A 128439-nucleotide genomic window follows, 5' to 3' on the forward strand; every position below is an offset into this window, starting at 1 on the left:
TGAGAAACATATTCCAGAAAACCATACTTACAAAGCACAGGCTTGCATGTTGAGTAGCTGGATGGTCTCAATGAGGTCAAAGTGAGGAGAAGGCAAGAGCTCTAGGACAATGAGGAAGGCTGTGATCCACTTGGGAAGAGCCTTGGGGTCAGGCTCAGAAATTTGGGGTGTTATCTAAGAAATCATGTGCATATTATTTCTCTATTCAGATCATAAACTCCTTGATTTAGAGAAAAGAAAAAATCTCTCCACCCAACCCCTACTCCATGCTGCCAACTGCATACATATATAGCAGCAAGCACAGTATGTTGTGCCTTCAAAACAGGAGACCCAGGTTTGACCCCTGGGTTGGGAAGATTGCCTGGAGGTGGGCATCCTACATACAACCCTCTCCAGTATTCTGGCCTGGAGAATCCCACGGACTAGCAGGCTACAGTTCACGGGGTCGCAAGAGTCAGACATTACTCAGCGACTAAACCACCACCGTAGTACATTGTACAACACAGGCAATCAACAGTGAGTAGAGAAGCATATAAGGGATAATAAGTTGATATGAATTCATAAAAAAAAAACAGCTGAAGAACAGGCCACCCTTGGAAACTTAGAATGAGGTTCTTCTCCAAACTCTTCTATTTCACCTTTTAAGTCCCTAGATACACCACTTCCCCCTTTTCTCCTCTTCCTTAGAAGGGTATTGGAGGAAATAGCACTTGAACATGGGCTTAGTTAGACACAATTTCCAACCCATGCTAAGCTACTTACCAGGTTTGTGACCATGGGCAAGTCCTTAAACTCTCTGAAGTTCAGTTTCCTTGTTCACAAATAGGGCCTTATGGTGATGACAGTTGACCTAACAGGGAAGTTCCCTTCTGTCCCCTCTTTCTCTTACTGAGGCACCAAATCTAGTCATGCCCTCTGAGTAGTACTTCAATGCTCTTGGGATTCGTTTCTCTCCTTCCTGGCCCCAGTCCAACCTTCACACATCTTAAAGGAGGTAACTTGTGATGCAAATAAATGAAACTTTATTGGTGCAATGACAGGAAGTCAGAGAGTTATTTTTGTCAGGGCATCCTCCATGGTCATCTACATAATATGAATTGGTAATCACTTTTGCCGTAACACATGTGCTAGGCAGTAAGACCTTCCAGCTGTAACGTATAAAGTCAGTAAACCATTAGGCAGCCGAAAAGTGCAGAGAGGAAGAGCATCATCTCCCGAGTTTATCTACCTCCATGTAAATCCTAGCTTTAGCACTTACCTGTTGTGTAACCATGGGCAAGTTACTGAAACCCTTTGTTCCCCAGTTTCCTCATGAGAAGAAAAGGGAGAAGAGTGCATATTATGATATATAAGGTTCTTAGACCAGAGTCAGAACATATAGTTGAATAGAATGATTGAAAGATCACTAAATATGAATAAAATGATACATGTTCTTTTACTATTAACCTTCTTTTATTCAAAACAGCTAACCGTATGGTGTGAGCAGATATGCGAGCTCTAACTCAGAGATAAACACCTTACGCTTAACTAAATGAAGGTTAGGCAAACAAAGTTTTATGAAGGTGACACGTGACAGCCACTCATTCATACACTGAGAAGAAAAAAACAGGTGAACCAAGCCCAGACACAGAAAACTTTACCTTCTATTTCTCTCTGAAACACACACACACCACATATCCTCTTTTCTGTGTATGCCCTTACATAAGTGCCATATAATATTGTATGAGAGACTGTTAATTTTTAAATGAGTTGAGTTTAAAGCCATTATAAAAACTAATTAGGAACTAAAAATTATAGTATAGTGCAACTCTGACTCATATTTAACCTCTTTATCCATTTCCCCTGTTTGTCAGATAAGCAGATTAAGTTATAGAGATGTTACAATACTTGCACAAAATGACTGGGGAGAGGAGATATATTTATTGGTCTGTAATAGGCTGTTGTTGTTTTTTTAATAGGTTAGAGTCTTAAATTCTCCACTCACCTAATCTCTACAACAACCCTCCAAAAAAAGATATAGACCCATTTCACAATTGAGGAAACTGAAATCCAACAAGAATTGGAAACTTGTGCAAGATTATAAAACTGGCAAGTAACAGAGCTATACTTTAGACTTCAGTTTGCCTACCCAAATGCCTCGAGTTTTTCCCTTGGTTTCTCAATTTTTCTCACTTTCCAGTAGCTAGGTGAAGCCCTATAAAATTAATATAGAGTTTATAGATCAAATTTGGGATTTGCACATAATTCAATGTATATTTAGAGATGTGCCATGCATAAATCATCACAACTATTTACTCTCATTCTTGCTTCCTTACCTTTCCTTTCTCAAGTTCACAGCTTAACATCCCAGAGGTAATGGACACTGATTTGAGTGGAATACCATTGGAAAGGATTTTGGAGAAATATAAGATATGGTCTTTGCTCTCAGATGACTATGGTCTAGTTAAGGAGAAAAAATCCTCATGAAAGAAAGGATCAGAGAGGAAAACAATGAAGGAGAGATTCATTTGGATATCAGTTCATTTGAATATTCATATGTTGAGCCCTATGCTTGCCTCTGGTGGATGCAGTCATGAGTAAGCGACATAGTTTGAGTCCTTATGGAACAAGAGGTGAGATCAGCGAACAAATAATGAAATAATCACAGATATAAAATTTGTTCAGAGTGCCTCTCTGCCCTGGGGTCCATCTCCAGGAACTTCTCTGACCTCAGTAGAGCAGATATTGATCAGTTAACTTTTGAAGCAGCCTGTTTTTATTTTACAGACTCCCATTTCTTTGTCTTTGAAGATGACTTTTCTGGCAATTTTGGGATAGAGTCCTCCCCTTAATGTTCAGCAAGTATGTAATCAAGCAGGGTGGGAGTGACTGCTTGCAACTACAAATAAGTATCTAGCTTGGGGGAACTAAATAAAGAATGTGATTAAGAACTTTCTTCTTAAAACATGAAATTACAAACCACAGCAGGCTCAGTTACAAGCTTGCTCACGATTTGGGGACAGTCAAATATATTCTTGACGCTTCTTATGCTTCTGGTTATAACCACGTAGCCACTGGGTGGAGTACTAGAAAGAGGATTTAATTAGGTACATAAAATGCCAGATGTAACCACTGAGGGAGCGACACACTTTAATTGCATTTTCTTTGTATTTATGGTTGAAATTGTAACCAAATTAGGTACTTTGAAAATAGACAAAATTTGCACAAACACATTTTATAAAAGGCTTGACAAATGTCAGTGTACAAAATTGTATGCTTTCACTAACTGGAAGCTCCTGTATTTCAGTCAAGTTTGGTTTTCTATTTAACCCAAGTTTTAAGGACTCCTTTAAAATTTCAATCAAGGTTGTCATTTATTTTAGGGAATATGAATTGGATGAGAGCATATTTAAATCCAAGCATTAAGTCATCTTTTAATGGGAAATTACTATTTCTTGGAAGCTTTTATTTTATTGCCACAGCACTGAAGATCATCTGAATACTACAAAATGGAGCATTTTAATCAATAATGTGAGTCTGGTGGGTCTTCAGAATTCCTTCCATTACTTCAAGCAATATTTGTATTGACATCTTTATGCATGACACACATGATTTTAAAATTCAGAAATCTTTTGTTTGCTTCATATATTTTAAAAATATTAGACTAATAAAAATAAGTTCCTTCATAGAAATTAAAGGCATGAATATATATATATATATTTTTTTTTTACTTTTTTAAATTTTTTGATGGTGCTGTGTGGCATGTGGGATCTTAGTTCACCAACTACATCAAGACAGTGCCCCAGCAGTGGAAGCACTGAGTCTTAACCACTGAACTGCCAGGGAAATCCCGGAATGAATATATATTTAACAATAAAAGGCTCCAGCTTCTCAAAACTTTACCACTTAAAATCAACTCAACAACACCAATAATAATAAATGCAATAAAGTGAAGATGGCATTCCACAGTTTAATATTTGAACAAGTGAAAACATATGCATAATTATATTTATTGAACCTAAACAATCTTGTGAATTAGGAATTATTTTATCCATTTTATAAATAAAGAAACTGTGGCTCAGAGAGGTTAAGAATATCATCAAATATCACTTGGTTAAGGACTGAGACAGCTAAAATTTGATACCAGTTTCATCAGGCCTCAGAGCCAACACACTTAACCACGAACAATATAGCCTGATGAGAAGAAAGAAAATCAACTATCAGGCTGCCATAGTAAGCAAAAAGGGAGGCTATAAAGTGAAAGCAGTAGGAAATTACCCAGTGTGACTTCCAGCTGGGTGAAATCATTTTCAGTAACTGAAGTGTGAGACATTTCAAAAGAATAAATATCAGAAAGCTGGCAATTTAGATGTACATTATGAAAATATTGCACAGAATCAAAGTTGATTTTAGTGTGCACCTTGAAAAGCTATGTGGTGAGTAAGAACACAAATCGTGGAATCAGGCTATTCTGGGTCCAAGCTCTTGCACTTTTAATAGCTATGCAATTGTGGACTGATAACCTTTTTAAGCCTTAGTTTACAAAATATTTTTTTTAAAAATAGGGATAAAAATAATAATTCTGTCTTAGCTTGGGTTTCCCCTAATAGGAGAGCCCAAGGTAAGACTTCTATACAGGAAGGTTTTTCTGGGAAATGATCTTACGGAAGGCTGGGAAGAGTCAAACCTGAACAAACATGAAAGGAAGACAAGGCAATCCAAGGGCAAATGGAGGAGATCCCTCTGAAGAACCCTTGGAGCGTTATGTTAAATGCACCTCAGAATTGCCTCTCCAAGGGACAATGGAAAAGGGGAGTGTTTCTCCTTCATTCCCAGTTGGTCAGAGTTGCCTTATGTTGTGTTAACATTCTCCTACTTAAAGATTTGCGTGTGTGTCAGAATAGTGTGGCGTGGAGGAAACCTACTTCATGGTGGTGAAGAAACACCAGCGCAGAAAGGATGAGATACTCCATAAAATCAAAGTAAGATTCTTTCAAATTACATATATGCATAACTAATTACTATAGTAAAAACTGGAATAAAAAGGTGAGCCACAAAATTGTGATAGAATATCAGTAATTGCCAGAGGCTAGTGGATTGGATAAAGGAATTGATTTCAAACGTGTGGAATAGCTTTGGCAAATGTTCCAGATTGTGAATGTGGTGACTGTTACATAACTATTTATGTCACAAAGTTATCTAATTGCACACTTAAATAATTATTTTAATTATTAAATATAATTACTAATAAATAGTATACCTCAATAGAGTTAATTTGAAAAGAAAAGGTGAGCCAAGTTGTGCAATACACACAGAGATGTCTGATGATAAGTGCCTACCTCACATCATCATGAGGAATCAGTGTAGTAACATATCCAAAGCACATTAATTAATACTTACATGAATAACAGTGGCTATTATAACTACTAATCACCTCCTTGAGATAATCCTGATGACTTTGAAATAAGTGGTAGAGTTGGGAAATTGAATTAGTTTAGAGGAAGATTGATTTAGCCTTGTACTTATTCAAATTAGATGACTAATATTAAAACATACAAGTGACTTAAGACTTTAGCACTTTCCAATGAGCACTTAGTGTGGAGCTAGATATTTGAGTGGGAGCCTCAAAGAAGAGATAGTTAATGGGAAAAAAAAGAGTAAATGAGAATAACAAGGGAGAATTTGCTGAAAGAAGTTCATCTTTCAATTTCAAGGAAATTGTTGAAAGTACAAAAGAAAGATGAAAACTGACATCCTTTTAATGAATACTTTGTGCCAAGGAGTTAGCATTATTATTTTTCATAACCACACTGTTGGGTGGATATGACTCTTTCTATTATAGAGATGAGGAAATTGAGGATTAGAGAGGTTAACCCACTAGCTTAAGGCTATTCAGTTAGTTCAGACTTGGACAGGTTTGCCTGATCCAGAATGTCTGACTGTAGCATGCCTGCTCTTTCTTGCATATCCTGTTTCCAGAAGAGTGAGAGTCAGAATTATGGATGGAGACTCAGAGTGGCCCAGGTCCATTGTCAAGATCTGGAAAGACATGCTGGATATAATGACTGATAGAAGGCAATGAAGGATAACCTTTAAGGAAACAGTTTCTTCTGTTGGCATGACGAGGTTCTAAAGGGATATGATGGTAAAGAAAATGCAGAGCCAGTGGGTGTAGATTTCTTGATGGAAAACTTTTATCTGTGAAAGAGGAAAGGGAACTATAGTAATATAGGTATCCCCATTCAAGGTCCAAGATCCAGATTTTTATTTGATGCAGCCAGTGTAGACCATACGGGTTCATTTGATTTTTCATCTCCTGTGTATGTATATGCCAAAGACAAATTACAATCCTAAGCATCTGGCATTTAAACAAGAGGATACGACTGCTTTACACCAAAGGATACTTGTTAATACAGGAACATAGTAGCACCAGAGCACAGATGGGTCTTTTTGGGCTTCCCTGACAGCTCAGGTGGTAAAGAATCCACCTGCAATGCAAGAGACTGTGGTTTGATTCCTGGATTGGGAAGATCTGCTGGAGAAGGGATAGGCTACCCACTCCAGTATTCTTGGGCTTCGCTTGTGGCTGCCACCACTGCTTGCCAAAGGTCGACTCTCTTTTCAAAGAGCAGCTAAGAGATTGGTGCTCAGATAGTGAGGCAAAGTCTTGATTATCGTCTCTATCTCTGCTGATTCTAATTGTTTCTTTATGTAAATTTCAGAGGTTTTTTTTTTTTCAAAATTAGAAAATTATTTCTTAGAATGGCACTGAGCCCCAAGCCACTGCAAGTGTGTAATCCAATTATTCTCCCAGATGCAGGAAAGTGAGGGACAATGAAGAAGACAGCTAGTGACTCAGGGAATAGGAAATGTGATGATAAACCTTTGACAAATCATTCATTCAACAAATATTTATGAGAACCTTTCTATTCTAGCCATTCTAAGTGCCACAGATACAGAAGAAAAGAAAACTGAGAAAATCTCAGCCTCCAGGGAGCTTATACAAAAATAAATATGCACAAGCAATTAAATATACAAAGTCAGAAAGAGAGACGGCTCTAAAGAAAAGCTTCAGGCTAAGAGGATAGTAATGTGAGGTTATTGACTCAGGGTGGTCAGCAAAGTTCTTCCCATGCAAGTGCATTCGGATAGAAAAATGATGGAAGAGAGTGAACTATCAAATATCTGTGTAAAGATCTTTATGGAGAAGAGAACAGTGAGTACAAAGTGCTTGGGAAATGATGGGAAAATTCTTATTCGGTTTGCGGAACAGTGACAAGACAGCATGGCTAGAACATGATAGCAGAGGTGGGAACTACGCCTAGATCATGTAAGGATAGTGCTGCAATGCTACTGGTAAGGAAGGTGGTTAGATTTGCCCTCACATGTGATAGAAAGTCACTGGCAGAGCTAAGCTTGGTGCTCTGTGATGACCTAGAGAAGTTGGATGGTGGCGGGGGCTGGTGAGTAGGAGGGAGGCTCAAGGAGGAGAAGATATATGAGAATATTTACAGCTGATGCATGCTGTTACTACAGCAGAAGCTAACACAACATTGTAAAGCAATTATCCTCTGATTAAAAAAAAAAAAAAGCCATTGCAGACAGCAAGAAGAAGGGCATCATTTATGATCTCAGGGGCTGTTGCAAGCAGTCATGAGAGAGATGAAAACATTCTTGTTTCTCATCTTTTGCTGAGACGGTTCCCCATCACTCTAGCCTGGGAACCAACTGCATCTTTCTAGTTACAGGGCACAGTAGACATGCTGCCCTGGGTCTTTACGTTGGCAAATGGTAAGGTTGCATGTGAGTAATCAAAACTGTACTGGTGTTTCTGATGATCATAATAGCCCTAGAGGCCAGCCTGTAAAGTGAGTTTTTCTAGGAGAGGGAAGAATGCCAGATGGTAGGCAGTCCTAGTAGATAGGGCTAGGGCTCATTGAAAAAGTCAAATGAAATGACTCAATGAAAAAGTCAAAAAAACAAATATTGCAGTATTTAAATATTGCAAATAAGGAGACTTGGTCCTCTCCACGGACACCAGTGCTGGTGAGTGAGGAATCTGTGTAGAGTCAGAAAATGCATGCAAATCTCAGAGAAACTGTTGAAATGGCATTTTGTTGGGTGGAGGGAAAAACACCCCACAGTTAGTATCCCTACCTACTGTTAAACCTATAACTACCTCTGCCAGTCAATAAAACTTTCTCATGTTTGTTACATTTTTACTGTTTCCAAAGTCCTTTCATGCATAGGATTTGTTTGACTTTCATAACAACTTTGGGAGATGGGTGGAACAGCTTAAAAGCCTTAATAGTCATAGACAAGGAAGGAGGGATGCAGAATCATCTGTTCAAGGTCATCATGCCCTTTAACTCATTAAGGGACAGACAGAGACATGCAGGTCTCTTGACTGCTGATTCAAAGATCCATACCCAAGAGCAGGCCATTTTATGTAGACTGTAATGATGTTGAAAATATATGGACTAAATAAAATTTTTGTGTGCTGTGTGCCAAGTCGCCTCAGTCATACCCGACTCTGTGACTCTATGGACTTTAGCCTGCCAGGCTCCTCTGGCCATGGGGTTCTCCAGATGAGAATACTGGAGTGAGTTGCCATGCCCTCCTCCAGAGGATCTTCCCAACCCAGGGATGGAACTCATGTCTCTGCACTGGTAGTCTGGTTCTTTACTACTAGCACCACTCATAATTTTTAGGAGTTAAAAAATATATGAAGGCCGAGTCCTAAAGGAGAACACTTCCTGTAGGAGTTGAAGCCTTGGCATGCAGAGATACCAAGAAAGCAGACTGATCCAGACCACAGACAAGAGGCACCATATCTTTGCTTTAAATACCAGCAGTGAGAAGGATTCATTGCATGACTTTCCAAGATCTTTCCTGGCTTCTAGAGTGTAGCTCATGAACTTGCCCTCTTCAGCGTTAAAGCCATCTGTTTAATGAAGCTGCTAGAATAAAAAAATATTCACATGCAGGTGTTGCTCATTTTTATACATTTAACTTTCATATAGCTCAGGCTTTCATATATTATATACTGACACCCACAAAGCATCTTTTCTACAGAGAATCCATACTTTCACTTACTAGTTGTAAGGACTTGCTAGTACTTTTACTTTATATTATTGTTTAGTTGCTAGGTTGTGTCAGGCACTTTTACAGACCCCATGGACTGTAGCCCCCCAGACTACTCGATCCGTGAGATTTCCCAGAATACTGGAGTAGATTCCCATTTCCTTCTCCAGGGGCTCTTCCTAACCCAGAGATCAAACCCATGTCTCCTGCATTAGCATGAAGATTCTTTATCACCAAATCACCAGGGAAGCCTATTTACCAGTTGGCCAACAAGTATTTTAAGCAATCATTTGACAGTTTAGCACCCAAAGTATCATGATTTTTATATTTACAGCTGTGTTTCTACTGTCATTTAAACACTTGCATACCACCCTTAGGATAGGACACAAAAGGCAAATTAAAACAAAAAGGCACTACCAGATGATACAATAACACTGAAACAAAGGCTGAATAATCTGGAAACAAAGGCTGAAGTAATTTGGAGGGCTAAAAAAGATAAGTTTTTGGTCTCCATATAATACTTAACTGTGTATTCAAATACATTAAAAGAACATGTATTCATTATTCATAACATAATTCTGGAAATGCATGGTTGAAGATTGAGTTTAAAGAGGCAGGGTGTAGCAAAGGAAGAAACTGACTAAAGAAGTTTCTAAATGGAAAGAAACTAAAATTATGAATGGATAAGCAAAATAAAGTATTTCAGTGATAAAAATACAGAGAAAATTTCTCAAGATCTCAAGGTTATGGAGAAAATACATACCTTTATCAAAAGAAGACGAGATCCAACTTTTTTGTTAACAAAGCTTAGAGAAGATGAATATCAGCAAAATCAGCATCAAAATATTCAATTTTGCACAAAATCATCATTACATGTCTTTTTCACATGTCACTTCAAATACGGTGCAGAATCAAGACATATTAAATATATAATTATAGAAAATTATAGAAAAATTATTTTGTTTTTATTTAATCTACGTAAAGCAAAATCTGTACCATCTGTTAAATCACAATATCTACAGCACCTAGCAGAGGACCTGGTATATGGGAAGAACACAAAACAATTCACATGGTAAACATTTTATTAGACTCAAACCGTGATTAATCAAGAGGTAAATACCAACACCTGTAAGATAACTACCAATTTATTATAATTACATGTAAGTCTACTGCTTAACTTATGAATACCAACATTTGAAACACCATCCCAAAACACATCAAGTAAACAATTGCCTATAGTCTGAAATAGAGAACAGATAGCAAGGCATAGGGGAAAAAAAAAGATGATTTCCAGTTCCACAGTTAACCATGGACTTCACCAAAACCCTTCTCTCGGGCCTATTTTCTCATCTGTAAAAGACACTTCGAGGTTCAAAAATGTCAAGAGAAGGGGGGAAAATAGAGTAACATGAAAATTAAAAAAGGTCAAGTCTTCCTTGGTTATGTCCTCCTTATTCTTAAATCAGCCCATACCTGCCCCAAACTCAGTCACTCCCTCCTTGGCACTCTCAAGACCCTCGGCTCAGACCTCTACCTCAGCCTTAGTTCATCACCACTTATCTATTTTTCCTCTTTTAGACAGTAATTTTTATCTCCCAATTATTGGGGAGCTGGTAGTTGTTAAGGTCTCAAAGGCATAAATCAATTCAGAGGAGCCTGTGAAGAGTGTAACCATTCACTCTTCTTGAGGTCAAAATGCCCAAGCCACTAAGAAACTCCGAGATGGAGCAGGGCTCAGTGCAAAATGGCTTCGCCTAGACAGTATCTGAATTCTTAAATCATTACGACCGCACTTGTACAACGTGCCCCTCACGAGTCCCCGAGGTGGGTCCTAATAATGGTTCTCTTGAAGAAACAAGCCAATGTCTCCTGAAGAAGCTTGACCAATGCCATCTGACTTCTAAGGGGCAGAGGCTGAATTCGAATTTAGGGCAAACTTGACTTTCCACCAACTGTGTGAGATGGGATTCCCTTTTTAAAGGCAGGAAACCTGGGTTCGATTCCTGGATCGGGACAACCTACTCCAGTAATCTTGCCTGGGAAATCCCATGGACTGAGGAGCCTATGGGGTAGCAAGAACCGGACACGACTTAAGAGACTAAACCACCACCAACCGTGTTGCTGCTAACAGCTGCAAATAACCCTGCGCAGATTCCGGAAGGAGGGGCTGCTAGAATCTCCAGAACTGGCCACGCGAGTGCCTTTTAAGGGGCGGGGTCCCTTTAAGGAAGGCAAGTTTTTTCTCACCCGACAAAAAAATAACTCCTCAACCGGGAAGGGGTTTCTCTCCGAGTGCCGCCCATTCTAGGCGGAGGGCCGGGCAGATAGATGGACGAGGACGCGACCGACAGGCTGAGGGCGCAGCTCGCCCGTCGGCTGGCAGCAGAGATTGGCTCGGAGAGAGGGGAGGCGGCAGCCCAGAAGAACAAGGAGCCCGGGACGGGCGCCAGCCCGGTGGGATGGGACCAGCAAGGCCTGTTGAGAAGCGAACTGACAGACCAAGAGGGCCGGGAGGCGGCCGCGGGCCCGGAGCGGGGACGGGAGGCGGAGGAGCCCGGGCCGAGTGAGGCAGGGGGCGGGAGCGAGAGGGAGCCTGGTAGCCCGCAGCCCAGCGGGTCGAGGGGCGGGGAGCTGGCGGGGAGGAGAGAGAGGCGGGGAGAGCCGCGGGAGGGCCAGAACCGAGGGCACTGGTGGAAGCCGGGAGGCTTCCATCCCGGCAAGATCCGGGAGATGTACTGGGAGCAGTCCCAGAGGCGCTACCGGGAGAGGACGCTGAAGCTGAACCTCAAGAACCCGAACAAGTGGAAATACCGGCCGGAGAGGAAGCCTCACGGGCTGACGCCCCGGAGGCCGGTGGAACCCGAGGAGGACGACGATTCCAAAGAGGGCTTCTTGCTCCCATCGCAAACACGGCGGGCCACCGTCAGATTCAGCCTCCAGACCAGATTTCACCAGTCTTCGCAGTGGTCGACCGTCTCCCCCTCGGGCAGCGTCATCAACGAGCTAGCGAAGATGGGCGACCCAGACGTCCTGGAGATGGTGCAGCAGCAAGGTGGGAGCCGGCTTGCGTGGCGCGGGGACCCCGGGGGGACGTTGGTGGTCCCGCCGCCGGGATCCCGGGGACGTTCGTGGATGCGCTGCGCCCCGCGCGAGAGAGCGCCCACCAGGCGCACGGTCCCTGCCCGGGTGGGTGAGCGTGGGCGGGTGAACCGAGGTTCCCCGGCCTCTGAACTTGGGCAGAGGAAAGAAGGAGCCTCCTACCAAGGAGAGAGCCCAAGCTTAGGGCGCATGACAGCAGTTCCCGGTGGGGGCCCTCGAGTCCTGTTGCCTGTTTCTATTTGCCAATTACTGCTCAAGCTTTGAGATCCTTGCTAATTATGGGAGGAGCAGAGCGAACCCTAAGGTCCATCAGTTTGAGATTCCTATGCACGTGGGGTGGCTGCCGTTTCACAAGCTTTCATTGAATTTTTAGTTTCTTTGGAAAAATGTTTGTCCATCGTTTGCTCCGGGGTTTCCCATCTCCCCCTACCCGTGATAGTTGGGCTTTCCTCCTGAGCCATGCCAGAGGCCCCAGGAACCAGCCAGAAGCTAAACAGGTGTGGGTCCAGGGAAATACCAAGCCCTCTGGGACAGGATAGGACAGAGACAAGGCCAACCTCTGGAAACTCCCCTTATGGCCATCCCGGGCCCATATTCTGTTGGTCTGTTTTAGTACAGATTTCCTGAAAATTCACACATTTTCCTAGGTCTCTCTCCAGGGCCTTCAATGATATTCAGTTCTCTCAGTGACACTTTCATGTCTTGTTAAGTGTTAGATGTGAACATGGAAACAGTGGGGGGTTTTTTGTAAAGTGCTAAATGATCTAAGAAGTCAAACTATTTAGTCTTCAAAGACACCAAAGAAATAAAATGCCTTATTTTATTATGCATCCTCCTCCTCCCCTTAACAGCCTGAGATATAATTTACATACAATAAGAATCACCCACTTTAAAGGTTCAGTTCCAATTTTAGTATATTTACAATTTTGCCACCATCACCATAATCTAATTTTGGAACATTTTCATCACCCCAAACAGAAACCTCTTAGCTGTCACTCCCCCTTCACCTCCCTCTGCACCTCAGGTACCCCCAGCTCTAGGCAGCCTCTAATCCATTTACTGTCTCTAGGTTTATCAATTCTGAACACTTCTGGTAAACAGACTCATACAATACGTGATCTTTTGTAACTGGTTTCTTCCTCTTAACATAGTGTTTTTGAAGTTCATGCATGTTATAACTTGTATCAGTGCATTATTCCTTTTTATGGTCAAATAATATTCCATTGCATATACTCATACTTTATCTGTTTATCGATTGGTGGACATTTGAATTGTTTCCACTTCCTTGGCTACTGTGAATGATGCCGCTTTGAACATTTATTGCAAGATTTTGTATGAAAATACGTTTTTATTTTTCTTGGGTATACACCTAGTATTGGAATTACTGAACAATATGGTGGCTGTATATTGAACATTTTGAGAAATTGCTGAACTGTTTTCTGCCTCATTTTCGTATTTTCACAAGTGATATGTAGCGCCTCCAATTTTTTCACGTCTTCACTAACATTTGTGATTGTCTGTCTTTTTTATTTATAGCAACCCTAGTGGTTGTGAAGTGCTGTCTCAATGTGACTTTGATTTACATTTTCTCAGTGACCAAAAGTGTTGAGTACCTGTTTCAATGCTTATTAACTATTCATGTATCTTCATTGGAAACAATGTCTATTCAAATCCTTTGCCTGTTTAAAAAAATTAGTTAATTGCCTTTTAATTATTGTGGTGTAAAAGGTCTTTATATATTCAGTGTATATGGCTTGCAAATACTTTCTTCCATTTGTGGGTTCTCTTTCCATTTTATTGATGGTATCACTTGAAGCAACTCCTCCCTTTTTAAACAAAAATAATTAAATATAGAGGGAAATGCATCTACCACCAGGGAAGTCCCCCACAGCATGAATTTTTAAGAGCTACTTTTATTCTTGTGCTTTAATATAAAATGGATTTCTTAAATTCCCCAATATAGATAAGCCTGAATCTGTGTATTACATATTTTCTAAATCACCTTTGAAGAGAAAGTTAAACAATTGATTTACATGTGATAAAATTTCTCCCTGGAGAGAGAATATTTTTACTGTGCCTTTCAGACATAATAGATTTTTCTAGGATTTGTTATATTTTCTGTTTATTTTCTTTACAGTTGAACACAGAAACAATCAGTGATCTCCAATTAACTGTTTTCCCACAGTATAATAATTTTTAAAGTGAAATTATAAGGGCAATGTGTAATAGAACATTAAATTGTTATGTAAAGAAATGCTGCTAGTAAAATGTCAGTGTTGCTGAAATTGACTTATTGACTGATTGACATTGTTAGCAAGTTCTGATCTGAAATATTCGTGTTTTTTGTCTGTGGCTGTATTTATGTTTATGTTATTTTATACTCCTGGAAGAGATGTAAACTGAGAAGACCAAGGGCTATTTTTGGGTTCTGGGTTCACTGAGTGTGTATTAGTAATGTGCTTTCAGTGAAAACTCAAAGCTGTCTTTGGGCTGGCATAAGTTTTGACTCATATTTTATGATTCTCCATAGTGATCGATAGGTCTTCCCTCATAACTCAGTCAGTAAAGAATGTGCCTGCAATGCAGGAGACCTGGGTTCAATTCCTGGGTCGGGAAGATCCCCTGGAGAAGGAGATGTCAACCCACTCCAGTCTTCTTGCCTGGGAAATCCCATGGACAGAGAAGCCTGGCAGGCTACAGTCCATGGGGTCGCAAGAGCCGGACATAACTTAGCGACTAGAGAGAGCGAGAGAGATTTATACTGAACCTTTTGTAGTTCTGGTTTCTAGGTCACAGGGAAAAGTGGCCTAATCAATTCTGTTGACTTGAGAGGAAGTTGCAGGAATAGCAAGAAGCTGATCTAGAGTTGTAGGCTTCAAATCCTGCCTCTTCGGATATGCCTCTGTGTTGACAGAGGTTTGTAGATTATGCAGTTTCTTCAACTTTATATTCTCAGAGTGTGAAAGTATATCTGGGTCTCTGACATATGTGAACATCTGATTGTGTGTGTGAGAGAGAGCGCGCAAGTAGGTGAACGCTATGTAAGAGAGGGAGCATGGTGTGTGAGGAAATACATCTGTCGTCTTTAATGTTTCTGCCTTTCTGAAAGTGCACTCCCCCGGGTTCTCAGGGAGTCTGCAGTCTTACAGAGGGTGGGAGAACAGGGCTGTGCTGTGCTGGGCTTAGTCTCAGTCCTGTCTGAGTCTGCGACCCCATGGACTGTAGCCCGCCAGGCTCCTCGGTCCATGGGGATTCTCCAGGCAAGAATACTGGAGAGGGTTGCCATGCCCTCCTCCAGGGGATCTTCCTGACCCAGGGATCAAACCCAGGTCTCCTGCGCTGCAGGCAGATTCTTTACCATCTGAGCCACCAGGGAAGCCCAAGAATACTGGAGTGGGTAGCCTATCCCTTCTCCAGGGGATCTTCCCAACCCAGGAATCGAACTGGGTCTCCTGCACTGTAGGCGGATTCTTTACCAGCTGAGCTACCAGGGAAGCCCAGAATGGGGCTACATTTCTCAAAGAGCGAAGGCCAGCGTGCTGTGGGAGCAGGGAGGAGGCTGACCAGGGGCCAGATGAGGAGGTTTCTGGCGAGGCTTGAAAGGAAGATGGCAAAACTGTTATAAAGTGGAAACATAAGCAAAAATTAGCTAAAAAAAGAAACAGTTGTTAGATCCAGGGTGAGGAATCAGCAAATTGGAAGGCAAAAGCATGAGAGAGAACTATTATGGATTGGAGATAATCTGAAGGAACTATATCATCAGCTGGTAAAGAATCCGCCTGCAGTGGGAGGGACCTGGGTTCAATCCCTGGAGAAGTAAAAGGCTACCCACTTTGGTATCCTAGCCTAGAGAATTCCATGGACTGTATAGTCCATGGGATCGCAGAGTCGAACACAACTGGGTGACTTTCACTTCACTTCACTTCCACATTCTGAAATAAACACTTGGCATCAAGTTCTGATAACAGTTTGAAAATATTTTTTTTAAACTATTTGTTTTATGTTAAGTACAGCAAAAATAATTAGAGGAAGTAAAGGTTAGTGTTTCCAGTTTTTCTGCTTTCTTTTCTAAAATACGGAAATATAAAATATTCATAACTCTAGCTTAAGGTGTGCATTTTTTTTCTCTGTGCTTGGAACTATGCTTAATTCTATGCATAACAGTGACTGTTTTTGTCCTCAAGAAAATAAAAGCCTCCATACGCCAGTGTGCAAGTATAATACATTGAGAGACAAGGCATGTATTTTCTTAGACTTCTGTTCTTTATCTACTTATTGTAAGAGTTTGCTAGATTGGGTTCCTTTTTTTTTTTTTTTGGAAAGTCTAATGAGAGGTAGTCGAGACGTGGAAATTTGAGCTGTGCATCTAGACAGTATTCATGCATAAAACCCTTTGATAATGATACTGTGTGACATTTTATATACGTCAAATAATTTTTACTTATATTTTAAATCTTTAGACAAGAAAACCTGTACTCAGAAAAGTTAAGTGATATGGCTATATCTATAGCATGTTAGTTTCATACTTTGCTTACACTAGCTATTACCTGTTTAATAGATCCTGCAACAAAAAGGCCCAAATACAGAATATATTCTTTTATCTTTATTCTGACACTCTACAGCTTATCCAAAGACTTTGAAATAGTTGTGAAAATTAATAAAAGTATAGAATATATCCTAATAATAATAATATCAACAAGAATAACATTCATGATCTCTGTGCCAGCGACTGGCTGCATAAAGGCTATTTACATGCATTTTCATTTAATGCTTACACACATCTTAGAATATAGTATAAACATTAAAGTCATTTATATGATATTTGTTAGCTTTGAATTTGGATTTCCCAGGTGGCACTAGTGGTAAAGAACTCGCCTGCCAATGAAGAAGTAAGAGATGCGGGTTCAATTCCTGGGTCGGGAAGATCCCCTGGAGAAGGCAAGGCAATCCACTCCAGGATTCTTGCCTGGAGAATCCCATGGACAGAGGAGCCTGATGGGCCATGGTCCACAGGATCGCAAAAAGTTGAATGCGACTGAAATGACTTAGCATGGCACAGCACACAGCTTTGAATTTGTGCTAGTGCAAGGAAGTGCAAGGAGTGCAAGGAAGGCTAGGAGATGTGTTTTTTTGTTCTTTTTTTGCGAGAGCTCATTGCTGCACCATATAATTCGTATTTTGTTAGTGAAGAACAGGGAAGAGAAAGGATATTTATGGGAAGTCAGCAGCATCTGCTGTATTAATTGCCAACCATTAATAATCTTCCCCATTTCAGTAAATGGATTCACAAATTGCTCAAGTCTAGTAATCTTTCATCTTCTTTGTCTCTTCACCTGCACAGCTGCAATTTATAGCAGTTTGTTTTCCATTTTTGCTGAGATATTTCCAGTCCACTTGGGTGCCTTCATTTGCAGTGTTTCCGACTGCAGGCCAGACCCATATCATCTCTTGTGATTTATTGCAGCAACCTCTCATGATTTATTTCCTCTCTCAGTTCTCACTATTTTTTAACACGTCCTCCAGTCAGCAACTAGTGCTTTTCATAAAATTCAAATGTAAATACTATTTAAATAAATACTTTTTCATGGCTTACTATTTCACTAGAGAAGAAATCTAGTCATACAAGGTCCTCCCCAAAAGGCCCCCCACTCCATGCCTTTCCAACATCTTCTTAAACTTCTCTGCCATTTACCTACTCATCTTTAGCTTGGCCTTTGTTTCTTTCAACACCTAAAAAACTGTTCCTGTCTTGCAGCCTTTGCATGTTCTTATGTTTCTTGTATCCTCTCAACTTTCACATCTCAGTATAATTATTACCCCCTCAGAGAGATTTTCTGAGTTCCTTATGTCTAAACCACATACCTCCTTGTTTTTCTCACTTTCTGTTTGCTCTTTTTGTTTCTGGTATAGCATTTATCACAGTTTTGGGTCTGTCTTCTCTCAGTTCAGTCGCTAAGGCATGTCTGATTCTTTGAGACCCCATGGACTGCAGCAGGCCAGGTCTCCCTGTCCATCACCAACTCCTGGAGCTTGCTCAAATGCATGTCCATCGAGTCGGTGATGCTACCCAACCACCTCATCCTCTGTCTTCCACTTGTCTTCAATCTTTCCCAGCATCAGTCCTTCCAGTGAATATTCAGGACTGATTTCCTTTAGGATTCACTCTTTTGACTACTTGCAGTCCACGGGATTCTCAAGAGTCGTCTCCAACACCACAGTTCAAAAGCATCAACTCTTCAGCACTCAGCTTTCTTTATAGTCCCAACTCTCACATCCATACATGACTACTGGAAAACCACAGGTTTGACTGGCTAGACCTTTGTTGGCAAAGTAACGTCTCTGCTTTTTAATACGCTGTCTAGGTTGGTCATAGCTTTTCTTCCAAGGAGCCAGAGTGTTAATTTCATGGCTGCAGTCACCATCTGCAGTGATTTTAGAGCCCCTGAAAATAAAATCTCTCACTGTTTCCATTGTTTCCCCATCTATTTGCTAGGAAGTGATGGGACTCAATCCCATGATCTTAGTTTTCTGAATATTGAGTTTTAAGCCAACTTTTTCCCTCCCTTCTTTCAGTTTCATCAAGAGGCTCTTTAGTTCTTCGCTTTCTCCATGAGGGTGGTGTCATCTGCATATCTGAGGTTACTGATATACCTTCCAGCAATCTTGATTCCAACTTGTGCTTCATCAAGCCCGGCATATCGCATGATGTACTCTGCATACAAGTTAAATAAACAGGGTGACAGTATACCTTGACGTACTGCTTTCCCGATTTGGAATCAGTCTGTTGTCCCATATCCAGTTCTAACGATTGCTTCTTGACTTGCATACAGATTTCTTAGGAGGCAGGAAGGTGGTCTGGTATTCCCATCTCTTTAAGAATTTTTCAGTTTGTTGTGATCCACACAGTCAAAGGCTTTCACGTAGTCAATAAAGCAGAAGTAGGTGTTTTTCTGGAACTCTCTTGCTTTTTCAATGATCCAACGGATGTTGGTAATTTGATCTCTGGTTTCTCTGCTTTTTTAAATCCGGGTTGGACATCTTGAAGTTCACGGTTCACATACAGTTGAAGTCTGGCTTGAAGAATTTTGAGCATTACTTGGCTAGCATGTGAGATGTGTGCAAATGTGTAGTACTTCAAACATTCTTTAGCATTGCCTTTCTTTGGGATTGGAATGAAAACTGACCTTTTCCAGTCCTGTGGCCACTGCTGAGTTTTCCAAATTTGCTGGTATATTGAGTGTAACACTTTGACAGCATCATCTTTTAGGATTTGAAATAGCTCAACTGCAATTCCATCACCTCCACTAGCTTTGTTCGTAGTGATGCTTCCTGAGGCCCACCTGACTTCACATTCCAGGATGTCTGGCTCTAGGTGAGTGATCACACCATTGTGGTTGTCTGGATCATGAGGATCTTTTTTGTACAGTTCTTCTGTGTATTCTTGTCACCTCTTCTTAATATCTTCTGCTTCTGTTCAGTCCATACCATTTCTGTCTTTTATTTTACCTCTTTTGCATGAAATGTTCCCCTGGTATCTCTAATTTTCTTGAACAGATCTCTAGTCTTTCCCATTCTATTGTTTTCCTGTATTTCTTTGCATTGATCACTGAGAAAGGCTTTCTCATCTCTCCTTGCTATTCTTTGGAACTCTGCATTCAAATGGGTATATCTTGCCTTTTCTCCTTTGCCTTTTCTTCTCTTCTTTTCTCAGCTACTTGTAAGGCCTCCTCAGACAACCAGTTTGCCTTTTTTACATTTCTTTTCTGTCTCCTCTACGGTACTGTAGTACTGTAAATTTAATGCACGTTAGCGATTATCACCACCATTATTATCATTGTTGTACTGACAGTTAATGGCAAGAACTGTGAGGAGTCTGAGACTTGACTGCATTTGAAAGTTGGCAAAGTAGCCTGTTACAATTTCATGGTTACAGGTAGAAGATTATGAGACACCTGAGTGGGAGACAAAGAACAGTTTACCATTCACAGCATTAGCAGTGCCCAGAGTAGCAGCATATGTCATTGCCTGAGCCTAGGTTGTCACAGGTCAGTGCAGAGAGAGCCTGAGTATTTGGTGTGTGGTTTGCAATACAGGACAGCAATCTGAGCTTAGGGAACTGAAGTGTTTTTTTTGACGAGTAATTATATTAATTGTATCCCAACATTTACCTACCCTTTAAGTATTCATCTGTAAGTAACATACTTTGGTTTTGCATAGTTAAACTTTATGTCATTGAAATATTGCTAATTATTTCTGCCTTTTTGCTGAACTATTTCTGGGAGATTTATGTTTTTGCATCTAATTAAAGCGAATTCAATTTTATTGCTAAATACCATACATGGTGTGATTATACTACATTGTATTGATCCACTTTATTGTTTCTGGATATTTGGGGTGATGCTGGTTTTCTGAGTGTTGTGTGCTCAGTCATGCCCAACTCTTTGCAACCCCATGGAGTATAGCCCACCAGGCTTTTCTGTCCAGGGGATTTTAGCCAGGCAAGAATATTGGAGTGAGTTGTCTTTTCCTTCTCCAGGGTATCTTTCCAGCCCAAAAGTCGAACACACATCTCCTGTGTCTCCTACATTGGCAGGCAGGTTTTTTTTGTTTTGTTTTTTGAACCACTGAGCCAACCTGGGAAACCTTGGTTTTCTGGTTATTACCAATAATACTGTTATGAACATTCTTGTACCATTCCCATAGTGCATTCATTTCTACTGAATTTATAGCTAAGATAGCGTTTGTCAACTTTTTTTTAAAATCTCAGAACCCCTTTTTACTTTTAATAATTATTAGGAACTTCAAGAAGCTTTTGTTCATGAGTTAACTTTATTGGTCACCCAAGGATATTCACTTTTGTCACTTCTATTCAGCATAGTACTAGAAGTTCTAGCCAGACCAGTTAGGCAGGAAAAGGAATAAAGGACATCTAAATTGGAAAGGAAGAATGAAAATTGTTTCTGTTCACAGATAATATGATCTTTTAAATTTTGAATTCTCCCATTCAGAGTTTTAACATACTGTAATCAGTTGGCCATTTTAACATGACTTTTTTTGTTGTTTAATTTAGACAGACAAGTCAGTAGAGAAGAACATCATTCCAGAGCAAATGAGGTACGTTAAATATATGTGTTAGCTTTTTGTAAGTCAAAACAAAAATTGAGGCAAGGTTAGATATGTACTTCATATGAATACTTGGGTCTTTGTACTTCGGTTATTTATTCCTACTACATTCTTCATGTTTTGTCCTCCAACCTATTAATTTTTAAGTAAAGCAAATTCCGTGTTTCATGTAAACTTAATATTGCATCTTTCTGAGTGTTATACGAGAGAAAGCATAAGTTTGGATTTGTTTTGAGGCTTTCTGTGATGTAAACTCAGTTATGCTGAGAATTGATATGCAAGATAACAGTATTTAGCTTAACATTCTGCTTGACTATAATGCAAGGAATTTGATGGCTTTTTTTTGTTAGAGTTAGTAGTATCTGATTAGTGCATTTTTACTGAGGTATAATTGACATAATCTGATATTAATTTCTGGTGTGCAACATAATGATTCATAGTTGTATATACTGCCAAATGTCACCACAATAAGTCTATTTACCATCCATCCATCGTCCTACAGAGTCACAGACATTTTTTCTTGTGATAGCATTTAAGATTTATTCTCTTTTAGCAAATAGGCAGTACTATACCATTGACTGTAGTCACTGTATCATATATTATATCCCCATGACTTATTTGTAACTGACTGTTGATACCTCCTGACACCTTTCAACCTTTTGCTTGTCTCCACCCACCTCTTTTCTGGCAACCACCTATCTGTTCTGTGTGTCTGTAAGTTGTGTTCTATTTTGTTTATTTGTTTTATTTTCTAGACTCCTCATGTAACTGAAATCATACAGTATTTGTCTTTCTCTGTCTGATTTATTTCACTTGGCATAATACCCTCAAGTTCCATTGATATAGCAACTGACAAAATGTTATTCTTTTTCTTATGGCTAAGAAATATTCCATTGTGTGTATTTATGTGTGTGTGTTCATATGATTTATTAATTTATCCATTCATAGGTACTTCAGATAGTTTCCATATGTTGGCTGTTGTAAATAATGTTACAGTGAACTTAGGGGTTCACGTATCTTTTCAAATTAGTATTTTATTCGTTGGATAAAGAACCAACAGTGGGATTGCCAGACCCTGTGGTAGTTCTGTTTTTAATTTTTTGAAGAATCTCCATATTGTTTCCCATAGTATCTGTACCAATTTATATTCCCACCAGCAGTGCATAGGGGTTCCTTTTTCTCCATATTCTTGCCAACACTGTTATTCCTTATCTTTTTGATAGTAGGCTTTCTTACAAGAGTAAGGTGATATCTCACAGTGATTTTGATTTGCATTTCTCTGATGATTAGTGATGTTGAACATCTTTTCATGTGCCTGTTAGCCATCAGTATTTCTTTGGGAAAATGTTAATTCAGATCCTGTGCCCATTTTTTCAATTGGATTGTTTGGCTTTTTTGCTGTTGAGTTGTATGTGTTTTTTATATGTATGTATATATATTTGGGTGTTGACTTCTTATCAGGTGTATGATTTGCAAATATTTTCTCCCATTTTGGTAGGTTGCCTTCTCATTTTGTTAATGATTTCCTTTGCTATGCAGAAACTTTTTAGCTTGGTATAATCCCACCGGTTTAGTTTTGTTTTTACTGCATTTGGTTTTAGAGTCAGATGCAAAAAATTATCTCTGAGACTGATGTCAAGGAGTTCACCACCTCTATTTTTTTCCTGGGTTTTATGATTTAAGATCTTACACTCAATTCTTTAATCCATTTTTAATTAATTTTTGTGTATGGTGTAAGATAGTGGTCTAGTTGCATTATTTTGCATGTGACTATCCAGTGTCCCTAACGCCCCTTATTGAAGAAGCCACTATCCTTTCCCCATTGTATTTTATTGGCTCCTTTGTTATAAATTAATTGATCATATATAATGGGTTTATTTTTGGGCTCTCTGTTCTGTTCATCTGTTTCTGTATTTATACCAATACTATTATGTTTTGATTACTATATATTTATAATATAGTTGAAAATCAGGAGGCATGATGCCTCCAAATTTGTTCCTCTTTCTTAAGATCGGTTGGGTTATTCAGGGTCTTTTGTGGGTTTAGGCAAATTTTAGGATTGTTTATTCAGTTCTGTGAAAAATGCCATTGAAATTATGGTTGATTGAATTAATCTGTAGATTGCTTTGTGTGATATGGACATTTTAACAATATTAAGCTTCCAATCCATGAGCATAGATATCTTTCTACTTATGTGTGTCTTCAGTGTCTTTCAGCAATGTGTTACAGGTCTTTCACTTCCTTGGTTAAATTTATTCTTAAGTATTTTATTCTTTTTGATGCAATTGTAAATGGGATTGTTTTCTTAATTTCTCTTTATGATAACTCTTTACTAGTGTGTATGGAAGTGCAACTGATTTTTGTGTATTTTTATACCCTGCAGCTTTACTAAATTTAATAATTAGTTCTAACAGTTTTGCGGGGGGGGGCAGCCTTCAGGTTTTTGGTTATATTAACTCATGCCATCTGCAAATAGTGACAGTTTTACTTTTCCTTTTAAATGTAGTAGGCTTTTTATTTATTCTTCTTGCCTAATTGATCAGGCTAGGACTTGCAATATTATGTTAACTAAAAGTGTCAGGAATGAGCATCCTATTATTATTCCTGATCTTACAGAAAAAGGTGTAGGCTTTTCTTTTAAACATGATGTTTGCTGTGGGCTTGTCATATATAGCCTTACTTATGGTGATATATAAGTTAATAATTAATCATAAAAACTTCTCAACAAACAAAATTCCAGGACCAGATGGCTTCACTGGAAAACTCTACCAAACATTCAAAGAAAATTTAATATCTATCATTCTCAAGCTCTTCCAAAATATTGAACACTTCCCAATTCATTTTATGAGGCCAGAACTATGCTGATACAAAACCAAACAAGGACTCCACAAAAAAAGAAAATTACAGGCTAATATACCTCTTGAACACATATACAAATATCCTTAACAAAATATTAGCAAGAAGAATTCAAAAATACATTAAAAGGATCATGTGCCATGGTCAAGTGAAAATTTATTCCAGGGATGCAAGGATGGTTCAATACATGCAAATCAGTCAGCATAATACATCACATTGACAAAATAAAAGACAAAAATCATATGATCACATCAAAGATAAAAAGAATATGATATCAAAAACCATTTGACAAAATTCAACATCCATTTATGATAAAAACTCTTCATACAAGTAGGTAAAGATCACAACAGAAATAAATGCCATAGAGACTAAAAAGACTAGAAAAGATCAACGAAATTAAGAGCTGATATTTGAAAAAATAAATAAAATTTACAAGCTTTCAGTTTCAACTAAGAAAACAAAAGAACCTAACTAAAATCAGAATTAAAAGAAGACAAGTTATATCTGTGCTACGCTTAGTTGCTCAATCGTGTCCAACTCTTTGCGACCCTATTGACCATAGCCTGCCAGGCTCCTCCGTCCATGGGGATTCTCCAGGCAAGAATACTGGAGTGGGTAGCCATGCCCTCCTCCAGGGGAGCTTCCCAACCCAGGGATCAAACCCACATTTCTTATGTATCCTGCACTGGCAGGTGAGTTCTTTACCAGTAGCGCCACCTGGGAAACCCCACGTACATGCAGAATTTTGCATCCAGTTTCATGTGTTTCATAGCTCCCCTGAATTGTAGGTTTAGATTTTGCATAGAGAATCTAGAGTTTGTGTTGGTGACAGTTGTATGCTCTCCATTGCATTATTATTAACAGTGCTGTTTCTTCTCCGTGGTGCTATTAGGACCCGAGAAGCAGAGAGTCCAGTTTTCTCATCTGTCGAGAAGCACAGGTAAGCAGCCATCAGTAGCGCACTTTCTTGCATGGACATGATGGGTTATCTTTGCATAATCAGCAGTTAAGACTCTTACTTAGTTCACAGTTATTTTTCAAGTTCTTATACATGATATTTGATAATTTATTTGCAAACAGTCCATTGCTTGTGGGGAAAAAGGTATCATCAGGCACATTAGTTAGAATGGTGCATAAAGCATAGCATTTTGCTTGCATTTTACTTTCTCAGTTTTAAGAGATGAGAAAATGAAGGGTGTGAGAAGTTTAATGATTTGACCAAAATTAAACATATGTTTACGGGGCATATCCTGGACTAGATTAGGACTCAGGTTTCTAAGGTCTAATTTAGTATTCTTTCTCCATACAGCTCTCATCTTACCTGTAGGTATACACCTAAGAATAATCATGAATAAGTACAATTTATTTAGCAAATTTGAATGTCAATTAAGAGGTAAATAAAGGCATTCAAAAATTTTTATTAGTTGCTTAGTAACTAAAAGATACCATTTGGGAAGATGGGGAAATAGAGTTATTTTCTTACTGACAATTTTAATACAAATGTTTTCCTTTTCACTAGCATACTGATCTTTATGTTCCAGAATGAAGGTTGTGGGGTTGATCAAAATAAAATACCAGAAATTTTATTTTTTTTAATTTTTAATTTATTTTAATTTATGTTTATTTTTTGACCATGTTAAACACTTACCTGATTCCCAAGTTGAAAACCATAGATCAAATAATGTTAAGTGCAGCCTAAAGCTTATGCTATTTTGGTGTCACTTTTTAAGAAGAATAATAGGACAATAATTTACTTTAAAATCTTTACAAAAATATTTGACCGTGACAGCGAACACATTGCTAGAATTCTTCCTAAATGCTTGAAGGGACTGATGTAAGAGGCACTGAAACTTTGGCTTTATTATTTGAAGGTAAATCCATCTCCGTTTGAAACTATGAATCAAAGCATTTCAAAGAAAAATTTCTTCTTTTTTTCTTCCTCTTAAGTCTTCTGTAGTGAGCATTTTTATTTAGTTTGTCCTTCCGGTGCATCTGTTACTCTTCTGTGTGTCCATGTCTAAATACATATGTGTGTGTACATTTCTCCTGCTTCTTACACTAAAGATAGCATACTCTACATATTGATCTGTTCCTTGGTTTTCACTTAAAAACATCCTGGAGTTCCCTCTGTATTGTGTATTGATTTCGTTCTCATTTGCTAATATGTGACATAGTATTCAATTGTGTGGGTTTAGGATGATGTATTCATCCAGTCTTTTACTGATGGACCTTCCAGTTGTTTTTAATCTTGGAAATCTTTTCTTTCTTTTAGTCTTTAACCCTTGGGAATCAGGCTTATAATATTTTGGCCAAGTGTATCTTTCTAAATAGTATTTAACCATCAAAAATAAAGGCATATGGAATTTTACCATATATTACCAAATTTCCCTCTGTTTTGCATTTCCAAGAAATATACAAGTGTTCTCTTTCTCCAGAGCCTTACCAACAGTGTTTACTGAGTTTAGATGTTTGCCTGTCTGTTAGATAGGTATAGATAGTGGAGCTTTTTCATTTACTACTGTATCCTAGGATAATTTAAACTTTCATACCTCGCAATATGAGTGAGACATGTATCTTTTTTCTACATTTATGGTCATTTTCATTTATTTTGCTGGATCATTCTGTTTATATATCTTGTCTATTTTCCTGTCATACTGGTAGGTTTTCTTTTTTTTTTCCTTGATTATTTTGGGGGAACTGTTTACATATTTATTATCACCCCCTTGCCCATGAAGGAAATTGAGAGGGGACAATTGTTAGAATCTAGGAGACAGTCAGTGAACTTCAGTGGAGGGAGGGTTAGAGCTCTCCTGAATCCAGCCTCAGAAAGGAAGAAATTTACCCTCTCCTCCAGTCATCTGTAAGAAGCCAGAGATGAGAGGAACTCTTTGATATCTATAACCAGTCACCCTCCCAAGGAAAAAAAGCAGGGTAGCAATGGATAGAAAAGGGATCTGCTGAGACAAGCTGAAGATATCAGCTGGATATCATTGGAAGTATTTCCCCTTTGGGAAAAAAAAATGTAATCCAACCATTATTATGCTAGAACTTCCCGACTAATGATTCTATAACTTCGGAAGAATTCACACAATTTAACCTTTTATTTTAAGGTTAAAATAGAAGATCTGCTGGAAGAGGGCATGGCAACCCACTCCAGTATTCTTGCCTGGAGAATCCCCATGGACAGAGGAGCCTGGTGGGTTACAGTCCATGGGATCACAAAGAGTCAGACATGGCTGAGCCTCTAAGCACAGCACAGCACAGTCAACAGTGGATTTATTGAGTACCAAAGTGTTGTTGACTGTGTTAGTCTCTCAGTTGTGTCCAACTCGGCAACCCCATGAACTGTAGCCTCTGTTCATAGAATTCTCCAGGCAAGAATACTGGAATGGGCATTCCCTTCTCCAGGGGAATCTTCCCAACCCAGAGGTTGAACCCAGGTCTCCCGCATTGCAGGCGGATTCTTTACTGTCTAAGCCACCAGGGAAGCCCTCTGAGCCACCAGGAAGTCATCAGTACCAAAATGGCTTGCTGAATAGCTAGGTTAGAAGGATGCTAAAACCATTAAATGAGATAACAGAAAAATGAAGATAATACCTAAAAGAACCTGTCTTAGAGTAGTGCCATTTGTGTTTAAGGAGAATAATATGAAAAGTTATTAGGGTTTAAAGGAGGAGGAATGGGTGTTAGAAAGCACACTAGAGGCATGCCTTAATAACAGCCAACATGGTGTTAGTGGTTTTAAGGGGGTGTAGATTTTACCCACCTCAGGGGCAATTGTTCAAATATTTTATGATATGTTTGGCATAGATGCAAACCATCCAGAATGTACATTTGAATAAATGAACCAGAAGCAGTTAGCATGAATATAGTTTAGTATTTATAATTGGTCCACATATCTACTCAGATAGGATTGCTCTAGGACTCAAGACATTTAATTCTGTCTGCTGGGGATCTTATTCAGTTTCATGGTTTTAATTACCATTGATATGTTGCCACACTCAATTTGAAGTTTCTAGTATAGACATCTCGCCTGACCTTCAGGCTTAAATATCCAAGTCTTTCCCCACCATATGCATTTGAATGTTTAAAGACATTCCAATATTTATGTGTCTAAAATGTAATTTTTTCCCCAGACAAGAAGCTGCTCAATTGAAATCTTTCATATCTCAACTACATACAATCTATTCTTCTAGCTGTTCAAGTTAAAAATTATCATCACTACTGTTTATACATTACATACAATAAAATGCATTTTAGGTGTACAGTTTGACAGATTTTAACAAATCACAGCAGTCAAGATATAAATTTCCATTACCTCAGGAAAAAAGCTTCCTTTTTTCTGTTTTACCCCTGCACTAGGCAAGCTCTGATTTAAAAAAAAAAAATTTTTCTAAAGTGATATGTGAGCAGAATCATACTGTATATACTATATTTTATTTCTGGCTCCTGGACTTTTTGTTCAGCACAATGTTGCTGAAACGCATCAAGAATTCCACATGATACTGATAAACTGAATCTCATTGAATATCTTCATAATTTTTTGGTTTCTTTTGCTTTATTGCTAAGTAGTATTCCATTGTATGGATATACCAGAATTTGTTTATCCATTCACCTGTTTGATGGATATTTGAATCATTTTCAGCTTTATAAATAAAACTGTTAGGAATATTCATGTAAGAGGTGTTTGTATAGACATACATTTCCATTTCTTTGCGCTAATTTCCTAGGAGAAATTTTCTGGGTCATATGGAAACAAAAATGTGTAACTTTATATGAAACTGCAAAAATGTTTTTAAAAGGGGTTGTGTATTTTTCATTCAGTAATGCATGAGAGTTCTAGTTGCTCTCTGTGCTCCCCAGCACTTGATGTCGTCAGCTTTTTAATTTTAGTGGTTGAGTGAATGATATCTCATGGTTTCAGTTCTCATTTCCCTGATGAATGATAGTGTTACACATCTTTTCATGGGCTTATTGACCATTCATACATCTTCTGTTAACTATATGTTCAAATCTTTTCTGTATTTTAGAAATTGGATTATCTTTCACTAACTTTTAAAAAGTTTGAAGGCAAGACCTTTGTCAGTTTTGTGTATTCCAAAGATCTTCTCCCAGTCTGACTTTCCTTTTTTTTTTTTTTTTTTAACTTAACACTGTTTTTAAAAAAACAAATTTTCAAAGTTCAGATTCTCATTCTTTTTTTTTTTTTAATGAGCCATGCTTTTTGTGTGCGAAGAAATAATTGTACCAAAGTAGAGGAGATTTTCTCAGATTTTCTGTAGTTTTATACTTTTAACTCTTACCTTTGGTCTGGGATTCATTTTGAGTTAACTTTTGTAGATGATTTGTGGTAAGAATTAAATGTATTTGCTTTTTACTATGCATATGTAACATGTGCTATCATTTCCTCATAGAACCTTTGTGGAAACTGACCATGTAGGTGTGAGTTTACTTCTAAACTCCGCTTTGCCCATCATGTGTCTATTCTTCTGACAACATTACACTTTCTTCATTACTCTCAGTTCAGTTCAGTTTAGTCACTCAGTCGTGTCTGACTATCTGCAATACCATGAACTGCAGCATGCCAGGCCCCCCTGTCCATCACCAGCTCCTGGAGTTTACCCAAACTCATGTCCATCGAGTCAGTGATGCCATCCAACCATCTCATCCTCTGTCGTCCCTTTCTCCTCCTGCCTTCAATCTTTCCCAGCATCAGGGTCTTTTCAAATGAGTCAGCTCTGCATCAGGTGGCCAAAGTATTGGAGTTTCAGCTTCAATATCAGTCCGTCCAGTGAATACCCAGGACTGCTCTCCTTTAGGATGGACTGGTTTGATCTCTTTGCAGTCCAAGGGACTCTCAAGAGTCTTCTCCAACACCACGGTTCAAAAGCATCAATTCGTTGGCATTCAGCTTTCTTTTTAGTCCAACTCTCACATCCATACATGACTACTGGAAAAACCATAGCCTTGACTAGAAGAACCTTTGTTGACAAAGTAATGTCTCTGCCTTCACTTTATATTAAAAGTATGAAAATCAGATTATTTCCAATTTATTCTTTATCAAAATTGTTTGGCTACTCTAGAATCTACATTTTTCATATAAATTTTACAATCAGCTTGACAAGTCTAAAAAAATTACTATTGGTGTTTTGATTGGTATTGCTTAGAATCTATAGATTAATTTTAGGAGAATTTACATCTTAATGATATTGATCTTTTTCAATACATGAACATAAAATATATCTCTGTTTTGATATGTTTTAGTATATATCAGCAATATTTTCATTTTTAATGTGCAAGTATTATACATATATGTTAACTCTGTCCATAGATGTTTCATATTTTTGATCCTCATGTAAATATATATTTTTTTCATTTCCAATTGGACATTGCTCTCTCTCTCTCTCTTTCTCTCTTTCATCTCTATCTTGGATTTTAAAAGTATATAGATTCATAATAATTCAAAAGTTAGGACTTAAGGTGTTCAAGTTATGTGTAATGAAAGAAAGATGTTATTGCCAACTTCTGTGTAACACCAGTAATAAAAGTTTTCAACTCTATTTATAGAGAAGAGGCTCTAACATATCTTTTTACAAATAAATTAGATTAAATTTAATGAATTGAAAAGACACAGGCAAGTTATGGTAAGTTTATAATAATATGAAAACTAATTTTAATATGGTAATATTATTAAAAAGGCAAGAAAAATGTGTGCATTAAATGTAGCCACTTATTATATTAAAAAATTCAGTGCTTAGACAAAACTAGAAGTAAATACACTGAATAGTTACTAAAATAGCAAGGAAATAGGAATGATTTTAAAAATACATTTTTAGTAGGTTTAGTGTTACTATTTTATAATGAGAAGTGAACATATTTGGCACATGATGGAAATACATAATAAAATTGTTAATTCTAAATTTTTCGTCTATGGAATGTTAATTGTATCATTTTGTAATCAAGTCCTTTGGTGATCTTCATTTAATATATTTAAAATTAATTTTAAAAAATATTAAGTCAGTACTTTTTCAGGACTAACTGTTGATCCTGAGCTCACTGATTTTTGTATTGCGAGGATATTGTGTATTGGAAAGGCTGCAAAGTAACTTGACATTAGATGTATTTATCACAGAAGGCTTTTTACCAGTCACTTAGGTAAATTTTTATACCTTGCATTCTCAGCCTTCTTAATGTTGTGGTACTAGTTAAACCATGACTCCAGGGCCAACTTATTCTTTAGGCATAGGAGGCACAAAATACTTATTGGATCCCATGGAAATGTTTTAATTTTAACATATTTTAAAATCAGAGTTAAAAAAGTATAATCATATATATTATTTTTTATTAAACATTTTAATAGAAAAAGGGACCTGTGAAAGTCATAATATGGTCCTATATGGCTTCTTAGAGTATGAGTGTTTCATTTCCCTTAACAATTTTGTGATGACTTCTGGTAAAACATCTGAGAAAAGTAGTAACTTGTGGATCTCATGAAAGATTCCAAGAAAATTAAAGTGCTAAGTTAGAATATTTCAGCCCAACACAAAATATTATGCTTTATACAGTGACCAACATCCATCATGTATCTGTCTTTTTTTTAAGTAATGGCAGTATTAACTCATCTATACATAGTAGGCTCTTCAGTTTACAGAGCTGAGACTTTCCCAGCTTAGTCACCAGTTGCTGGGTCTATTTAGAATATTCCAGGAAAAACAACAGTTTAAACAAAACTTTGCATGGCAAGAACTGAAATTCTTTATTGATAATTTAATTAGATAATTTATAATTTCATTATACTATGAAATATAGTACTTGCCTTTTTGTGCCATAGGTTGTTTTCCTTTCAAATATTATTGATTAGCCCAGATGTTTTTTAGTGAATTGCTTTGGTATTCTAAAAATAATGGTAACTGAAAATTGAAGACAACTGAGCATTTAAGTAATTAAGTGACTTTTCCCCCCCAGTATTCTGATAGTGAAATATTTTAATTGTAATGAAAGATCATTATCTTTTAGATCTAATTAAAGCTTGGAACCTCTTTCTTAAAAAAGTAATTACACACACACTTATATGGTAATGGTAATTTCAGTATTTTTTTCAGTAATGAAATATTTTACACTATTGGGTGAGCTTTTCATACCATACATGGTCCCAGAATAACTATAATAATTTTGCTTTCTTTGCCTGATGTATATAGGCATACATAACAGAATTTCTACTACATCTATTTTACTTTACATTTCCATTCTCATGTTTTCCTTCATTATTTTTTCTTTTTCTTTCTTAATCCAGGTCCACAAATGTGTATTATTTAAAGTTACTGTAAAAGGATTTAGGGAAATTTACTTCAAAGTCCCCTTTTTTCTTTCATTTATTCTTTATTGTCTTCTTTTTTGTTCTTTTTTTGTTCTTCTTTTCTTCTTACTGTCTTCTCCCACCTTCCAGATCTGAAGTGTTACACATACACATGCATATTCACATGAACGATCATACTGGGGTTTGTCTGTTTGTATGTCTGCTTTGGGGGAAATCTTCTTTAATTCTGGGCAGGATTTGCTAACATTCTGTTGATTGCTTCCCAGCCTGCCACGCGATACAATTTGTTCCTGAGGCGGCGTCTTCTGGTAACCAGTGCGGAATGATAACTGCCTGTGCTTTGGATGGCTGCATTGCTAGCCTGAGTCATTTTTGTTGCAATGAATGCTGTTAGTTTGAGGGACTTTGTCATTGCTTCCTATTCCCAGGCAACTGAGATTTTAGAATGGTGATTTGTAATCTTTTTGGGGTCTGATTCAAGCTTTGGAACCTCTTCCTTTAAAAAAATGTAATTGCAAACACACAAATACACACACTTGCACTTACACACTTTAAATTTACATACAGTTTCAGAAGTTTATGAGTTTCCATGAAGAATCCAAGTTTATGAGCCTTAGAATAACTACCTCATTCATTAGCCACCCAGATGTTTGCCTCACTATAAACAGGCATTTCCAAGAACAAATACAATCAAATATAAATAAAAAAATATACACACACACTGCAAAAAAAAATGATCTTAATGTCATGTCTTGTGCAAAACAAAATAATGAGATGTTTTCATAGTTTTCAGTTACGTGTAACAAAATTATCATGTTTTTGTGCCCCAGTTGAAGTCAACCAGTTTCTGTGAACAGTCCTAAGGACGTCTGCTGCTGCTGCTGCTAAGTCGCTTCAGTCGTGTAAGACTCTGTGCGACCCCATAGACGGCAGCCCACCAGGCTCCCCTGTCCCTGGGATTCTCCAGGCAAGAACACTGGAGTGGGTTGCCATTTCTTTCTCCAATGCATGAAAGTGAAAAGTGAAAGTGAAGTCAGTCAGTCATGTCTGACTCTTCGCGACCCCATGGACTGCAGCCTACCAGGCTCCCCCGTCCATGGGACTCTCCTCATAGTGTTTACAGGGCTACCGGTGATTTCTCTGTATGTTAAAAATTGTTTCCAGTTTATAGTTAGTGAATGACATAATGATAGAGATTTGTGTTTTTTCTAGGTAGCCTTTGGGTTTTGAGAGAAGGGAATTACATATGCTCATGGACAGAGGAGCCTGGCAGACTACAGTCCATGGGGTTGCAAAGAGTTGGACATGACTGAGCAACTAAACACAGCACATTTTGACTGAACATTCAGGAAATAATTGGATTAAATAGTCCAGCTACTTTGTTTGTTCCCTAATGGAAAAAAACTGAGTGTGAATTTTGTTGATTTCTACATGCACATCTTCTGTCACCAGAACTTCTCTTTGTGGACCTAAATTTAGTTGTTCAAACAAATGATATGAATTCTTACCAATATATGTCATTAAAAAAAAAAAACTTTACCAGACAAAATATGACTGACCCAGACTTAGAGCAAAAAGATTATTATTTTTCCCTCTAATTTTTTGCTTTGACTGTATTTAATCTAATTAGTATTATTTTCCCTTCCCCAGTTTGGTAATTTCATAAAATATGCTAATCCTGTGACAACGTACAAGAGCTCAAATAATTTTTCATTTTGTTCACTTTTTTTAGTGATTTATAATCAAGATCTATAACATGATAACAGTTCGAATTTTTCATGTCTTTTTTTTTTAACTTTCTTTTATGAGAAGAGAGATGACTATGTATCCTTTGGGGTGCAAAAAACTCAGACATAACATTTAAATGATGAAATCTTGATATGTAATCTCTGCACTCCTTGAGTATTTTTTATTTCTTCATTCTTTTTTCACTCATTTCCTCCTGTGCAGTGGGAGCTAGTTCTTTCTGAGACATACTAGTTATGCATTCATATAAATAAAATACAGTTATTCTGTTCATAAACCACAGATCAAACATGAGATTTTTTTTCTTATTCTTGCTTGACTGATCTACATCCAGTCCTTTTTATGCGTGATTTGCCTGGCCTAACTTGAATGAAAAACAGCATAGAATACCATAAAAGAAACTCATACACTGAAATAAATACCAGTTATGAAAATTAAAAACCCAGTTCCCCATTCACTAGTTAGCTCAAGCAGTTGGAAAGTTGTCTATATTATAAATCTGCATCACAGGGATAGAGAGATCACTGATATGCACTGTATCATCTATTTACATCATTCTAGGTATTATATGTGGGCTGTTCCAAATATTAACTGTGACATATTACATATGAACTCCCAAGAGGACCAAATCAGTCAAACTTAAAATCTCTTCTTTTTGAAGCTCTCTGATGTTTTTGTAGTTTTGAAAGGGGAGGAATTAATGAACCATACATGTGAAGGGTAAATTTGCAAGTCTGACCATTTTACTGAGAGAATTGGTAACAGATTTAAACAGGGCATTGATTTTAGCTCACTTAAATAATTGATGTTGAAAAGGAGATTTGTATAATAAAAATAAATGGAAAAAAAAAAAGGAGATTTGTATGCGAGTTTACTTGAAGCCAGCTAGCAAGCTAACTTGCTTTCTAATTTTTAGTTGCATCTTGATTTTAACCCTTCAAAAAGTTAATTAAAAAGCAATTTTATGAAAACATAGCATGAGCATTAATTATGTTTTTGTTCTTGCAGTGAGATTCATTAATTAGTCTGTAATGAATTATACCCCTAAAGTAGTATGTGACCATGGATTATTTGTTGGACTTATTGGTATTTTGCTTAATGAATTAACAAGTCTTTCTCTGAATATGCTTTTGGGATCAATGTATACATGTATTCATTTTGTATTTTGGTATAATTGTAACATTTTTATTATATGTGCATGTAGTCAATATGCTTAGTTTCATCTTGAGTCTTCATTGCTTAATATGTAACTTCTTTATGGATGTGACTTTCTAAAATAAGCATGATCTTCCATTGATGAAAGCTCTGTCTTTATCTGTCATTTTCGGAAAATGAAATTAGATGGTGACCAAATTTTAACTTAATTTCTTTCATGTTTTTGCCATCTGAAAATAAAACTGTAATTTAAAGCTGTGCCATTCATGTCTCCTGCAGTTTAAAAAAGATGAACAAAGCAAAGACTCTATCTTCTTCAGAGATGGGATTAGGAAAATTGATTTTGTGCTTTCCTATGTTGATGACATAAAGAAAGAAGCAGAACTGAAGGCGGTAAGTACTTATGAGACAGAGGTGGGAATAATAAGAAGCACATTCCATAATTTGACAGGGGTCTTTCCACTGAAATTATTTTGTAAAGGTTAGCGGCCCCAGAGTATTTCTGGAAGCAGAAACTGAGTGGAAAGACTACAAAATATGCAACCCAAAAATACATATGTAATTTCAATTTTTTTTTAACATTTTGGGCAGGGGCTTCTTTTTGTAGCTCACCTTTGTTCTTAAATGTGACAACCAGAATTTGGGTGTATGTATGAATATAATATTTATCTTTTGTATTCAATTTCATTTCAGCTTTCATTAATCCATTCTATCTGAAATAGCCTTGACATTATGTTCTTTCTGAACTTACATTATCACTTTCTAAACTTACATTATTTATTTTTGTTTTTTTTTTTTTTACTTGTTTACTGTCTCCAACACCATAAAGTAAGTTCACAAAACCAAAGACTTTGTCTTGTTTCTTACTGTATACTTGAATGCCTAGAGGAGTAGTTGGAGAATAATGGATGCTTAGTAAATATTGGTTGGTTGGTTTAGTGTGTTGTGTCCAACTAAGTTGTGTCCAACTCTTTTGTGACCCCATGGACTGTGTAGCCCGCCAGGCTTCTCTGTCCAAGGGATTTTCCAGACAAGAATGCTGGAGTGGGTTGCCATTTCCTTTTCCAGGGGATCTTCCTGACCCAGGGATTGAACCTGGGTTGCCTGCTTTGCAGGCAGATTCTTTGCTGATTGAGCCATTAAATATTTGAGGTGTCCTGCAGTCCATGGGGCCTCAAAGAGTTGGATATGACTTAGTGACTGAACAACAACAGCAATGGGTAAGCATATAAACACACATTTACTAACATGCTTAACATAGGAAATAAATGTCCCATGAAGTAAAAAACTAAAGATATTATGTAAGTCCCTGTACATATCCCTCCCTGTTCTTTTCTTCTACTCTTTCCCTGGAAACTCTTCCACCAGGGCACTAAAATTCATTCACTGTCACCACTTTCAGCTCTTGTCTGAATGTCTCTTCAAGCCTAGCTTCTCCTAGGGATTTGATGCCATCCTCAGCAGCCCTCTTAAGTGGTGGAGGTTTTTCCCCTGCGGACTGTTTTTCTGGAGGTGGATGAATGCCTGCTCTCCTTGTATCTTGTTGTTGATTCCAGTCCATCCTCCCTTGCTTAGCCCTAAAACTACTGAGCTTTAAATCTCATTGGTTGATTCCTTCTTCTTTCCAGTTTCATTCTTCTTTCTCAAGATTGCTTTGGCTATTCGAGGTTTTTTGTATTTCCATACAAATTGTAAATTATTTGTTCTAGTTCTGTGAAAAATACCGTTGGTAGCATCATAGGGCGTGCATTGAATCTATAGATTGCTTTGGGTAGTATAGCCATTTTCACAATATTGATTCTTCCAATCCATGAACATGGTATGTTTCTCCATCTGTTTGTGTCCTCTTTGATTTCTTTCATCAGTGTTTTATAGTTTTCTACATATAGGTCTTTTGTTTCTTTAGGTAGATATACTCCTAAGTATTTTATTCTTTTTGTTGCAATGGTGAATGGTATTGTTTCCTTAATCTCTCTTTCTGTTTTCTCATTGTTAGTGTATAGGAATGCAAGGGATTTCTCTGTGTTAATTTTATATCCTGTGACATTACTGTATTTGTTGGTTAGCTCTAGTAATTTTCTGGTAGAGTCTTTAGGGTTTTCTATGTAGAGGATCATGTCGTCTGCAAACAGTGAGGGTTTTACTTCTTTTCCTATCTGGATTCCTTTTATTTCTTTTTCTGCTCTGATTCCTGTGGCCAATACTTCCAAAACTATGTTGAATAGTAGTGGTGAAAATGGGCACTCTTCCCTTGTTCCTGACTTTAAGGGAAATGCTTTCAATTTTTCACCATTGAGGATAATGTTTGCTGTGGATTTGTCATATATAGCTTTTATTATGTTGAGGTATGTTCCTTCTATGCCTGCTTTCTGGAGAGTTTTTATCATAAATGGATGTTGAATTTTGTCAAAGGCTTTTTCTGCATCTATTGAGATAATCATATGGTTTTTATCTTTCAATTTGTTAATGTGGTGTATTACATTGATTGATTTGTGGATATTAAAGAATCCTTGCATTCCTGGGATAAAGCCCACTTGGTCATGGTGTATGATTTTTTTAATATGTTGTTGGATTCTGTTTGCTAGAATTTTGTTAAGGATTTTGGCATCTATGTTCATCAGTGATATTGGCTGCCTGACTTCAGGTTCTACTACCAAGCCACAGTCATCAAGACAGTATGGTATGGCACAAAGACAAAAATATAAATCAATGGAACAGAATAGAAAGCCCAGAGATAAATCCATGAACCTATGGACACCTTATCTTCGACAAGGAGGCAAGGATATACAATGGAAAAAAGACAACCTCTTTAACAAGTGGTGCTGGGAAAACTGACCAACCACTTGTAAAAGAATGAAACTAGAACACCTTCTAACACCATACACAAAAATAAACTCAAAATGGATTAAAGATCTAAATGTAAGACCAGAAACTATAAAACTCCTAGAGGAGAACATAGGCAAAACACTCTCCAACATAAATCACAGCAGGATCCTCTATGACCTACCTCCCAGAATATTGGAAATAAAAGCAAAAATAAACAAATGGGACCTAATTAAACTTAAAAGCTTTTGCACAACAAAGGAAACTATAAGCAAGGTGAAAAGACAGCCTTCAGAATGGGAGAAAATAATAGCAAATGAAGCAACAGACAAAGGATTAATCTCAAAAATATACAAGCAACTCCTGCAGCTCAATTCCAGAAAAATAAATGACCCAATCCAAAAATGGACCAAAGAACTAAACAGACATTTCTCCAAAGAAGACATACAGATGTCTAACAAACACATGAAAAGATGCTCAACATCACTCATTATCAGAGAAATGCAAATAAAAACCACAACAAGGTACCATTACATGCCAGTCAGGATGGCTGCTATCCAAAAGTCTACAAGCAATAAATGCTGGAGAGGGTGTGGAGAAAAGGTAACCCTCTTACACTGCTGGTGGGAATGCAAACTAGTACAGCCACTATGGAGAACAGTGTGGAGATTCCTTAAAAAACTGGAAATAGAACTGCCATATGACCCAGCAATCCCACTCCTGGGCATACGCACTGAGGAAACTAGATCTGAAAGAGACACATGCACCCCAGTGTTCAGTGCAGCACTGTTTATAATAGCCAGGAGATGGAAGCAACCTAGATGCCCATCAGCAGATGAATGGATAAGGAAGCTATGGTACATATACACAATGGAATATTACTCAGCCATTAAAAAGAATTCATTTGAATCAGTTCTAATGAGATGGATGAAACTGGAGCCATTATACAGAGTGAAATAAGTCAGAAAGATAAAGACCAATACAGTATACTAACGCATATATATGGAATTTAAAAAGATGGTAATGATAACCCTATATGCAAAAGAGAAAAAGAGACACAGATGTGCAGAACAGACTTTTAGACTCTATGGGAGAAGGCGAGGGTGGGATGTTGAGAGAATAGCATTGAAACAAGTACACTATCAACGGTGAAGCAGATCACCAGCCCAGGTTGGATGCATGAGACAAGTGCTCAGGGCTGGTGCACTGGGAAGACCCAGAGGGATCCAGTGGAGAGGGAGGTGGGGGGGGGGATCGGGATGGGGAACACATGTAAATCCATGGCTGATTCATGTTAATGTATGGCAAAAACCACTACAATATTGTAAAGTAATTAGCCTTCAACTAATAAAAATAAATGGAAAAAAAAAAAATCTCATCGGAGTTATCACTACCCAGTATTGTCGCTGCCCTTATTCTATCCCTGATCTTCCAACAGGGAAGATTTTGTTAACAAAAAGTTTCTCAACAATTTTAGCTCCTGGTTCACTAATACTCTCTACACCCAAGCTCCTTTTTTAATTATTTATAATCTCAATGCATATATAGATGATTATTTTCATCCTGGCCTTTCTGTTCATTGAACTCCCTTTTCCAGTTATCTTAGTCTCTAACTCAGCCCTTCATTCCCCTAGAACTTGCCATTACTAAAAGCTACAACTCTTACAATCTCATTCCAAGTATCCAGCTGTCTGACCAATATCCTTCTTCCTTCAACTCACCAGGACCAGGTTAAATATAATTATGTTAATCTTCTTACTGCTGCTCCTTATCTTTATGCTCTTTTTTATGCTTGTTCAGTTTAAATCTCATATCAAGTTATACTTTATGGCAAATGCCATCAAACCCCTTGGTCCTCTCTCAATCATACTTAACTTCGCAAAACAACTTTGTTAAACCCAACTGTCTACCTAATACATGCCAGAACCATGCAGAAAGAAAGACATATAACTCACTTACTGACTTTATCTCATATTTGTGCCAGTGGACCTCAACTAGGCCCTTAACGCTATCTGGCAGTCACACTTCTTTAAATTATTCAGTTTCCCAATCTGCTGGATGACTGTTTTATAACTTTTCTCTCTCTTATCTTGGATGTATCCTTCCTATTTTCAAGCTTGGCTGACCAATTTTCTAAGTCATTGAGAAAACTGAAGCAAGTAGAAGAGAAATTATTAATTTTCATTACCATATCTGTCCATCTACCAGTATCTCCATCTGTGTAATCTACCTTTCTTTCTGTTACCACAGATGAGCTGTCTGTCCTTCTGTCTAAAGCCAAGAACTCTGCTTGTGTCCTGAATCCATTTTTAGGGATCAGAAAGACTACCCCCAGGTTTGCTGATTCATTAAAAGACCTCACAGGACACAGCATGCAGCCATATGCAATGGCTATGATTTATTGCAATGAAATAAGTAAAGCAAAATCAGCAAAAGGAAAAGAATGCATGGGACAAAATTCAGAGAAAATCAGATACAAGCTTGTAAGAGTTCTCGCCAGGTGGAGGGGAGTCATGGAACGCACTTGATTTTTCCAGTAACGATGTGTGACATTGCACTGGAAGTGTTGACTGTTATGGAAACTCATTAATGATGCAGTGCTGTAGGATTTTACTTGTCACCTTCTGCTCAGCTCATACCAATATTTCATAGTCCTGAAGGGAAGCAAGTGTTCAGTATAAATGACATAGTTTGTACAAAACAGGTGAAGTGAAGTCAGCCACTCTTAGTAGATCTGAGAGTGGTGGGAACCCTCCCCCAAATCAGTTTCCAAACACCAGAACCAACCTTGAAGTCAGGCCTCTCTAAGAATAGCAGTTTTAAGCCTGTTATAGTATGCCTACTTAGGGATGTTGCTTTTATGATTCTTTCTCCCTTAAACTGCATTTTGTGTTGTTCTTTACTGAATCATTTCTTTCAACAGGTGAATGTGATGTTAATTTTTCCATATTTAAAAAATAAAAACTAAAAAAGCAAGAACAAAAACCTTCTCTTGATTGTTTCCCTGCTAGCTACTGTCAATTTCTGTTTTCTTTTGTCTCAATTTTCTCTTAAACCCATTCCTATCAGGCCTTAACCTCACCCACTCTTCTCACGTTTATATAAATGAATCTAGTGTTCAAGTCTCAACTCTCATTTTGTTTGACCTGTTAGCAGTGTCTGCCACTACTTAGCATTCCTTTCTCTATGCTGCACATTCTTGACTTGGCTTCCAAGTCTCCACATTCTTTCGGTTTTCTTCTTATTTCACTAGCCACTGCTTTTCAATTTTTGCTTCGCCCTGATCCATTGTTAGTGTAGTGCCTTAGGTTCTGTCCTTGATCCTCTTCCTGTCTCAATCTACATTGATTTCTTTGATGATACATCCAGTCTCACAGTTTTAAAATTTAAGACCATGTTTGTGCTAATTCTGTTTACTTTTCCACTTCATACTTCTTTCCTATATGGCTATTCTGTATCTCTCCTCAGAAGTCTTACAGAATCTCAGACTCAGCCGGTCTAAAATGAACTCCTGGACTTCTCCTCAAAGCCTGATTCATCTACAAGTCTTCCTCATCTACAGTTATTTATCATATATTTCAGTAGTTGCAAAGGACAGAATTTATAGTGTATTGTAAATGGTCCAGTTAAATCACTTCTTAGCTTGTACCCCTAGAAGGTAAATGTCATGGCAATTTGTCACCCATCATCATTTATTTTGAAAAAATGAATTATATGAAGAAACTTTTTTAACACTTCAAATTTTACATAATTTACTTTTCTCCACCTAAAATTTTCCTTCCACTTTCTCTGTGTAATTTTTTCCTAATGTAAATGTGTTTTATATTTAGGAGGCTTCTATCATTTGTTCAGTCAAGTTTGCTACAACAAATGTGTATGTACATGGAAGGGTTTTTATTTCTTCATCAGAATGATCTAAGCCTTAAGCTTTTTCTTTTGTTTTTTGAGGGTTTTTTTTTTTTAATACAGTTGTACAAGTGCATAATTGGTAAAACTTGAAATACTATTTGACAAGTAATTATCAAACATCAAAAGTAAACTCATCCTAAATGCATCAGTTCATGAAATGAATGCAGGGGCTTTAAACAATATCTTCTTTTTCTTTTAATAATTTTGTTGATTTATTCATATTTACTGTGCTTGGTCTTCACTGCTGCTGCACAAACTTCCCTCTAGTTGTGGCTGTCAGTAGCTATTCACTCGTGTGGTTTTCAGGCTTCTCTTTGTGGTGGCTTCTCTTGTTGAGGAGCATGAGCTCTAAGGTACATGGGCTTCAGTAGTTGCTACTGCCAGACTCTAGAGCACAGGCTCAATAGTTGGGGCACACAAGCTTAGTTGCTCCATGGCGTGTGGGATCCTCCCGGATCAGGTGCTGGACCCATGTCATCTGCCCTGGCAACAACTCCCCAGCATTGAGCCACCAGGGAAGCCCAACCAAATTTCCTTTATTCGTAGATGTATGAGAATTATTTCTAGAATGAGATGTTTCAGCTTCAAGTATATTCTTTTTTTTTTTTAATGTTAGTATAAATTAGGCTTGTTCAGATAAATAAGTAGATTGGAACAGAAATGGTACTCTTTTAGCAGCTTTAATCTTCTTGGGTGAACTCCTGAATTACAGCAGCAGATTGCCAAGTGATTTGTCATAAAAGTAACATTTGATGGTCTATCACCTAACAATACTTAGCTCAGCTTTCAGTTTTACTGAAGTTGGAGAACTGGTGTACCCATGTCTCACAGAAGCATTTGTTACTGTAATGAGAGGAGGTATTCACTTTTTTTGGAAGAAAAGCTATGACCAACATAGCCAGCATGTTAAAAAGGAGAGACATCACTTTGCTGACAAAGGTCCGCCTAGTCAAAGCTATGGTTTTTCCATTAGTTATGTATGGATGTGAGAGTTGGACTATAAAGAAAGCTGAGCGCCGAAAAATTAATACTATTGAACTGTGGTGTTGGAGAAGACTTTCGAGAGTCCCTTGGACATCAAGGAGATCAAACCAGTCAATCTTAAAGGAAATCAGTCTTGAATATTCATTGGAAGGACTGATGCTGAAGCTGAAACTCTAATACTTTGGCTACTTGATGGGAAGAATGACATACTGGAAAAGACCCTGATGCTGGGAAAGATTGAAGGCAGGAAGAGATGGTTGGATGGCATCACTGACTCCACTGACATGAGTTTGAGTAAGCTCCGGGAGTTGGTTATGGACAGGGAAGCCTGGCGTGCTGCAGTCCATGGGGTCACAAAGAGTTGGACACGACTAGGTTACTGAACTGAACTTATTCACTTTTTTAATACTGATAATGTACTTTGAATGTCCTTCTCACCCCTTGTTTTGTTTTTGTTCTGTTTTTGCTTTCCTGGAGGATTGCAGCCTGCTTTTTCTGTTGGTAACATAAGAGAAGGGCAATTGTGAAAAAGTATCAGATAGGGGAGAATTGTTAGTAAACATATTCTCACATCTTGTAAATGTTGGATGTTGGAGAAAAAGAACACATTAAAATTATATTCTTTGTAAAGTTTGAAGATCTCTCAAGGTGGACATATGCATTTGAAGATATGTCCTGTGATATCCTAGTAAAACCTTTTAAAATTTCATTTACTATTTTTCATAGTTATATCATAATTTTTTACATTTAAGTCACAGTTGCAATTTTTTACACTTACATGAGGGTTAACTCATACTTGAATTATATTTAAATCACAGTTATAATTTTTCACACTTACAGTTAAAGCCAAAAGCATTTTGAATAGTTAATTATTGCTTTAAAGCTCGCATGTAATGATTATTTACATTTAATTGAATTAAATTTAATTTTACTTTTTCTGAGTGAAGCTATTCTTCATAATTAAAAAGTCATGACGATATTTTGCCTGAAAATTGCATTCAATATGTCATTTGTTTAAAGTGTCTGATATCTTTGTAGGACTGAGTCTTCCCAACTAGAAGTATAATATATCTCTGTTTATCAAAATGTTTTATGTTAATTTAATAAAGTTTTCTGTGTTTTTTTTTTCAGAGGAGCAGTCCTGCATATTTCCTGGAGGTTATTCCTAAATATATTGATTTTTATAGTTATAGTGTGAATTATAATACAGGTGAAAAGTCATTCATGGCACTCAGATGGGGGTAATACATAGAATGCTTTTATATACAACCAGGGAATGTCTGAAGGCCCAGTCATTGTGTAACAAGTCTGCTTATCACTGGGCAAATAAAAGTATTTTACAGAATTCTACTGATTTGTTTTTCACAGGAAAGAAGAAAAGAATTTGAACAAAATCTCAGAAAAACTGGTCTTGAGTTGGAAATTGAAGATAAAATGGTAAATGTAGTTATTAGTCTATACCAGAGTCTTGGTTTTTTAAGTTTTGTTTCCCTGTGCTCTGACCTTTGACTGACTAGACTTTTGTGTTTGGGAGCAAAGTAATAGTTTTTCTGGCTTACCAACATTTGCACTGGGGTTGATAGGGCCTGTGATATTCTAGGTGAATAACTAAGTCAGTGTGCTGAAATTGAGATGATGAGTGATGAGTGAAACACTTTAAAAATAGGCATGCATAGTTCTCGTCAGGATCCAGAGAAAGTAAAGACATGGTTTTTGTTTCATATCTGTCTCATTTTGAAGGTGGCCTATAATCTAACATCTTAACTAGTTAACCTGGCTATCTTGCAACACAAACTTTTAGCTAAGGCCTAGACATTTTTTCTGCTCATTAATATGACTTCTTTTTGTCCTAGCCTACTGTTTACTTGTCTAGAATTTCTTTCCATATTGCTTTTAAAGACCTATTTCAGATCCAACCCTGTCCATGAAACTCTAATACTCTAGTTCTAAGTTAATATTCTCTACTTCATATTTATCACTGAATTTTTTCTTACTAAACTCTAATAAATATGAATTATGCCACATATTCTATCTGTAACTTAACTATTCTCCTTTGTAATTAACTGTTGTTACCTAAAGTTCTTCTCCTAGGTATAGGCAATACATTGAAACTGGGTAAGAAGAGCAAGTACATCTTATACTTTGTGTATTTCTCATATATCCTAAGCACAGTTCTGAGCTAATAACTAGTTGTTAAAAATGTAAGGGATTGTCCAGAACCGCATGTGTTTCTATGGATATCAGGCTCGTGTACATTGACCCTGAAATATATTTTTAAAAAGACTCTCACTTTGTTTTGCTATGTCTCTTTCTTTCTCACACACATGCATAATGTGTGTGTATATACATGTGTGTGTGTATATGTATGTGTGTGTTGTTATTTTTAGCTGCCAAGTGGTGTCTGACTCTTTTGCAACCCAGTGAACTGTAGCCCACCAGGCTCCTCTATCTATGGGATTTCCCAGGCAAGATTACTGGAATGGGTTGCCATTTCCTTCTCCAGGGGATCTTCCCAACCCATGGACTGAACCTGTGCCCCTCCTGCATTGCAGGCAGATTCTTTACCACTGAGCCCCCAGGAAAACCCACATATTATACATGTGTGTATGTGTGTGTGTGTATATATATATATACATATATATATATATATATACATATATATATATATATATATGAGAAAGACATGGGAATCCACTCCAGTATTCTTGCCTGGGAAATCCCATGAACTGAGGAGCCTGGTGGGCTACAGTCCATAGGGTCACAAAGAACCAGATACAAGTGAGCAACTAAACAAGAAGAAGGTATGTACCACTGTTTTAAGCATTACTCTTCTAGAAATTTTGGTGAAAGTTTTCAAAAAATTGAAAATGCTGTGACATCTTTAATTTGAGGTTTTGTAAATATTTTCTTTCTTTAATCAATTTAGTAATCTTTCCACTATTTTGCCTCCATTTTATACAGAACTCTGAAGATGGAAGGACTTATTTTGTCAAGATCCATGCCCCTTGGGAGGTGTTAGTTACTTACGCCGAAGTGTTGGGAATGAAAATGCCTGTTAAGGAGAGTGATATTCCCTCAGATGACAGAATCCCTTTTAGGTGTATGCTTGAGCCTCTGAAGCTCCCCCGGGATGTGAAGCACCCCACCCCGGAATATTTCACTGTCCAGTTCACCAGACATCGGCAAGAGCTCTTCCTCATTCAAGATGAGTCAAGCTTCTTTCCGTCCTCATCAAGAAACAGAATTGTAGGTAGAGAAAACCTTTGCGTACATCCCTTCAAGTGTGCTTTTATATGTGTACGTGGGCAATACCATGACTGCAAGGTGTTTCTGTGTAAATTTTGATGTGTTCCATGATATTGGGCAAGTTTGAATGTCCATCTTGGACCACTTAACCCTGTCAACCTCCCTATTTCTCAAATTGTTTCATAAAAGTGAATGGTTGACAGTGTGAATATAGCAAAGAGAGGCCTCATGCAATATTGGGGAAATTACTTAATTGAGACCTAGAGGACTTTGATGTAAGATTTCTGTAAGATCATTCTATAATTTTAGCATTTGATTTTATATATTCAGTGCATATTAGGAGAAATATTGGTCATTCCAAATGGAAATGAAATGTTTTAATTTCTTTATAGATGGTGTTGACTGGGAAAAAAAGAAGCACAACCTAAATGTTGAGAATTATGTTTTATTCAGGGACATTGTCATAGACTATAGCCCAGAAACAGCCTCAGATAACTCTGAGGAACTGTTGCAAAGAGGTCATGGAGGACCCAGGATAAAAAGGAGTTTTTGCTAGAAAAAAAAAAAAAAACCACACACAACGTGTAGTGGAGCATTAAAAGATTACAGCTAGTCGCAAAACACAGATATCTCAAGTTAATAATTTTAGTGCTTTTCTGAGTATGGGAAGATTCAGAAGTCTGGGCTTGTTGAAATTGTTCCTTTGGTATACCTCTTAACTATGTAGGACCTGCTTTTAACTATGTGTCCTGCTTTTCTCTGTCCTGAATTACCCATTGTGGGATGGCTGCAGTGGTAAATGGCTTGGTGGCAGGCAACATTCTTTGTTTATTGAAATGGCAGGCATTATTTTATTTTGTCCACAATAGACAGCATTTGAGAAACATCAGAGCTTTTTCCTTTCATTTAAAACCATTTTCAGTCTTTTTTATAATAATATTTCCTCTCCAGTTGTAGTCCTAGAATCTTTAAGTTTCTCATTAAAAATCTCTCACCATTTCCTTGCCGCTGTTTCTTTTTGTTAAGATAAGAGTAATGCCCACCTCATAGGCTACCCTGAGAATTAAATGAGTTAAGGTGTGAATGACTTTGAATAGTGTGTGGAATGCATGAGGGATTTACTAAGTGTGAGATCCTATTATTATTGATCTGACTTTAGAGGCAAAAAATTCAGGTTCTTTGTTACTCTTTCCCCAGGTATCTAATGAAATCACCAGGGTTCTAACAATGACAAGAGTCTTCTTTAGATTACTTACTCTTTCCTTGAGAAATGAGAGACTTCATTCCCCTTAGATTTACCACTCCTAAGTTTCCAAGAAAGATTTTGAAATAATCATTCTTCTAGTCCCTAGATCTGTTTTTTGAAAAATTCACTGACAGGAATATTAAACAAAATGTAATACCTAGAATTTAAAAAAAAAAAAATGCAAATCAGCAAACTAAAAGTTCTCTCCCTTGTCTTACCTGGATTAAAAAGCACCAGCAGCAGGAACAGCAGATCTAAGAGGCAACATTTAAGGGAATGTTGAGCACATGGCATGAAATCAGAAGGCCAGGTTTTAATTCACAAATCTACTTTATAAACCAGATACTCTGTCTTAAAACAGAGAGAATGGTAAAGACTAGCATTCTTGGAAAGATCAAATGAAAGCGTATACATGAAAGTGAAAAAGCGAAAGCAAAGTCGCGTCCGACTCTTTGCGACCCCGTGGACTGTAGCCCACCAGGCTCCTCAATCCACGGAATTTTCCAGGCAAGAATATTGGAGTGGGTTGCCATTTCCTTCTCCAGGGGATCTTCCCAACCCAAGGATCGAACCCGGGTCTCCCGCATTGCAGGCAGATGCTTTACTATCTGAGCCACCGGAACTGTGGCAGTATACATGAAGCTCTCTGTAAACTGTAAATGCTTTAAAAAATTGCTAGCAATAGGCGATTGAACTTATAGGATTAAGTAAGTCACTTGTTCAGGTATAGAAAGGTCAGTACTCATTTATCTTTACTTGTTTTTTGACACGAGTGCTAATACCTTAGGTTAATTCAGCTTTAAAACTCAACAACTTCCCCTCCTTCATAGTGGAGCGATACTGTTCTTGCTCTGTTCAGAAAGTTATTTGGAAAATTGATGTAGAAAAGACCCTTCCTTCCTATCTTCAACTGGAACACTGTAGTTCATGTACATATAAACTGTACAGTGTTACAAGAACATCTTTCATTGGTACAGGATTTCATACTTTTCAAAGCATCTTCACAATCATCATGATATCTGAGCCTCACAATGTGTATTTCATAGATGACCCTTCTGTTAGGCTTGGCTGTACTATTTGCCACATAATTTATTCTAAGTTCATCTACTAATTGAAGTGTTCATAATTATAAAGCTTCTCATATATCTATGTGAAGCAGGTACTTATAACTTGGAACCAGATGCCTAGACTACACTCCCATATAGAGGAAACGAAACAGCGATGCTGTATTTCTTGATGTTTACATTTGAAAGAGATGGTTCCTAGAAAACTTAAGAAAAACATTTCTGAGTTAGAGAACTGGCAAGAAGTTTATTTAGCTTTTAAAAGGATTTGCATACATCTCTGAGAGAAGAGAAAAAGAATTCATAATTATAAATCTCTGAAGGAAATGCTCTAAGATTTGGCACCAGGGAAATGTCTGTTCTTTCATTCCTTCCTCCATCCCTCTACCCTTCTTTACTCTCTCTTTTTTCCTTCCTTCCTCTCTTTCTTTCTTACTATTTTGACATATACCAAATGCATGTATCCAAATTGTATTCTTCTTAGTCATATTTGCAAGTATATACTTAAAACAGTGACACCTCAAATGTACAAAATAGTTTTGAGTTTCCTTAAAATACTATTACTATTAATAATAGCAAATATTTAAATAGCACTTACTATATCCTAGACACTGTTTTTTTGTACAACATAGTGATTCAATAGTTTTGCCGGTTATACTCATTTAAATGATAAAATACTGGTTATATTCCCTGTGCTCTATAATATATCCATGTATCCTATTTATTTTGTATATAATAGTTTGTATCTCCTATTTCTTCTCCTTATCTCACCCCTCCCACCTCCTTCTCCCTACTGATGACCACTAATTTGTTCTCTCTGAATCTGTTTCTGTTTTTTTATATTCATTCATTTTAATTTTTTAGATTCTACATATCATATTCTACATATTTGTCTTTCTCTGACTTATTTCACTTAGCGTACTACCCTTCAGGTTCATCAGTGTTATAGTGGATGGCAAAATTGAATTCTTATTTGTGGCTGAGATCTATACTTTTAGATCTATACTTACCCTTACAGTTTCTCCTTTTGTTATTACTTTATGATAATAAAGTTTAAACACAGGCTTTCCACAGTCCTCTTCTGTTTCATAAATTGTTATCTGAACTATTTATCCTCATCAATCCCGTGAAACAAAGTACTTGCCAGGTGAATTAACCAAACTTCAATTGGACTTCTTTCTCCCCCAAAAGACCCTAAACTTTGATGTACCTGTAACCTGAGCCAATGTTGGCATGCAGACTAGCCCTTCCTTAACACAAAGAAAGACACTTCCTGAACCAGGCTTCCTTCTCCATGTTCCCATATCTCTGTGTCGCAGTAGTCTGCCTCATCCTCTTCCTATAATTCTTTAAGGTCACTCCTAAGTCTAAATTTGTTTTTATTTGACAATACCATGCTGTATTTATTAACATAGCTTTATCATAAGTCTTAATATCTGGAAGAATAAAGTTTTCCACTTTGTTAGCTCCCCACTATGGAGTTCTTTTTGGTGAATCTTTCCTAGGGAAATAATCCAAAGTATGTAAAATAGCTAGTATTTATCACATTATTTATAAAATTAAAACTACCTCACATAAATTATCATTTATTTACCAAGACGTAAGTATTAAACAGCCCTTAAAATGAATAACCAGATTAGATAATGATTTAAGGATGACAGACCTTGTAATCAGCAATTCCTTAGATAATAAAATGTTTAAAAGGTGAGGGAAAGAGAAATAGACCTACACAGTGCTAAAAAGGCTGAAATCAGAAAAGCAGAAATTCTGAAAAGTTTCTGAAAGACAAAAAACAGATGAGATTGAATTGACAAATATACAAGAACACAACCCAAGGAAAATATAGAGTTTTGTAAAGGATAAGACTGATAAAAATATGTAAATAATCCCACAGTAGTTATATAGAGAGGTATGATCTTCTTGAGTTAATAAATTCATCATCTTGTGTTAATATTAGGAAAAGGCCCTGTATAAAACATCAGAGTAATGAATTGGAAAGCATTCAATACAACTTGGCCAAGTGTCAATTCTACTCCCTATTACCCTAACTCAACTGTTAGGAGCAGTGATATTAGACTCCAACTTAAAGCCCCAATTATAGTATCGATTCTGGTACAAAGAACTCCCAGAGGAGCTTGGGACATGAGAAGAAAGATTAAGTTATAAGCCATTCTTCCTCTCCCTGAGGGAATAAGGAGCTCTCAAACCCAGGAGGTGAAGTACCTATAGTTCTACACAACCCTACCTTCTGCATCTTCCCCCAAACAGCAAGGGGAAGATTCCTTCCATTACCAGAGCCTGTATCTGCATTGAGAAAAAGTGTGTGTGTGTGTGTGTGTGTGTGTGTGTGTGTGTGTTTAGTTGCACAGTCATGTCTGACTCTTTGTGATCCAATGGACTGTATGTAGCCTGCCAGGCTCCTTTGTCCATAGGGATTCTCCAGGCAAGAATACTGGAGTGGGTTGCCATGCCCTTCTCCTGAGAAAAAGTAGACATTGTTAAATTGTGATTTTGAAAAACATAGAAAGCATAGATTTCTGAAAGGTGTATCTGTGCTTACCTCATAGGTTTATTATATTCTCTCACGGTGTCCTTTTGGCGTGGAGGATGGGAAGAAAAGGTTTGGCATTGAAAGACTGCTAAATTCTCACACTTACTCATCTGCCTTTCCACTCCATGATGTAAGTATATGCTTGGTTTAGAAATACTAAGCCTGTTTTTGCTTTCCCACATTCAGAGGCTTACTTGTTGGGAGAAAGAATCTTCCATTTGCTTCCTCTTTCATGACAGGTTGCTTAATCGCACTTTTGTTGGGGAAAATCCCTTGGGTTCCGTAGGTCTAAGCCGAGAACTATGCTGAAACACATAGTTAATACTCTCCACATTGAGATTTCAATGGAAATTTATTAAAACATCTTTACATTTGCACATGAGTTTTCTTTAGAACCCATATTGAAAATGGAAGTTATATTATTAATAAAAGAACATGTGTTCAGATTCATCAAATCTTTTCTTTTTTTTTTTTCATTTATTTATATTAGTGGAGGCTATTTACTTTACAGTATTGTAGTGGTTTTTGCCATACATTGATATGAATCAGCCACGGATTTACATGTGTTCCCCATCCTGAACCCCCCTCCCACCTCCCTCCCCATCCCATCCTTCTGGGTCATCCTAGTGCACCAGCCCTGAGTACTTGTCTCATGCATCAAACCTGGACTGGTGATCTGTTTCACAATTGATAATATACATCTTTCAATGCTATTCTCTCAGAAAATCCCCACCTCGCCTTCTCCCACAGAGTCCAAAAGTCTGTTCTATACATCTGTGTCTCTTTTTCTGTCTTGCATATAGCGTCATTGTTACCATCTTTCTAAATTCCATATATATGCATCAGTATACTGTATTGGTGTTTTTCTTTCTGGCTTACTTCACTCTGTATAGTGGGCTCCAGTTTCATCCACCTCATTAGAACTGATTCAAATGTATTCTTTTTAATGTCTGAGTAATATTCCATTGTATATATGTACCATTGCTTCCTTCCATCATCTGCTGATGGGCATCTAGGTTGCTTCCATGTCCTGGCTATTATAAACAGTGCTGTGGTGAATATTGGGGTACACGTGTCTCTTTCAGTTCTGGTTTCCTCAGTGTGTATGCCCAGGAGTGGGATTGCTGAGTCATATGGCAGTTCCATTTCGAGTTTTTTAAGGAATCTCCACATTGTTCTCCATAGTGGCTGTACTAGTTTGCATTCCCACCAACAGTGTAGGAGGGTTTCCTTTTCTCCACACCCTCTCCAGCATTTATTGCTTGTAGACTTTTGGATAGCAGTCATTCTGACTGGCGTGTAATGGTACCTCATTGTGGTTTTGATTTGCATTTCTCTAATAACAAAGATCCACCTGGTCAAGGCTATGGTTCTTCCATAGTCATGTATGGATGTGAGAGTTGGACTATAAAGAAAGCTGAGTGCCAAAGAATTGATGCTTTTGAACTGTGGTGTTGGAGAAGACTCCTGAGAGTCCCTTGGACTGCAAGGAGATCCAACCAGTCCATCCTAAAGGAGTCCTGGGTGTTCATTGGAAGGACTGATGCTGAAGATGAAACTCCAGTACTTTGGCCACCTCATGTGAAGAGTTGACTCATTGGAAAAGACCCTGATGCTGGGAGGGATTGGGGGCAGGAGGAGAAGGGGACGACAGAGGATGAGATGGCTGGATGACATCACTGACTCGATGGGCATGAGTTTGAGTAAACTTTGGGAGCTGGTGATGGACAGGGAGGCCTGGTGTGCTGCGATTCATGGGGTTGCAAAGAGTCAGACATGACTGAGTGACTGAACTGAACTGAACTGAACAGAATAATGAGTGATGTTGAACATCTTTTCATGTGTTTGTTAGCCATCTATATGTCTTCTTTGGAGAAATGTCTGTTTAGATATTTGGCCTATTTTTTGATTGGGTCATTTATTTTTCTGGAATTGAGCTGCAGGAGTTGCTTGTATATTTTTGAGATTAATTCTTTGTTGCTTCATTTGCTGTTATTTTCTCCCATTCTGAAGGCTGTCTTTTCACCTTGCTTATAGTTTCCTTTGTTGTGCAAAAGCTTTTAAGTTTAATTAGGTCCCATTTGTTTATTTTTGCTTTTATTTCCAATATTCTGGGAGGTGGGTCATAGAGGATCTTGCTGTGATTTATGTCGGGGAGTGTTTTGCCTATGTTCTCCTCTAGGAGTTTTTAGTTTCTGGTCTTTAATCCATTTTGAATTTATTTTTGTGTATGGTGTTAGAAAGTGGTCTAGTTTCATTCTTTTACAAGTGGTTGGCCAGTTTTCCCAGCGCCACTTGTTAAAGAGGTTGTCTTTTCTCCATTGTATATCCTTGCCTCCTTTGTCAAAGATAAGGTGTCCATAGGTTCATGGATTTATCTCTGGGCTTTCTATTCTGTTCCATTGATCTATATTTCTGTCTTTATGCGAGTACCATACTGTCTTGATGACTGTGGCTTTGTAGTAGAGCCTGAAGTCAGGCAGGTTGATTCCTCCAGTTCCATTCTTCTTTCTCAAGATTGATTTGGCTATTTGAGGTTTTTTGTATTTCCATACAAATTGTAAATTATTTGTTCTAGTTCTGTGAAAAATACCATTGGTAGCTGTTTAGGGATTGCATTGAATCTATCGATTGCTTTGGGTAGTATAGTCATTTTGACAATATTGATTCTTCCAATCCATGAACATGGTATATTTCTCCATCTATTTGTGTCCTCTTTGATTTCTTTCATCAGTGTTTTATAGTTTTCTATGTATAGGTCTTTTGTTTCTTTAGGTAGATATACTCCTAACTATTTTATTCTTTTTGTTGCAATGGTGAATGGTATTGGTTCCTTAATTTCCCTTTCTGTCTTCTCATTGTTAGTATATAGGAATGCAAGGGATTTCTGTGTGTTAATTTTATATCCTGTGACATTACTGTATTCATTGATTAACTCTAGTAATTTTCTGGTAGAGTCTTTAGGGTTTTCTATGTAGAGGATCATGTCATCTGCAAACAGCAAGAGTTTCACTTCTTCTTTTCCTATCTGGATTCCTTTTATTTCTTTTTCTGTTCTGATTGCTATGGCCAAAACTTCCAAAACTATGTTGAATAGTAGTGGTGAGAGTGGGCACTCTTCCCTTGTTCCTGACTTTAGGGGAAATGCTTTCAATTTTTCACCATTGAGGATAATGTTTGCTGTGGATTTGTCATATATAGCTTTTATTATGTTGAGGTATGTTCCTTCTATTCCTGTTTTCTGGATGGTCTTTATGATAAATGGATGTTGAATTTTGTCAAATGCTTTTTCTGCATCTATTGAGATAATCATATGGTTTTTATCTTTCAATTTGTCAATGTGCTGTATTACATTGATTGATTTGTGGATATTAAAGAATCCTTGCATTCCTGGGATAAAGCCCACTTGGTCATGATGCATGATCTTTTTAATATGTTGTTGGATTCTGTTTGCTAGAACTTTGTTAAGGATTTTTGCACTTATGTTCATCAGTGATATTGGCTTGTAGTTTTCTTTTTTTGTGACATCTTTGTTTGGTTTTGGTATTAGGGTGATGGTGGCCTCATAGAATGAGTTTGGAAGTTTACCTTCTTCTGCAATTTTCTGGAAGAGTTTGAGTAAGGTAGGTGTTAGCTCTTCTCTAAATTTTTGGTAGAATTCAGCTGTGAAGCCATCTGGTCCTGGGCTTTTGTTTGCTGGAATATTTCTGATTGCAGTTTCAATTTCTGTGCTTGTGATGGGCTTGTTAAGATCTTCTATTTCTTCCTGGCTCAGTTTTGGAAAGTTATAATTTTCTAAGAATTTGTCCATTTCTTCCAAGTTGTCCATTTTATTGGCATATAGCTGCTGGTAGGTCTCTTATGATCCTTTGAATTTCTGTGTTGTCTGTTGAGATCTCTCCATTTTCATTTCTAATTTTGTTGATTTGATTCTTCTCCCTTTGTTTCTTGATGAGTCTGGCTAATGGTTTGTCAGTTTTTGTTTATCTTTTCAAGAAACCAGCTTTTAGCTTTGTTGATTTTTGCTATGGTCTCTTTCATTTCTTTTGCATTTATTTCTGCCCTAATTTTAAAGATTTCTTTCCTTCTGCCTACCCTGGGGTTCTTCATTTCTTCCTTCTCTAGTTGCTTTAGGTGTAGAGTTAGGTTATTTACTTTTTTCTTGTTTCTTGAGGTAAGCCTGTATTACTATGAACCTTCCCCTTAGCAGTGCTTTTACAGTGTCCCATAGGTTTGGGGTTGTTGTGTTTTCATTTTCATTCATTTCTATGCATATTTTGATTTCTTTTTTGATTTCTTCTATGATTTGAGGGTTATTCAGAAGCGTGTAATTTAGCCTCCATATGTTGGAATTTTTAATAGTTTTTTTCCTGTAATTGAGATCTAATCTTACTACATTGTGGTCAGAAAAGATGACTGGAATGATTTCAATTTTTTTGAATTTACCAAGGCTAGATTTATGGCCCAGGACATGATCTATTCTGGAGAAGGTTCCGTGTGCACTTGAGAAAAAGGTGAAATTGATTGTTTGGGGGTGAAATATCCTATAGATATCAATTAGGTCTAGCTGGTCCATTGTGTCATTTATTTTTTTTTTTTCATTTATTTTTATTAGTTGGATGCTAATTAGTTTACAATATTGTAGTGGTTTTTGCCATACATTGGCATGAATCAGCCATGGATTTACATGTGTTTCCCATCCTGATCCCCCCTCCCACCTCCCTCTCCATCCCATCCCTCTGGGTCTTCCAGTGCACCAGCCCTTAGCACTTGTCTCATGCATCTAACCTGGGCTGGTGATCTGTTTCACCCTTGATAGTATACTTGTCATTTACAGTTTGTGTTTCATTGTTAATTTTCTGTTTAGTTGATCTATCCATAGGTGTGAGTGGGGTATTAAAGTCTCCCACTATTATTGTGTTATTGTTAATTTCCCGTTTCATACTTGTTAGCATTTTCCTTACATAATGCGGTGCTCCTTTGTTGGGTGCATATATATTTATGATTGTCATATCTTCTTCTTAGATTGATCCTTTGATCATTATTTAGTGTCCTTCTTTGTCTCTTTTTACAGCCCTTATTTTAAAGTCTATTTTATCTGATATGAGTGTTGTGACTCCTGCTTTCTTTTGGTCTCCGTTTGCATGAAATATTTTTTTCCAGCCCTTCACTTTCAGTCTGTATGTGTCCCTTGTTTTGAGGTGGGTCTCTTGTAGACAGCATATATAGGCATCTTGTTTTTGTATCCATTCAGCCAGTCTTTGGTTTTTTGTTGGGGCATTCAACCCATTTACATTTAAGTTAATTATTGATAAGAATGGTCCTGTTGCCATTTACTTTGTTGTTTTGGGTCCGTGTTCATAACAACCTTTCTGTGTTTCCTGTCTAGAGAAGATCCTTTAGCATTTGTTGAAGAGCTGGTTTGGTAGTGCTGAATTCTCTCAGCTTTTGCTTGTCTGTAAAGCTTTTGAATTCTCCTTCATATCTGAATGAGATCCTTGCTGGGTACAGTAATCTAGGTTGTAGGTTATTCTCTTTCATTACTTGAAGTATGTCCTGCCATTCCCTTCTGGCCTGAAGAGTTTCTATTGAAAGATCAGCTGTTATCCTTATAGGAATCCCCTTGTGTGTTATTTGTTGTTTTTCCCTTGCTGCTTTCAATATTTGTTCTTTGTGTTTGATCTTTGTTAATTTGATTGATATGTGTCTTGGGGTATTTTACCTTGGGTTTATCCTGTTTGGGACTCTCTGGGTTTCTTGGACTTGTGTGACTATTTCCTTCCCCATTTTAGGGAAGTTCTCAACTATTATCTCCTCGAGTATTTTCTCATGGCCTTTCTTTTTGTCTTCTTCTTCTGGGACTCCTATGATTCGAATGTTGGGCTGTTTCACATCGTCCCACAGGTCCCTGAGGTTGTCCTCATTTCTTTTGATTCTTTTTTATTTTTTCCTCTCTGCTTCATTTTTTTCCCACCATTTTATCTTCTACCTCACTTATCCTATATTCATTATTAATTGACTCTTTTTTTTTTGTTCTAGGTCCTTGTTAAACATTTCTTGCATCTTCTCAATCCTTGTCTCCAGACTATTTATCTGTAACTCCATTTTGTTTTCAAGATTTTGGATCATTTTTATTATCATTATTCTAAATTCTTTTTCAGGTAAATTCCCTATCTCCTCCTCTTTTGTTTGATTTGGTGGGCATTTTTCATGCTTTTTACCTGCTGAGTATTTCTCTGCCTTTTCATCTTATTTAGATTGCTGTGTTTGGGGTGGCCTTTCTGTATTCTGGTAGTTTGTCGTTCCTCTTTATTGTGGAGGTTCCTCCCAGTGGGTGGGGTTGGGTGATTGGCTTGTCAAGTTTCCTGGTTAGGGAAGCTTGTGTTGGTGTTTTGGTGGGTGGAGCTGGATTTCTTCTCTCTGGAGTGCAGTGGAGTGTCCAGTAGTGAGTTTTGAGATGTCTATGGTTTGGTGTGACTTTGGGCAGCCTGTATGTTGACGCTCAGGGCTATGTTCCTGCGTTGCTGGAGAATTTGTGTGGTATGTCTTGCTCTGGAACTTATTGGCTCTTGGGTGGTGGTTGGTTTCAGTGTAGGTATGGAGGATGATCTCTTATTAATTAATGTTCCCTGTAGTCAGGAGTTCTCTGGTGTTCTCAGGTTTTGGGCTTAAGCCTCATGCCTCTGGTTTTCAGTCTTATTCTTACAGTAGCCTCAAGACTTCTCCATCCATACAGCACTGGTAATAAAACTTCTAGGTTAATGGTGAAAAGATTCTCCACTGTGAGGGACACCCAGAGAGGTTCACAGAGTTACATGAAGAAGAGGAGAGGGAGGAAGGAGATAGAAGTGAGCAGGAAGAGAAAAAGGGGCACTCAAGAGGAGAGAGACAGATCTAGGCAGTACTCTGTTCCCTAAGTGTTCTCCATAGCCCAGAACACCCACAGAGATCCACAGAATTGGATTGAGAAGAGAAGGGGGAGGGAGGAAATAGAGGTGATCTGGGGGAGAAAAAGGAGAGTCAAAAGGGGGAGAGAGTGATCAAACCAGTAATCACACTCCTGAGTAAAAATGGGTACTGAAGATTGGATTCTTAAATGTACAAAATTGGGGGGAGAGAGTAATCAAGCCAGTAATCACACTCCTGAGTAAAAATGGGTACTGAAGATTGGATTCTTAAATGTACAAAATTGATATCAAATACTAAAAAACGAAGATTAAAAATCTAAAGTAGAGGTTCGACTCTTAAAAATACAATATTAAAAAAAAACAAAAAAGTATAAGAAATACATATGATGTTCGCTTTAAAGATAGGGTCCTTTTTTTTTTGGCAAGGTAATAGTGGGTTATAAAAAAAATTAAAGGAGTAGTAGAGGACTTAAAAAAAAAGAAGAAAAAAATTTTTTTAATTAAAACAATAATAATAAAAATATAGGAATTTCTCTGGAGCTGTTGCAGGCAGTGTGGGTTCAGTTCAGTTTCAGATAGCTCCTTGTTACAGCTTACACTTCTAGATATTTATAGGCCCCTTCCAGTGCAGTCAGTGTTGACTACAGGGATTTTAACCTGTTGCGCCGGTCACTTCTGAAGCGCTCCCCTTTGTTTATTTGGCTACTGTTTGCTGGTCTCTTCAGTGTCTAATATCTGCCCTGTCACACACGGGCGGAAGTTGTCTCTTGTTTAGGTTCACTTGTTCAGTCGTGCTGCGGGGAGGGAGGGGCGCTGCAGACGAATGTCACTGGCCTGTGTGGGGAGCACTCGCAGTGTTCCGGCCACACTGGGTTTGTTCCCGCTCACGGGTGTGTGCTTTCCCCGTCTACACTGCTCAGGCTCCAGGCTGCTCTATAGGGAGTGGGCCCTGCGTTGCGTGCACTTCCCAGGCCTAAGCTGCTCAGGTTCAGGTTCTCGGGTACTCCACAAAGGCTCAGACTCAGTTGGGCCTGCGTTTTGTGCCGTTCAGGGTCTGAGCAGCTCAGGCAGCCAGGAGCTTGACGGGCACACTCTCCCCGGGTGCAGGGCGCCTTCCCTCCGTGGTCCCAGCCTCGGTTTCCGGGCGTGCCTGGTCCAGTGAACCTTGTGTCTCTTCTGGGGAGCTGATCTCTGGCTGCGACCCTCCTGGTGGATGTCAGCCATCCAGAATCTTGGACGTCTTTGGTTAGAAACTGGAAGCCTGGTTGCAGTTTGGTAGGGGATGCCCTCTCTGGGGCTGAATTTGCCCCTTTCCGGCTCTGGCTGGCGGCTGCCTCCCCCTGCCTCTGGTGGGGGATGGGCCGGTCCACAGCCAGCTAGCTCTTCTCTGGTATGGTACCATCCTTTGTTCTGTGAAAGGCTGGCTGTGCTGTAGGTTACGGCTTTTCACAGGTTAACTCTCTCTCTCTTGCTATCCCACAGGTTAGGTTGCTATCTCACATTAGCTCCCTCCGATTGCCCTCAGGGCATTCAGGCCCGGTCCTTGGGCTAAGCAATGCTGCCCGCTCCTCTCCGTTCAGCCCCCACTTGCTGGTGGCGGATGTGAACATCTGGGGTACTTTTCTGCTGGGAGTTGCCTTCAGGCATGTAATCTGTGGGTTTTATTTATTTATTTTTCCTCCGGGTTAGGTTGCCCTCCGAGATTTGAAAACTTCCCCCGTACCCGCTGGTGAGAGGGTTTCCTGGTGTTTGGAAACTTCCTCTATTAAGACTCCCTTCCCAGGATGGATATCTGTCCCTAACTCTTTTGTCTCTCTTTTTATTTTTTATATTTTGTCCTACCTCCTTTCGAAGACAATGGGCTGCTTTTCTGGGTGCCTGATGTCCTCTGCCAGTGGTCAGAAGTTGTTTTGTGGAGTTTTCTCAGCATTCAAATGTTCTTTCGATGAATTTGTGGGGGAGAAAGTGGTCTCCCCATCCTCTTCCTCCACCATCTTAGCTCCCTCCTCCCAAATCTTTTCTTTTCTTACTTGTAAAGTTTTGAAGTTGTAAAGGACTTAAATTGCATGCATTCTTGTATTCATTCATCAAATGTACAATTGGTTTTAGTTATAATGTAAAAAAATCCATGGACAGGGGAGTCTGGTGGGCTACAGTCCATGGATTTGCAAAGAGACAGACATGACTGAGCAACAGAGCATGCATCTTTGCAGAGCATTCTGTTAGATGTTATTGGAACACACCATGCATCCAGGCTCACAGGCTAGGAATTTCTGGGAAGTAAAGCGTACATACAAATACAAAACAAGCGAAAGACTTCAGTCCATAAGAAAGATTCAAATAACTGAGATTATGCAGAAGGATTCCTTGGGCCTGGCAGATCATGTAGAGTTCAACAAAGAAGTGACATTTATATCCTGCACCCATTCAACCAAACCTACAGCTTGACTTATCAACCAAGACAGCCTAATTTCTGGAGGTATCTGAGAGAAATCTTTCCTTTTGGATATTTAGTGTTTAAATTTCATTACCTGTTATCAGCAGGCATTATTTGGCTAAATTCATGTGAACTACTTAGGATCATTTCCTGGAGTTTTGCTTTCCTTTGTTCCTGTTTAACTCTTCCTTGCTTATAAAGGCTTTTTTGATGATGATCTCTTTTTGAGAAACACATACCTTTAGAATATAGAATAATTAGGTATTTCTGTTTAAACAAGTGACATGTACATCATTGCCCGTGTTTTTGAAAATTATGTTGCTCTCATGGTTTCCAAAAGCCCAAAGGCAACCTCTCTTTTTCAGCTATCCTCTGTCAATATTTTTTCAAGTGTTAGCTGTTGACTCTAATCTGTTCAACATTGGTCAGTTGATTTTCTTTCCTATGTTAGCTACAAGGGTATAGAGGGATTTTCCACAATGAGTGGCAATTCTCAATACAAGTATCAATTGAGGTGAATTTAACTTGTGTTAGAGAAACTACCTCCCATACCCCCCCACACACACACACATTTTTTTTGCCTGGGCCCAAGAACTTCTGGGGATTATATATTTTAAACAATTCCAAGACATTTGATCAAGTAGAGAGATCTATAGTAGGTTAATAAACACTTCGCAATGCAGTCTTTGTACGTCTTTCTTCACCAATGGGTTCATTCATTTTTTTTTTTTTTTTTTGAAGATTTTAAAAAATATTTTCAGTTCCTAGCAAGCAGAAAAATCAGAGTTTCATTGACTTTCATCTTTTAAAAAAATATTATCTATATTTATTTGTGGTCGCGCTGGGTCATTTTTGCTGCAAACAGGCTTTCTCTGGTTGTGGCAAGTGGGGGCTACCCTTTGCTGCCCTTTGTTGTGGTGTGCAGGCTTCTCATTGCGGTAGCTTCTCTTGTTTCAGAGCATAGGCTCAAGATGCCCAGGCTGTAGTAGTTGCAACAAGCGGGGTTAATAGCTACAGAGTGTGGGCTCCTGGGCATGCAGGCTTCAGTAGTTACTGCACACAGGCTCAGTAGTTGTGGTTTGTGGGCGCTATTGCACACAGGCTTTAGTAGTTGCAGCTCATGGACTCAGGAGTTGTGCCATGTGGGCTTAGTTGCTCCATGACATGTGGAATCTTCCGGGACCACGGATCAAAGGGCTGTCCCCTTCTTTGACAGACAGATCCTTACCCACTGTGCCACCAGGAAGTCACTTTATTTTTTCCTCAAAGATTTTGAGGATTGTTTGTTACCCAAGGCATTGATTATTTTCTATCAAACTGTCTTCAGTAACCAACAATTTTAATCCATACATCTAGCCTTCTTGTAGAGTCCTCCATGCTCACTAGAAAATCAGTCTTACTAGGCTGTTGTTAGAGAGAGCTATCATTTACTGTTAATTTTTACCTCTTTTTCTTTATTCTTTTTTTTTTTTTTTTTCTTTTTTTTTTTTTTTTTTATTGCCCTTGAAATGCCTGCTGCTTCTAAAATATTTTTCTTGGCTTCATTCTTCCACCTTCATAAAAATTTTCTACTTTTTTCAAAGGCTGTATTTGTAGGCTTTGTGGATGAGCTATAGTCATAACATTAATATATTTTTGTTATGCACTGTTGGTTTAAATCTAGTATATATTAGCTATGCATTGTTGGTTTAAATCTAGCTAATTTTTTATTAAATTGGTTTAAATGCAAATTTTATTTTTAAAGTTCTATACATAAAATCCATGTCAAAGTATACTTTAAACAATACAAAATGTTGTGCAATAAAATGTTTTCTCTGAAATTTGTATAAACATAGTAGATTAATAATACACATTTATTACTAAGATAGTAAAGAAATCAGAAAGGTATAAATCTGAAAACACAAAAAGAATAGATAAGGAGATCACAGCACATAGTGATGTCAACAAAATGTCAGAAGGTGAGAAGTTTAAGGCAGAATTAAAGCTTGTGTTACAGACTAGACGAAGAAGAAACCTAGGTTCAGTACAAGAGGTGTCACAATGTGAGCTGTGGAAGAGTTTAAAAAAGAAGGACCAGTTACCTTTGAATAGTTGAGAAAGATGGTGTTGCTCTCGCGAGTGCCTGTGTATGTGTGGGTTGAAGGTTTGTGGTGGGTGCTAAAATAGGAGGCCTGAGTGAGATTACTTATAAGTAAAGAACACCAATGCTCTCCACAATTCTTTATAGTAGTGTTAGTTGCTCAGTCATGTCTGACTCTGCGACCCCATGGACTGTAGCCTGCCAGGCTCCTCTGTCCATGGGATTTTTCTTTTTTTTTTTTTTTTTTTTATTATTTTTTTTTCCCAGTGGGTTTTGTCATACATTGATATGAATCAGCCATGGATTTACATGTATTCCCAATCCCGATCCCCCCTCCCACCTCCCTCTCCACCCGATTCCTCTGGGTCTTCCCAGTGCACCAGGCCCGAGCACTTGTCTCGTGCATCCCACCTGGGCTGGTGATCTGTTTCACCATAGATAGTATACATGCTGTTCTTTTCAAATATCCCACCCTCACATTCTCCCACAAAGTTCAAAAGTCTGTTCTGTGTTTCTGTGTCTCTTTTTCTGTTCTGCATATAGGGTTATCGTTATCACCTTTCTAAATTCCATATACATGTGTCAGTATGCTGTAATGTTCTTTATCTTTCTGGTTCTGTCCTCAATACGGGTTTAGGTACTAGATTTTTCCCTTAGGTGCTGTAAAGAAACTTTTTTTTTTTAAAGATATCCAAATAGGCTACTTTTTTCTTTTTTCTTTGTCATTTCTCAAGATTCAGTAGGACTAGCTACAGGAGATGAAAGTTGGAATCTGGATGGTATAAAATTTTATACCGTCTCATACAGAGATTTTCATATGTGTTTAATTTTAAATTAGGTGTTTGCTCCATGTTGTCTTCAGCAGTTTGATTTTCTAGGCAAACAGTTAAAGAAACAATATTGAGCAAATATATATAGATAGTGCTCTGCATGTGTACTCAGTCGCTCAGTCAGGTCCTACTCTCTGCAACCCCATGGACTGTAGCCTGCCAGGCTCCTCTGTCCTTGGAATTTTTCAGGCAAGAATACTAGAGTTGGCTGCCTTTTCCTACTCCAAGAAATCTTCCCAACCCAGGGATCAAGCTTGTGTCTCCTGCATCTTCTGTACTGGACGGCAAATTCTTTATCACTGCACCATCCGAGAAGCCCTAGACAGATCTCTGCTAAAACCTAATTAACTTTATATAAATAAGGCTACTTGGAGCTTCCCTAGTGGTTCAGTGGTAAATAACCCACCTGCCAATGCAGGAGACATGGGTTCAATCCCTTGGTCAGAAAGTTCCCCTGGAGAAGGAAATGGCAACCCACGCCAGTATCCTTGCCTGAGAAATCCCAAGCGGAGAAGAGTCAGGCAGGCTCCAGTCCATGGAGTTGCACAACTTAGCAACTAAACAACAATAATCAGGCTACTTGGTACCTAAAATAGGGGGAGGAACTTATGTGTGAACTAATATTGAGGCTGTGAAGTGCCTTTGACTGTGTGGATCACAACAAACTGTGGAAAATTCTTAAAGAGATGGGAATACCAGATCACCTTGCCTGCCTCCTGAGAAATCTGTATGCAGGTCAAGAAGCAACAGAACCAGACATGCACCAATGGGCTGGTTCCAAATTGGGAAAGGTATACATCAAGACTGTATATTGTCACCATGATTATTTAACTTATATTCAGAGTACATCATGTGCAGTGCCAGGCTGGATGAAGCACCAGCTGGAATCAAGATTGCTGGGAGAAATACCAATAATCTCAGATATGCAGATGACACCACTGTTATGGCAGAAAGAGGAGAGACACTAAAGAGCCTCATGATGAAAGGGAAAGAGGAGAGTGAAAAAGCTGGTTAAGACTAAATATTCAAAAAGCTAAGATAATGGCGTCCGGTCCCATCACTTCATGGCAAATAGATGGGGAAACAGTGGAAACAGTGACAAACTATTTCCTTGGGCTCCAAAATCACTGCAAATGGTGACTGCAGCCATGAAATTTAAAGATACTTGCTCCTTGAAAGAAAAGCTATAACCAACCTAGACAGCATATTAAAAGTACAGACATACTTTGCCAACAAGGGTCTGTTTAGTCAAAACTATGGTTTTTCCAGTAGTCTTGTATGGATGTGGGAGTTGAACCATAAAGAATGCTGAGAGCTGAAGAATTCATGCTTTTGGACTGTGGTGCTGGAAAAGACTCTTGAGAGTCCCTTGGACTGCACAGAGATCAAACCAGTCAATCCTAAACTAAATCAGCCCTGAATACTCATTGGAAGGACTGATGGCGAAGCTGAAGCTCCAGTATGCTTATGTTCTCCAATATGCTTCAGTATGTTCTTATGCGAAGAACTAACTCATTGGAAAAGACCCTGATGCTGGGAAAGATTGAAGGCAGGAGGAGTAGGGGATGGCAGAGGATGAGATGGTTGGATGGTATCAGCAACTCAATGGACATGAGTTTGAGCAAGCTCTGGGAGATGGTGATGGACAGGGAAGCCTGGCGTGCTGCAGCCAGTGGATTTCCAGAGAGTCTGGTATGATTGAGCTACTGAACTGAACTGAACTGAACTGAAGTGCTAAAAGTCTGTTTTATATATTTAATTAAGTTTTTTGGGGAAATGGGTGTCAGTAACAACCAGTGACTTTGGATCATTCACTTAACTTTGCTTGAGGTTGTTTTTTTCATCAATAAAATTAAAAAGTCAGCCTATTTTCAAAGTCCCAGCCAGTTATAGTTGTAGGAATCCCTGAGCTGTGACTATTGGAACTTAATTAGGAATGAAAGGAGCATTCCACATCAAAGGAGCAGCTTGAGTTAAACCAGTCTCAGGCTTCCACTTGTGGTTTTAGATAACTGGGTGTGAGAATTTAATAAAGTACTGTTATTTTCATTTGTTACAGAGTGTAGCAAATAAACTACACTCTATAATACACTAAAGTGAAAGTGAAAGTCCCTCAGTCGTGTCCAATTCTTTGCAATCCCATGGACTATACACTCCATGGAATTCTCCAGGCCAGAATACTGGAGTGGGTAGCCATTCCCTTCTCCAGGGGATCTTCCCAACCCAGGGATCGAACCCAGGTCTCCCGTATTGTAGGCAGATTCTTTCCCAACTGAACTATCAGAGGAGCCCATAATATACTAAATGATAGAGTAATTTACAATGATGGACTATGAAAATCCAAATTGAAAAATGAGAAAGAACATTTGCCTCATTCACTCGCCTTCTTATAAAAGCAGTGCTCCTTCATTATCCTTTGTTTTTTGTTTTGCTGTTCAGTAATTTCTTCTTGCCTACTGTAGGGTCAGTATTGGAAGGCATCAGAACCTCCTAATCCTGTCAATCAAAGGAACGTACTCTACCAGAACTGGGCTCGGTTTTCTTATTTTTACAAGGAGCAGCCTTTTAATTTGATTAGGTAAGTTTCTTACACAAAATCAAACTAATTAAAACTTGATTATGTCCTTTTTATTCACAATGGCATCACATTCCATTCTTTTTACTATTTTCACCCACTGTATTTCCCATCTGCCCAGTTTTGTATCTAAACTATCATTTAGTCATTCATTTGTGAGAAAAATGCTGTTGTGAGAATGGTCTTAACCACTATGCAGAAATAGCTTGATGGTTCAGAGGTTAGGCCTTAGTATTTAGGTAGATTAGGTTCAAATCCAAGTTCTTTCTCTTAGAAACATAAACATGTTCAAGTTATTTAACCTCTAGGAGACTCATCTGTAAAATAGGAGTAACAGTAGTACTTTCCCTTTGGGGTTATTTGATAATTAAATGATATATGTATATCTTTTAGAATGGGTTTAGCACTTAGTGTTTAATATATTTATTTTTTGTTTGTTTGTTTTTCTCTGGGTCCAGGAATTTAGAAGATAACAGAAAGGTTGTATATAGTTTGTATATATTGATCTCAGCTGTGAAGGCAGTTGTTCTATTATTTCAATTCTTAGTTTCATTCGCTGTGCAGGAAGACTCTGGTTGCAGGTTCTTGCTTTGAACCATAACAATGCTACATACATACAAGGTGTTAGGAGACTCCTGCTATGGTTTCAGTAAAGACACAGTCAGATGACAGAACCCCTGGTTGCGGTATATTTACTCAATGATTGATGTCACAGCCTCTTTTTTATAAGACTGATTTGGATGTGTATATGCAAGTCAACTGAAATGTTATTCCAACAGTTTCATTAAAGGCAAATAGGAGGGGAAATTTGTAAGAATAAATAAAAGACAGCCAGCATATAAACAACAGTTTCTATAAATCATTATATGAACTCTTCATTGGATGGATATTTTAGTTGTTCTGATTAGTAGTCATATAATTTTTTAAGTTATAAAAGTAGGGCATATATCTGAAAAAATTCTAAGCAATAAAGATGTGTGCAAAGTTTTAAGTGAAATTCCACTTCCCTTAAACTCCACCAAAGTGACTATGCTTGATTTGGTGATAGCCATTCAGCTTTATTTTTATGTGCATGCATAACAAAATACATACACAAGCTGTTTTTTTCTGGAGCAAGGGACTCTTTACTTACTTTTTGCTAAGATTTTTTTTTATCACTAAATAATATATTATTTGTATACTTCCCTGTGAATGCACCCAGATCTATCTTCTGCCTTTTAACAGAGCATAGAGTGCCATATTATAAATTTTGCATAACTCTTTTATCTATTTTTCTGTTAAAAAAGATTAGGCTGCTTCAAAATTTTCACTATTACAGTCAGTGCTATTAAGAACATTTGCAGACATTGTGCCCTTGGAGAATATTTTCATAGTATACTTTCAAATAAGCAAGGTTGTCAGAATGAGACTTACATATTTTACATTGTTGAAAATATATTGAGAGTACTTAGCTGTCTACAGATATTTCTGCTATAAATATTCCCCAAAGGTTTATACGTATAACCTTTGATATAGACAAACACATTACTTCTCAGATCAGTACCTTGTTAGCACTTTCTGATTTTCTTTTAGAACAAAGTGGAAGCTCAGATATTTCATCAGATAGCAGTATCTAACTTAAATTTAATAACTTTTTAAAGTTTTTCATCATATTATAGCTTTTCATTTATAGCAAGTTGTACTGCTTTTCCATTTCAGTAATGAGATAATCTTTAAAATAAAGTTAAAATTTTAACAAAATTTATGTAAAGAATTAATGAGTAGGTGTGAAGTTTTTAACCAGGCAAACCAAAAAGGAAAGAAAACACCATGTTATCACAAAGAAAGGAGTTGCAGAAAGCAGTTATTATCCTTAAGGTTGCTTCTCAGTGATTATGTAGGACAGTATCCTTACTCTTACTAATAGACAAGGAAGTATTTTAGGTAAAGGATCATGAAGTATGTTTTCAAACAACTTATTTGTAAGTAATTCAAATATATATATATATACAGCTACCCACTCCAGTATTCTTAGGCTTCCCCGGTGACTCAGAAAGTAAAGAATCCACCTGCAACGTGGAAAACCGGGGTTTGATCACTGGGTCAGGAAGATTCCCTGGAGTAGGGCATGTAACCCACTCCAGTATTCTTGCCTGGAGAATCCCCATGGACAGTGTGTATATATACACACACCCACACGCATGTGCACACACACACACACACACACACACACACACACCTGTGTGCGTTAGTTACTTAGTCGTGTCTGACTCTTTGTGACCCCATGGACTGTAGCCTGCCAGGCTCCTCTGTCCATGGCATTCTCCAGGCAAGAATACTAGAGTAAATTGTCATTTTCTTCTCCAGGGGATCTTCCTTACCCAGGGATCAAACCCTGGTCTGCCTTGCAGGCAGATTCTTTACCATCTGAGCTATAGGGAAGTCCATACACACACATATATGGGGCAATATATGAAGTGAGAAAAAATGCAATGGAACAATATTTTATTTATAATAAAAGAGTTAAAGGGTACATAGGTATTATTTGAATTATTCTTGCAATTTTACCTCTATATTTGAAATTATTTCCAAAGAAAAATACTTAATAAAAGGAGAGTCCTGAAATAGATCCATAGATAGATAGATAGATAGATGGATAGATTGATAGATTTTCAATAAAAGTGCCTGTTGTTCATTGGGGAAAGCATAGTCCTTTCAAAATATGATACTAAAACAAGTGGCTATCTACATGAAAAACATGAATCTTGACTCTTTCCTGTATAAAAATTTAAGCTAACTTGAAATAGATAAGAGAACTAATTGTAAGGACTACAACTACAAAACTTCTAGATCATATAGGAGAAAACTGTGGTCTGGAGTTAGGCATGGACTTCTCAGATAAAATGCAAAAAGCACAATTTTAAAAACATAAATTTAATTTCAAAAATTAGAATGTATGCTCTTTAAAAAACACTGTTACAGAAATAAAGAGCAAACCATATGCTGGAGAAAATGCTTGCACAACACACATATCAATAAAGGACTTTTATCCAGAATATTTAAGGAACTTTTATGACTCAGTGATAAGAATAAAATGGAAAAAAAGATTATAAAGGATTTGTCAGCGAAGAAATATGTTTCTGGATTGGCAGTAAGTATGTCAAAAGATGTTGTTGCTGTTCAGTCGCTAAGTCGTGACTCTGCAAGCCCATGACCGGAGCACACCAGGCCCCTCTGTCCTCCACAGTCTCCTGCAGTTCGCTCCAGCTCACGTCCATCGCGTCGGTCAAGCTATCTCACCTCTCATCCTTTGCTGCCCCCTTCTCCTTTTGCCTTCAGTTTCCCCCAGCATCAGGGTCTTTTCCAATGAGTCGGCTCTTCGCATCAGGTGGCCAAAGTATTGGTGCTTCAGCTTCAGCAACCGTCCTTCCAGTGAATACTCAGGATTGGTCTCCTTTAGATTGACAGGCTTGATCTCCTTGCAGTCCAAGGGACTCTCCAGAGATGTACACTATCTTTATTCACGAAGGGTATAAAAATTAAAATGCCATTGAAATACCACTGCACGCCCACTAGAATAGCTAACATTGAAAAGATGGGCATCAATAAGGGCTATTAGGGATGTGGGGCAACTTGAAATCTCAAAGGTTGGTGATGGGGATACAAAATGGTATAGCAACTTTGAAACAATTTTGACAGTTTCTTATAAAGTTAAATATGCACTTTCTATTCAAAGAATAGATCTACTTTTATCTACTTGTCCGAAAAATGTTAATATTATTAAAAAGTTTATCATTGCCCCAATGATTTGAGGTACCGCCTGTATCACATGTGCTCAGTCACTCAGTAGCCTGTAGTAGACTGGAGCCTGCTAGGCTCCTCTATCCATGGCATTCTCCAAGCAAAAATACTGGAGTAGGTTGTCATTTCCTCCTCCAGGGAATCTTTCCAACCCAGGGATCGAACCCGAGTCTCCTGCATCTCCTGCACTGGCAGGCGGGTTCTTTATCACCGTGCCACCTAGGAAACTCTTTATCATGTACTAGGTTTCTGTATGTACTCTAGCTGATTTCTGGATGTTCTGTCTATTCAATTGATCTTGCTAACTATCCATGGACCAGTAGCAGGCTGTTTTTTTAATTTAATTTTTATTTTATATTATGGTTGATTTGCTGTATGTTGTGTTAATTTCAAGTGTATAGTAAAGTGATTTGAAAGCTGTTTTAATTGTGGTGGCTTAGCTCTAGTGTATTTTAATATCTAGTTGGGCTAGTAACTCTTCATAGCTCTTACTCTCAGTGTTTCTTTGTACATTCTACAAGTTTATCCTTCCATATAAACTTGAATCTCAACTTGTCCATCTTGTTACTAAAAAAGATGGTTGGTATTTTTATGGAAATTGCATTAAGTTTATAAATTAACTTAGGTAGGCTGGTAATCTCATCTTCAGATATTCTAATTAAGGCAAAGTTATGTCAAGGAAAAGATGTATCTTTATTTAAGCCTACTTTGGGTTTTTTCAAGGGTATTGTAGAGTTATAAAACCTTCTTAAGTTTAATCCTCAGTAGTTTATACTTTTGTTGCTATTATAAATTATATATTATACATATTCAGACTAATAGGATCAGTAATTTTAAGGTAAAACATCAATATTACTGCTATGCACCTAACCAGAAAATTACTAGGGAACTCATAAACTGATATTCAGATATTTTTATTCTTTTTATTTTGATGTTATGCAGTATCATAATAATTGCTGTATTCTTCAGCAAAAAAAGAAGGGGGAAAAAACAAGTTTACTCATCTTCTGTGAGTGAACCTAAGGAAGTTGTAAGTAAATTAACAAGGGAATACAATGGAATCATAGTTTAATTTCAGGCTTATGGTAATTTGAAAAGCAGAACAAGGAAAAACAACCATATAAAAATGTTTATTATCACTGAGAAGAATAGAAGATGATACAAGCAGAAAGATCCCTCCTTTTGCCAGAAAAGATTAGAAATTTTGAAAACTGAAGGATGGGATGTTCAATAAAATTAATATTGAGTGAGAAAAATACTTTAAAACCTTCTCATTGGGAAATTAAGTTTATGTTAAGTTTGTCTTATGTAAAATGTAAACCCTTTGTGTTTAGATTTGTGTTTTTTGAGTGTGGAAATCACAATTTAATTGTAAATGGTATAATAGATTTATGTATACCGTGCTATTAGTGTCCAAGAAGAATCACATCTCTCTGACTAGGAAGCTGTGGAAAGACTTCACATGTTTGGTGAGCTGAACTCTATATGAATAAGGGAGAAGATTAACCTGTTTTGTGTTTTTTTAATTTTTTTTAAAGAAGTCTAGTTTTCTGAGGCAGAAAAAACCTTGTCGCTGAGTCTTTGAGAGATTCCTTAAGGGGAGAGTTAGTTTAAAAAACAACAGCCGGAAAAAAAAATAACAACTTGATTATAAAATTTGAGTATTTGTGCTAACTAATGCTGTCATTTTTTAACTTGTAAAGCAAGAGCTGAGCCCATATATTCTTTGGAATGTTATTGCACACTCATTTTTGATTACTTGGTTTGTACCCTATCTCACTGTTCTGTAAGACCCATCAGAGGTCGAGATTTCGAGGAAGATAAAAGTTCATATGTAAAACTACCCTCATCCATTGTGGTCTGAGTACTTTCTTCAATCTTAGAGATAAAGCAGAAGTCTTGGGACACATTGTGAATGTGATTTTGATTTGTTAATTGCTAGAAGCATGCTCTGTACTTTATTTCAAAACATTTAAACTCTCTTTAAAATTTCAAAGTTTTTCAAATTACCTGATTACTTAAAAATAAATCTTGACTTCCACTTAGTTGGCTTCTTATTTATATGTGTTGTCTCTTTCAATCCTTACACCAAATCTATGGATAAGCATTATCCTGCATTTTATGATGTGGAAACTAAAGTTTAAAACATTGAGTAACTTTATCAAAATTATAGGGCTAGAAGGCAGTGGGGCCAAAGCTAGAATACAAGTGTGTCTGAATGGAAAACCAAGACTTTCTGAAGTTCATTATTCTTGCAGCCTCTGATTTTATTTTTACCTTCTTTCACAGGGATTATTATGGAGAAAAAATTGGCATCTATTTCGTCTTTCTTGGATTTTACACAGAAATGCTGTTTTTTGCAGCTGTGGTTGGCTTGGCTTGTTTTGTTTATGGTTTATTAACGATTCCTAAGAAGTCAGGCAGGTAAGTGCAACTGAGTTGTCCAAACAGAGAATCTTATGCTAGCCAAAATTATATTTTTCTGAAATTTGTGTCAGAATGTTTTTTATTACAGCAGATGATTGATATTTCTGAAAAAGACCCAAACACAACAGCTACCTCTCACTTGGTATTTTATGGAAAATCTGTTTAAGAATGGGCTTTAAAGATTCTTTTCCTTAAGCATGATTTGATCTACAAAAATTGCTGCTATATTGTCCCAGTCCCATATGTGAAAACTTGTTTAAATGTGTTTCAGTAAGAATAACTTTGGACTTTCACCCAAACACATCACTTTTTAATTTTTTTGCTTGGAATGTATTATTTTTCTATTTATTTATTATTAATTAATGTTTATTGCAGTGTAGTTACTTTTCCATGTTGTGCGAGCTTCTACTGCATCACAAAATGAATCAGCCGTACATATATTTACATATATCCCGTCCCTTTTGGATTTCCCTTCTATTTAGGATACTGCAGTGTGCTAAATTGAGTTCCTTATGCTATATAGTATGTTCCTATCTGTTGTCTATTTTATACATAGTATCAATAGTGCATATGAGTCATTCCAACCTCCCAATTCCTCCCACCCCACCCCTTTTCAGGGCTTCCCCAGTGGCACAGCAGTAAAGAATCCGCCTGCAATGCAGGAGCCACAGGAGACACGGGTTTGATCCCTGGGTTGGGAAGATGCCCTGGAGGAGGGCGTGGCAACCCACTCCAGTATTCTTGCCTGGAGAATCCGCATGGACAGAGGAGCCTGTCAGGCTAAAGTCCATAGGGTTGCATACAGTTGGACGCAACTCAGGCGACTTAGCACACATGCACACCCCTTTCCCCCTTGAGAACAAATGTGTGGATACCAAACACATCTTTTAAAATAGCGTTGCTCTTGGGAATTTCCTGGCAGTCCAGTGGTTAGGACTGTGCACTCCCACTATACAAGACATCGTTTCTGTCCTTGGTTGAGGAACTAAGATCCTTTATGCCATGAGGCATGGAGAAGGAAATGGCAACCCACTCAAGTATTCTTCCCTGGGAAATTCCATGGACAGAGGAACCTGGCAGGCTACAGTCCATGAGGTCGCAAATCAGTTGGACACTTAGCAACTAAGCAACAAAGGCCACAAGGCGTGGCCAAAACAAAACTCCAAAAAAACAAAGCCAGGCAACTTTGCTCTTCCCTCTGCAGCAGTGAGATTTGTGATCCTGAGATTGGGGGTCAGCTTATCATGTGCCCACTCTGTGATGAACTATGTGACTATTGGAGACTAAATTCAACGTGTTTGGCTTCAAAGGTATGTATGTATTGCGGTATGTGGTATGCGTGAAGACTTGCAGTTTACTCCTTTTGTATTGCATTTGATACTGAGTAGTCTTTCTGATACTGTTGCTTTGCAGATCTCCCATTTATTTGACAATGAGTCAACACTGTTCTTTGCTGTTTTCATGGGAATTTGGGGTAAGTAAGTAGTTACATAAAAACAGCTTTCTCTGTGATTTATATGGCTATTCATATAACATACACAGTTGGCATACCTTATAAACTGAAAGTAATCTTACATCTTTATGTCTCTGCGAGCATCGCTACCAAATGGAGTCTACATCCGTGGTTGTTAGTCCTTGGTCCAGAAAGGTCCCTATTAGTTATCTACTCATTTCTCTGAAAAGCACTTTAATTTTTGAAACTTCCTATGTATTCAGATCACATTCTAAATAGGCTCAATAATTGCTTAATTCAGGAGAATAAATGTCAAGTATTTGGTGGCTGGAGGATATTGAGTCATGGACACAAACTTGAACAAGACTCAAAAATTTCTGAGGGCTCATATATCAGCATTTGAATTTAAGTTCCCTGTGTCAAATTCTATTCCCATTTAAGTGGAATTCCCCTTAATTTTGGAAATGTCCCAGTATCTCTTCTCTTTTGCATCCCATGGGAAGTAGAAGTGTCATGAAGTTTCTCCATTGTCAGTGAGGAAAGTATTTTCTGTAAGAGTAACTTGTCAGGAAGAGACCTAAAAACTTCTAAGACATGTCTCAAAATTTGGGGGGCTCTGGGAAAAGGTAGACTTTTTTCCTCCCCAATTTAACAAAGCACAAGTATGTGCATTTAAAAACTGGCCAAAAGAGCAGGCTAACTTGATTCAGTCAAAAGGACACCTACATTTGTGAGGGTGTGTGTCGCAGAGGGGTTTATGGATTTCTGTCACTTCTGCTTGACTGCTTGTCTGAAGAGAAAAGCCCAGATTCAAAGAGAAAACAGGGGACAGTGAGGTCTCACCCACGATTCTCCAACCTCCTCTGGTTAAGTTAGTGTATGGACATCTCTTCATCATGTGCCAGACAGATCCTGCCTCTGTCATTTTTTTGGAATCAGAAATGGATGACAGGTATGTATACAAATTACAACAGATGTAATACTTTTCAATTCTCTCCATTGAGAGAGCTTGTACACCAACACTCACCTTACGCGTCATAACAAACAGAAGAGCAGCCATACCTGGAACACCCAGCAGCTATAGTGAATGTGGGGGTGAAGATATCTTCATGATAGTGATTTTGTTTTCTTTGGATATATGCCTAAAAGTGGAATTGCTTCAACATATTATAGTTACATTTTTAATTTTTAAGTCACCTTCGTACTGTTTTCCATAATGGCTCTGTTCCAATTTATGTTCCTACACAGTGGTTCCTTTTTCTTCAGTTTTGTCCTGCAAACAAATATCCAGTTTTCCCAAAACCATTTATAGAAGAAACTATTCTTTCCTCATTGAATATTCTCGGACCCTATGTCAAATGTTAATTGACCATAATACATGGGATTATTTTTGAGCTCTTGATTGTGTTCTCTAGTTCTGTGTGTTTCTTTTTATGCCATGCCAATTGTACCATACTATTTTGATTACTTTGTAATATTGAGATCAGGAATATGATGCCTAGTGATTTGTTCTTCTTTCTCAAGATTGCTTTGTCCATTTGAAGTCTTTTGTGGCCCTATACAAATTTTAGCATTGTTTTCTCTATTTCTGTGAAAAATAGCATTGGAATTTTGGTAGGAATTGCATTAAATCTGGAGATTACTTGGGCAGTATGGACATTTTTATATTAATTCCTCCAATCTATGAGCATGGACTATCTTTCCATTTGTTTCCATCTTCAATTTCTTTCATCAGTGTCTTATAGTGTATATGTGTACATATCTTTCACTTCCTTGGTTACATTTTTCCCTGGGTATTTTATTCTTTCTGATGTTATTATAAATGGGATTGTTTCTTAATTCCTCTTTCTCATAGTACATGAGTAGTGTATAGAAACACAACTGTTTTTTAATACATTTATTTTTATCCTGGAACTTAGCTAAATTTATTTATTCTAACAGTTTTTTGGTGGAGACTCTAGGATTTTTTTTTGTAACTTAATGTTATATGAAAATAGAGACAGTTTTACTTCTTTCCTTTTTTCTTTCTAATTTATGTCTTTTTTTTTTTCTTGAGTAATTGCTCTGGCTAGACTTCCAGTGCTCAGTTGAATAGAAATGGCACGAATGGGAATTTTTGTCTTATCCTTGATGATAAAGGAAAAGTTTTCAGCTTTTCACCATTGACTATGATGGTAACTGTGGACCTGTCATGTATACCCTTATATTGAAATACATTGTATTTATACTCATATTTTTGAGAGTTTTTATCATAATGGATGTTGAATTCTGTTAAATGCTGTTTCTGCATTTGTTGAGATGGGTTTTTTTTTTAATCATTTATTTTGTTAAAATGATATACCATGTTGATCAATTTATGGGTATTAAACTATCCTTATATCCCTGGAATAAATCTCATTTGACCATGGTGTATGATTCTTTTAATATATTGCTGAATTTGATTTGCTACTGTTTTATTAAGGTTCTTTGTATCTGTGTTCACCAAGTGTAATTTTCTTTACGTGTATTGTCTTTGTTTGACTTTGGTGTAAGGGTAATGATGCCTCATAAAATGAGTTTGGAAGGTTTCTTCCCTCTTCTAGGTTTTGGGAGAATTTGAGAAGGATTATTTCTTCTTTACCTATATTATAGAATTCACCATTAAAGCTTTGAGGCCTGGAATTTCATTTATGGAGAAGTTTTTGATTACTGATTTGATATCCTTAATGGTAGTTGGTCTGTTAAGATTTTCTGTTTGTTCATGATTCAGTTTCAATAGATTGTATGTTTCTAGGACTTTATCCGGAGAAGGCAATGGCACCCCATTCCAGTACTCCTGCCTGGAAAATCCCATGGACGGGGGAGCCTGATAGGCTGCAGTCCATGAGGTTGCTAAGAGTCGGACATGACTGAGCGACTTCACTTTCACTTTTCACTTTCACGCATTGGAGAAGGAAATGGCAACCCACTCCAGTGTTCTTGCCTGGAGAATCCCAGGGACGGGGGAGCCTGGTGGGCTGCCGTCTATGGGGTCTCACAGAGTCAGACATGACTGAAGTGACTTAGCAGCAGCAGCAGCAGGACTTTATCCATTTCTTCTAGGTTATCCACTTTGTTGCCATATAACTGTTCATAGTAGTCTGTTAACGATCCTTAGTATTTCTGTCATATCAGGTGCATCAGTTCAGTTCAGTCGCTCAGTCTTGTCTGACTCTTTGAGACCCCATGAACTACAGCACGCCAGGCTTCCCTGTCCATCACCGACTCCTGAAGCTTACTCAAACTCATGTCCATCAAGTCGGTGAACCATCACTGACTAAATCAGGTGCATGTCTCCTATTTAATTTCTAATTTTATTTATTTGAACCTTATCTTTTTTTCTTGGTAATTATGGCTAAAGGTTTTTAATTTACCTTTTTGTTGATCTTTTCTGTTGTCTTTTGTCCCTATTATATTTACACTCTGATCTTTGTTATTTCCTTACTTCAACTGCCTTTGCTTAGTTCTTCTTTTTCTAGTTCCTTAAGGTCTAAAGTTGGGTTGTTTATTTTAGCTTTTTCTTGTTTCTTAATGAAGACATTTATCCCTCTGAACTTCCCTCCTAGAACTGCCTCTGGTGTATCCCATAAGTTTTTGTATATTGTATGTCTAGTTTCATTTGTTTCAAGATATTTTTTGATTTTTCTTTTCATCTTCCTAAGGCCCATTGTTTGTTCAGTATCATGCCCTTTATTCTCCATATATTTGTGAATTTTCCAGTTTTTATTTTTCATATAATTCTAGTTTTATACAATTGTGGTCAGAAAAGATACTTGATATGATTTCAAACATTTGAAATTCATTGACTTGTTTTGTGATGGCAATATATGACCTTTTCTGGAGAACATTCCATGTGCACTTAGAAGAATATTTATCCTGCTACTGTTGGATGGAATGTACTGTAAGTGCCTGTTAAGTCCTTTTAGCTTAACAGCAAAAGTAATTTAGTGAAAAAGTAATTGCAATTTTGGACAGTGAATTTTAAATCATTATAACTAGGTTCAAACACATCTTTATTAATCAAAATAGGAACCATTACAATCAACACATTTTTGCCAACAAGAAATAAGATTGTTTATTCCTGTAGTGTAAAAATTCATGCTTCAGATTTTGATGAATTCTTGGAAAGCATTGTCTACCTCCTGCTGGTTATGGAAGCATTTTGCCTGCAAAAAGTTGTTGAGATGCTTGAAGAAGTGGTAGTCAGTTGGTGAGAGGTCAGGTGAATATGGCAGATGAGACAAAACTTCATAGCCCTGTTCGTTCAACTTTTGAAGTGTTAGTTGTGTCACATGCAGTCAGGCATTGTCATAGAGAAGAATTGGCCTTTTTCTCTTGACCAATACTGGCTGCAATTGTTGTAGTTTTTGGTGCATCTCATCGATTTGCTGAGCATAATTCTCAGATATAATGGTTTCTCTGGGATTCAGAAAGCTGTAGTGGGTCAGATGGGCAGCAGACCACCCAGCAATGACCATGACCTTTTTTTTTGTTGCAAGCTTGGCTTCGGGAAGTGCTTTGGCACTTCTTCTCAGACCAGTCACTGAGTTATACAAAATTCACTTTTTGTCACATGTCACAATCTGATCGAGAAATGGTTGTTGCATAGAACAAGAGAAGAGGACACTTCAAAATGGCAATTTTTTTGATTTGTGGTCAGCTCATGAGGCACCCACTTATAGAACTTTTTCACCTTTCCAGTTTGCTTCAAATGCCAAACAAATGAAGAATGGTTGACTTGAGTTCTTCGGCAACAGTTTTGTTAATTGTTTTGTAATTCCTTTGTTCCTTTCTTCCTCTGTTGCCTTCTTCTTTGGGGGTGTGATAATTGTCTGTAATGTTATGCTCAGATTCCTTTATCTTTTGCATGTCTTTTATGGGTTTTTGCTTTGTGATTACAAAAGGGTAAAACATCTTGTAATTATATCATTCTATTGCACGCTGAGACAAATTAATTTGAAATACATATAAAGCTCTATAATTTTACTTTCTGTCCTGCTTTATGTTTTTGATGTTACAGTTTATATCTTCTTAGTGTATCCTTTAACAGTTATATTTATATATTATATATAACCAATTATTATAGTTACACAATTTTATTGTAGTTAATTATTTTTACTACTTTTACCTTTTAACCTTCATAATAGATTTACAAGTGATTTACCCACCACCATTATAACATTAGAGTATTTTAAATTTAACTATATATCTACCTTTACCAGTGACATTTATACTTTCATATGTTTTCATTTTAGTTTAAAGAGGTCCCTTTAACATTTCTTCAAAAGCCACTCTATTTGTGATAAACTCTTTCCACTTTTACTTGTCTGGAAAACTTTCTAGGTAGAGTATTCTTGGTCCTCAGGTTTTGTTTTGTTTTGTTTTGTTTTGTTTTTCCCCAGTATTTCAACTATGTGTTGCTCCCTTCTGGCCTGCTAAAAGTCTTATAAGTGTTGCCTTGTACATAGCGTGGTTTTCTCTTCCTGCTTATAAAATTCTATCTTTGTCTTTAACTTGTGAAGTTTTAATTATAATGTGTCTCAGTGTGTTTCTCTTTGTTTTCTTCTTTTTTTGGAACTCAGTGGGTTTCCTAGATCTGATATCTGTTTTTTTTCCCCTATGTTAAGAGAAGTTTTTACCAATTATTTGAATATGTTTTCTCTCTCTCTCTCTTCTCTTTCTGGGACCTCCTCTAATGCAAATGCTTGTCTGCCTGATATTGTCCCATAAATCCTTTAAGCTAACTTCACCTTTTAAAAATCATCTTCCATTTTTAATTAATTCATTTTTGCTCCTCTGACTGGGTAAATTCTACTTCCCTTTCTTGGAGTTGGCTGATTATTTCTCAGTTTGATCTAGTAAGCTGCCAAACACTCCTGTTGAATTTTGCCATAAAATTCTCGTGTTCTTCAGCTCTGTTTAATGCTCTTGATAATACTCTTGATTTCTGTTTATTACTTTCTTATATTTTCTGTCTCTGTTCACAGTCTCACTTTATTCATGCATTGTCCTCTGTACCTTGGTAAGCATGTTTATTATGACCCTTATTTCGATCTCTTTGTCAAGTAAATCACTTGACTTCATTTCATTAAAGTCTTTTTCTGAAGTTTGTTTGTCTTGTTCTTTTTCTTGGAACCTATTCCTCTGTTTTTTTCATTTAGCTTGCCTCTTTGTATTGATTTCTGTGCATTAGGTAAAACAACTACCTCTCCTAGCCTTAAAAGTGTGGCCTGTGATTGGCCAGGCTGCCTTCTTCCTTCTCAGTGGCTCCCAGTATTTGGGGCTGTGCCAAGATCCATCAGGGTCCCAAATGGGAAGATCTCAGGCAGCACCTGGATGCAGGTTGTTTAGAAGTTTGACCCTAAGGCAGCAGCTTTTAAAGTTTGCAAGCTAATCTCTTTCAAGGAAATATTGGAAGATGGGTGTTTGTATCTGCTGCTTCTGCATTTAGCCCTGGGAAGAAAACCAATTAGAAACTGTTTGTTCACTACAGCAATCAAAACAGTGGTACTGACATAAAGATGGACATGCAGATCAATGAACAGAATGGAGTCCAGAAATAAATCCCTTTATATATGGTTAACTAATTTTCAACAGGATTTCCAAGAAAGCAAAATGAAGAAAGTATAGTCTTCCAATGGTGCTGGGAAAACTGAATATTGACATGCAAAAGAATAACATTAGATCCTTATCTTTGTCAGCTGAAAAAAATTCACAACCTAAAAGCTGAGAATTATTTTTCATTTAGCAGACTTTCTGAGGACTTCAAGCCTGGGAGGCAGACTCTCAGAGAGCTCTGAGGGACTGCTCCAAAGAGATAAGGGAGGAACCGGGGTGAAAAGCAGTTTTGCAAGAAAGACCAGGTAGTTGGTACATCAAAAGATTACTGTTAATTAAAGAAAACTATGTATCGCAAGTTACTGAATTTAGCACTTTTCTATATATGGGAAGATGCAAGAGTTTGGATTCATTGAATCTTTCCTTTGGCATGCACCTTAACTTTCTTGTCTGGTGACTCAGCTGGTAAAGAACGCACCTACCAGTGCAGAAAAAAATAAGAGATGTGGGTTCGATTCCTGGGTTGGGAAGATCCCCTGGAGAAGGAAATGGCAACATACTCCAGTATTCTTACCTGGCAAATTCCATGGACAGAGGAGCCTGGTGGGCTACAGTCCATGGGGTGGCAAAGAGTCAGACATGACTGAGTTGTGCATGCACACTCATTACTTCGGCTCGTTTCTTAACTCTATAATAGTCAGTATTCTGTTCTTTTCTATCCTGAGTTTGCTCAAGGCTCATCATCTGGATGGTTATAGTGGCTTGATGGCAGAAATATCCTTTGTTTACTGATGTGACAGACAACATTTTTCATTTGCCTTTTGTGTGCATGCGTGCCAAGTCGCTTCATTCATGTCAGACTCTTTGTGACCCCATGGACTGTAGTCCTCCAGGCTCCTCTGTCCATGGGATTCTCCAGGCAAGAATACTGGAGTGGGTTGCCATGCCCTCCTCCAGGGGATCTTCCTGACGCAGGGACTGAACCCACGTTGCTTACATCTTCTGTGTTGGCAGGCAGGTTCTTTACTACTAACACCACCTGGAAAGCCCCTCATTCACATCTTACACCATCACAAAAGTCAATTCAAAATGGATTAGACTTAAACATAAGACCTGAAAGTATAAAACTCCTAGAAGAAAACATAAGGAAAATCTTTATCACGTTGGACTTGGAAATGATTTCATGCAGATGACACCAAAGTCCAGGCAACAGAAACAAACGAAATAAGCCAGAGGAAATCAAAACACTCTGAACAGCAGAGATAACAATCAACAGAGTGCAAAGGCAACCTATGTAGAAGCAGAAAATATTTGCAAACCATGGTCTGATAGGGGGTTAACCCCTGATATATATGAGGAACTCTTATAGCTCAATAATAAGAAAGAAAAAAAAAAAGAATAACCTGATTTAAAAATGGACAAAGAACTTGGATAGACATTTCTCCAAAGAAGTTATACAAATGGCCAACAGATAACATGAAAAAAACATACTTGCTGTCTAGTTCTCAGGAAAATGCAAATCAAACCACAATGGTATCTGATACCTGTCAGGATGAGTGTTACCAAAATAAAAAAAGACATGTTAATGAGGATGTTGAGAATTATAATGAACTCCTGTATACTATGAATGGTAGTGCTAAACGGTACAACTGGAAAACAGTGTGGAAGTTCCTCAAAAATTAAAATAGAACTACCATGTGATACAGCAATCCCACTTCTGGGTATTTACCCAAAATAATTGAAATCAGGATCTCAAAGAGATGTTAGTATTCCTATATTCACTGCAACAGTCTCTATTAATACATTAACCAAGGTGTGGAGTGGTAACAGCCTAAATGTCCTTTGATAGACAAATGGTTAAAGAAACTGCTGTGTGTGTGTTTTATATATTCATATATATATATATATATATACACACATAAACCAGTTACATCTATGCCTTAGGATTCTAAGGGAGAGTTTCCAGGGGTGCTGATCATGTTTGTGTGCTTTTCTGTAAATATATTATTCTTTAAGTGATAGTTTATTTAAAAAACTATATATATAGTATATGATACTATATATAATAATATACATTATATATACACAGAGAGAAACAGACTAACAGATATAGACAGAGGAGAGAAACACAGAGGCACAAAGAAAGATATTGTGCTGTGAAATGGCTCTTATATTTTCCTTAAATGTCGCTAAGCCTGAGAAAGTGGTACTGTTGCTTGAATGATTTCAGTAAACACATGTAAACAAAATCAAGGTGATAGTAAAATGTCACATTCAAATATCATTTCAAGTTATCTGAATGAAGAAAGAGAGAATAGTGTGCCTAAAAAAATTTTTTCTATGTTTATCTAAGGAACTAATTGTATTTACATATAGTTATTTCAATACTATTTTGTAGTATTATACTAAAATTCATAGCATTATAATTTTATCATCAAACATAATAGTAACAGAATAACCATCATACAACCAAAATGATTTTTCTAAAGGAAGGAAAACCCGATTACTGACTCCTTACTCATTTATTCTGCCGTCTTTTTATTATACTTGTTTTGATGTATTTCTTTGCCCACAGTCACATTGTTTCTGGAGTTTTGGAAGCAACGACAAGCCAGACTGGAGTATGAGTGGGACCTGGTGGACTTTGAAGAGGAGCAGCAGCAGCTCCAGCTGAGACCTGAGTTTGAAGCTCTGTGTAAGAAGAGGAAACTGAACGCAGTGACTCAGGTACTTTAGGGAACCGGGCGGGCAGCGTGTTTCAGCGGGCGCGGCCTGCGGGTGGCCCCTCCAGTAACGACGCCGATTTTAATCTGCCTTTAAACAGGCAAAGTCTCCAGCATGTGAATCACATAAACTTATTTACTTGACTTTAACATGCATTTTGAACACAAGAAAAAGTAGGTAGAAAAGTGTAATGAGTCCCAGGATGGAGTCATCACCCAGCTTCAATGCTTATTAATTCATGGGCAATCTTTTTCCTTTTACACACCACCCGCCGCCACTAGATTGAGCATGCGTGCGTGAGTGCTAAGTAGACGTGACTTAGACCTGCTAAGTTACACATGACCTCAGTCACGTCTAACTGTGTGATCTTGTGGACCGTAGCCCACCAGGCTCCTCCGTCCATGGGACTCTCCAGGCAAGAAAACTGGAGTGGGTTGCCATGCCCTCCTCCAGGGGATCTTTCCGACCCAGGGATCGATCCTGCATCTCCTGTGTCTCCTGCATTGGCAGGCAGGTTCTTTACCACTAGTGCCGCCTGCAATTATTTTGAAGTAGATCCAAGCCATCATACATAAAATACATAAGTGAATTAAGATGAAATGGAAAATAGTGTGTATGTTGTGGACTTTATATATAAATTACACACATATATATGGAAATGATACTAAGTTTATCTGTGAAAATTAAAATGGTATTATTTTAAGGTAATGAGCTTATGATTGATGGCTTTATTAAACCAAAGTTTATCCATCTAGACCATGCTAATTGACTGTAATGGGAAGATGATTGCACTGGTGTCTAGAAAGGAAAGTCTAGATTTTGGGATAACTGGCAAATTGGCTGTATGTTATTAATTGAGTTTTTTTACTTCTTGGTATCTCATTTTTGTTTCACATGAAAATGAAAGGTACTTTGTAACTCTTGGCTGCATATTCTTAGAGTTCTTACCTTGCCATAAAGGGAGACTAGAAAGCTTCTAAAATCTCTTCAGTACAATTCCCTACTCTGTTCAGGACACTATTCTTATGTATAACACTCAGAATTCTCACAGTTCAGGCATTCACTAAAGATTTATTAAATTGCATTGAAACCATACAGAAAATTCAATAAATGAATGAAGAGAAAAATCACCTCAGAAAATATATTAAAAATTTGGGTGACATTTTGAAGTTAATTGAAATATATTAAAAGAAATATTATCCTAGTAATGGTATGATATATATTTGTTCATACTTCATGGGATAGAAAAAATATAAAAGCAGTTCAGTTGGCTTTGCCAAAAACTATTGACCTAAAACCAAGATGTATTGAATGTTTACATTTGAAACCAGTTTAAAAAAAATATGTATTAGTTCACTGTGAATCATCTACTTCACTTAGCTTTAATGGTTTTGGAAATGAGGTTTTGGTTTTTGTTTTTAACTTCATTGCAGTGCTTCTTCAGTCATTAAGCACAACCTAACCTCTTACATTTGAGTCTGTTAGGAACATGCACATGCATGCATGAAAACCCACACAAGTGTACACACAAATATGCACACACATACAAACACACAAACATTGGATACACACATGTGCATCATCAGATGTATGCACACACATCCTGAAGTTCAGTAGAGCTCTTGGGAAGCCTGCCCAATTCAGTTAAACTCAATTAGAAAATTTTTAACATCATTAAAGTATATCCACTTGAGCAGCAGCCTTCACGTTTTGACTTTGTTTTTCCTGTCTATGTTGCCCTGAATACCACTAGAATTCAGCACTCAGGAAATAATGTGTATATTATGTCTTATCATTTGTAGAATATTCCATCTAGGAATCTTAAAGGTTTCTACCTAAATGTAAGAAACCACTACTAGAATATAGCTTTCCATGAGCTACGGTGAATCTACTGATTCAGAGCTACTTGAGCTGGGCTTTGTGATTTTGACTACTGCTTGGAATCCTGACTTTGAGGGTAGATTTTTAATTTTGCTGTGATTTCTTCAAAATTACAGGAGATGGAACCTTACTTGCCTCTATATAGCCGTCTTCCGTGGTACATTTTATCAGGAGTCACAGTGATATTATGGGTGAGCATTCCTTAAAACTGTTGTCATCTATTTGATTTCAGATCATATTGGGGTTATCGCAGCAGTTTCATCTGCAATGGCCCGTGTCCCTCTCTTCCCTTCCCCTCCACAGTATTTTGTTTTTATCTTGAATGGAGTGCTTACATAAAATAAACTGTAATTTACATGGATGTGTCATAATTAAACCTTGGAAAAAGAGTTGTGGGGAGAGAGAGGTGCCTTATATTAAAGCCTATTCCTCCTCCTCCCCCAGCTCTTCGTTAATTTGGTGATAACTTGAAATCAGAACAGTAAAACAAACAATTTGATTGCAGGCTATTTGGTTAGTTTTTGTAAAAAAATATTAATTTGTCTTTATACCCATCTAGAGTATCTATACAATATCATTAAGGTTCATTCTCTTGCCAAAATAATGAAAGAAAATGTTACATCTTCTACTTAAAGAATTTAATTAGTATATCCCATTGTTAGGGAGTCAGATTTTCTCCATGCTTCTTACCCAATAGCTTCCTCCATCTTCATAATCTATTTCCTGCCTTCCCTTTCCAAATCTATGCCCTCTTACAGTTGACCTTTAATTTTAGGAAACAGACAAAGTTACCCTCTGAGATATTAGCCTGTTGAAGTATAAATAATTGGCAATTGTAGACTATTGATTAACCTCACTACTCCATGTTGTCCCACCCATAATTTTTTTTTTTATCTTTAACCTTTTTTATTAAAGGCAGTGGTTTTTCTATTTAAATGTGTATTTTCCTAGATGATATAACAAGGATTTTAGGAGAGATGATAGAATTAAAAGGGGTTATAATCAATTGGGGACACTAAATGAAAAATATTCTAGTGTGATAAGATCACTGTCATTTATTCCTAGTACTCATTTAATTTTATTCAGTTCCTCAACTTTCACAATAAAATTCTCCTATCATTGTTATAAAGATCTTTGTGATTTTGCAGTGTGGGAAGGTATAAAATTTATACTGGATCTATACAAATATATAAACTACCAGGCTTATCAGACTGCTAATGGCAATATTGTAAGGGAAAATAAAATTGAATTTTTAAACATATTTTTCTTGAGAAAGTATGTAATCTTTACAATACATATTTAACTAAAGCAGAGATTACCAAACGTTTGCTGTAAAGGATATATTATAGGTTTTGTGGGCCACAAATAGTCTCTTACACATAATTGTCTTCTTTATGATCTTTTAAAAATGCAAAAAAAGGAGAAATCTTAGAGGGCTACCCAGGAACAGGTAAGGCCACAGTCAGATGCTGGCTTGCTGGCTAATTTTCCAACTTGTTCAAGAGAGTGGACTTAACGGATGAGCAGTGAGCACTTTTCTATTTTCTACTCACTCAGCTGCTACCATACGCCTTATCTCTAACCTTTTTACTTTCCTAGTTTTCACTTCCTGCTGTTTATACCATCTACAGGGAGAGGGGGCTTCCCTGGTGGCTCAGCGGTAAAGAATCCGCCTGCCAAGCAGGAGATGTGGGTTTGATCCCTGGGTCAGGAAGATCCCCTGGAGAAGGAAATGGCAACCCAGTCTTCTTGCCTGGGAAATCCCATGGACAGAGGAGCCTGATGGGCTACAATCTCTGAGATTGCAAGAGTTGAACAGGACTGAGCAACTAAACAATAGTGAGAGGAACCGGCTTGGCTTGCTCTCCACGTCAGATTTGCTAAACTTAATATATGAGCTGAAGAGAAGAGTATGTTTCAGCTCTGTATACGTTGCCCAGATACAGAGACCAGAGTGACCAGTTTTTGTTTCCCTTCCCCAGATGGCTCTGATTGTCGCGTGTATGGTAGCTGTGATTGTATACCGCCTGTCAGTTTTTGCTACATTTGCTAGCTTCATGGAAAGTGAAGCATCCTTAAAGCATGTCAAAAGTTTCCTCACTCCCCAGATAGCCACATCTCTCACTGGATCGTGCTTGAACTTCATTGTCATCTTGATCTTGAATTTCTTTTATGAAAAGATATCTGCCTGGATTACAAAAATGGGTAAGCTGGCCAAATCATTAGTATGACTCTGAAAAAGAATTCCTACCAATGTTACACCTTCATTCTGGATCAGCCCCCAGGGAGTTCTTTTCAAAGCACATTTCAAGACTGTTTTGCTCTACAGGTAGACACATAGCCTGGTACTTCAGAATTCCCTAACAGCTACATTCAGGCCTATTATAATGGAAGCAGGAAGAAGAACTAAAAGGAATTAGGCCTCTGTAGATCTTTTTTGAGTATTCTTGCCTTGATCCTTCCTTGATGGGATTAATTGAAGCCTAAATAAAATCCTCACACATTTCTCAAGACACAGATAATTTTTATTTCTTGTATACTATTTTCGGGAGGTGTTGAATTTTGAAAGCCTCTGTCAGAAAAGCAGAACAGTCAGGTCCTCCTGAATAAATCTAAAAGTTAGTGCTTTTCTTTTCAGTTGCCATGTCTTAGGAGCTGGATTATGTTCTTGTGAAAATTTCTCCTAAAGCCATGAGGGAAGGTGAAGAGGTCCCCAGGTGGAATGGGAGGTTCATTTGGGGAGAGTAGCACAGTTGTTTCTGCCGTTGCCCCCAGCAAGGTGGAGATGAAATCAGAGACAGCTCCTGCCTCAGCTTCTCCTGTGACTGCCCTCTCCAAGAGCTTCTGCCTCTCTCCAAATCTGTGCACTGTCATTGGACCAGCACAGTATTTACTCAGCACTAGGGTAAACACTGGAGAAGGAAATGGCAACCCACTCCAGTGTTCTTGCCTGGAGAATCCCAGGGACGGGGGAGCCTGGTGGGCTGCCGTCTATGGGGTCACACAGAGTTGGACACGACTGAAGTAACTTAGCAGCAGCAGCAGCAGGGTAAACACTGGGAAGTCACTGCCATTAAATATTCTTCTCATATTTGGAGTTCGCAACAGTGTGTGTGTGTATGTGTGTATACATATATGTGTGTGTGTGTGTGTGTGTGTGTATAATATATATTAGCACCTAAAACCCAAGCACCTAAAAATACCTTAGCTTTCATCACTGAGAAAAATCACCTGTACTCACATTAGAGATTTTGTAGGAATGCAACTAAATTTTAGTAAAGTGGAGGAGTTATCTGTGTCTTCAGAATATGTGTCACCATTTCCATGTTGCTGAACATGTCCTGGTTTTGGCTGGATCAGCTCATATCCTTGGAAGATCATCATCTCAGAAAAACATGGTCCCTTACTCTTTCACAGCTCATGCCATTCTCCTGTGGTGTGAAGAGACTCTTAACATTTTCTTATCTTTGGAGTTCATTAAGCGGTAGATCATGATCATCCACTTTATTTATTTTTCCATTTATTTTTATTCGTTGGAGGCCAGTTACTTTACAATATTGTAGTGGCTTCTGCCATACATCGACACGAATCAGCCATGGATTTACATGTGTTCCCCATCCTGATCCCTGCTCCCGCCTCCCTCTCCATCCCATCCCTCTGGGCCCTCCCAGTGCACCAGCCCTGAGCACCCGTCTCATGCATCCAACCGGGGCTGGTGATCTGTTTCACCCTTGATAGTATACTTGTTTCAATGCTGTTCTCTCCGAACATCCCACCCTCACCTTCTCCGACAGTCCAAAAGTCTGTTCTGTACATCTGTGTCTCTTTTTCTGTTTTGCATATAGGCTTATCCTTACCATCTTTTTAAATTCCATATATATGTATTAGTATACTGTTCAGAGAAATGCAAATCAAAACCACAATGAGGTACCATTATACACCAGTCAGAATGACTGCTATCCAAAAGTCTACAAGCAATAAATGCTGGAGAGGGTGTGGAGAAAAGGGAACCCTCTTACACTGTTGGTGGGAATGCAAACTAGTACAGCCACTATGGAGAACAGTGTGGAGATTCCTTTAAAACCTGGAAATAGAACTGCCATATGACCCAGCAATCCCACTCCTGGGCATACACACCGAGGAAACCAGATCTCAGAGAGACACGTGTACCCCAATGTTCATCGCAGCACTGTTTATAATAGCCAGGACATGGAAGCAACCTAGATGCCCATCAGCAGACGAATGGATAAGGAAGCTGCGGTACATATACACTATGGAATATTACTCAGCCATTAAAAAGAATTCATATGATCATCCACTTTAAATGAAGGAGAGGGGAAATGTGTACTATTGCTGCCACTGTTTGCATGACATTGTTTTAAAAATTGATAAACCCATTTAATTCATGAGAGGGAAGCACAATTCAATGTGGAAATCACCCTCTGCCCTTTACTTTGTTTAACTTTGTTTAAACTGCATTGGAAATAGACAAGAGAGATCTGAAATGTTTACAGGATATCATGTAGTGATATGGAGATGGAAATGGCAACCCACTCCAGTACTCTTGCCTAGAGAATCCCTTGGACAGAGGAGCCTGGTGGGCTACAGTCCATGGGGTCGCAGAGTCGGACACGACTGAGTGTGCACACACACACACACACACACACAGATATCCTGGGAATCATGGAGATGAGCAGGAGGCTCTTCAGTTTGGTAAGGGTTTGAATTCCATATTCTGACTGTGTGGCCCCAGGCAAGTATTTCACCCCTCTAAACATACTAATGATGGCTTCCCAGGCTTCTCTGGTGATGAGGTTAATGCAATGCCGGTCCTAGAAAGCCTAGTACACTTCCATAGCTACTTAATGTTGGTCAGTTAGGAACTGAGTGGGGAGCATTTCAATACACTGAGTAATATGACTAGCTATCCACTTGTCCCAGGGAGTAAAACATTTTAAGAAGAAACAGGGAGGCACATTATTAACCTTGTTTGTTTGTTTTTTTAAAATCAGAAATTCCTCGGACTCACCAGGAGTATGAGAGCAGTCTTACCTTGAAAATGTTCCTGTTTCAGTTTGTAAATTATTATTCATCCTGCTTCTATGTAGCATTCTTTAAAGGGAAGTTTGTGGGATATCCCGGAAAATACACATATTTGTTTGGTGTGTGGAGAAGTGAAGAGGTAAGAATTCTCTAAAGAGGTAATATTTATGGCTTCAGTAACTCACTGTTAGTTCAGGACCTTTAGGTGTGCCCCACACTTACCCAAATTTTATCAAGTTTCAAGAAAAGTCTAAGATACTGACTCTGTCCGTGGAGCATATTGGTCTTAGAATCCTGCTGATAGACTCTCCAGTTTGTTTGGGGAAAGAAAGTTATGTTGTACCTATTGTTTGATATAAAACATGAGCTATGAACTGGAATAAGTAAGTTCTATATTCCTGAAGGCTTCCAGCAAAGGATGAATGATAACTTCCTAGAGGTACAGCAGAAAATGCTCCCCATATGGGTATAGAATTAGACCAACTCAGTGATTTCCAAATCTGGCTTGCTACCAGGTCACGTGAAGAAAATAACAACTTCCAGCCCTAACACAGATAGAAAGATTTGGAATTTTCTAAGAATAAGGCCCAGAAACCTGTCTTTTTTCTTTCTTTTTTTTTTTTTTTTCTTTAAACATATTCCACAGCTAAATCTAATGCAACTAGATGGCTTCCCTTAGTAGCTCTGTTGGTAAAGAATCTGCCTGCAATGCAGGAAACCCGGGTTTGATTCCTGGGTGGGGAAGATCCCCTGGAGAAGGAAATGGCAACCCACTTCAGTATTCTTGCCTGGAGAATCCCCATGGACAGAGGAGCCTGGCAGGCACAGTCCATGGGGTCTCAAGAGTCGGACATGACTGAGCGACTAAATCACCACCAACACCACTGTGATCATGCTTGAAGCTTGGGACTAAATATCCCTTTGTATCATTTAATATCTGTTCCAATACAAATCTTCAGATTCTCACCTTCTGGTTTGTTTTCTTTTGTCGCAAAAGTCCATCTTTTCATCATTCACTTAATTTTTCTCCTTTTTCTTCCTGCTAGTGTGATCCTGCAGGCTGTCTAGTAGAACTGACAACCCAGTTGACCATCATAATGACTGGGAAACAGATCTTCGGAAACGTTAAAGAGGCCATTTATCCGTATGTATGACTTACAAGTTTTTGCTTTATTTAAGTAACCATGAGAGATTTCCTCTGAAAGAAGGTGAAATTCTTTGATTATCATGGTGCCTTTGTTAGCTAACGTCTAAGTCAACAGCAATAACAACAAAAAATTCACTTTAAAAAAATATTTATTTATTTTAATTGGAGGATAATTATAATATTGTGGTGGTTTTTGCCATACATCGACATGAATCAGCCATGGGTGCACGTGTTTCCCCCCATCCTGAAATCCCCTCCCACCTCCCTTCCCACCCCATCCCTCTGGATTGTCCCAGAGCATTGGCTTTGAGTGCCCTGCTTCATGCATTGAATTTGCACTGGTCATCTATTTTACATGGAGTAATATACATGTTCAATGCTATTCCACTTTTAATCAACAGTCAAATGTATATAAAGGTAATACAGATTTTTAAATATGCATCTCTGTTTGCTTGAGTGAAGTTTATTTCACTCAATATATTAATATTTCACTGGGAAATTAAATGTTATATGCTCTGTAAATTATTCTACAGTTGCATTTTATTTCTCAAAATTACTGGAAGTCAAACTCTTTGAAAATATCTGTGTGTCATGGACACATCTGTTACTGAACCAAAGTCGGGTCCACTTGGCTGCCCACAATAAAGTCAATCTACCCACACCAGATTGTGGTAAAGGAAAGTGCAGTGTTTATTGTTCAGTTCAGTTCAGTAGCTCAGTCGAGTCTGATTCTTTGCGACCCCATGAACTGCAGCATGCCAGGCCTCCCTGTCCATCACCAACTCCCGGAGTCCACCCAAACCCATGTCCATCAGGTTGGCGATGCCATCCAACCATCTCGTCCTCTGTCATCCCCTTCTCCTCCTGCCCTCAGTCTTTCCCACCATCAGGGTCTTTTCAAATGAGTCAACTCTTCACATCAGGTGGCCAAAGTATTGGAGTTTCAGCTTCAACATCAGTCCTTCCGATGAACACCCAGGACTGATCTCCTTTAGGATGGACTGGTTAGACCTCCTTGCAGTCCAAAGGACTCTCAAGAGTCTTCTCCAACACCACAGTTCAAAAGCATCAATTCTTCAGTGCTCAGCTTTCTTTATAGTCCAACTCTCACATCCATACATGACTACTGGAAAAACCATAGCCTTTACTAGATGGACCTTTGTTGGCAAAGTAATGTCTCTGCTTTTTAATATGCTATCTAGGTTGGTCATAACTTTCCTTCCAAGGAGTAAACGACTTTTAATTTCGTGGCTGCAATCACCATCTGCAGTGATTTTCGAGCCCAGAAAAATAAAGTCAGCCACTGTTTCCCCATCTATTTCCCATGAAGTGATGGGACTGGATGCCATGATCTTAGTTTTCTGAATGTTGAGCTTTAAGCCAACTTTTTCACTCTCCTCTTTCACTTTCATCAAGAGGCTCTTTAGTTCTTCACTTTCTGCCATAAGGGTGGTGTCATCTGCATATCTGAGGTTTATTGTAATGTGCCATAAAATAGTCTGGGACAGCTAGTGCTGAAAAAGCCTGGACTCCCCGATGGGTTTCAGGAAAGCATTTTCAAAGTCCGGGTGACCTCGGGGGTGGTCATAGGATATGTGATCAGCTCGTGCACAGTTCTCTGATTGGTTGATGCTGACATAACAGGGCGATGTCACAGAGGTAAACATAAATCCTAAGGAGTCTTGGGGGTATATGCTTATGGTCATTAAGCAGTTAACATCTTTATTTGGTGGAGGTTTTCACATCTGTGAAACAACTCAGGAAATGTCCCTCAGATAATATTATCTAATTCCTTCAAAGAGGAGCTAAAGCAGATGATATGGGGAGGAGTCTGTCCCAGGAAGGCTCCACAGGGTCCTGCTCAACTATACATCTAGGCACGAAAATCAGTTATGAATTAAATGCTGGCACATGAAGGGATCACTCTCTGTCCCCAAAGCATAGCAATAATGAATGCATTGTTTAAAAAAAAAAAAGAAGAAGAGAGAAAGCAAACCAAAATGACAGTTGTAAGATGAAAATTCCCATGGATAGAAAGAGATAGAATTATAAGCCTGTAATATTGCAGGGCTCCGAGTTAGGAAATGACACTGTTGGGGTATTAACACCTATAGGATGAACTAGACTGGAAGTGGAGCATTTGAGACAGGGCACTAGTCAGTCTAATAGTCCTTAAATCCAGGGGCTGGGTTTACTCTTACTCATGAAAGGTGACTGAAAGCACCCTCCCACCCTGCTCTCACCCACCCCGACAGTTTCCCAGCACTCCTGGGGTGCTATTTCATGTGCCAACAAAGGAAGAACACAGATGTTATCCTTTCAAACAGTATTTGATACACCACATCCCTAATATTGCCACAGAGAAATAATGCCAAACTAATGCCAAGTTGTTATTTTAAATCCTAGCTCTAGATTGAGAACCTGGAGGGAAGAATGGAGTTAAACCCCTAAACCAAACAGAAGAGGAAAATTAATATTTGCAGAGAGGAAAGGAGACAGACAGGGCAGTAGAAGAAAAGAGAAACAAGTAAATTTAAGCCTGCAAACCAAAATTTGAAAACTTTTTAAATGAGATGTAACGCTATAAAGGTTGCTAACAAAATCAGTTCTTAGAAAGTAAACTTACTCCAGGTGGAAGATTCTGACAAAGTCTAAAAGTATAGGAGGAGGTGATATTGTCAATAAAAAGGGTCAGGAAATACTTTAAATAAACATAGACATAAATGAAATAAGAACAAATGAATATCAAAAAGAATCAATTATTAATATATAAAAGTGAAAAATCACACTTTAAATAAAGAGTACAATACATGGGATCCATTACAGACTGGACACAATTGAAGAGTAAATTAGTGAATTGGAAAACAGTACTGAGAAATTCCCACATTGTGCAGTGGAACAGAGAGACAGTGAGGTTAAAAAAATTAAAGTGGCAGGGGGGCTATATAAAGTGGCTTCCACATTAATATCCTAGTAGTTTCAGGGGAAAAAATGAATGAATAGTGGAGGAAAAAATTCTTTGAATAGGTAATTGCTGAAAATTTTCTGAAATTAATAAAAATATGAGTTCCAGAAATGAAAATGAATCCAAAGTATGAAGCAAGATAAACTAAATTCATAATTGGATATGTTATGGTCAATCTATAGAACATCAGGGATAAAAGCATCTTAAAATCTTTCAGAAGAAAAAGGAATGCCACCTATATTCAACAGATTTCTTACCAATAACATTACATGCAAAAGTATTCTCAAGATTCTTAGTGAAAAAAAAGTTCACCTTAGATTTCTAGAAGCATTTTAATTATTACATAAAGTACAGGTGAAATAAAGGCATTTTTAGACATGAAAGAAAAATAAGAGTTTATGTTCATAGACCCTCATTGGAAGAACTACTGAAAGAAGAAATGGAAGTATGGAATGGAAGAAACATTGTCAGTACAGCAACTGATAGTTCAGAGAAATGCACTTTGATACAAATCTTCAAAATGTGGAAAATTTGTATGCTGAAAACCACAAATCCTGTTGAAAAAAATTACATCTATGTGAGTGGAGAGGAATATTGTGTTGATGGATTGAAAGATTCAGCTTAGTAAAGATGCCAGTTATCCCCCAAATTAATAAATAGATCTGTTGCTCCAATCAAAATATCTGCAGGATTTTAGTAGATATAGTGAAGCATATGCTCAAATTTATATTGAAGACAAATGAACTAGAATGGTCAAAGCAAATTTGATAAAGAAGAATAAAGTTGGGGAAATTAACATTATTCAATATCTCTCAGTCATGTACAACTCTTTGCAACCCCATGGACTGTATCACTCCAGGCTTCACTGTCCATGGTTTTAAGACTTAACTATAAAACCATATTAATCAACTCAGGACTGGTGAAAGGATAGACATATAAACCAAATGGAACAGAGACTGAAGAAATAAATCCACACAAATATAGCTATTTTACTTTTTTTTTTCATTTATTTTTAGCTATTTTACTTTTGACAAAGGTGCAGAAACAATTCATTAAAAACTGATTTTTTTCAATAGCTAGTGCTAGAACAACTGGGCATCCATATACAAAATAACAAAACTCCATGTACTCTGACTCTTCACTCAAAAATTAACTCAAAAGAATCATAGATGATATAACCATTTTTCTTTTTTGGAAAAAGCAGGGAAGTTATTACAGAATTCAAGATTATGGTTACTAAATAGGAAATTAAGAGGTTTGTAATTAGAATGGAGCACATAGATGTGCTTCTGTGATTCCTGAAAAAATTCTTTCTTGAATTGGATGGTCTCCTTTCCTTTGTGACTCCAGTTACATGCATACCCATCTTGTTGGTATTGTCTCAAAAATCTCAGGGGTTCTCTTCCCTTTTTATCATTCCTTTTTTTCTTTGTATTTCAGTTTTGATATAAGCAGCATATAAGTGTTCCTTCTAATTAACACATTTGACACGATGCTTTTATATTGCTTATTAGTTAATTTTTTCCAGTTTGGAGAGTATAAATAGTATCTCATTTTGCTCTTATTTTGCGTTTTCTCAATTAATAACATGAATAAGTCTTTTGACCATACAAATGAGATGCTGTTCATGTTCTTTAATCATTTTTCTCCTTGTCTGTTTATATTTTTTTAACTGATTTGTAGGACTACTCTATAACTTTGGTTACTGTGTTTTTGTTTGCTTGCTTTTTGGTTATATGTGCTGCAAGTACCTTATCCCAGCACAAGTTTTCCTAATAGTATCTTTAATCAGTTTCTCATGTTCAGTACTACAGACATTTTGGACCAGATAATTGTTTGGTATTGGAAGCTCCTTTTGCATTGTAAGATGTTTAGCAGCATCCTTGAACTCTACCTACTATATTCCAGTAGCCCACCTTCTCCCCAGTTGTGACAACCAGATACTTCAAATAATGTCCCATGTGGGCTAAATCGCTTCCAGTCTGGAACCACTTCTGTAGATGGACAAAAGTCCATACTTTTAATATAGTGGAGTTTTTATCAACTCTTTCTTTAATGGTTTAGCATTTTTAAAGTCTTGTTCAATACATCCTTTCATACCTCAAGATCAAAAACCAATTCTCATGTACTTATATTTAAATATTTTTAATATTGTAGCATTACTATTGCCTTTCTCTTTTAAATTCTTAATATACTATGGAAGGGATTTTCATGTTTGCTATAAAAGGTCCAATTTCATTTCTTACACACATAACTTCATGTTGCCATTTATTAAAAGTCCCTTTTCCCCACTGTCTATCATCTGCAACATTGTTTATGCCAAACAGCAAATGCAAGGTTATAATCGGCCTCCATTCTGTTCCAGAATTCGTCTGTCCCTACACCAGTACCACAGGGCCTCCCTCGGGGCTCAATGGTGACGAATCCCCCTGCAGTGCAGGAGCCGCAGGAGACACGGGTTCAATCCCCCGGTTGGGAAAATCCACCAGAGGAGGGCTTGGCAACCCACTCCCGGATTCTTGCCTGGAGAACCCCATAGACAGAGGACCTGGCGGGCTATAGTCCGTGGGGTCACAGAGAGTCAGACACCACTGAGTGACTTAGCGCCAGGCACACCAGTACTGCACTCCCTCCGTTAAGACAACTTTATCATGAACTCTTCATATATGGTGGGGTCAGTTACTTATTTTTTATCTATGGAAACATCTTCACTATCCTTTGTCTTTCATCTTTCTGCGTAAATTTTAGAAACATCTTGGCAGAATTCACATGGAAAAGTATTTTGGGTTTTGATTGGAATTATGTTTCAATTGTTTCAGTAAAAACACCTAACATTATATTATGCCAGGTCTTTTTATTCACAAACGTATATTTTGGACATTAATGACTTTAAATATTTGAAGTTCAGCATATAGGTCTTATAAATCTCTGATCAAATCCATTTCTAGATACTTTTAATTGCTATAGGTTTTAATTAAATAGGTTTTAATAGGTTGTTGAAATACATCAAATGCATTTTCTGCATTTTAATTGCTATTGTAAATGGTACATTTTAAAAATTATATTTTCTACTATGTTTTGTGAATGTATAGGAATGCAATATATTGATAAACTCTTATTATTTGTAATAATTTTTGTCTATATTCATTTGAGTTTTCTAGGCAAGCAGTCCATTCACATTACTGTTTGTCATCATAGATTTCTCTTTCATTTCCAGTTCTTTTGACTTTTTCTTTTTCATTTTATTGTTTGGCTAAGATCTCCATTAAAGTCTTGAATGTGATCATATACACTCTTATTTTTACCTTAATTCTAAAGGGAATTCTGCTAATTTTTCCCTATTAAGAATTATGTTTAGCCCAGGATTTTGGTAGATGCTTTTGGTCAAACTGAGGCAATTTTCTTCTTTTCCTTCTTTTCTATCATAAATAGGTTTTAATAGGTTGTTGAAATACATCATATGCATTTTTCTGCATTAGTCACCATGATTTTATAATTTTCTCCTTAAATGTGTTAATATGATCTCTTACATGGATTGAGTTTTTAATTTTGAAAAAGTCTTTTCTTAAGTAATCCAATATATCATGATATATTAAATTATGTATATATTATGTATATATTTATATATAGAATTGAATTAGGTAATATCTTATGTAGGATTATTATATTTATTGTCATGTGTTAGATAAACTTCTGTATTCCCTTGTCATACATTTTCTCTTGTAACCCATTTCTCATTCCCCCAAGTGCCTTAGTATCACAGCATCATTGAGGTTAGTGAACTAAATATGTAAAAACAGTCCTGTGGTGGCCTCTCCTCATGTGCCCTTTAAAGAACTGTCTCTGAGTAAATACATTACCCTGCAGAGGCAGGGTTGTCTTCCTTTTTTAATCATCCAGATAAAGATCTTTCTGTCCTCTGCAAATAGATGTGAACAGAACACTAGATTTTGACTTGGACTTTAGTTGCAATCACGTCTCTCTCTACTTGTTTTGTGATCTAAACTTACTTGCCCTCCCTCACCTCCATTTTTTAGATCTAATACTCTGATTCTCTGACCCCTTTCTCTTAAATCCTATTTCATGTTTACTTTTATCACTTCCAACAGCTTGGTTCTGAATTGGTGGAGACGCCGAAAAGCCCGAACCAACTCTGAAAAGCTATACAGTCGATGGGAGCAGGATCATGACCTTGAAACTTTTGGTTCTCTTGGGTTATTCTATGAGTATTTGGAAACAGGTAATTTTCAACCTCTGCCTTGAAACGTGAAAGAAGCTGAGTAAAATAAGTGTTTTTCACCTCTTAATATTTTTCCTACCTTGCACATAGTAGGTGTTCAATAAATCATTGGATAGTGGATGAAAAGATTGGTGGCTAAATATGGAAAAAAATTGACTCAGTATTTCTATTTTCCCCAAATATAATGCAGGATGAAATTTAGTTTCAAAACAGCAATCTCAGATATTTTTCCTATCAATTTAATGTTAATATGATATATTCTGCTTTTTTTTTATGCTTTGGTGATTGCTCATAGAAGGAATACAATGAAAAACATTACTAGAGTCTGACATACAGTTAGTGTATATCCTTTTTTCAGGCTGAAAAGAATGAAGCTAAAAGTAGATATGCAAGGGAAAACCAAACTGGACATAAAAAACGCATAAAATATTCTAGGATTGAAGAGAGGTTGGGATGAAATTTTAAGAGAGAGAACCCCAGGACTGATTGTGGAATCTACTTAGAGTGTTTCCTCTCAAATGACCTCTCTGCTGTTTTGGTGAAATTAAAGAGGGCAGTTTTCCCAGCTTATTTTCGTGGCCCATAAAAGTCATGGTAGAATAAAGGAGATGACCTGAATTTGTTACTGTTTCTCCACTGAAATACGTACATATGATACCTGAATTAAAATAGGTATATTTGGGCAAATAGGAAGATGTCTACAGTTATAAAACTAGGCAGTCCTTGATTTGTGGACTCATAAGGCTGTAATTTTTAAATAATTGTGTATGTTTCAAGTGAATTTTTACATAAATGTGTCAGAGGTTATAATTGAAAGTAAAAGATGAAATCAGTGTTTCATAACAAGATTAATTATTGAGACCCAACTAAGAGTTAATTTATTCTTGTTGTTTTACATACTGTATCTCTAATCTTAAAACATTTACTGAACAGTCATTATTCACTGCATTTTATTTGAAAGAATACTGAAGCTTGGAAAAGTTATTTGCCATGGGCCACAGAGATTATAGGTAAAGATCTGAGATTTGAACCTAGAAATTCAAGCTGTTTGTGCATAACACTTCACCTTAATTTTCTGTTTCTTGGTTCAGTAGAGAAGTTAGGAAGGAGGCAGTTTATTCTCTTGGATTAGTAGATGAAAAGACTGGTGCTAATGAGAAAGTATTATGAGAAATCTTGAAATCCAGAAACACTCAAGATCTATCTAAAAATAGAGGACTAGTGGAAGATTCCTTTTTCTTTTTTCCTATGGTGGAAAGTCATCTTTGTCTCATTGTTTTTTGGTTCTCTCCTGTGGGAAGTACAGTCTGCCAGCTACGTGGGTTCTTTTACCCCAAGCACTGATGGAAACAAAAGGAGAAACATGGAGAAATAAGCCAGCTTATATCGGTGTGAAGCCTTAGTGAGGAAAGACAGTAAAACATACTCAGAAAGATGTCAAGTTAGTACAGAGGACCGGTACCTTAAAAAATACCTCATTCTAGGATATCTGTATTTCCTTTGCTCACATGCAACTTATATATATTTCTGATGTTTATATGGTTCATTTTCTGATTTATTCTCAAATATCTTGTTTATACTACCTTCTCCTCTGTTAGCATCTTCAAATCTTAAATAATGCATTCATTCATAAGGCTTATAGTTGAGTACTTTTATATACTCAGAACATACAAATGAGTCAGTAATTATTTCTGATCTTAAAAAGTACATAGGTCAGCAAAATAGCTTGATTACCCCACAGATGTGCCAATACCAATATAAATACTAGACTAGCAGACCTAAACATAGGTCATAATAATAAAAGACTGTGTTTTACGAATAAGAAGACTATCTTATCTAATAAGGATAGATGCTTTTTTCAGACAAGCAGATCTTAAAAGAAACAGCAGGGATAGAACTGAGCTGTGCATGACTAATTTCTCCTTCCTGTTCTAGTAAGCAATAAGTCACTGTGCTTCCTCTAGGAAAGGGGAAGAAGGCAGCTGGAAGGAGGCCTGGAGGGTGTTGCTGGTGTAGATCCCTTCAAAATGAAGGAAGTGGCAGGAGTTAGGCTGACTATACCCTTTTCCCCTCCACAATGATGAGTTTGTGAATTTGTCTTTTGTCCCCGCAGTTATCCAGTTTGGATTTGTTACATTATTTGTGGCCTCTTTTCCTTTGGCCCCTCTTCTCGCGCTCCTGAATAACATAATAGAGATTCGAGTGGATGCCTGGAAGCTTACAACTCAGTACAGGAGACCTGTAGCTGCGAAGGCTCATAGCATAGGTGTTTGGCAAGACATTCTTTACGGAATGGCTGTCCTTTCTGTTGCAACTAATGTAAGTAGACCTATTTCAGTGGAAACTGTACTTGATGATTTTTTTCTTGGGGATAGGGAGATCATGAATAATGTTTAACTCAATATTTACATTGATTTCATCATGGTGACCTTCATAAAGACAAAACATCCCTAATCTTTTATGTGCTAAACAACACAGACAAATCTGTGACATGCAAACCCTTAGAAATACAAGGAAAATTGTAAAACATGCTTATTAAAATACCATGATACCTATACCACCTGAGAAAGTAGACAGAAAATAAGTAACAGTATAAAGAATATAAGTAATATAATTAAAGCTTGATTATACATAAAGTTATATAGTACAAATAGAATATACAACATTTACCTGTTATTTTTATGGAGCACTTATTAAAAATGGTCATAAAACTGAATTCCCAAAAGCTGAAATTTTACAATGCATATTCACATACAATAATAGTATGAAAAATTAATTTGATAATAAGATAGCCAAAAAAGAAAATTTAGCCACTTAATATTCATGCTTCCAAGAAAGCTTATTGCACAAAGAAGAAATAAAATTGAAATTACAAGGAGAACTTAATTAAAATGAAAACTCATATGAATCTGCTAAAACCATATTTATAAAAAGTGTGTACCAGTAAATGCTTGTATTATTGAAAAGAAGGAAAATATGAACTGAGCCTGTTATATGAAACTAAGAAAAAATGTAAAACTCATCAATAGAAAGTGGTAAGAAAGAAAGAATAAAGGTATATGCAGAAATAATCACATTAGAAGACAAATAAAAGGTAATATAATTGCTAAATAAATCAAGAGTTGGTTCATTGAAAAGATAAACAAAATTCTGACAATCTCAAAAAAAAATTACAATGTACAGGTGAGAAAATTATAAAAATGCTATATATATATATTTATTCTAATACATTTTAAAATCTGTTTGAAATTGTCACTTTTTTAGAAAATAAAACTGCCAAAATGTGCTCAGTAAGTGATATAAAACATGAAATGTACCAGTAGCTATAGAAGCAATATAAATAAAATATTAATAAAAATATTAAATATTAATAAAATATTTAAAATTAATAAAAGATTAAAGTATTAAAAATCTATCACTAAAAATGTAGATGGCAGAGCAAAATGATTTTAAATTGACTCATCTTACCTAAAGGGAACATGACATTTACACTATTCCAGAGCTTAGTAAATGATGGGAAAAATACCATTCCTACCGAATCAAATACTGAAATTAATTGCACTGAACAATGGGAAATTTACCAGTACATGGTCTTCTGTTTCTCCATTCCTCATTCCCTATACACCCCCTGCCACACGTACACAGAGTCTGTCCTATCTTATGAAATTGATCCAGGCAAGTAAAATTTGGTTAAAGAGAGTAAGAAATGTGAGAAATAGCTAGGCAAGATGGAAACAGACAGATACAGGTATGGTGTTTTTGGAAACAAATAGTGAGGTTAAAATTTCAATGTAACTCTTTCTAGCTATGAAATCTTGTAATACTGATCATACACAATAAGTGAACTATTTCATGTTTTAGGTCAAAGACTCATATGTTAACATGATTGGTAATAGCATAGTAGTAATTTTGCATCCTTAAGGCACAAAGATCTGAATGATATGCAAATCAGACTTTGATAAAACTGCATTATTAGCTCATGATTTTCCTCTTGCTTTGTCCTTTAGGCTATTATTGTTGCATTTACATCGGACATGATTCCCCGTTTAGTTTACTACTATGCCTACTCAGTAAACGAAACTTGGCCTATGAGAGGATATGTCAATAACAGCCTGTCAGTATTCCTCATAGCCGATTTTCCAAACAACACTGTACCTTCGGAAAAACGAGACTACAACACTTGCAGGTTTTCTCTTGTTTTCATTTTGCTTTTTAAATGTATTTGTTAAGTTCTCTGTTTTCTTCATGTCTTAACAAAAATTTACTTGGGGCCATAAAAATCTTAGATAAAGTACATCAGTTCTAAAATCCATACATTGTATGGTTCTGATTTGAAAAAAGTAGAATACTCAAAAGTAATAGAATACTATGGGTAAAGATAATGTCGATTTTTAATTGTTTCTTATTTTCTAAATTTATTGGAAAAATTTTCTCCAGCAAATGTCCCCTTGATTCAAGCTTTAATGTCTATAGATCACACAGCATGGTCATATTATATGTGCATTCAGTCTACTTGAATTTAACTATGTGTCCTCAAACAGAGAGGAAGAGAGAAAGAACAATATAGTTGGTCCAGTAGCCATCCCATCTGAAAGGTTTCTTCAATGTAGGGAGTGTGAAATTGGATTTGTAAACCTGTTCTTTTCACACTCTGTGTCTCATGAACTGTGAGGATCTTTTTACTTTAGGATTTAAAGATCATTTATACATATACACACACACATATGTGTGTGTGTGTGTGTGTATATATATATGTGTGTATATATGTGTGTATATATATATACACACACACATATATGTGGTACATCAAAGCTTTTAAACTTAAACCTTAAACCAACTGCTTCATCTGGGATTCCAATAAAAACAGCAATATCTGTTTTTGTCTACCTGCAACACAGGTAGACAAAAATGTTTTTATATTCCATATTTTTTATTTGTTTTTGGCTGCCCGCGGGCTTTCTCCAATTACAAGTGGGACTTAGTCTCTAGCTGTGGTGGGCTTCTCATTGCAGTGGCTTCTCTTGTTGCAGAGCATGGGCTCTAGGCGCGCTAGCTCAGTAGTTTTGGCACACAGGCTTAGCCTCCATGGGGCACATGGTATCCTCCCACACCAGGCATAGAATCTGTGTCCCCATTGATGAGGCAGACTCCCAACCACTGGACCACCAGAGAAGTCCTATTCCATATTTATATAGAGAAGAATCATAACAAGTGTCAGATTTCTTGATGCCATCACTTCCTAGCTGGACAGAATCTTTGAAGAACATCAATATCGAGACACATTATAGAAAAAAAATGAACTCACAAATTGAATACCAGGGAAACCCCCGAAGGATAATAAGTAACACAAAAACAATGCCGCATCATGTAAACCAAAAGAAAACAGAGTTTCAAGCAAATGAGAATGGTCGACAGTGTCAAGTTCTGTTCTTCACAGACATAAAATAAGATGTGAATTAAAATGTTCCTTCAATTTAATGACCAGAGACGGTTGGTGTCAGTGGAGTGATGGTAGAATTAAGTTGTTAAGGAATAAGAAGAAAGGGAATGGAATGAAAAGAGCATATTTAGCTAACTTCTGAGAAACTTGTGTTCATGGCAAGAGAGAAGTTTCACTTGTGTCTCCTGCTACATCTATACTATACCTTAGTAACATACGGCTTTGATTGTTATCTGTATAGGAAAGATAAATGTTTGGTAATAGCAGTTATTTTCCTTTGACTTGACTTTTGTGGTCAACTAAAAGGGTCAACTAAAAGGGACACTTACTCCTTGGAAGGAAAGTTATGACCCAGCTAGATAGCATATTAAAAAGCAGAGACATTACTTTGCCAACAAAGGTCCATCTAGTCAAGGCTATGGTTTTTCTAGTGGTCATGTATGGATGTGAGTTGGACTGTGAAGAAAGCTGAGTGCCGAAAAATTGATGCTTTTGAACTGTGGTGTTGGAGAAGACTCTTGAGAGTCCCTTGGTCTGCAAGGAGATCCAACCAGTCCATCCTAAAGGAGATCAGTCCTAGGTGTTCATTGGAAGGACTGATGTTGAAGCTAAAACTCCAATACTTTGGCCACCTCATGTGAAGAATTGACTCATTGGAAAAGACCCTGATGCTGGGAAATATTGAAGGCAGGAGGAGAAGGAGACTACAGAGGATGAGATGGCGGGATGGCATCACTGACTCGATGGACATGAGTTTGAGTAAACTTCGGGAGTTGGTGATAGACAGGGAGGCCTGGCATGCTGCGATTCATGGGGTCGCGAAGAGTTGGACACGACTGAGTCACTGAACTGAACTGAAAAGGGTCTCTTAAAAGAAACAATATGAATTTATGCTAGGTCTCTTTGTTTGAAGTTGTAGCTTATTTTTTGCATTGACTTCCATTTTTTCAGATACAGAGATTATAGAAATCCTCCTGACAGTGAGGACAAATATGTTCATAATATTCAGTTCTGGCACGTCCTTGCTGCCAAGATGACCTTCATCATAATCATGGAGGTAAGCTTTTCTTAACTTTCATGCCACTAAGTCTCTTTTCACCCTTCAGGCATATATTTCTAAGAGTATCTGTTGAGCAGAAAATTAGCATTATCTCAGTAGAGTATTTTGAAGGAAGTATTTGTTGTCATAAAAAGTAAGTTAGGAATAGTTTAAGTACAGCAGATTGCCTGTTATTCCTTGCTATTGTTTAAGATACCAAGGTCACAGAAAAGAAAAATTAAGACCTCTTCCCTTGAGGTCAGAGGACCCACCAATTTTACTGACTATTATGTACCAGTTCCAGAAGCTATAATAATAGCTTTCTATGTTCAGCCTTATTATTCACCCTTGACAAATAAATCTGACAGTCAGCAAAATTAAGTAGTTTGTTTAAAGATAATCAGCTAATATTAAAGCTGAGTTTCAATGCCAGATGTCTCACTGCCAAACCTCCACTCTTCCCACTATATTACATTTCCTTCCTTGTAGAATAGCTAGTATAATTATGGATATAAGACAAGAGAATCAATACAGAGAGGGTGTTTGACCAAGGTTTAAACCCAAGGGCCACAAATCATGAGACATTAATGCCTATAAGGAAGAGATAAATAAATGTAGGGCTTCCATGGTGGCTCAGTGGTAAAGAACCTGCTTGCAAATGCAGGAGATACAGGTTCAATCCATGGGTTGTGAAGATCCTTGGAGGAAGTAAGTAACAACCCGAGTAGAAGTAGGGGCAACCCATGGAGTAAGGAGTCTGGCAGGCTTCAGCCCATGAGTCACAGAAGAGGTGGACACGACTAAGCGACTAAACAACTAAGAAATATAAGGCACTTATTCACTTGATTGTTGGTGGTGGTGTTCAGTTGCTAAATTGTGTCGGACTCTTTGCGACTCTTTGCCATCCCCATGGATGGCAGCACAACAGGCTTCGCTGTCTTTCACTATCTTCTGGAGTTTGCTCAAACACATGTCCATCAAGTTGGTGATGCCAGGCAACCATTTCATCCTCTGTTGTCACCTTCTCCTCCTACCCTCAATCTTTCCCAGCATCAGGGTCTTTTCAAATGAGTCAGCTCTTCGCATCAGGTGGCCAAAGTATTGGAGCTTCAGTTTCGGTATCAGTCCTTCCAATTAATATTCAGGATTGATTTCCTTTAGGATTGACTGGTTTGACCTCCTTGCACTCTCAAGAGTCTTCTCCCAACACCACAATTCGAAGGCATCATTCTACGATGCTCAGCCTTCTTAATGGTCCAACTCTCATATCAGTGCATGACTACTGCAAGTATCATCGCTTTGACTAATGGGACCTTTGTTGGCAAAGTGATGTCTCTGCTTTTTAATATGCTGTCTAGGTTTGTCACAGCTTTTCTTCCAAGGAGCAAGTGTCTTTTAATTTCCTGGCTGGAATCACCGTCCACAGTGATTTTGAAGCCCAGTCTGTCACTGTTTCCACTGTCCTCCCCCCCATCTCTTTGCCATGAAGTAATAGGACTGGATGCCATTATCTTAGTGTTTTTTGAAAGTTAAGTTTTAAGCCAGCTTTTTCACTCTCCTCTTGCACCTTAATCAAGAGGTTCTTTAGTTCCTCTTTGCTTTCCTTCATTAGGGTGGTGTCATCTGCATATCTAAGGTTATCTCCTGGCTCTTGATTCCAGCTTGTGAGTCATCCAGTCTAGCATTTTCCATGATATACTCTGCATAGAAATTAAATAAGCAGGGTGACAATATATATACAGCCTTGATGTTTCCCTTTTCCAATTTTGAACCAGTGCATTGTCCCATGTCTGGTTCTAATGGTTGCTATTTGACCTGCATACAGGTTTCTCAGGAGGCAGGTAAGGTGGTCTGCTATTCCCATCTCTTTAAAAATTGTTCACAGTCTGTTGTGATCTGCACAGTCAAAGGCTTTAACATAGTCAATGAAACAGAAGTAGATGTTTTTCTGGAATTCTCTTGCATATGGATGTTGGCAATTTGCTCTTGGTTCCTCTACCTCTTCTAAATCCAACTTAAACATCTGGAAGTTCTTGGTTAACATCCTGTTGAAGCCTAGCTTAAAGGATTTTGTGTATTACCTTACTAACGTGTAAAATGAGTGCAGTTGTGTGGTAGTTTGAACAGTCTTTGGTGTTGCCCTTCTTTGGAATTGGAGTGAAAACTGACCTTTTCCAGTCTTGTGGCCACTGCTGAGTTTTCCAAATTTGCTGGCATATTGAGCGTAGCACTTTAACAGCATCACCTTTTAGGGTTTGAAATAGCTCAGCTAGAATTCCATCACTTCCGCTAGTTTGTTCATAGTGATGCTTCCTAAGTCCCGCTTGATTTCACGCTACAGGATGTCTGGCTGCAGGTGTTCTCAGTTCACATACTGCGGAAGCCTAGCTTGAAGGATTTTGAGCATTAGTAAAGGCCAATAATAGGCCAGATAAGTCTAAGGCAAGAAAACGCAAGTTCCAATCAGTTTTTGTTTAATTTTGTTTTTATCAAGGTTATGTATATAATTTAAATCTCTTCCCCCCTCAGTTCTTTATGAATTTGTCACTTTCTTTCCCACATTTTCCATCAGTGTTTTAGATCACCTTTCAGCCTGGTAAATTACAAAAAGAATTCTTTTGAATTTTTGTTTTTGTTTATTTATGATTTTCACTACAGGTTCTGATTCACCATCCTTCTGGGAGTTTAGCTTCTCTTATATTAAATACGGTATTTTCTGCAATCTATGTTTTTCCCATTCTCAGATTACTATTTAGATGAAGCACACCTTTTATTAATTTTCTGATGAAAATGGGCAATTTTTGAGAACTTGAATATTAAAATTGCTTCTTTTTCTCATAGATGGTTAATTGGTATAGTATTCAAGAGTGGAAGTCATTTTCCCTGAAAAATTTTGAATCAACTTTATTTAGGTATTCCTGAAATTTTAAGGCATTGCTCTATTTTCTGTCAGCTTCCAGTGTTGCTATAAAGATACAATACCATTCTAATTTTCCAGTCTTTGTTTATAATCTGTGTATATGTCAATAAACTTTGAGGATTCTCTCACTAGACCTTCTTTCATGAAACTTCATCAGATAGTCATGTGATATTGTCCAATATTCATTGTTTTGGACACTCACTAAACTCCTTGGATCTGCAAATGTTATTACCCTTTAAGTTGAGAAAATTTGCTTGTATTATTTCTTTGATAATTTCCTTCTTTTCTCTGTCCTATCTTTCTGAGACTTTTCTTATTCAGATGGTAACAACTGTTTTGAAATTCTAATTATCACTTATTTTCTCTCTTATAAATAGTCCAGTTTGTGTCTTTGTCTTATTATGCTACTGTTCTCTCATTCCCATAATTCTCTCTATATCCTCTTAGATATCCTAAATGGGCAATAGATCCTATTTGTCCATTTCCATCTTACTCTTCCACATTAGAGTCTTCCTTATGCATTTGGTTGTTCTTGGCAATCTGCTCGTATTTAAGAGCGAAGCAGTGATACCTGATCATGAACTTTGTGTGCATACAGGAGGAAGATCATCTGGTGGGTTTCACTGTAGGCTGAAAAAGGCACCTTTTCATTTGAGACCTACAAAATTTTTATATCTATAATTGTAATTTCTCTGATTAGGTATATTTTCTAGAGGAAAAAAAAAAATCATTCAACCTCCTGCTTGTTGAGCTATTTCGTGGCTGTGTTGAGAGCCAAGAAGGGAAGGGAGAGATCTCGTGATTCAGAATGCTGAACTTCACTGAGTTGTCCTATTTTCAGTATGATGCCACATCTTCATCTTCTGCCGTCTCTGCTGTCTCTGAGTGCACAGCTTTCTGTTTTAATTTCTGCAGAAAATAAAGCACTCAGTTGCTGCTGGGCGGGGGTTGGAGAGAAGTAATACCCGAATTGCGGATGAGAGAGAGGTTCTGAAAATTCATCTGCCCCTTATACAGATTTTTAAATAATCCTCTTATTTTTAACTCCACCCACACTATGACTTCACAGTCCTTAGCACCATCTTTTCTGAACTTTTTTGATGATTCAAGACGAAATTGGCTTTTGTCTTGGTTTCTACCATCACGGTATCATCAATTACAAATTTAAGTGCCAGCTTTCTTCGCTCTCCAGTCTGTTTTCAGTTTCCTCCCTTTTTTTGTTTCTTTGTGAACAATGCAATTTATTAATTTCTTTACAAATATTTGATTAGGTTTTCAGGAGAAAGCATAGATGAAGAGTATATTCAATAATCAAGTTCAACTGGAATCTCTGTAATTACATATTTTAGTATATATTTACTTATTTGCTTAATGTTGGTTTTATAGGAAAGTTCCAAGACCAAGGACTAAATCTTCCTGCTTTTCCTTCTATCTACTGTGTCAAGCACAGTTTATTGAATGAATGAAATGATTTGTAAGAACATTTTGCTGAACATTTGATAGCTAAACAGTGTCTCTGATTTTCTTTTATGTTTCCTCTAGCATGTTGTGTTTTTAATTAAATTTTTCTTGGCCTGGATGATCCCTGATGTTCCAAAAGATGTTCTGGCAAGAATCAAGCGAGAAAAGTTAATGACTGTCAAGATTCTCCATGACTTTGAACTTAACAAACTAAAAGAGAACTTGAGGTTGAGTTCTGCTTCTTCTGATTTTGACAGGCATTTCGCTATTAAGGAAAGCAAAGCAAATCTGGCTGCATCAACAACCTAATTAACACAATGAGCACCGGTTGGTTGCCTGTCTGGCTTCACAGTTTATCTGGATTTGGAGCCAAAAGCCAGAAGCCATGTGTCTTTTACCCTTTCTTCTTCTTCTTTTTTTTTTTTAACTCAGAGTTTTTGTACACTTTTATGGAGGCCTTTGTACAGCTTCATGGAGGTTGGAAGAACAGCTGTCTGCTTCACTGGCTACCCTCCCTAGATATTGTTTCTGGGATTCTATAAATGATTGTTAAATGTATGTTTGAAATCAGAATATTGGAAAATCATGGGATGTTGCAGTTTGGAATTAAACACTGGACGTGGGCTCTCCTATCACCTTCCAGTGAAGGTGCACATTTTCATGGTCTTCTTTCTTTGGGGTTGTATTATATCTCTACCCTATCAGAGAAAGTATTGGGACAAAAGGAATAGAAGTGAAGAGGTCTACTGAGCCATATATGTGTGTGTGTGTATATATATATATATATATATACACACACATATATCCTGCCATTTTAGACTATGCAGATGAAAAACCAAAATCAAATAAGATAGGAAAACTTACATATTAAAAATACTAGAACAATATCATGGCAGAGCTTTGTTCTGAAATCATCCTGAATAAGGTAAACTTCCATCAGAATTCCAGATAGTCCTTCCAGGTGAACACAAAATTGATTTTTCAAGAGACTGAACATTTGGGTTTCAGCCAAGGACTAATAACTCAGTTCTTTAAATGTAACACTTTGGTAGCAGTGGTTTTAAGAATTGTCTTATCTGGGAAACAGCATTAAGAAGGTGTTAAATTGTTTCAGGTCTTTAAGTAAATGAAAGATATAGTGAAGTGATTATGTCTTCTTAGTAGTTTAAGAATGCAAGACAATGTATATTGATTAACTTACTGAATTCAGTCTAAAAAAAATCGCTGAAATATTTTTAAAAACCATTTTTCTTCCACAATGCCTATTTTGCATCATGAAGCGAATCTGAGCATTAACTATTCCTGTAAGTTAGGTACAAGTCATTTATGAAATTTTACCTCATTGGTTAAAGCAGTCTCAAGTCTTCTAATGAGTTTACAACTTTTTCTATTGATGCACTGCTGTACAATGCTCAGTGCCTTGTTCCTATGCCTTTGACCCACAAAATGTGGTGGTCCTGTTGATTTGATGATGTAACATCTCAGATGTGAGCTTCTTTTAGACAAGTTGTTAGTTTAACATCAGTCACAGAGTTAACACCAAATGTGGACCAACCAAGTAAGAATACAGTGATGGATTTGACAGCTAAGTAAAAAAAAAGTATGTTTGTTGAATTACTTCTTCAATGCTTTAGCCTAAGGCACAGGTACTCCAGTTCTTGTTCTTCTTTCTCTTAAAAATACTTACTATCTATTTTAAACACTACAGAGAGATGTTTAATTATACAACATTTGAATCTCTAGTTTCAAATTACACTTCAGTTTCAAAAGAATAGTGTTCTGTAATTGTGCACAAAACAAGAAACCATTTAAGATTTTTTTCAAAGTAGCATTTCATTATTTGATTCTAATAGTTTTTATTAAGTTTCCAATATTAAGTATATGAGAGGTAATATTAACTAATGATCAATATTAAGCATTTAGAACTGAGGATTATGAATTTTATAAAACCATGAGATGGTTACCCCAATATTGGCAGTAATTGGTCACCCAGTAGGTAGATTTTATGAATATTTTTGCATAATTTTAAATGTTCTCCTTAATGAAGAATGATTTCACTTGTGGAAGAGATGTACTTTCCTGCTTGAGAGAACCAGTTAGTGATACTATGAAATTAGCCACAAATGCAGTATCTCTGTCAAATCAAACTCTGTTATTGCAGTGTTGTACATTTTGTACAGCTCATATTGCTTCCTTCCTGGGTGCTAATAAAAATAAGGAAGAGCATGGAAATTGGTTTCTTGTATATAAGCTTTAATTATTATGGCTGAAGAGTGTTTGCAGAGCTAGGTTGTAAGATAAATAAAGACAAATTTAATTCACAAGGTTATCTGTAACACTGCAATCTGAAACAAACTCAAGTGTTGAGTTTCTAGGATGTACAGAGAAACTAGCAAGGGAGGAAGTAGTTTTTAAGGTAAGTAAATAGTTCCTATGAGGTAGATATTTTCCTTTTAAAATGCTTTGTACTCACCTTCTAGTTCTCTACCAAGAAATTTCTCACATTTTAAAAGGAAATACAAGTATTGGTCACTTTCCTAAAAAATAAACAAAATCTGAAGCCAAAAAATAAACAAAACCTGATGGCAAGTTGGTTCAGATAGATTTGTCTTATCTCGAGTTGCAACAGGGGAGTCAGTACTCCTCTTGAGTTGCGAGGGGGACATCGGGGTTCTTCTTGTGTTGCAGCAGGGAGTTGGTCCTCCTCTCGAGCTGCGAGGGGAAACTCGGGGTTCCTCTTGAATTGCAGCAAGGAAGTCAGGGTTCCTCTCAAGATGCGGTAGGAAATTAGGGGTTCCTCTTGAATTAAAAGATGCTTACTCCTTGGAAGGAAAGTTATGACCAACCTAGATAGCATATTAAAAAGCAGAGACGTTACTTTGCCAACAAAGGTCTGTCTAGTCAAGGCTATGGTTTTTCCAGTGGTCATGTATGGGTGTGAGAGTTGGACTATAAAGAAAGCTGAGCACTGAAGAATTGATGTTTTTGAACTGTGGTGTTGGAGAAGACTCTTGAGAGTCCCTTAGACTGCAAGGAGATCCAACTGGTCCATCCTAGAGGAGATCAGTCCTGGGTGTTCATTGGAAGGACTGATGCTGAAGCTGAAACTCCAGTACTTTGAACACCTCATGCGAAGAGTTGACTCATTGGTAAAGACCCTGATGCTGGGAAATATTGAAGGCAGGAGGAGAAGGGGACGACAGAGGATGAGATGGCTGGATGGCATCACTGACTCAATGGACATGAGTTTGAGTGGACTCCGGGAGTTGGTGATAGACAGGGAGGCCTGGAGTGCTGCTATTCATGGGGTCGCAAAGAGTCGGACATGACTGAGCGACTGAACTGAACTTGAGTTGTGACAGGGAGCTCAGGATTCCTCTCGAGTTGCGACGGGGAACTCGGGATTCAACTCATGTCACCACAGGGGAATCGGGCCTCATCTAGAGTGGAGGCGGGGAACTCGGGGTTCTTCTCCAGTTGCAGCAGGCAACTCGGCATTCCTCTCGAGTTGCCATGGAGCTCTGGGGGTTCCTCTTAAGGTGCAAAATGGTAGTCAGTCCTCATCTTGAGTTGAGGTGAGGAACTCGGGTTTCCTCTCAATTTGCCACAGAGGACCCATTAGTTATTGTGAGAGGGCTGAACTGAGCCTCTGAATTGAGCCTCTACCAAATGCAGGTTGATTTTTATCAGCATGGCAGATGTTTTTATCATTCACTCACACCCATAGCTGTTTTTTTTTTTCATAAATGTTCCAGAAATCATTTGAAATTTTATTCAAAATAACATTAAGTACAAAAAAAAATTCTTCAAATATCTCAAATCCTTGCCTTCATCAGTTTTTCTTTGCACAAAAGAAGTAGAATCCACTTCAAAACATTACTTTTACATGAACCCATCAAGAACGGGGTGGGGGCTTAAGAAATGGAATGCTCTCTTATTTTTGCTATATTTTGTGATCCCTTGACTTTAACAGTTTTCTTTTAACTAAGCCATCAAGCAAGTTATCAAGGAAAAGAAAAAGGAAAGAAGATAAACAGGAGGCTAACAGGAAGAATGTGCTAAGAGTTCTTTCCTTATGAAGAGTTCTTTCCTTATGAAACTTTGTGTACCTCTGTGGGGAGAGAGGTGTTGGCAGGTGCGTGGTGCAGCTGTGTGTCTTTCCTAAGCTATCTAATGAGGGTGAGAGAAAAGTCAAAGAAATTTCAAGTTAAAGGCTCTTATGTGTCAAAATAACACTTTTGATTCCAAAGTGACTTTGTAGTGTCAGGTACCCTGTGTAGCCCTGGGATCTCTGTTGATTTACTCCAATTGTGGATAAGGAATTTGTACTACTGATTCAGAAGGTGAATCTGTTGTTGTGAAAGAACCTCTCTAATAGTTGTTTTTAGTTAGTGATAGTTATTATGTTTCCCTGGTAGCTCAATCAGTAAAGAATCTGCAATACAGGAGACCCAGGTTCAATCCCTGGGTTGGGAAGATCCCTTGGAGAAGGAAATGACAACCCACTCCAGTATTCTTGCCTAAGAAAGCCCATGGATAGAGAAGCCTGGTGAGCTAGTCAATGGGGTCTCAAAAGAGTCTGACACAACTGAGTGAATAAACCACCAAAATTATTATGTGATCAAAGAGTATCATTAAGGAAAATAGCATTGTGAGATGTACCATTGGCCAGGCTTAGAGCAGCCTGCTCCCATGAATCACTATAACTATTATTTTTTTTCTAGATGATATTTAACATCCCTAATTTGTGTGTGATAATTCAATCACATCAGTTATTCCAGGATTATGTGAAAATTCAGAAGAATATTAAAAACAATAGTGTGTTTCAATGTGTATGAGATACCTGCTTCCATTCCCCCAAAACTGACTAGGTATGACTTTCCTATGAATGATGCATGGTGTTAACCAAGGAAACAAGTGCTTTCTTTTCTTCTCTCTCTCTCTTTTTTTTTTTTTTTTTGCAAAGAGGGTGGTATGAGGTACACAGGAAAATTTGCTCTTATGTTGTCTACTCAGCTGCTCAGTCATGTCTGACTCTTTGCAATGACCTGGACTGTGGACTGCTAGGCTCCTCTGTCCATGGGAATCTCTAGGCAAGAATACTGAAGTGTGTTGCTATTTCCTACGCCAGAGCATCTTCCCAACCCAGGGATTGAACTCGTGTCTCATGTCACCTGCATTCACAGAGAGGTTCATTATCACTAGCATTACCTGTGAAGCCCATATACATAAATTTCATTCATCACAAGAGATTCAGTAGAAGGAAATGGCAACCCACCCCAGTATTCTTGCCTAGAGAACAGGGGAGCCTGGTGGGCTGCTGTCCATAGGGTTGCACAGAGTTGGACACGACTGAAGTGATTTAGCAGCAGCAAGAGATTCAAATAGGCATGATGAATAAAGTAATACTTAATTTTAAGCTCCATTTTGACAAACTCAATTTATTCTTATAGTAAAATATTGATAATAATTTTTTTTCTGAATTTGAGCATCCTAAGAGGATTTTAAGTCATTTTTGATTGTCTAGAAACATTAAAATGCATTATATGGAACATGTTTAATTCACAAAATTGCAAGTTTGTCACATTTAGCAATGCACATTCCTTGAAGAAAGAGTCTGAATGGCCCAGAAAAAATGGAGAAGGTGGTAATTTTTTTGTTGTTTTGCCTTTTTAATCTTTCCTAGTTTGAAAGGTGATTAAAATGAACAGAAAATCCCAAGAAGAAAAATAGTGTGTTGAGATATTTTACAAAATTTTTTCTAAGTCCATCTTTCCCCTAAAGAAATCCACAACAGGCTTCATTGGAATTGTCTGGGCTACTTGTGAGATAATGCATTTCCCTTGTTTCTATCCCATATCCCTAGGAATATAGTCTATGCTGCTGCTAAGTCACATGGGAGAGGAGCTTTTGAAAATCTTCAGGGTTATTTTGGGGAGTGGGATGTAAAACTGGTAAGAATTTCATAAAAGTAACAAATTCACTAGCCAAGAGCATTTTATGTAATAACTCCCAAACATCTATCATTCCAACCTATCAGAGAAAAATAGGCAAAGGCATGTAGACTCAGAGCTTCCCAATTTGTCAAACTGTTCTAATCCTGCAGTGTGAAGAAATGGCTGAAATCTTACACCCTCAGAACCCTAGGCCTGTGTAGTTAAGAAAATAATTACATAAAATAACTATGGAAAATCTTATTTAAAAGAGATAAGATTAAGTATGTGCTTTTACCAATATATTCAAGAAAATAAAACTGTATATTGGTGAGAAATTAAATACATCACATTCTAAGTTTAAACAATACAAGTTGATTCTCAGGATATAAGCAGGACCCCCAGCAATTTCAGTGGGCTAAAATCAATCATTCTTTGTGAATTATTTGTTCACAATAAAAATCAAGCTAGAAAACAATAATAAAAAATAGGAAAAAATGATGCAACAAATTTTGAAATAACTCACAGATCATATGATGGAATTTAGAAAAATAATCCTGTAGAACAGAAGATTCGCTATAAAGATAGGACTTTGGTATTGTGGAAGGAACTAGAAAGTAATTTTCTGGGAGGGAAGTTTTGGATGTGCAGAGGAAAGGTACCGTTCAGCGCTGCTAAACACCGCCATGTGCGGTCATATTGGAGCATGCGCAAACGCGGGACGCTCAGGAAAGTCTGTAAAACTTTGCCTGCTCTGTAACTACTGCCCTGAGCTCTCAGTCAAGCTTCACTCAGGGGCTTGGGTCCACTTGCTGACTGGAAAGATGTGAATGTGGGGTAGAAGAGATCTTGGACAAGTAGAACCCACTGGGTCTGTTTCTGTGCGTCCTTCCCCATGTGCTGGGCTTCACGTGTGTCCAGTTCTGTGACCCTGTGGGCAGAAGCTCACCAGGTTCCTCTGTCCATGGGATTCTCCAGGTAAGAATATTGGAGTGGGCTAACATGCCCTCCTCCAGGGGATCTTCCTGACTCATGGATTGAACCCAGGTCTCCTGCATCGCAGGCAGATTCTTTACCCCTGAGCCAGCGGGGAAACCTCGTCCTTCCGCATAACTGGCTTCAAGACATTCAGAAAGAAAGCTGCAGCTTCCCTTCTATCTGCCTCTTGTAATCTAACGTGACACCATATAAAAGAAAAGACTTCTGGTAAATGCATCTTCACCAAGTTGGCAGAGTACAAACTACCATGGAGACAAAAATATTAAAAAATAAACTGAAAAACTCTTGGTCATTTGAACAATGTGATTAAAAAGTAGATTTCCCTTCATGAAATACTGTACTCAATATCTGAGGAATAGAAATTTATTTTCATGCACACTCTATAAACATTTACTAACCACACCAAATACCAGTCCATTAAAAACAAACCAAAACCCCCAGCAATTTCAGTGGGCTAAAATCAATCATATAATTTTCTTCATTCACAATAAAAATCAAACTGTAAAACAATCATAAAAAATAACTAGGAAAATAATGTAACGAATTTTGAAATAACTCACAGATCATATAATGGAATTTACAAAATAATTTCAAGTACATGATACTGAAAATACTGTGCTGCTCAAATATTATGGTGCAGTAAACACTTCTCACGGGTTTTTAGGGACAATGTGTAGGTTTTAACTAGGCTATTTTAAAAGAACAAAGAAAAATAGCATCAAAAGAAGAGGATAGTAATATAAATTTTTTTTAAGAAAAGGAAAGGGAAGGAAAAAATTTAAGAGGAAAAATTGATGAAAAGCATACAGAAAGCATTCTTAATGGGAACATGTTAGACTCATCCTGTTTTTAATCAGCAGCAAGAAATGATACTTCCCATAATAAAATCCTGGTTCTTTGTTCAGATTACTGAACCCTGAGAACAACTAGAGAAACTAGGTAAAGTATTTAAAAACTAGATTGAAAACATCAGGAAATTTCAAGGCAAAGGGGGACTTGTGGCCTTACAGAACCAGTGTCTAAGAGAGGAAAGAAAAAAATGGGCAGGAGTTAAACTTGTGCTTATGGTGATTATTTGATCTTAAGGAAATAGATTTCAAAAGCAAAAATAATAGCTGAAAAGAAAAGTTCAACTGAGCATTCAACAGACTCAGGGCTTAGGAAAAAGTTATCTTTAGGTCCTTCCAAGAATAAGTACCCCTGATAAAATTCCAGAGCTTCCTTTTGAAACTACATATAAGAACACAGGTTGAAAGTAACAGAATGGACCAAAAATACACCAAGGAAACACTAAACAAAACAGATCTATGCATATATTAGACAAGATAGGGAAGCAAGATGTAATACTAGAAATTGAGATATTTTATAATGAAAAATCACTCCAAAATCACTACAGATGGTGACTGCAGCCATGAAATTAAAAGATGCTTGCTCCTTGGAAGAAAAGCGATGACCAACCTAGACAGCATGGTAAACACCAAAGACATTACTTTGCCAACAAAGGTCCATCTAGTCAAAGCTATGGTTTTTCTAGTAGTCATGTATGGATGTGAGAGTTGGACTATAAAGAAAGCTAAACACCAAAAAATTAATGCATTTGAACTGTAGTGTTGCATAAGACTCTTGAGAGTCCCTTGGACTGCAAGGAGATCCAACCAGTCCATCCTAAAGGAGATCAGTCCTGGGTGTTCACTGGAAGGACTGATGTTGAAACTGAAACTCCAATACTTTGGCCACTGTAGTGGGAATTCCTAATAATGTACTTTCATAGCCTTGAGAAATTTCATAGAAATAGCACCTGGAAAAACAGCATATATTAAGAAACTATGTTAATGATTATCTTTCATGTTTTTCTTAAAAATAATTGCCTTGTTACAAACCCCAAGACCAGACCCAGAAGGAAGTATGACTGGGATCATGAAACCATGGACTTTGGAACACGAGTCCATGCTGCCTACGCACTTGCTAATTGCTCTGGAGACTAGCCCAGAAGGAAACGGCCTGGGATAATCACAAGGAGATCTGGACTATGTCAGTGTAGTCCATGACATTTAGGATTACATGATTAACACAGCATGTGTCTTGAGAAAGATAAGATCTGAGAAAACCTTGTAGTCTGCAGTTAGGGATTAAAGCTGGACTCAGAGTGGACTCTGCACCTGAGTCCCATAGAGGCGGCAGGCCCCCCAACCCGTGGCACCAGATTTCATGTTCTGTCTTCATTCTCATCACTCGCTCCCAGACAATTAGTGCAACAGGCCACCTGATGTGAAGAACTGACTCATAAGACCCTGATGCTGGGAAGGATTGAAGGTGGGAGGAGAAGGGGACGCCAGAGGATGAGATGGTTGGATGCCATCACCGACTCGATGGACATGAGTTTGAATAAGCTCCAGGAGTTGGTGATGGACAGGAAAGCCTGGGGTGCTGCAGTCCATGGGGTCACAAAGAGTCGGACATGACTGAGTGACTGAACTGATAATGAATAATGGTAATTTAAAAAGCACACATGCTCAGACCCTCAGTCATGTCCGACTCTTTGTGACCCCGTGGACTGTAGCCACCTAGGCCCCTCTGTCCATGGAATTTTTCAGGCAAGAATGCTGGAGTGGGCTGCCATTTTCTCCTCAAGGGGATCTTCCCAACCCAGGACCAAACTCGTGTCTCTTACGTCCAGTCTCCTGCATTGGCTGGCGGATTTTTTATGACTAGCTCCACCTGGAGATGTAACTTCTAAATATGTATTATCTAATAACATTGAGGAAAACATATTTTAAAATGTTGAAAAATTTAAAAGAATAGTAAATCCACAACTGTATTTGGAAATGTTACCATGTTCTTAATAACTGATAGACTAGGCAAGAAAAATGCAGTAAAGATATAGAAAATTTAAATGATGCATTCAATCAACATGACAACTGACAGAAAAATTATAACACATCCAACAATGGCAAAATACACCTTGTTTACAAGTGCACATCAGTCAAAATGGAACATATCCCAGACCATAAGCCATACACAATTCCAAAGGACTGAAATAATTTAGAATATGTTCTCTGACTATAGTGGATTAAGCTACAAACTCAATGGAAAGATAATTCAAAAATCTCCCAAATGTTTAGAATGAAGCAATATAGTTGTTTATGCCATATGGATCAAAGAAGAAATCTCAGTGGGTATTAGATAACATTTTAAAATGAAAATGAATGTTGACATTTCAAAATTTGTGAGAAACAGTTAAATCACTGTTTTAGGAGTAATATATAGAGATCTTAATACTATATATATTTTAGAATAAATTACAAAAATTGGTTAAGCTGCTGATTCAAATATATAGACAGAAAATTAGCAAAATAAGCCCAAGAAACAGAGAAAAGAGCAAATAATAAAAATATTATTGGAAATCAGTGGAATAGAAAGCAAGCATACAATAGAGAAAATTAACAAAGGCTAAAGTTGATTCTTTGAAAAAAATAGCAAAATTGACAAACACCTAGAAAAAGATTAATAAGAAAATACAAAATCAGGAGAATATCTTCATGACTTGAGATAGGCAAAACAGGAACCAATAAATATATGATGCAGATAAATTTAACTTCTTTAAAATTAGGAAATTCTATTCAACAAAAGTACACTGAGTGTAAAAATACATGCCATAGATAAGAGAAGATATTTCCAAAATAAAGACATATTCAGAATGTACAAAGAAGTCCTGCAAAGTAAATATTACTTACAGCTCAGTTTTACAGTTGGGCAAAAGACTAACCAAATGTTTCACGAAAGGGGTTATCCAAGTTGCCAATAAAAACACAAAAATGTAAACAGCATCGTTTATTACAAATGCTGATTAGACCAGTACATTCTCACTAGAATATGAAAAGACTGATAATACCAAGTGTTGAAAAGGAGAAGAGCATCTGGAATTCTCATACATTGCTAATGAGACTGAAATTTTTACTATAACTGAAAATTGTTGGTATGAGCTACAAAATCTAATTAGTTTACCTTATGATGGAGCAATTTTTAAATACTTAGGTCCACCATAAGACATGTAAAGGATGTTTGCAGCAGCTTTATTAATAATGCATTAAACTAGACATAGTCTAAAAATGCAGCTATGATATAATAAAGTTGTATTATATTAATTAAACAATACTAATAGTAATGAAAAATGGACTACTCATGGATAAATTTCACAGAAAATAAAAGGTCAATAAAAGGAGTACTTTTTCATGTCTATATGTTTTTTATGTACATAAAGTTTAAAAGAGGGAAAAACTAACCTATGATAGTAAAAGTCAGAACAATGATTACTTTTAGGGAATAGCAACAGTAGCAGCAGCAGAGTATGAGGCAAGCATATATTTGAACAATGATTTCATCTCAAAATGGATGATGGAATCATTTTCAATTTTTAGGTATGATAATGGTGTTATTGCTATAATGTTGAGAGTACACCTATTTTAGAAATGTATTCTAAATATTTGTAGTTGAAATGATGTGATTATATCTCTGGAAATAGATTGGAGAGCAGAGGTTAAATGGAAAGAGATATAAATAAAACAAGATTTGCAGATGCTCCCATTTGTTGAAATTCGGTAGTGGGGACATATGTGTTTTTAAGATCTATTCTTTTACTTTCATATATTGACATTTTCCACAATAAAGTTAAAAATAGCAAACTACACTGTCTGACCAGCAATTTCACTCTAGATATTGATGTTACATAGATTCAAATTTGTGAACTATATATTGAAAAATATATTTTTTTTTTTTATTTATTTATTTTTTTTATTATTTTTTTTTTCCAGTGGGTTTTGTCATACATTGATATGAATCAGCCATGGATTTACATGTATTCCCAATCCCGATCCCTGCTCCCACCTCCCTCTCCACCCGATTCCTCTGGGTCTTCCCAGTGCACCAGGCCGGAGCACTTGTCTCGTGCATCCCACCTGGGCTGGTGATCTGTTTCACCATAGATAGTATACATGCTGTTCTTTTGAAATATCCCACCCTCACATTCTCCCACAAAGTTCAAAAGTCTGTTCTGTATTTCTGTGTCTCTTTTTCTGTTCTGCATATAGGGTTATCGTTATCACCTTTCTAAATTCCATATACATGTGTCAGTATGCTGTAATGTTCTTTATCTTTCTGGCTTACTTCACTCTGTATAAGGGGCTCCAGCTTCATCCATCTCATTAGGACTGGTTCAAATGAATTCTTTTTAATGGCTGAGTAATATTCCATGGTGTATATGTACCACATATGTGTAGAATGTTGATAACTCAAGTACATTCAATTTTATTATGGCATTATCTGTAACAAATACTGTAAATAACCTAAAAGTAATTAGGAAGAAATGATTAAATAAGTTAACCTAATGGGATACAACACAATCATTCACTGAAATTGATGTGGAGAAGGGAGATTTTACAAAACAGTCATCTCATTTGTGTATAGTTTAATTCACAATTTAATTCACACTAGAATCTGAGATAAGCCCCAAAATATTATTTTTTTTTGTAATTACTCTTATCTTGATCGCCACCTGCTGGTAGCCAGGAAGAAATATAATTTCTAACCCTTACCAGGTGTCCCAACTTTGTTGGCTTAAAGACATAAACAGTGCTTTTAGTTGGATCTCAGTAATTCCTGGATAAAAATGCTGTTTCTCAGAGAGCCTGTATCCCATATTGTTTCCACTGCGAAGATGGTGTTACAGTTTATTCATGGAAGGAAATGTGGCATGGGAGAAGGGTATCTGGTTTCACGCTGATTTTAGTCTGTGAGCTGCTTTCTGCTGTTCTTTGGCAAGATAACCCTTGTAGGTCTGGTCACTCGGAGCCCTCCTAGCATCCTATGGCCATTGAACCTGTAGGCTTTTCTACTGACATCATATGGCAATTAAATCTGCAGTAGAGGCTTGGATAACACTCCTTGAGAGGAGCAATATCCTCCACTTGCCAATTCCATTCTCCCCCGGGTTTTGCTAACTAAAGCCCCTAGGTTTATTCCATGTCCCCACCTTGCCCCTGGATCAATGGCCTGCTGCTCTCAGCCTCTCTCGGTAGGGCACTAACTGGCAATGTCACAGATTCTCCACTTAGGACCCCCTGCAACAAAAATCGAGGAAGCCTTGAGGAAGAGAACTAGATGTTCTTTCTGATCAGACCTATCTACTCCTTGGTGGTTATGTTGGATTGATCCAAATCAGTGTGAAGTCCTCTGTATAACTTCCTAGTTTCCTCCTAGGGACCCCACCCGGAAATGGGGGCAATCACTCCCTGAGTTCAGTGCCCCCCCACCCTGCTTATTGCAGAGTCTGGAATAAAGATTTGGGTAAAGTACTATAGGATGCAATTCCAAGGAGTGAGAAAGTGAGACAGAGAGTAAAGCAAATGTTTATCAGGGGATTACCTTTATGGGAAATTAGAGTTCAATCTCAGTGAGGATCTTCAGAGACTGTAAAGCAAAGCTTAGAATTATTACCCTGAGGGATGGACAAGGTGGGATCTTTATCCACCGATTCCCATCACTCATTGATTGAGGGTTGCTTCTAGGAGTAACTTTTATGCAATTTTACTTGCCCTACTAGGACAAGGACATTCCTGTAGCAGGAAAAAAATATCCAGGTGAAGAGTTATAAGTACTTGGGTTAGAATACAACAATCTTTATGGAAATTGTCCACTGAAGCTACAGGCAAACTCTAGGTGAGTGACCACTTTCGTGGGGTACTGATAGCATCTGCTTACATCTTCTCACATTACTAGGATGTGAATTCCTCTCCCACTGAAGCCTAGGAAGATGTAAATACGATCTACATCTGATTAATATACCTGCCTCCTTCTGACTTTATCTTATTGCCATCCTCCTGCTATGAGCAGTGGCATTTCCTACTTATCATATTTTGCTTCTTCCTAGTTCTAAATCCAATCTTCCTGATTTTTTTTTTTTAATGGCAAACAAAAGTTGTCTTCTCTATGAACTAGAAGAACTCTTATGGGTGACACCTGTAAGTCTGGCTCTTAATTTGTCAAGTGGAAGTCAAAAGAGAAACTTTATTGATATATAAATATACAACATACAATTTAGTCATTAGCGTGTATAATTCAATGGCTTTTAGTATATTCACAGATATATGTTATCATCAGTACAATGAATTTTAGAATGTTTTCATCACTTCAAAAAGTAAACCTGTACCATTTAGCTATCATCCCCTCCCTAGTCTTAAGCAACTACTATTCTGCTTTCTGTCTCTCTGGATTTCCCTATTTTAAACATTTAATATGAATTATATCACATAATATGTAGTCTTTCATAACTGGTTCAGTTAGCATAATGATTTAAAATTAATGCATTTTGTAGCATATCCCAGTGTTTTTTTCTTTTTATAGATTAGTTATATTCCATTGTATGGCTATATCAAGTTTCATTTGTCCATTTGTCAGTTGATAAACATTTTGATGGTTTCCATCTTTTGGCTTTTATGAATAATACTAATTTAAACATTCATGTACAAGTTTTTTTGTGTAACTATTTTTCATTTTTCTTGGGTAAGTACCTCAAGTGGATTATTGGGTCATATGATAAATTACTGTTTAATCATTTGAGAAACCAAATGAATTAAGTAAATATGTTTACTATACATAATGCCTGTATTTCAATATTATTAAACTACTGTAAGATTCTATCATGGATTTTAGAAGCTGCATATACCCTACACTTTCTCTTCACTTTGTTTTTGTTTTTGAAATATTCTTAACTGCTCCAGTTGGACCAACATCTTGTTCTGACTAAGGTGAATATTGTCTACTTAAAAATATGGATAAGTTCAAAATATATATAAGTTCATAAATAATTTTTGAAATATTCTCTTTACATGTGTAAAAAATTATACGTATTGACCTGCAAGTACCTTTGTAAGGGTACATACCAAGCTGTCAACAGTAGCTTCTAAAGGGTAGGATGAAGGAAATAAGGAAAGCATACTTCCGCCTTTGGGCTTCCCAGGTGGCATTGGTGATAAAGAACCTGCCTGCCAATGCAGGAAATGTAAGAGACATGGGTTTGATTCCTGGGTTAGGAAAATCCCCTGGAGGAGAGCATGGCAACCCACTCCAGCATTCCTGCCTGGAGAATCCCATGGACCAAGAATCCTGGCTGGCTACAGTGCATAGGGTCACAAAGAGTCTGACAAAACTGAAGTGACTTAGCCTGACTTCCATTTTTAACTTTCTAACATTGGTTATTATATGAATTTCATTGCAATGGTTACGTAATAAATAGATTAATTCTTAAAGCCTAGATGGAGAGTGTTCAGATTAACAAAATCAGAAATTGAAAAAGTTAATCCTCTAGGTCCTATAAAGAAAACTGAAAGTCACTCAGTCATGTGTAACTCTTTGTAACCCCATGGACTATACAGTCCATGGAATTCTCTAGGCCAGAATCCTGGAGAGGGTGGCCTTTTCCTTTTCCAGTGGAATCTTCCCAACTCAGGGATCAAACTCGGGTCTCCCACATTGTGGGCAGATTCTTTACCAGCTGAGCCACTGGGGAAGCCCAAGAAAACAGAAGAGGGTAGCCTATCCCTTCTCCAGGGGATCTTCCCAATCCAGGAATCGAACTGGGGCCTCCTGCATTGCAGGTGGATTCCTTACCAGCTGAGCTACGAGAGAAGTCAAGTCCTATAAAATAGGTAACTAATGAGAATATACTGTATAGCACAGGAAACTCTACTTAATGCACTTTGATGGCCTGGAAGGGAAGGAAGTCTGAAAGTGAGGGGGTATGTGTCCATGTTTGGCTAATTCGTTTTGCTGTATAATAAACACTAACACAACATTGTAAAACAAATATACTCCAATAAAAATTCATTTAAAAAAGGGAAAGTTACAACCAACACCCCAGAAACACAAAGGATCATAAGAAACTACCACAAACAATTATGTGCCAGGAAAATGGACAACCTAGAAGAAACAGACAAATTGTTAGAAAAGTACAATCTTCCAAGACTGAACCAGGAAGAAATAGAAAACATGAACAGACCAATTATATAGGTTGATACACCGGATCAGAAATGATTACTTCTTATTCTCACAAACAGCATGAAAGCAAGAGGGAAGATTTTAGAGACAGCAGGTTGAGGGGAACTAAAGATATTAACAAGGGTTATGCTATAGGGTGGCTTCAGATTCTGATAACGAGACAACTCCAGTACATCAGCAGCAGGTCCCTTTGTTGAGTCTCCAATAGACTGCAGACTCTGAGAGAAAGGGGCTTAATATGTAGTAACAAGATGTCTGCATTGTCTGTGTTACTCATTGCAGCTGGGAAGATTCTAGGATGAAGGGAGATGCATGCTGGAAGCAACATGCTTGCTGACAGTTCCTTGATTTAGCAAAATGCTCTTTCTGGGAAGATAGAGGTCACCTTGCATTTTGTGGAACCACTAACATATTGAAGGAAGAAAAAATTATAAGAGTGAACTGAAAGTTTTAAAATAAGATAATGAATAGGGGTTTAGCTTATAAACAAGTCAGATAATGTGTGTTCATAACCACTTGCTTTTCATACTGAAACTCCAGTTTGTAGTGCTCCTTCCTTTCTTATGTCCTTCATTAATTTTGTTCCTTTATTCTTTCTCCCACTCTCCCTTTACTTCTTTCCTTTCCTTTTCTTCACTTCCCATCCCCTTTTAATCATTTGGTCAGAGTAATCCAGTGAAATTTTTCACAACTGAAAGCCATCTCATTCCTTGTTTGCAAGAGATAGAAGACGTTCTAAGTTGCCCCTTCTAGAATCAATTCTGCAGTCAGGAAATAAAGTTTTGAAGGAGCAAAAAAGACTAAAGTCATTCCTTAGTTCTTCAGAAATCTGTCCTGCAGCAGAAATGAGCAGAAATTATTCACCAACTTTTCAATTGCAAGTTTTTTGAAACAATTTTAAAGCTATTTTATATCTTTTGGTTATCCATGCAGTCAAAGATAACTTAATACTTTTACTGTTAAATTTTATTAAAATTTCACCAAGAAACTTATATGAGACAGTAATATAAAAATTCTAAAGCAGCTCAAAATACAGGTAAATTAAGTTTGGGTGGGAAATGAGGACTAGGACATCCAAGGAAATTTAGGCTTCACCATTATCATAGATGCTGTCAATCTATATTATTGGCAGAGAAATATGAATTCACATACTATTGAGTGAGTGAGCAAAAAAGCAGGTTACATAATAGCATTCTTAATGTGAACCTGAATCAGTTAAGATAGTTATTTTACTGGGGCACAATGACTTAGGATCAGATGTTTATTATTTCAGGTAAAGATATCTTAGAGACAGGCAGTTGCAGGACTTTCTCATTGTTTTAATTACACCGGCAAGAACACAGCTCTTTCTTTTTTTCCATTCTACCATCTTTACCTGCTGGGTTTTTTTTTATCCTCATTATCATTATTTCCTATTATAAAATGGCTACTATATCTGTAGGTGTCATGATGGGATTTGAAGCAAGAAAGGCGTATATTAGTCAGGGACTTGAGTTGAAAATAACAAATATGCTGTCACCAGTTTAAGCTTAAAAGTAATTTGCAGTATATTCAGCACCTCATGAAACCATCAGAAGGGTGGGGGAAAGACCCTTAGTTCAGCTTTGAGAAGAAAATCTCAAAATCCATTTACAAAACACACCAGAAACTTTAGCCACTACATTTGCTTAACACGAAATTCTAGGACAATTGCACTCATCTCACATGCTAGTAAAGTAATGCTCAAAATTCTCCAAGCCAGGCTTCAGCAATATGTGAACAATGAACTTCCAGATGTTCAAGCTGGTTTTACAAAAGGCAGAGGAACCAGAGATCAAATTGCCAATATCCGCTGGATCATTGAAAAGCAAGAGAGTTCCAGAAAAACATCTATTTCTGCTTTATTGACTATGCCAAAGTCTTTGACTGTGTGGATCACAATAATCTGTGGAAAATTTTGAAAGAGATGGGAATACCAGACCTCCTGACCTGCCTCTTGAGAAACCTGTATGCAGGTCAGGAAGCAACAGTTAGAACTGGACATGAAACAACAGACTGGTTCCAAATAGGAAAAGGAGTATGTCAAGGCTGTATATAATCACCCTGCTTATTTAACTTTTATGCAGAGTACATCATGAGAAATGCGGGGCTGGAGGAAGCACAATCTGGAATCAAGATTGCCAGGAGAAATGTCAATAACCTCAGATATGCAAATGACACCACCCTTATGCCAAATAGTGAAGAAGAACTAAAGAGCCTCTTGATGAAAGTGAAAGAGGAGAGTGAAAAAGTTGGCGTAAAGCTCAGCCTTCAGAAAACTAAGATCATGGCATCTGGTCCCATCACTTCATGGCAAATAGATGGGCAAACAGTGGAAACAGTAGCTGACTTTATTTTTGGGGGCTCCAAAATCACTGCAGATGGTGATTGCAGCCATGAAATTAAAAGACGTTTACTCCTTGGAAGGAAAGTTATGATCAACCTAGACAGCATATTAAAAAGCAGAGACATTACTTTGCCAACAAATGTCTGTTTAGTCAAGGCTATGGTTTTTCCAGTAGTCATGTATGGATGTGAGAGTTGGACTATAAAGAAAGCTGAGCACCAAAGAAATGATGCTTTTGAACTGTGGTGTTGGAGAAGACTCTTGAGAGTCCCTTGGACTGCAAGGAGATCCAATCAGTCCATCCTAAAGGAGATCAGTCCTGGGTGTTCATTGGAAGGGCTGATGTTGAAGCTGAAACTCCAATACTTCGACCACCTGATGTGAAGAGCTGACTCATTTGAAAAGACCCTGATGCTGGGAAAGGTTGAAGGCAGGAGGAGAAAGGGACAACAGAGGATGAGATGGTTGGATGGCATCACCAACACAATGGACATGGGTTTGGGTGGACTCTGGGAGCTGGTGATGGACAGGGAGGCCTGGTGTACTGTGGTTCATGGGGTTGCGAAGAGTTGGACATGATTGAGCGACTGAACTGAACTGAAGTTCTAGGACTTGGTTTTACTGAAACTTGAGTGTATGATTAACTCTGCATCAAGTTCCCTGACTAGGAGAGTTTGCCTGCTCCATGTGAAGCTAACCCAACAGCTGTTTACCCTAACCGACTGTCTGGTTTGCCTCGTATTGAGCAAATTCCTGGAGACATAAGATTTTCAGTGGCAAACCGTGAACACCTTGGCCAAACCAAGTTGTACACCTCTCTACCTCACCACTGATGAGAATCAGTCACCACTGCAGGCCAAATCTGTTTCATTTCCTCCCTCAGTTGCATTAATGAAAGAGGTGCCAAAGGAACAACACAAAGAGGTTGTTGATACTTTAACCTGGTAACCCGTGGGCACGTGTGCCCAAACGGTGTCTTACAT

The 128439-nt window shown here is 37.5% G+C and overlaps 1 protein-coding gene across 1 annotated transcript; it reads left to right on the forward strand.

Annotated features, from left to right (window-relative positions):
- The first annotated feature begins 11739 nt into the window (after positions 1 to 11739).
- ANO5 (anoctamin 5) lies at positions 11740 to 111623 on the forward strand. The gene is made up of 21 exons (XM_061168003.1): positions 11740 to 12115; positions 21233 to 21276; positions 25034 to 25081; positions 35639 to 35752; positions 44444 to 44512; positions 46037 to 46321; positions 51199 to 51312; positions 65900 to 66015; positions 72082 to 72216; positions 73424 to 73529; positions 73633 to 73693; positions 82824 to 82975; positions 84970 to 85044; positions 86836 to 87058; positions 89866 to 90035; positions 90943 to 91040; positions 98118 to 98248; positions 100362 to 100567; positions 102256 to 102434; positions 104640 to 104745; positions 109190 to 111623. The coding sequence occupies exons 1-21, from the start codon at positions 11794 to 11796 to the stop codon at positions 109415 to 109417; spliced, it is 2982 nt and encodes a 993-aa protein (XP_061023986.1). The 5' UTR covers positions 11740 to 11793; the 3' UTR covers positions 109418 to 111623.
- Positions 111624 to 128439: the final 16816 nt, after the last annotated feature.

The sequence above is a fragment of the Dama dama genome, chromosome 2, assembly GCF_033118175.1.
Source record: "Dama dama isolate Ldn47 chromosome 2, ASM3311817v1, whole genome shotgun sequence".
Lineage (NCBI taxonomy): Eukaryota > Metazoa > Chordata > Mammalia > Artiodactyla > Cervidae > Dama > Dama dama.

Bases quoted from the DNA above. Each gene is read 5' to 3' on its own strand.
- ANO5 (XM_061168003.1), top strand. From the start codon at position 11,794: ATGTACTGGGAGCAGTCCCAGAGGCGCTACCGGGAGAGGACGCTGAAG. The intron at 66,016-72,081 runs GTAAGTTTCTTA...CTTCTTTCACAG, and splicing joins CAGCCTTTTAATTTGATTAG to GGATTATTATGGAGAAAAAA. The intron at 104,746-109,189 runs GTAAGCTTTTCT...TGTTTCCTCTAG, and splicing joins CCTTCATCATAATCATGGAG to CATGTTGTGTTTTTAATTAA.